The sequence below is a fragment of the Bufo gargarizans genome, chromosome 3 (genome assembly GCF_014858855.1).
Source record: "Bufo gargarizans isolate SCDJY-AF-19 chromosome 3, ASM1485885v1, whole genome shotgun sequence".
Taxonomy (NCBI): domain Eukaryota; kingdom Metazoa; phylum Chordata; class Amphibia; order Anura; family Bufonidae; genus Bufo; species Bufo gargarizans.
Window position 1 is genome coordinate 29,606,386 of NC_058082.1, and position 122,074 is coordinate 29,728,459.

At 45.4% G+C, this 122,074-nt stretch overlaps 1 protein-coding gene across 1 annotated transcript; it reads left to right on the plus strand.

Annotated features, from left to right (window-relative positions):
* Positions 1–21,910: 21,910 nt before the first annotated feature.
* On the plus strand, positions 21,911–82,921 carry LOC122931339 (deuterosome assembly protein 1-like). Its single transcript, XM_044285403.1, has 7 exons — positions 21,911–22,391; positions 40,813–41,067; positions 43,175–43,299; positions 47,405–47,503; positions 76,328–76,398; positions 77,822–77,914; positions 82,911–82,921. The coding sequence occupies exons 1-7, from the start codon at positions 22,365–22,367 to the stop codon at positions 82,919–82,921; spliced, it is 681 nt and encodes a 226-aa protein (XP_044141338.1). The 5' UTR covers positions 21,911–22,364.
* The last annotated feature ends 39,153 nt before the right edge of the window (positions 82,922–122,074 follow it).

Consider the following 122,074-nt stretch of genomic DNA (forward strand, 5'->3'; position numbering starts at 1 on the left):
ATCTGGATTATGTATCTCGTCAACCCGGTTCAAGGACAGTTGTCCAAGGATAATCACCTGATATCTATATTTCTCAGTTAAAGATCTAGATGTACAAACGGACATAGAAACATTAAACGTCCCATTTCTATATATAGGGGGTAGAAATATCACTAGGTTAAGAGAACATGGTAGTAGTGAGATATAGATGTGTACAGTATCAGGGAAGCCAGAGTGTGTCAAATTGGATCCAAAGTACTCACCTCTGCCGCAGATGAGAAGAAAAGCAATAGGTGCTGCTGCACAGGTATGTGGTGATTAGCCAGTTTAAAAATAGCGCCTAATGCTGAAGTTGAGTTGTCCAGCTTATAAAGGGGCGGCCGCATCATGTGATCGCCCGACGCGTGGGTTCCAGGGACCCGGAAGTGGTGTCGGTGTGGAATGCAAAGTGTAATAAACAAATAATAATAAAGAGAAGTGTAAAGAGCCCATAGAATAAGCCATAAGGCAAGAGAGTGGAGGTATTTGTCCCCTATGTTATGCTTTAGACGGGCTCGCGGACCGCCGGCAAGCCATGCCGATGCGTTTCAACCGCAGTAATTGCGGTCCCATGGAACGCTTTACATGGGCTTTAGGGGTGAATCATGGGCGCCCGATATACACTAAAGATAACATGATGCTGGAAAATTGTAGAGATAAAGAATGGAAAAACAGAAAAAGAATTAGAATAAGAAAAGGAAGAGCGAATAGAAATAGTGGTTAGAATAATGGAGAAAAGGAGAATAAGCAATGAAAAATGAGTATAAAAATGGGGAATAAGTTATGAAAATTAAATCAAATAAAAATAATAGTAATATAGAAAGGGGTAAAATAATGGATATTGTAAAGATGTATATAGAAATAAACGCCTACGGGAAAACAGCATATACATAAAATATCAGCATCACATAAGTAGTGGAAGGAAAAAATTATAGAAAAATCACAAAATTTTAAAAAAATCTAATAAAGGTCAAAATAAAAAGGGGTTAGATGAACATAAAAAATTGTGAAAATGGAGCAAAAAAATGAAAATGAGAGAGATAATCTGAACAAATATGAAAAAGAAAAAATGAAAAAGATTCATTAAGACAATGAAAGTAAAAAGAAACTAAAAATAAATAGAAGTCAATGATGTTGGGAAGAATAAACAAAAATTTAAAATTGCCCAAAGGATATCCTATTGCGGCAGTAGGAGTGGTCCAATAAGGTTAAATGGCCTGTGAATGAGAAATATTATAGGTTATATCATTGCATCATATAATTGACACATATTTACATAGTTTCACAGGAAAGCCTGGAGAATATGACCGTGTCCACGTATTATGTTCAGAACCTTTTGGGCACACGGGTGGGATGTGTGCACAAAAGGGATCCTTTTGGGTTGTTGTAGGGGTTTCAATGGTTCGGTTAAGAATATGTGGTGGATAGCCCCGTTCTAGGAATCTGGTTTTCATTTATGCGTTGACCCCTTGTTGTTTCTTCTTGTACTATCCTATGCACCCTGTGTAATTGGGAACCTGGTAGTGTTGTTGTTTTTTTTTAGTACTTGGAGGGTGTAAACTGGTGTAGTGCTGTAAATTATTGCAATCGGTCAGTTTCTTGTTTAGATCAGTGGTCAAAATGCCATGTTCATCTTTAGTGACAATAGTGTCTAGGAAACTAATGGATAGTGAGTCGTAATAGAGAGTGAATTGCAGCTCTGGATAAATCGAGTTCAGAGTCTGCCATGTGTAGTAGGGCTGCACGATATATTGAAAAAATAATCGAATCGCGATAATCGCCAAATGCAATATGGCGATTTGGCCAACCCGAAAATGCCGCGATTATATATGAAGGGGCCCCGCGCACATAACTGGCTTTGTGTGTAAAGTATTTTACTACTGTGTGAAACAAGCTCTCTCCGACTCCTATTGATAAAATGGCCAGCCTCTGTACTCACTATTACGATGAATGCACTGCAGCGAGCGGCAGCGAGCAGGCCGGCGCGTGACTGACGTCACTTAGTAACGCTCCTGCTTCCTGAAGTGGGAGGAGCGTTACTAAGTGACGTCAGTCACGCGCCGGCCTGCTCGCTGCAGTGCATTCATAGTACTGTGACAGTGAGTACAGAGGCTGGCCATTTTATCAATAGGAGAGAGCTCGTTTCACACAGTAGTAAAATACCTTACACACACAGCCAGTTATGTGCGCAGTTTAGGACACATAGGGCCATGAGGGAGACCAGCATAAGATGCTATGTGTGTGTCTTATGCTGGCCCCCTCATGGCCCTATGTGTCATAGCACACATCCCCTATAACAGTGCCACCCACAAGTCCCCCCATAAGTGTCCTCCACAGATTCCCCCCATAACGGCGTCCTCCACAGATTCCCCCCATAACGGCGTCCTCCACAGATTCCCCCCATAACGGCGTCCTCCACAGATTCCCCCCATAACGGCGTCCTCCACAGATTCCCCCCATAACGGCGTCCTCCACAGATTCCCCCCATAACGGCGTCCTCCACAGATTCCCCCCATAACGGCGTCCTCCACAGATTCCCCCCATAACGGCGTCCTCCACAGATTCCCCCCATAACGGCGTCCTCCACAGATCCCCCACATAACAGCGTCCTCCACAGATCCCCCACATAACAGTGCGTCCTCCACAGATCCCCCACATAACAGTGCGTCCTCCACAGATCCCCCCCATAACAGTGCGTCCTCCACAGATCCCCCACATAACAGTGCGTCATACCCAGCCGCGTCAGCAGGTCATATGGGAAAATCCAAGCAAATAGACCTCTAGCACAATTCCCTTAAAATATCGCATCGCATATCGTTATCGCAATTTTTAGGGCCCTAATCGCAATCGCACAAAATTCCCATATCGTGCAGCCCTAATGTGTAGTGAAGGACAGATATATGAGTATTCTCAAAATCATCCATGTAACAGTTTGCATAAGGCGGTGCTACATTTGATCCCATAGCTGTCCCCTGTTTCTGGGTGAAATATTCGTCCTGGAGCAGAAAAAAGTTGTGAACACCAGTTCTAAAAGTTCTCTGCAGAGGTGAATTATCTGTATGAAGATCTGTGGTGGACTCTAGCAATTTTTGTGTAGCTCTGAGGCCCTTTTGATGTTTTATAGATGTATACAGACTAGATACGTCCCAGGTCACTAGAATGGAATCTGGTGGTAGTGGTTCCAGATTTCTGATAATGGTCAAAAATGATGAGGTATCTAGTAGGATGGATCTAGTATTCTTAACCCTTTCATGACCAAGGGTCATTGATGCCCTCATGTCCAGGTCAAAATTTACAGTTCTGGTATGCACTGTTTTAAATAATAATATCCTTACAAGTACTTTGCATATCACAGTATTTTTACTTAATTTTTTCCAAGACACACAGGGTATTTATTTTCTTGACTGATTTCATAATTTACCGTATTTTTTGCTTTATAAGACGCACCTAGTTTTTTGAGGAGGAAAATAAGAAAAAAAATATTTTGAACCAAAATGTGTGCTTTTGGTGGATTTTGAACTAATGGTCTGGGGATGACACTGTTATGGGGGACCTGTGGATGGCACACTGTTATGGGGGACCTGTGGATGGCACAATGTTATGGGGGACCTGTGGATGACGCACTGTTATGGGGGACCTGTGGATGACGCACTGTTATGGGGGACCTGTGGATGACGCACTGTTATGGGGGACCTGTGGATGACGCACTGTTATGGGGGACCTGTGGATGACGCACTGTTATGGGGGACCTGTGGATGACGCACTGTTATGGGGGACCTGTGGATGACGCACTGTTATGGGGGACCTGTGGATGACGCACTGTTATGGGGGATCTGTGGATGACGCACTGTTATGGGGGATCTGTGGATGACGCACTGTTATGGGGGATCTGTGGATGACGCACTGTTATGGGGGATCTGTGGATGACGCACTGTTATGGGGGATCTGTGGATGACGCACTGTTATGGGGGATCTGTGGATGACGCACTGTTATGGGGGATCTGTGGATGACGCACTGTTATGGGGGATCTGTGGATGACGCACTGTTATGGGGGATCTGTGGATGACGCACTGTTATGGGGGATCTGTGGATGACGCACTGTTATGGGGGATCTGTGGATGACGCACTGTTATGGGGGATGTGTGCTGTGACACATAGGGCCATGAGGGGGGCCAGCAGAAGATGCTATATGTGTGGGTGACACACATATAGCATCTGATGCTGGTCCCCCTCATGGCCCTATGTTTCACAGCATTACAGAACTTTATTCTTTGTATGTAAAATCTTTCATTAATCCTGAATCAATCGCTCTCCTTTTGATAAACTAGCCTAATTGCCTGCATCACTACTCACTATGAATGTAGCGTGCGGTCCCTCCGGCGCATGACTTCATCCTGCTTCATTAATGAAGTGGGAGGAGCCTGACGTCAGTCACACATGCCGGCCGGACCGCAAGCTGCCTTCATAGTGAGTACTGATGCAGGCGATTAGGCTAGTTTATCAAAAGGAGGGCGATTGATTCAGGATTAATGAAAGATTTTACATACAAAGAGACTTCTGTGCGCGGGGCCCGGTGTAATACAGTGACTGCACCGGGCCCCGCTGTGAGTTGCCTCCAGCCCCTCCTCCCTCCCCGCACTGTGACTGATGTATCGCCGGCCACACTGTGCAGCATAGCGGGGCCGGCGATATATCCGTGTCAGCCCTGTAAAAAAAAAAAAAGTAAACCATCGTTTTATAAGATGCACTGTCATTCCCCCCCCCCCTCTTTTGGGGGAAAAAAAGTGCGTCTAATAAAGCAAAAAATACGGTACTGTGCTTTTTTTAATTATTATTATGAGCAGAGAAATGGCAAAGAGTTTTTATTTATTTTTTACTTTTGTTAATTTGGCCACTTCACTCCCTTGATTAGTAGTACAAATGCAAATATTGATACTAAAATATATTACCTTACTGATCTGGATGTATAGAATATCTGAATTGTGTACGTCGCCCACTACCAGGGCACTTTATGGCGCCCAGAAGTAAAGGCTTTAACCACTTCAGCCCCGCTAGGTGAAACCCCCTTCATGACCAGAGCACTTTTTACACTTCTGCACTACACTCCTTTCACCGTTTATCGCTCGGTCATGCAACTTACCACCCAAATGAATTTTACCTCCTTTTCTTCTCACTAATGGAGCTTTCATTTGGTGGTATTTTATTGCTGCTGACATTTTTACTTTTTTTGTTATTAATCAAAATGTAACGATTTTTTTGCAAAAAAATGACATTTTTCACTTTCAGCTGTAAAATTTTGCAAAAAAAACGACATCCATATATAAATTTTTCGCCAAATTTATTGTTCTACATGTCTTTGATAAAAAAAAAATGTTTGGGCAAAAAAAAAATGGTTTGGGTAAAAGTTATAGCGTTTACAAACTATGGTACAAAAATGTGAATTTCCGCTTTTTGAAACAGCTCTGACTTTCTGAGCACCTGTCATGATTCCTGAGGTTCTACAATGCCCAAACAGTAGAAAACCCCCACAAATGACCCCATTTCGGAAAGTAGACACCCTAAGGTATTCGCTGATGGGCATAGTGAGTTCATAGAACTTTTTATTTTTTGTCACAAGTTAGCGGAAAATGATGATGATTTTTATTTTTCTTACAAAGTCTCATATTCCACTAACTTGCGACAAAAAATAAAAAATTCTAGGAACTCGCCATGCCCCTCACGGAATACCTTGGGGTGTCTTCTTTCCAAAATGGGGTCACTTGTGGCGTAGTTATACTGCCCTGGCAATTTAGGGGCCCAAATGTGTGAGAAGAACTTTGCAATCAAAATGTGTAAAAAATGACCGGTGAAATCCAAAAGGTGCACTTTGGAATATGTGCCCCTTTGCCCACCTTGGCAGCAAAAAAGTGTGACACATCTGGTATCGCCGTACTCAGGAGAAGTTGGGGAATGTGTTTTGGGGTGTTATTTTACATATACCCATGCTGGGTGAGAAAAATATCTTGGTCAAATGCCAACTTTGTATAAAAAAATGGGAAAAGTTGTCTTTTGCCAAGATATTTCTCTCATCCAGCATGGGTATATGTAAAATGACACCCCAAAACACATTCCCCAACTTCTCCTGAGTACGGCGATACCAGATGTGTCACACTTTTTTGCTGCCAAGGTGGGCAAAGGGGCCCATATTCCAAAGTGCACCTTTCAGATTTTGCAGGCCATTTTTTACACATTTTGATTGCAAGGTACTTCTCACACATTTGGGCCCCTAAATTGCCAGGGCAGTATAACTACGCCACAAGTGACCCCATTTTGGAAAGAAGACACCCCAAGGTGTTCCGTGAGGGGCATGGCGAGTTCCTAGAATTTTTAATTTTTTGTCACAAGTTAGCGGAAAATGATGATTTTTATTTTTTTCTCTTTTTTCCTTACAAAGTCTCATATTTCACTAACTTGCGACAAAAAATAAAAAATTCTAGGAACTCGCCATGCCCCTCACGAAATACCTTGGGGTGTCTTCTTTCCAAAATGGGGTCACTTGTGGCGTAGTTATACTGCCCTGGCAATTTAGGGGCCCAAATGTGTGAGAAGAACTTTGCAATCAAAATCTGTAAAAAATGGCCTGCAAAATCTGAAAGGTGCACTTTGGAATATGTGCCCCTTTGCCCACCTTGGCAGCAAAAAAGTGTGACACATCTGGTATCGCCGTACTCAGGAGAAGTTGGGGAATGTGTTTTGGGGTGTCATTTTACATATACCCATGCTGGATGAGAGAAATATCTTGGCAAAAGACAACTTTTCCCATTTTTTTATACAAAGTTGGCATTTGACCAAGATATTTTTCTCACCCAGCATGGGTATATGTAAAATGATACCCCAAAACACATTCCCCAACTTCTCCTGAGTACGGCGATACCAGATGTGTGACACTTTTTTGCTGCCAAGGTGGGCAAAGGGGTACATATTCCAAAGTGCACCTTTCGGATTTCACCGGTCATTTTTTACACATTTTGATTGCAAAGTTCTTCTCACACATTTGGGCCCCTAAATTGCCAGGGCAGTATAACTACGCCACAAGTGACCCCATTTTGGAAAGAAGACACCCCAAGGTGTTCCGTGAGGGGCATGGCGAGTTCCTAGAATTTTTTTTTTTTTGTCGCAAGTTAGTGGAATATGAGACTTTGTAAGGAAAAAAGAAAAAAAAAGAAAAATCATCATTTTCCGCTAACTTGTGACAAAAAATAAAAAATTCTAGGAACTCGCAGTGCCCCTCACGGAATACCTTGGGGTGTCTTCTTTCCAAAATGGGGTCACTTGTGGCGTAGTTATAGTGCCCTGGCAATTTAGGGGCCCAAATGTGTGAGAAGTACCTTGCAATCAAAATCTGTAAAAAATGGCCTGCGAAATCTGAAAGGTGCACTTTGGAATATGTGCCCCTTTGCCCACCTTGGCTGCAAAAAAGTGTGACACATCTGGTATCGCCGTACTCAGGAGAAGTTGGGGAATGTGTTTTGGGGTGTCATTTTACATATACCCATGCTGGGTGATAGAAATATCTTGTCAAAAGACAACTTTTCCTATTTTTTTATACAAAGTTGGCATTTGACCAAGATATTTTTCTCACCCAGCATGGGTATATGTAAAATGACACCCCAAAACACATTCCCCAACTTCTCCTGAGTACGGCGATACCACATGTGTGACACTTTTTTGCAGCCTAGATGCGCAAAGGGGCCCAAATTCCTTTTAGGAGGGCATTTTTAGACATTTGGATCCCAGACTTCTTCTCACACTTTCGGGCCCCTAAAAAGCCAGGGCAGTATAAATACCCCACATGTGACCCCACTTTGGAAAGAAGACACCCCAAGGTATTCAATGAGGGGCCTGGCGAGTTCCTAGAAATTTTTTATTTTTTGCATATGTTAGCGGAAATTGATTTTTTTGGTTTTTTTCTCACAAAGTCTCACTTTCCGCTAACTTAGGACAAAAATTTCAATCTTTCATGGACTCAATATGCCCCTCAGCGAATACCTTGGGGTGTCTTCTTTCCGAAATGGGGTCACATGTGGGGTATTTATACTGCCCTGGCTTTTTAGGGGCCCTAAAGCGTGAGAAGAAGTCTGGAATATAAATGTCTAAAAATGTTTACGCATTTGGATTCCGTGAGGGGTATGGTGCGTCCATGGGAGATTTTATTTTTTGACACAAGTTAGTGGAATATGAGACTTAGTAAGAAAAAACAAAAACAAAAAAAAAAATTCCGCTAACTTGTGCCAAAAAAAATGTCTGAATGGAGCCTTACAGGGGGGGTGATCAATGACAGGGGGGGTGATCAATGACAGGGGGGGTGATCAATGACAGGGGGGTAATCACCCATATAGACTCCCGGATCACCCCCCTGTCATTGATCACCCCCCTGGTAAGGCTCCATTCAGACGTCCGTATAATTTTTACGGATCCATGGATCGGATCCGCAAAACACATGCGGACGTCTGAATGGAGCCTTACAGGGGGGTTATCAATGACAGGGGGTGATCAGGGTGATCACCCCCCTGTCACTGATCACCCCCCCTGTAAGGCTCCATTCAGACATCCGCATGATTTTTTACGGATCCATGGATACATGGATCGGATCCACAAAAAACATGCGGACGTCTGAATGGAGCCTTACAGGGGGGTGATCAATGACAGGCGGGTGATCAGGGTGATCACCCCCCTGTCACGGATCACCCCCCCTGTAAGGCTCCATTCAGACATCCGCATGATTTTTTACGGATCCATGGATACATGGATCGGATCCACAAAAAACATGCGGACGTCTGAATGGAGCCTTACAGGGGGGTTATCAATGACAGGGGGTGATCAGGGTGATCACCCCCCTGTCACGGATCACCCCCCCTGTAAGGCTCCATTCAGACATCCGCATGATTTTTTACGGATCCATGGATACATGGATCGGATCCACAAAAAACATGCGGACGTCTGAATGGAGCCTTACAGGGGGGTTATCAATGACAGGGTGTGATCAGGGTGATCAGCCCCCTGTCACGGATCACCCCCCCTGTAAGGCTCCATTCAGACATCCGCATGATTTTTTACGGATCCATGGATACATGGATCGGATCCACAAAAAACATGCGGACGTCTGAATGGAGCCTTACAGGGGGGTTATCAATGACAGGGGGTGATCAGGGTGATCACCCCCCTGTCACGGATCACCCCCCCTGTAAGGCTCCATTCAGACATCCGCATGATTTTTTACGGATCCATGGATACATGGATCGGATCCACAAAAAACATGCGGACGTCTGAATGGAGCCTTACAGGGGGGTTATCAATGACGGGGTGATCAGGGTGATCACCCCCCTGTCACGGATCACCCCCCCTGTAAGGCTCCATTCAGACATCCGCATGATTTTTTACGGATCCATGGATACATGGATCGGATCCACAAAAAACATGCGGACGTCTGAATGGAGCCTTACAGGGGGGTTATCAATGACAGGGGGTGATCAGGGTGATCACCCCCCTGTCACGGATCACCCCCCCTGTAAGGCTCCATTCAGACATCCGCATGATTTTTTACGGATCCATGGATACATGGATCGGATCCACAAAAAACATGCGGACGTCTGAATGGAGCCTTACAGGGGGGTTATCAATGACAGGGGGTGATCAGGGTGATCACCCCCCTGTCACGGATCACCCCCCCTGTAAGGCTCCATTCAGACATCCGCATGATTTTTTACGGATCCATGGATACATGGATCGGATCCACAAAAAACATGCGGACGTCTGAATGGAGCCTTACAGGGGGGTTATCAATGACAGGGTGTGATCAGGGTGATCAGCCCCCTGTCACGGATCACCCCCCCTGTAAGGCTCCATTCAGACATCCGCATGATTTTTTACGGATCCATGGATACATGGATCGGATCCACAAAAAACATGCGGACGTCTGAATGGAGCCTTACAGGGGGGTTATCAATGACAGGGGGTGATCAGGGTGATCACCCCCCTGTCACGGATCACCCCCCCTGTAAGGCTCCATTCAGACATCCGCATGATTTTTTACGGATCCATGGATACATGGATCGGATCCACAAAAAACATGCGGACGTCTGAATGGAGCCTTACAGGGGGGTTATCAATGACGGGGTGATCAGGGTGATCAGCCCCCTGTCACGGATCACCCCCCCTGTAAGGCTCCATTCAGACATCCGCATGATTTTTTACGGATCCATGGATACATGGATCGGATCCACAAAAAACATGCGGACGTCTGAATGGAGCCTTACAGGGGGGTTATCAATGACAGGGGGTGATCAGGGTGATCACCCCCCTGTCACGGATCACCCCCCCTGTAAGGCTCCATTCAGACATCCGCATGATTTTTTACGGATCCATGGATACATGGATCGGATCCACAAAAAACATGCGGACGTCTGAATGGAGCCTTACAGGGGGGTTATCAATGACGGGGTGATCAGGGTGATCACCCCCCTGTCACGGATCACCCCCCCTGTAAGGCTCCATTCAGACATCCGCATGATTTTTTACGGATCCATGGATACATGGATCGGATCCACAAAAAACATGCGGACGTCTGAATGGAGCCTTACAGGGGGGTTATCAATGACAGGGGGTGATCAGGGTGATCACCCCCCTGTCACGGATCACCCCCCCTGTAAGGCTCCATTCAGACATCCGCATGATTTTTTACGGATCCATGGATACATGGATCGGATCCACAAAAAACATGCGGACGTCTGAATGGAGCCTTACAGGGGGGTTATCAATGACAGGGGGTGATCAGGGTGATCACCCCCCTGTCACGGATCACCCCCCCTGTAAGGCTCCATTCAGACATCCGCATGATTTTTTACGGATCCATGGATACATGGATCGGATCCACAAAAAACATGCGGACGTCTGAATGGAGCCTTACAGGGGGGTTATCAATGACAGGGTGTGATCAGGGTGATCAGCCCCCTGTCACGGATCACCCCCCCTGTAAGGCTCCATTCAGACATCCGCATGATTTTTTACGGATCCATGGATACATGGATCGGATCCACAAAAAACATGCGGACGTCTGAATGGAGCCTTACAGGGGGGTTATCAATGACAGGGGGTGATCAGGGTGATCACCCCCCTGTCACGGATCACCCCCCCTGTAAGGCTCCATTCAGACATCCGCATGATTTTTTACGGATCCATGGATACATGGATCGGATCCACAAAAAACATGCGGACGTCTGAATGGAGCCTTACAGGGGGGTTATCAATGACGGGGTGATCAGGGTGATCACCCCCCTGTCACGGATCACCCCCCCTGTAAGGCTCCATTCAGACATCCGCATGATTTTTTACGGATCCATGGATACATGGATCGGATCCACAAAAAACATGCGGACGTCTGAATGGAGCCTTACAGGGGGGTTATCAATGACAGGGGGTGATCAGGGTGATCACCCCCCTGTCACGGATCACCCCCCCTGTAAGGCTCCATTCAGACATCCGCATGATTTTTTACGGATCCATGGATACATGGATCGGATCCACAAAAAACATGCGGACGTCTGAATGGAGCCTTACAGGGGGGTTATCAATGACAGGGGGTGATCAGGGTGATCACCCCCCTGTCACGGATCACCCCCCCTGTAAGGCTCCATTCAGACATCCGCATGATTTTTTACGGATCCATGGATACATGGATCGGATCCACAAAAAACATGCGGACGTCTGAATGGAGCCTTACAGGGGGGTTATCAATGACGGGGTGATCACCCCCCTGTCACGGATCACCCCCCCTGTAAGGCTCCATTCAGACATCCGCATGATTTTTTACGGATCCATGGATACATGGATCGGATCCACAAAAAACATGCGGACATCTGAATGGAGCCTTACAGGGGGGTGATCAATGACAGGGGGTGATCAGGGAGTGTATATGGGTGATCACCCCCCTGTAAGGCTCCATTCAGACGTCCGCATGTGTTTTGCGGATCCGATCCATGTATCCATGGATCCGTAAAAATCATGCGGACGTCTGAATGGAGCCTTACAGGGGGGTGATCAGTGACAGGGGGGTGATCAATGACAGGGGGTGATCAGGGAGTGTATATGGGTGATCACCCGCCTGTCATTGATCACCCCCCTGTAAGGCTCCATTTAGACGTCCGTATGCGTTTTGCGGATCCGATCCATGTATCCGTGGATCCGTAAAAATCATACGGACGTCTGAACGGAGCCTGACAGGGGGGTGATCAATGACAGGGCGGTGATCAATGACAGGGGGGTGATCAGGGAGTTTATATGGGGTGATCATGGGTGATCAGGGGTTTATAAGGGGTTAATAAGTGACGGGGGGGGGGGTGTAGTGTAGTGTAGTGTGGTGTTTGGTGGGACTGTACTGACCTACCTGAGTCCTCTGGTGGTCGATCCTAACAAAAGGGACCACCAGAGGACCAGGTAGGAGGTATATTAGACGCTGTTATGAAAACAGCGTCTAATATACCTGTTAGGGGTTAAAAAATTCGGATCTCCAGCCTGCCAGCGAGCGATCGCCGCTGGCATGCTGGAGATCCACTCGCTTACCTTCCGTTCCTGTGAGCGCGCGCGCCTGTGTGCGCGCGTTCACAGGAAATCTCGCGTATCGCGAGATGACGCGTATATGCGTGACTGTGCGCCAGCCTGCCACCTCCGGAACGCACATGTGCGTTAGGCGGTCCGGAGGTGGTTAAAGTGCCATTTTTTTTCCATAGGCCATTAGATAGCAGCATGTTGTCTTTGCAGTGGCCCTATGCAGCCAAAACGTTTAAAAAGCACCTAAAAAGGAATACTACTGAGTAAAATAGACATCCTAAAGTATTCAACGAGGGGTATATTGTAAAATTGACATTTTTCATTTTTCTCCACTTTTGGAAGATGGAACAAAAAATAAAAAAACAGCATTTTTTCACTTTGCTGCTAATTTAGCCCAAATTACTGCAAACATGCTGAAAGCTGTCAAGAAAAAGGACCCCAATATCAATGCGGGAAACACTCCTGCAAAAAAACACCCCAATTGTGTACGTCACCCACTCTTAATGCATTTTATGGTGCCCAGAAGCAAAGGCATACCTTTCAGCTTAGATACCAGCATGCTGTCTTTGCAATGGCCATATGCAGCAGAAATGTGTAAACACCTAAAAAGGACATGACGAGGGTATTGGTTATTCCTCGTTCGCCACCTCCATTCACCTTAATAGCCCCCTTCTAAACCCCCCCCTTTTCCACCATTACACCTCCCCGCCACTGAGCCCCATACCCAATAAAACACAGACCACCAGCTGGAAATGTAATGGCCACAGCAGCCGTTTATTAAATAACAATTACAACATAACATACATAATACTGTAAACCCCCAATGGGGGGAGGTCCTTGAAGCCCCAAACATCGAGCTGCCGAACCAGGGTAAGCCATTCTTGCCTCCAGCCGTAACGCCCAGCTCAAAGGCACCACCGAATGACCCCCCCCCCCCCCCCCCTTGATTCACCACAACCTCTCGGTCCACCTGGGAGTCCAGCCCCAACCGTGGGGCCCCCCCAATGGTCCTCAGATTCCACCATGACCAACTCCAAGGACCCCCCACCGCCACCAACGCCCGGACTTGACCACCTCAACTCTGGGCGTCCCTCCACAACCTCAGGGCCACCTCAATGCCCTCCTGCAGCACCAAACTCCACATATCCAACCCCACCGCATTCAGATGCACTCCATCCGACCTCCAAAAAACCCCTACTCCAGCCTCCAACTCCCTATGCCTCACTACAACCGCCCCGTTCCTTGCCATAAAACACCCTATCGCCCTATTCACCTTCACCCTCGCCTTATTCACCGCATCCACCGACCGCGCCTCCCTCCACACCTGCCAAGGAACAATGTCAGACCATACGGTCACCATACCCGGAAACAAATACCACAACCGCAAGAAATCCCATTTGACCTCCTTAACCACTCCAGGACCGCCGTACGCAGGATTGCGTCCTGCCGGCGGCCCTGCTCTTCTGGGTGGACGCATATACGCGTCCTCCCGCGAGAGCCGAGATTTCCTGTGAACGCGCGCACACAGGCGCGCGCACTCACAGGAACGGAAGGTAAGCGAGTGGATCTCCAGCCTGCCAGCGGCGATCGTTCGCTGGCAGGCTGGAGATGTGATTTTTTTAACCCCTAACAGGTATATTAGACGCTGTTTTGATAACAGCGTCTAATATACCTGCTACCTGGTCCTCTGGTGGTCCCTTTTGTTAGGATCGACCACCAGAGGACACAGGCAGCTCAGTAAAGTAGCACCAAACACCACTACACTACACTACACCCCCCCTGTCACTTATTAACCCTTTATGAACCACTGATCACCCCAAATAGACTCCCTGATCACCCCCCTGTCATTGATCACCCCCCTGTAAGGCTCCATTCAGACGTCCGCATGATTTTTACGGATACATGGATCGGATCCGCAAAACACATGCGGACGTCTGAATGGAGCCTTACAGGGGGGTGATCAATGACAGAGGGGTGATCACCCATATACACTCCCTGATCACCCCCTGTCATTGATCACCCCCTGTAAGGCTCCATTCAGACGTCCGCATGATTTTTACGGATACATGGATCGGATCCGCAAAACACATGCGGACGTCTGAATGGAGCCTTACAGGGGGGTGATCAATGACAGAGGGGTGATCACCCATATACACTCCCTGATCACCCCCTGTCAGTGATCACCCCCTGTAAGGCTCCATTCAGACGTCTGCATGATTTTTACGGATACATGGATCGGATCCGCAAAACACATGCGGACGTCTGAATGGAGCCTTACAGGGGGGTGATCAATGACAGAGGGGTGATCACCCATATACACTCCCTGATCACCCCCTGTCATTGATCAAACTCCCTGTAAGGCTCCATTCAGACGTCCGCATGTGTTTTGCGGATCCGATCCATGTATCCGTAAAAATCATACGGACGTCTGAATGGAGCCTTACAGGGGGGTGATCAATGACAGGGGGTGATCAGGGAGTGTATATGGGTGATCACCCCCCTGTCATTGATCACCCCCCTGTAAGGCTCCATTCAGACGTCCGCATGTGTTTTGCGGATCCGATCCGTGGATCCGTAAAAATCATACGGATGTCTGAATGGAGCCTTACCAGGGGGGTGATCAGGGAGTCTATATGGGTGATCACCCCCCTGTCATTGATCACCCAGTCATTGATCACCCCCCTGTCATTGATCACCCCCCCCCCGTAAGGCTCCATTCAGACATTTTTTTTGGCCCAAGTTAGCGGAAATATATATATATTTTTTTGTTTGTTTTTTCTTACAAAGTCTCATATTCCACTAACTTGTGTCAAAAAATAAAATCTCACATGAACTCACCATACCCCTCACGGAATCCAAATGCGTAAAAAATTTTAGACATTTATATTCCAGACTTCTTCTCACGCTTTAGGGCCCCTAAAAAGCCAGGGCAGTATAAATACCCCACATGTGACCCCATTTCGGAAAGAAGACACCCCAAGGTATTCGCTGAGGGGCATATTGAGTCCATGAAATATTGAAATTTTTGTCCTAAGTTAGCGGAAAGTGAGACTTTGTGAGAAAAAAATAAAAATAAAAAATCAATTTCCGCTAACTTATGCAAAAAAATTAAAATTCTATGAACTCGCCATGCCCCTCATTGAATACCTTGGGGTGTCTTCTTTCCAAAATGGGGTCACGTGGGGTATTTATACTGCCCTGGCATGCTAGGGGCCCTAAAGCGTGAGAAGAAGTCTGGCATCCAAATGTCAAAAAATGCCCTCCTAAAAGGAATATGTGCCCCTTTGCCCACCTTGGCTGCAAAAAAGTGTCACACATCTGGTATCGCCGTACTCAGGAGAAGTTGGGGAATGTGTTTTGGGGTGTCATTTTACATACACCCATGCTGGGTGAGAGTAATATCTTGGTCAAATGCCAACTTTGTATTAAAAAAATGGGAAAAGTTGTCTTTTGCCAAGATATTTATCTCACCCAGCATGGGTATATGTAAAATGAAACCCCAAAACACATTCCCCAACTTCTCCTGAGTACGGCGATACCAGATGTGTGACACTTTTTTGATGCCAAGGTGGGCAAAGGGGCACATATTCCAAAGTGCACCTTTCGGATTTCACAGGCCATTTTTTACAGATTTTGATTGCAAAGTACTTCTCACACATTTGGGCCCCTAAATTGCCAGGGCAGTATAACTACCCCACAAGTGACCCCATTTTAGAAAGAAGACACCCCAAGGTATTCCGTGAGGGGCACGGCGAGTTCCTAGAATTTTTTATTTTTTGTCACAAGTTAGCGGAAAATGATGATTTTTTATTTTTATTTTTTTTTCCTTACAAAGTCTCATATTCCACTAACTTGCGACAAAAAATAAAACATTCTAGGAACTCGCCATGCCCCTCACGGAATACCTTTGGGGTGTCTTCTTCCCAAAATGGGGTCACTTGTGGCGTAGTTATACTGCCCTGGCAATTTAGGGGCCCAAATGTGTGAGAAGAACTTTGCAATCAAAATGTGTAAAAAATGGCCTGCGAAATCCGAAAGGTGCACTTTGGAATATGTGCCCCTTTGCCCACCTTGGCTGCAAAAAAGTGTCACACATCTGGTATCGCCGTACTCAGGAGAAGTTGGGGAATGTGTTTTGGGGTGTCATTTTACATATACCCATGCTGGGTGAGAGAAATATCTTGGTCAAATGCCAACTTTGTATAAAAAAATTTGAAAAGTTGTCTTTTGACAAGATATTTCTCTCACCCAGCATGGTTATATGTAAAATGACACCCCAAAACACATTCCCCAACTTCTTCTGAGTACGGCGATACCAGATGTGTGACACTTTTTTGCAGCCAAGGTGGGCAAAGGGGCACATATTCCAAAGTGCATCTTTCGGATTTCGCAGGCCATTTTTTACACATTTTGATTGCAAAGTAATTCTCACACATTTGGGCCCCTAGAATGCCAGGGCAGTATAACTACCCCACAAGTGACCCCATTTTGGAAAGAAGACACCCCAAGGTATTCCGTGAGGGGCATGGCGAGTACCTAGAATTTTTTATTTTTTGTCGCAAGTTAGTGGAATATGGAACTTTGTAAGAAAAAAAAAATAAAGAAAAAAATCATTTTCCGCTAACTTGTGACAAAAAATAAAAAGTTCTATGAACTCACTATGCCCATCAGCGAATACCTTAGGGTGTCTACTTTCCGAAATGGGGTCATTTGTGGGGTTTTTCTACTGTTTGGGGATTGTAGAACCTCAGGAAACATGACAGGTGCTCAGAAAGTCAGAGCTGCTTCAAAAAGCGGAAATTCACATTTTTGTACCATAGTTTGTAAACGCTATAACTTTTACCCAAACCATTATTTTTTTGCCCAAACATTTTTTTTTATCAAAGACATGTAGAACAATAAATTTAGCGAAAAATTTATATATGGATGTTGTTTTTTTTGCAAAATTTTACAGCTGAAAGTGAAAAATGTCATTTTTTTGCAAAAAAAACGTTAAATTTCGATTAATAACAAAAAAAGTAAAAATGTCAGCAGCAATGAAATACCACCAAATGAAAGCTCTATTAGTGAGAAGAAAAGGAGGTAAAATTCATTTGGGTGGTAAGTTGCATGACCGAGCGATAAACGGTGAAAGTAGTGTAGTGCAGAAGTGTAAAAAGTGGCCTGGTCATGAAGGGGGTTTCAGCTAGCGGGGTTGAAGTGGTTAATCAGCTCCCGGATCGGCCTTGCCGCCAAATCATTTCCCCCCGCATGGACCACCAACACATCCGGCGCCCTATCCATCCTTACAAACCTGTGAACCTCAGGCAATACCACCTTCCACACCATACCCCGCCTCCCAATCCACCTTACCACCGCAGACTCTCTATCAAAGCCAAGCTGTTGACCGTCCGGCCGAACCGCTGCCCGGACAGCCCCCCAGAAGACAAAAGAATGCCCCAGAATCCACACCAGAGCGGGCGCCGCACCTGCAACGAAAGAAAACAAAAGAAAATACCACAACTTTACACTGACGCCAAACCCCGCACACACCCCCGACTATAAGCGATCCAAACGAACATAGGACTTAAACCTTGCTGACTCCCAAAGTCCAATCCGCTTAATAACATCCTCACCCAGGCCCCATCTAGCAGCCTCCGTCGCCGCCCCAATCCTAAAGGAGTGGCTAGAATACCCCTCCCCATCCATCCCCGCCCGGCTCAAACATCTAGAAAAAACAGCCGAGAACTGAAATCGAGACAAAAAGGAGCCATCCGCATGGACCAACAAGGGGCACGCCACCCCCCCAACCCCCATCCCATACTCCCGCAAACATCGAACCGGGCACATATCGCAACCGTCAATCCGGAAAAGCACCACCTTCCGACCCCTCCCCAACGTATCTGTTTTCGACCGCCGGATAACAAACTCCACCCTATCTAAAAACAACTCCACATCCCCCCCCTTAATCAGACCCCCCACCCGACTCACCGAAGGACAGACCAACTCCCCCACACGCATCGCCCCGAAAAACGCCAGAGAGAGAGCCAACCGAAACAACCGCGCTTCCCCTCCGACCGACAGACCCCCCCTCAACTGACCCCCCCAACTTAAGCAACAACCCAAACGAAACCGGCCTCCTCCCATCCACCCCAGCACCCATTCTCCGCCACCCTTTCAGCACCTGCACCACCAGAAAAGCTTTCGTAACATCCACCATCCTCCGACCTATAAAACCGAAAGCCAACCCAGCCATGTAGCCTTTAACCTTGCTGACCGACCAACCCTGCTCCCTACCATGACCCAAAAACATTAACAACGCCAACTCCGGCTCCTCCATCCCCTCACCCAACACCGAACACCAATCCTCCCAGGCCCTCCAAGCCCTCATATACATATCCCACGTACCCGGAGCCAAGGATGCCCGAATAAGCCCCATTAACGTTCCTCCAACAGCTCCCACAGGCAAGCCGGACACTCCAGACCAACCTCGTCCGCATCCGGGACCAACTGCCGAAAACGAGTCCACTGCGAACGAGAAAGGGCGTCAGCAATACAATTGTCCACCCCAGGCACATGCACCGCTACAACCCAGGCATTAAGCGACAAGCACTCCAACACCAACTGCTGCAGCAGCCGCACCACCAACGGCAACGACGCCGACAGGCCATTAATCGCCTGAACCACCCCCATATTGTCGCAGTGAAAACGAACCTTCCGGTCCCGGAAACGCTCCCCCCACAACAAAACCGCCAACACAATAGGGAACAATTCTAACAGAGCCAAATTCCGTACCCAACCCCGTTCAACCCAAGCCGCCGGCCAAACTCCAGCACACCACTGACCGCCACAAAAAGCCCCAAAACCCGAACCCCCGCCGCATCAGTGACTAATTCAAAATCAAAAGCCTCCACAACTCCACCCATAAACAGCGAGCGACCGTTGTACTGGTCCAGAAAAGAATTCCAAACCAGTAAGTCCGCCCGCAGCTCCTTTCCTAACCAGATAAAATGATGCGGAACTACCACCCCCGCCTGCGCCAACCGCCTGCAGAACACTCGACCCATGGGCATTATCCGACAAGCGAAATTAAGCTTCTCCAAAAGCGATTGAATCTCCCTCAACTGCAACTTCTTCACCCGAATCACCCTTGCCACCAAGCTTTTCAGATCCTCCAGCTTATCCCCCAGCAACCGACACTCCATCCTCACCGAATCAATCACTATGCCAAGGAAACTCAATTCCGTCACCGGCCCCACCGTCTTGCCTTCCGCCAATGGAACCCCAAACCTCCCAAAAACAGAGCCCAACGTTTCCAACAACAAAGCGCAAACCCGCGATCCTGGGGGGCCAATACACAAAAAATCGTCCAGGTAATGAATCAGCGAGTCACAACCTGACGAGTCCACAACCGCCCACTCCAGAAACAAGCTGAACGTTTAGAAGTAAGCGCACAACAGCGAACACCCCATGGGTAAACAACGATCCACAAAAAAAAAAAACATCCCAAAAACACCCCAACAAATGCTGACACTCCGGATGAACCGGCAACAACCGAAACGCTGCCTCAATGTCAGTCTTCGCCATCAATGCCCCTGCCCCAAAACGCCTCACCCAACCCACTGCCGCGTCAAACGACGTATATATTACAGAACAAACTGTCGGGTCAATCCCATCGTTGACCGAGGAGCCCCTCGGAAACGACAGATGATGTATAAGGCAAAATTTATTCGCCTCCTTCTTGGGGACAACACCCAACGGCGACACCCTCAAATTGCTAACAGGCGGCTCCAAAAACGGACCCGCCATCCGCCCGAGCAGCACCTCTTTCCCCAACTTTTCCCCCACCACCTCCGGATGCTCCCTAGCCGACCGCAAATTCTTCTTGAGCAACACCGCCTCCCCCGGCACAAACGGAATTCTAAAACCCTCCTCAAAACCCAAACCCAACAATCTCGCGGCCTCTCTATTGGGGTACCTATCTAAGTACGGTTGCATCTTTCCCAGCCGCACCGGCGTCACCCCCTTTACCAGAACTATCTCCCCCTCTAACACCGGCTCCACCCTGCCTGCCCCCCCTAAAACACCGCGCAGCCCCATGAGTCCCTCCGCAGCCTGAACATTCGTGCTTAAACTTACATTTAGCCCCGAACCTACAGTTGCCCTCATTGAAGGCAAAACACAGTCCCCTCGCTGAGGCGACCGCCGTACCGCCCGTCCCCCCACTGCCTCCATCCCCCCGAAAGGGCTGCACCGCACGCATCGGGGCTGTAACCTTCAACCACAAGGCGATGTCCTTATGGTCCCACCGCATCTCAGGGCGCACCGCTTTCCGCTGCCGGAATTGCTCGTCATAGCGCAACCATGCAACCCCCCGGTACACCCGATACGCCTCACCAATTGCGTCCAGATAACAAAACAACCCCAAACACGCCTCCGGCGCCTTCTCCCCAATCACACTCGCCAATATCGCAAACGCCTGCAGCCAGTTTGCGAACGTCTGCGGTATCAGCCTATAACGGCGCTTCTCCTCATCCTCCCTCTTACCATCCTCCCTCCGTACCCTATCCAAATTGAAGCGCTCCAAAGGAAGCAGGGAGAAAATCTCCACGTATTCTCCCCTCCAAATCCTCTCCCTCACCTCAGACTTCAAATGCGCCCCCAACGGGCCCTCAAAACAAACATAAACCTCGCCTTTCGCTTTATCATCCACCCGAACAACCTCCTCCTCCCCATCCGTCCCCGCCTGCGTCTGCACCGACACCCCCACGCCCGGCAACCCCCGCTGCTGCTGCTCCCCCGATGACCCCGCACTTGCAGCCACACCGTGCACACCCCAGGCCTGTAAAGGAGTCCCCCCCACTCAACCCCCAACTCGCCACCAATCCCGCCAAACCCCCCAACAATTGACCCAGACCCCTACCCAAATCTAACTGGGAGCCACCCCCCACCGCAGCCCCCACACCCTGCACTACCTGCGCAAGCGGTCCCCACGAAATCTCACCTGGGTGCTGTGTTCCCATCAGCCGCAAGTCCTGACTCCAGATGATCACCCCTCTGCGACGAGCCGTTGCCGTCCCGCTGTCCCCTGGGCCCGCTAGGACCAGGGACGTCCTCCCCAGGATAGACCAAGACGCCGGACCTCTCCTCTTCACCTTGCCTCCTGGCAAGACAGGAATGCAGAGCGCAGCAGGACCCCTCATGACAGCTCCTGGGACTGGCCGTCACCTGTCCACTGGCCCCACACAGACCAGGGACGCCGGGGTTAACTTGCAAGTCTGACACGCTCCTGGGGGCGGAGCCTCCTTCATCGCCGGCATCCTGAGGCCTGCTGCCACCGTCAGACCTCCCTGCAGCAGCCCCGCGCTGAACACCAGACCTCCCACACCGAGGGGCCGCCTCCGTGCCTAGAGTTACGGAGGCGCCCGCAGTGCCCTGTCCCGCTCCCACGCCGTCATCAATCAATGGGGTAGATGGCCGGGCCCGGCCACCCACAAGGCTCCGCCTACCGTGAGGATTCCTCCCACGTCGGGGCCTGGAGGAAGCTGGAGACATCGGCGCCCGACGTGGAGGGTCCCACGAGGGGCTCCTAATGCGGCGCTGAGCCCGAGGGGGGGAAGCCGATGGCGACAGGCGCGCCGGCGGCCTGGCCCGCCGCGGCCGCAAAGCCGGTTGGGGAGGCAGAACTGGCACCTCCCCCGACCCCCTCAGCAGTGTCCGGATCTGCTCCTGCGCCCACGCTGGGCCTCTCACCTCCGCCGCCGCCCGCAACTCCACCAGCATGGCTTCCAGCTGCTCCATCCCTGCGGTAAGCTCAGCTTCTCCTCTCTACCTAAAATGGCGTCCTGCCTTCCTCATCCCTACCTATTTAACCCCTTAACTCCACCCCCCCAGCTCCAACTAACTTATCGAAAAACAAAACAAAAGGGTGGTCCCTAGAGGGAGATAGTGTACAAGCACTCTCCCAAGGTATACTGCTCTGTAACAAAGAATGTATAGAACTAGTGAGGGGCAGTAACGTTTTAAAACTTAAGAGTTTATTTGAACTGTTTTAAGAATAAGCCCCTACCAAACAAACAAGACAAACGACAATTAACAGTGTGGGATCCACATTAGTGAATCACTGTTGTACGAATCCGCTGGTAATATTGCAGTACCGTGGGACCGAACAAAAAAGCAGCACCATATGCAGTCTTTTGGTGGGGTACCGCAGACTAATAAAGATGCCAGAGGCAAATAGAAGGGTAGATCTTACCGGTGGTGCCAGTTGGGACCTTATAGTCCAAAATCCTGGAGGATGAGGGGCTTCTCGGGTCCGAAAAACACGTCCTCTTTTTGATTTCACCTGGTGCCAGGGGCTGCAGGGAGAAACTATCCCTGTTTTTGCCCTACTTGGCCTGTAAAACCCTAGGTGCCTCCTAACACGGGGTCCTTTCCCCGCAAGGGGTGGCCTCGTCCGGAACCTAACCCTAATAAGTGAACCCTAATTGGCCCTATAGGGACAGCATAAATTGGCCCCAAGGGTGATGATGGCTAGTAGGGTAGAAAGATATCTAAATTCTGATAGATTTATTCTGCGTCCCTACGCGTTTCATCTAATAGAGAATAAATCAGAACTACAAAAAAATGTGCCTCCACTTCATAGAGATAGAATGAAGACCCCCCGACTCATCAGGGGACAGGGGTCATGGGTGGAGGATTAGGTCTATACCCTTGTCCTATTGTGATAAATAATGGGAAAGGGTCAGCCAAAAAGAATTGCGCAGACCTGACTAGACCAGTGTGGTCCCAAATCAGTCCGGATACCTGTGGTGTAATAGCAAAACAAAATCCATTCAGATATTGAACCCACCAGAAACAGATGTATTTATAGCATAAAAACAGGGAGGTGTACTTACTATTAAGGTCATGGAAACCGTGTGGCTGGTGCCATGAGAAGCGGGAGTGTGGTCTGACGCCCGCATGTGATGTCAGCGTCTGTCTGCGCTGATAAATGCGCCAGTACGTTTAAATGGAAAAGGGGTATGTGGTGCGCCTGCGCGAGGAGTGCGGCCGTCGTCATATGACTAAGGCATATGTCAGCTGACGTCGCGGTCCGCCTCCTAGCCAGCGCATGCGCACATATGCGATGTGCTTGGTGTGCAGCTCAGATGCCGCGACTGCTGTGACGTAATGGTTGGCGTCACCATCAGGGAGGTCCTACCAGTTCGGACGCGGCGTCGGCTGTATAATGAGGTGGGAGGAGTGTCCATATGGTACGATCGGCTCCTACTACTGCACCTATAAATATTGGTAGTGATAATACAGGTCACTAGCAACATGGGACCTAATAAAGGGGGAACATTAAATAACAGGCGTACCCACTGGGACCCAGACAAGGTCCAGTGGCCACTTGGAGCCTAAAGACAGTTGGGACAAAATGACCGGCACCTTGACAGGTGTCGTCATCAGAAGGATATAATCAACCGAGATATAATGATCATATTTAAGACGAATGAGCATACACACACTCTATGTAGAGTGATATGCTAATACTGGTAGCACTGTTGAGTGCTTGATGCGTGGTCAGTGCATTTGAAGAGCCGTTAGACATATGTGATTGCAATGAGGGAACCCCTGCTATTTAGCAGATAATGGCGTACACATATTTGTATGTGTAGGAGACTGGGGATGGTTACAAGAAGCACCCAAATTGTAGCTGGTCATTCAATCCATTGGGGTTGGTGGTATTCAACTTGAATATCCACCAACACTCCCTTTGGAGAATCTTCTTGTCCCAGTCTCCTCCACGTGGTGGCTTTCTAATTGCTTCCAACCCTACAAACGTGACACCTGACGACCTTCCATCGTGCACGGATTGAATGTGTCTAGCTATTGGGGTGTCCCTATTGTTGCGTATGTCACCCAGGTGCTCACCTATGCGTACCCGCAGTTCCAACTAACCTATCCTACCCTCTATCCCTACCTATAGCCCTCCCACCACTCTAGACCGACCCACCTCCCCCTCTAGCTCACTAAACCAAACCCCCGTCATGGGGGCCTCCCCTAAAGGGGGCTCCGCCCCCCCCCCCCCCCCCCCCCCCCAGTCCGGCCATTGCTGGAGTAAAATGCAACGTATTCAACAAGGGGTTTATTGTGAAATTAACATTTTCCATTTTATACACTACATTTTTTTCACTATGCTGCTGATTTAGCTCAAACTACAAAAAAAAAAAATCCTACTACAGCCCTATGTGTACCGAAATACAAAAAGGGAACAGAAGTATTATACATATTTTTCTTCAGCAAGAAAATTTAAAAGCGTAACCGTTTCCAATACACAGTGGTGGCCGAGAGGGGCAGTCAGGGCACACGTATCTTGTGTCTCGTCTGATGCCTCGTTTTGAGCGGACACGGCACCTCCTTTGTGGATGTCTTTGGTTTAGTGTTGGGGGTATAACTGCAATAAAGTGCCTTTCAACTAATCTCCTTATTTCTTCTGCTTCCAGTGGTAGGGTGGGGTCTCTAATGGGGTACATTCATTTCTCAATAATTATTTCTTGATACCAAAGAAATGATTGTTCTCCCCCAGACTTTTTGTACAGCACATAGGAGTTGTACATTGCCATCTGCAGCAAATGGATAACTTTTTATACCAGACATAGGACTTGCACATCACCTCATATGGTTTAAGTACCTGATCAGACAGGTCAGTGCCGCCCATGTACTTATTGTAATCTAGTATACAAGTTGGTTTTTGTTTATCGGTGGTTGACCCCCTTTCTCTTACTGGCACTGTGGCTTCTGTGTGAATCGTACTTAGCATAAGTACATATTTTCTGTCCTTGTAGCATAGTGCCAGCAGGTTGCTACTCCGAAGGGCATCCGATTCTCCTCTTTGTAGTTTTTTTTTACCAGCAGGGATTGTGGAAAACCTCAGAGATTTCTCCTGAACGTGCCACATGCTCCCGTATTTGCTTCTTGCAGGATCTGGAAAAGGGGAATGCTCGTGTAATAATTGTCTATAAATAATTTGGACCCATTAGTTCCCAGACAACTTTAGCATTTGTTCCTAAACCAGCTGGGCATCCTTGGGGGTTTAGTTTGCTGTCCCTCCCGTGGTACACTCGAAATGCAGAAGTGTAACCTGTTGGGCTTTCACACAATTTGTAGATTTTATGCCGTATCTGACCCGCTTGGATGGAAGGAATTGCTTGAAGTGTAACCTTCGTTTAGATTTAACAAGTGACTCATCAACAGATACATTTTTAGAGGGGGTATAAACATTTTTCAGACAGATAACACTGGAGTTCAGTGTAGTCGTCTTTTGGAAGGATCTCTTGAAGTTGGACCACTGTGGAGACAACGAGGTCTTTAGTTTCAGTTATTGCAGATTGTAGGTAGACGAGTGTCATGATGTCAAACGAGTATTTGTTCAGAATCTGTTCAAACTTCATACAGAATTCAGGGTTCTCCTTGAAGAAAGTTGGATGTGTCTGTATGTGTAGACCTCTCGCGATCCTTTTCGCTTTAAGGTATTCTGCTAGTGTGACACTGTGCAATTCATAATTCTGGAGGCGTTGTGACTCACGGTCTAAGTCCCGTGCCTTGAATTCCGAGGAAGGTGTCTCAAGGAAATCACCCGAAAGGGTCACTCGAGAGAGAATCGAAGAAGCTTCTTCTTAAAATGACAGTATTTCACTGGTCGTTTTCTTGCAGGTGCTGAAACAAATTCTGGAAGAGCTACTGAAGATATACTCTTAGTCGCACACTGCTTGGGGGTGCTGTATGTCGGGATCCAACCTCATTTTATAGTGAATAGAAACTACAGCACATAACATTGCTCATGAAGAGTATATCTTTGCTAGAACACTTGAGTCAGGAAGGTTGGGATGAATGCCTTTTTGTTGCTCGCGGTGGGGGGGGGGGTCTCATGGCCATTTTCTTGGAAGGAATTTTCCTGAGCTAGTAGCGCAAAGTAATTACCAGTCGTATCACATATAGCATCACCAGCAGGTACAGCACAACGCATTTTTGAGGCAGATGTTAAAATTTTCCACATTATTCTGCACGTTTTCCTGAACAGTCGGTATGTGCAAGGATTTTTTTTTTTTACAATGTGGATGTTACTACTTCTCGAAGGACTGGTGATGAAAATGGCTTTATTTATATTGTGGAAAGAGCACAAAATCCATTTTGGATTATTCTGCGGAATTCCGTTTTTGAAAATGGGTCTTTCATGTCTTTTTTTCAACAGAAATCAGTAATTTGCTGTATGCACGGGTAACTCAACAAACAGAGACAACTTAAAGGGAATCGAGTCGCAAGAAATCCAACACGACTGGGTTTCTTGCAACTGGCACGGCAATCCCATTCATTTCTAAGGCATCACTACTACTCTACGATCCTGGTCGCGATGTAGCTGTGCCCTTATCTGAAGTAAGGCTAGTTTCACACTAGCGGAAAAATTGTATCTAGCATGGCTGGAACACCGCCAGGCCACATTGACTGTAATGGGATTCGGCGAGGATTTTTTCCCAGCGTAAATGCTGGATTTCGGCTAGGCAATGGGGTCTGGCAGTGCCCCGGCCTTTCCAGCTGTGCCGGATACGATGTCTTCTGACATGTTGTTCCTCTGCCAGAGGAATTAACTACTAGTGTGAAACTGGCCTAACACATGAGTGGTGCTACAGTTAAAGGGGCACATTTATTAAGACCAGCGTTTTAGACGCAAGCCTCTCCATAACTTTGGCGCATCCAGCACCAGTTCTAAATGTAAGACCGTTCTAAGCTATCTTAGTTAGTTCTTTTTCTACGCCTGAAACAGTTATAGAAAATGGTAAATAAGATGGGTCTACCGGCCCATCACCTTCCCCACCCAGAATTTATACCTGGCACCTGAACTACGCTTAATATAGGCGTATTTTAGTATAATAAATGACCCCCAAAGTACTTTCCTACTGCCCCCATGTCCCCACTAACAGCGTTTAAAGTTGCGCTGAAATACAATGTTAGGAATGATACGCACGTGCACAGAAGTCCTCTCCAATACTAATTCAAAAAAAGTTAAAAATTATATAAATTTGACAGTATCATTTGTACTGCTCCACAAATAAAGTTATCATGCTACTTTTCATATACTCAGACATATTAAAAATCTACAATAAAAGCGACAGTTTTGCAAGGGTTTTTCAAATTTTAATGTGGCTGTTCCAAGGTTAACCCATGAGCGCCTTCCTTCACTGCAGAGGCCAGGCCCAGCAGCCTCCATACAGAGACAGAGCTGATCGCAGGCAGTCGGTATTTCAGTTCATGTCCACATTTTGTCCTGATTCTGCCTCTGGTCAGAGACTGCAGCACATGTAGGGACTTCTGCATCACACATGGACAGCGAGCTCTGAGCTCTGTATCTTCTGCAACCATGTAAATTCCAGCTCAGTGGAAATGTAATGTAGAAAGCCTGTAACACTCATCATGACGACAGTGCACAATATAAGGCTCCATTCACACGTCCGCAATTTTCCTTCCGCATCTGTTGCGGATCCATTCATTTCAATGGGGGAGTAATTGCTGTCCGCATCAGCACTTCCGTGATGCGGTTCCGCGAAAAAAAATGAAGCATGTCCTACTTTTGGCCGCAAATGCGGTCCGCGGACCCATTGTACTCAATGGGTCCGCAAAAAAGCAGATGACATGCGGAAAGACACCAAATGTCATCCGCATATCATCCGCATTACCCTAGCAGCATGTATTCCTCCTTCCTTTTTTATTTCTGTGGAAACACGGAATGGATGTGGATGCACTTTTGTAAGAAACTGAAGGTTTTTACAGAAACACGGAGCCGCAAAAAAACGGACCGTAAGGAAAATTGCGGACGTGTGAATAAGGCCTAAGTTGCTAGAAAAAGTCCCTGGGGCTGCCCGAGTACGACTTGTCGCTCTGTTTGTGTGTTTACTGGATTTGTTCCAAGGGAGCCCAGTCGACCAATCTATGCACTTTTCTGCTAGTAACCCTAAATACCCCGGCAGTTACACAGTTAATTTTTTTAACTGTCCCCCATAACGGTGACCTCCATAGCACCCCGCCCCTTTAATTGTGACATCCACTGCACCCTGCCCCCTTAATTGTGACCTTCACAGCACTCTGTCTCCTTAAAGGGGTTAACCAAGGCTGGAAATGGACCCCCATACGCCTGGGCCCCTCATACTGATTGGAAACAACACTGGAAAATGTCGCTCATCCACAGGGAACCAGGAGCCCGGACCTCGCCCTGAACCTTGGCGCACAGTAAGTTCCAAAATAACAAGAGGAAGGGTCCAGCTTCACTGAAGATACTTGAGGCTTTATTTCAATCCCGTGCAGGTAAAAACCAACATACAGCAATGCAGAAAATCGACCAGTTTCGGATCACTACAAGTACGGATCCTTAGTCATGATGTGCATCAGTGAGAGGTGAAGTCCAGACTGAAATACCAGACCACCAGGAACAGGTGATCGCAATCAGGTACAAGACACACCTCCTGATGACATCCTCCACAAGTAAAACACATTACACCGCGCAAAAAGACATAGAAAAAATGAATAAAATCAGCAGATTACAATGATGGGGAAAAAAAGGGGTTAAAATATTAATAATGTAGAATAGTATCATGATGCCGGTTCAGCCCTGATGGTATCTGTGAACCTAATTTGAAGATCCAAAAGCACTCACGATTGAGCAGCTTTTTCTTGTGATCACCGCCTCTGCTTGGTCTGTTAACCCTTTCTACTCCTCACACTGATTCATCCGCGCACGGGGAGAAGCAGCTGCGGTTGTGCGGGGACCAGGAGCGCGCAGGGAGCAAGGTGTAGGTACAATCAGTTTGAGGGGCCTGAGCGTATAAGGAAGCTGGCGGGCAGCAGGTTGGGCATCCCTGTACTACAGCAAGGGAGAAATATGGCCCAGTGCTAGGGCTCATGCACACGGCCGTTGCGGCCTGCAAACAGAAGGTCCACAATATACAGGCATCAGCCGTGTGCACCCCGCATCACGGATGAGGACCCATTCTCTTAAATGTGTTCGCAATCCGGTAGTTCGGTCGGTGTGGAACTGAGGCACTACGGTGTGCTTCTGTGGGGTTTCCCTCCGTGCCTTTGCATGGCCCAAAAATAGACTTTGTTCTTTTTTTTTTTGCGCTATGGATGGATCACGTTGAATGGGTCTGGATCCGTCTGCGGAATTTTTCCCGTGCATTGGAGACTGCAATGGTCCCCAATGTACGGAACGGCTGACGAGTGGCCGTGTGCATGAGCCCTTAAGATGGATTTGCATTGCCTGATCTAATAGCTAAGTGTCGGTAGAAAAGCGTTCCTTCCCGACCGTTGGCTGCTCGCTCTGTGAAGGAGACCGCACATTTACATGCAGCCTTTACCTAGCTACAAGGCAATGGGAAAATACAATTGTTTATTCGGTGTGTCAACAACGGACGACAGAGGTTACCAGGACATTCGTTTGTTTTGTATAATCCATCTGAAGCGAGGGTGGTGACCCATCAACTGCTCATCCTGCCAAGACTGTGATTCTGGACTGAGTTAAAATCCATGACCTAAGTTTACTGAACGGAATTTATTTTAAAACCCAGTTATTTCTTCTAAAAAATGTGGAACTGCTCAAGTTTATCTGCCATTACATTGTCCCTAAGTGCAGGATGTATCAGCTGTTTAGCGGAGACAACCTCAACAGGTCCCAGGTGCTGCCCAAGTAAACAATATGTGTGGTAAGATGCAGCTAATGGTGGCCCATGCCACCCAACAAGAAAGGACTTTACATATTGGTATGCCATCCCTTCTTGCACTTTCGTTGTCTTAGGGGTGGATGGTCCAAGATGATTACCTGGCCAAGATTTCCTGCAGTTCACCAACCAACCAGCAGGGCTGATGACTTTACGAAGACCTGCAGACCAGTGAGGGGAGAAGGTCCTAGTGTCCTACCATGCTGAAAGGAGGCTGTAAAACCTGCACTTAGAATAAAGATTACACCTGCAATCCCCTCATACATCAACATGGAGGAAAGAGGGGTAAGAGACAGAGCTAAACAAAATTACAGAGTCAGAGGGGGACATTTATTATGAAATATACATCACTTTTTGCGTATTAATGTTGCAGATTTTGGCACAGTGCTTTTTTGCAGCAAAGTCTTACCACTTATTGCCGCTCACACCACTTTTTCCGAGTGGTGAGAAAAGTGGGTGGAGAACAGAGCAGGCCTGTAGACACGTCTCATTTCTTATTTTCCATGCCAGTTTTTGGCGCGAAAAATGACTTGGATCTACATCAGCAAGCGAGTTGGCGTAGATTTTAGTATGTTGCACGGCTTGCTGGAGCATGCACATCCACCGGCAGCACTGAGGGACTAAAACCGGCATCTAAATCGCCAGTCTTAATAAATGTCTCTGAGTTTTTATATGAGAAGAGAGGATTCCAGAGGCAAAGACCCAGATCCCCATGTTTACAACACCAGAGAGTGTGCCTTTTAAAGGGAACCTGTCACCGGGATTTTGGGTATAGAGCTGAGGACATGGGTTGCTCGATGGCCGCTAGCACATCCGCAATATCCAGTCCCCATAGCTCTGTGTGCTTTTATCGTGTAAAAAAAACCGATTTGATACATATGCAAATTAACCTGAGATGAGTCCTGTCCATGACTCATCTCACATACAGGACTCATCTCAGGTTAATTTGCATATGGATCAAATCGGGTTATTTACACAATAAAAGCACACAGAGCTATGGGGACTGGATATTGCGGATGTGCTAGCGGCCATCTAGCAAACCATGTCCTCAGCTCTATACCCAAAATCGCGGTGACCGGTTCCCTTTAACCCTTTCCACCCCAAGCCAATTTTCGCCTTTCTGCCCAGTCCATTTTTGGCAAATCTGACATGTCACTTTATGTGGTAATAACTTTTAACACTTTTACTTATCCAATCTTTTCTGAGATTGTCTTCTCGTGACACATTGTACTTCATGACAGTGGTAAATTTGAGTCAATATATTTCAACTTTATAAAAAAAATCTAAAAATTCCCAATTTTCTAAATTTCTATTTCATAGATTTTAAAACAGAGAGTGATACCTCCTAAAATATTTATTACTTAATATTCCCCATATGTCTACGGTTATGTTGGCATCATTTTGTAAATGTCATTTTATTTTTTATGAAATTTTTAACAAAATTTCCAAAACCCGTCACTTTGTGGGGCTTACATGATAGAAACCACCCATAAATGGCCCTATTTTGAAAACTACACCCCCCACCCACCCCGCTACTCCCCGGAAAGAAGAAGTATGTGAGGTGGTGTAGCATGCGCTAATCCAAGGTGCTAATAATTTGCCAGGTTTGTCAGTCCTCCAGTGGGTTTCCTGAAGGATCGCCACATCTGGGGACAATCTTTTCAAGGTGATTTTAGAATTTTTTTCCTTTTCAAAGGGGTGTTAAGGCTTGCCACGTTCCATGATACGAACCGTAGGTAAGGTGAGATGTGTCTGGTGTTTGGGGTCTGGTGTATTAAAGGTACTCATCCTGGGGTCAAGTGCTGTAATGTAGGAAGCTCATCCCTTTCGGTCCCAGCGAGCCGCAGGAATGAACAGTTGGAGAAGGTGTCTTCTGGTCTTCTGTGGTGGATCCCGCACATGGAAGCATCTGAGGCATAGGAGGGGGAGAACACAAAATATTATAATTGTACATTATAAGGGTCTATTCACACGTTCGTATGTGTTTTGCGGAACCGCAAAACATGGACATCGCACATCACCGGCACTCTCTTAGAAAATGTCTTTTCTTGAATAGGACATGTTCTATTTTTTTGCGGAACGGAAGTGCGGATCCGCAGATGCGGATAGCACATTCTGGCCCCATTGAAAATGAATGGGTTCGCACCTGTTCCGCAAAATTGCGGACGTATGAACGGACCCTAAGTGTTAATATAGGGGTTCAGTGATAGCCTGAAGCATAACAAACAGTATCAACAGTACTGTTACTAAGGAAAACATTTCAGTAAGGAAACAACAGTCTTTCTATAAGAAAGTGAAGCAAACAGTAGAGCGTGTAGGTCATCCTGCTGCGGCGTCTTTATCAGGTCGGAATCTTCTCCCGGCTGATTCAGGATCCTCATAGATAATCGTATGATCACGACCTTGAACTTTGAGCTTGGCAGGGTATACAGGGAGTGCAGAATTATTAGGCAAGTTGTATATTTTTGAGGATTAATTTTATTATTGAACAACAACCATGTTCTCAATGAACCCAAAAAACTCATTAATATCAAAGCTGAATATTTTTGGAAGTAGTTTTTAGTTTGTTTTTAGTTTTAGCTATTTTAGGGGGATATCTGTGTGTGCAGGTGACTATTACTGTACATAATTATTAGGCAACTTAACAAAAAACAAATATATACCCATTTCAACTATTTATTTTTACCAGTGAAACCAATATAACATCTCAACATTCACAAATATACATTTCTGACATTCAAAAACAAAACAAATCAGTGACCAATATAGCCACCTTTCTTTGCAAGGACACTCAAAAGCCTGCCATCCATGGATTCTGTCAGTGTTTTGATCTGTTCACCATCAACATTGCGTGCAGCAGCAACCACAGCCTCCCAGACACTGTTCAGAGAGGTGTACTGTTTTCCCTCCTTGTAAATCTCACATTTGATGATGGACCACAGGTTCTTAATGGGGTTCAGATCAGGTGAACAAGGAGGCCATGTCATTAGATTTTCTTCTTTTATACCCTTTCTTGCCAGCCACGCTGTGGAGTACTTGGACGCGTGTGATGGAGCATTGTCCTGCATGAAAATCATGTTTTTCTTGAAGGATGCAGACTTCTTCCTGTACCACTGCTTGAAGAAGGTGTCTTCCAGAAACTGGCAGTAGGACTGGGAGTTGAGCTTGACTCCATCCCCAACCCGAAAAGGCCCCACAAGCTCATCTTTGATGATACCAGCCCAAACCAGTACTCCACCTCCACCTTGCTTGCGTCTGAGTCGGACTGGAGCTCTCTGCCCTTTACGAATCCAGCCACGGGCCCATCCATCTGGCCCATCCATCTGGCCCATCAAGACTCACTCTCATTTCATCAGTCCATAAAACCTTAGAAAAATCAGTCTTGAGATATTTCTTGGCCCAGTCTTGACGTTTCAGCTTGTGTGTCTTGTTCAGTGGTAGTCGTCTTTCAGCCTTTCTTACCTTGGCCATGTCTCTGAGTATTGCACACCTTGTGCTTTTGGGCACTCCAGTGATGTTGCAGCTCTGAAATATGGCCAAACTGGTGGCAAGTGGCATCTTGGCAGCTGCACGCTTGACTTTTCTCAGTTCATGGGCAGTTATTTTGCGCCTTGGTTTTTCCACACTCTTCTTGCGACCCTGTTGACTATTTTGAATGAAACGCTTGATTGTTCGATGATCACGCTTCAGAAGCTTTGCAATTTTAAGAGTGCTGCATCCCTCTGCAAGATAGCTCACTATTTTTGACTTTTCTGAGCCTGTCAAGTCCTTCTTTTGACCCATTTTGCCAAAGGAAAGGAAGTTGCCTAATAATTATGCACACCTGATATAGGGTGTTGATGTCATTAGACCACACCCCTTCTCATTACAGAGATGCACATCACCTAATATGCTTAATTGGTAGTAGGCTTTCGAGCCTATACAGCTTGGAGTAAGACAACATGCACAAAGAGGATGATGTGGTCAAAATACTCATTTGCCTAATAATTCTGCACGTAGTGTAGTAGCTGGAACATTATATTCCTCTCAACAAGGAGATGGCACACTGGCACATAGGTTTTTCTTTTTTGGGCGACAGCAGCTGAGAAGACCTGGAAGATGAGAATTTTGCAATCGTGGACAGTTAGCTAACGCTGTTGCCGATAGGCTTTCAGGACCTTTTCTTTTATGGCCCAATGGCGATATTGAGCTATAACCGGACATGTGTCGCTGGTAGATCTTTGGTCAGCAAATCTATGAGGCCTTTGCCAACAATCGTTTCAGGGATCCCCACGAATCATAGATTGCTGCGTCAATCCCTGTTCTCTATGTCTTCCAGCTTGTCTCGCATCTCTCTCTATCTCTATCTCTATCTCTCTCGTTCCGAAATTGAAGTTTCAGATGCTTGGACTGTATTTTCCAGGTCCGTCAATTTCTGAGTATTGGTTGTGATTTGGGCCGTAGCCGCTGTAATAGTTCAGTGAAGTACATCTAGTCACTTATCAAAAAGTGGGATCAGTATGTTAGAGACCTCTTGGACCACCAAAGTCGCTTGCATAGAGTCCTGTTCACAACGTTCAGATCTACTTGGTATTGGGGAGAGGTGTGGTGGGGTGATATCACTGTCAGTTGAATGAATGACTGTTGGTAGTCACTCTCAGGAAAAGAGAAGGGGGGAGGGGAACCATCTAACCCCTGGCCCCAACATGCCAACCCACCACAAATGACACAGACAACCTTGTCAAGTTTATAACTTTTATTTAACTATTTTGTTGGGTGGTAGTCGGCCACAGCTAATTCTTTTAACGGCATAACCATAGCTGAGCCTGTGCGATCCGCCAGCCGCTGAACTCCTAGCGGGCGGATTACGCCAGTTCACCTGCTCAGTATCCAACTTCTCTTTACCAGCCGCCAGCTGTGACTTAGTAGGATGCCCCAATTAACATGAACCATCGGTCCAGACTTCACAAGACCTCCATGACCAAAACCCACACCATAATAACCCTCGTACCCCAACAATAGGGAGGGAGGGACTCAGCGCTTCTGCAAAGAGGAAGAGGGAGGGGACGCAGAGCCTTATAAAGGGGCATCATGCAGCACGCCCCTTCCTGCACGGCAGGATGATACCATTAACCCCCAATGCACCAAACCCTGACCCAAAACGAGTGGGGCCCTAGAACAAGGATAGGGAACCTAATAAAAGGGGGGAGGGGGACCCCCAGTCCCTGTACACCCTCCCAATATGGTCAGGTGTCCACCAGAATGAATAACTTGTATAGCGCTACAATTACGAACTGAATTGCCTCAAGGCGCTTTTGCAGCCATTGTCTGCCTGTGCCTTCAGAAGAGGTGGGTCTTGAGCTTCTTCCTGAAGGCCAGATGGTTTTTTTCTAAGCGGATCTTCGCGGGTAGAGTGTTCCATAGCCGGGGTCCTTGGTTAACAGCTCAGATGAGGCCTCTACTCTTGGGGAGTCCGGTTGCTGACACACTCCCTCCTTGATCTGTTTAGGCAGTTTTGGGGTGTTTCTGGCTTTATGCATGGCAGGGCGTAGAGAGTCATCCAAGTATGAGGAAACTTGGAATGAGTAGCGTGCCAAAGATTTTATAAGATATTTGTCCATATTGGATCCCCAACCTCGTGGAATGGGCAAAGTTGGTTGAGAGTAAATCCCAGCAGGATGGCGACTGCTATCCGCAAATTATATCATGGATACGTCATGCAGTATGTGACCAAAGAGGCAGATAATGGGCTCAGTAAAAGAAGGTGATAACGAAAGTGGCCACTTGAGGGCAGTAGTCCCCCAGACATCTCCTGCTGAGGAGATAATAGAGCCAGGGAATCCAACTGAGGGTTATAAAGCACAGAGGGAGAGACACTCTGGTAAAGAACAGCCCCTCAGCTCCAGTCGCTGCTCTCCTGCCTCCCCTCTGTCTCTGTGAGAGTGTGAGGGCTTCTTTTATGATTTACTGTGTGCCTCAGGCAGTGTACTCACTGTGTCGATAGCTGGGGGCATTGGTAATGGTAGCAAAGCTGGGGCCAGGGAGGAGGTGTAGTCCACAATGGTGGTGATGGGCTCCCCTGCCACTGCACCGTCCATTAAGATAGCTGTTCCTCTTGCGTGGCTACACCTGCCAGCTGGCACTGGGGTAGAGCAGATTTCTGCTGTGGTTGTCGGCCCTGCGAGTGTTGTGTGAGGAGCTGATGCTGAAGAGAAGAGTGAAGGTAAGCCGCAGGTGTAGGATTCAGTGGCCTCTGTGGTTGGTGCCCATCTCAGCACCGTGGACCCCGGGGAGGTTATAGATAGTGTCCTCCAAGTCCACTACACTTTGTGGAGTATGTTCTCTCAAAGTTGCAGGCTTTGCTTGACCGATGCACCCTGATGGAGGAAGATGGTGAGGCAAGGAGGAGGGAGCGCCGGAAAGATGCTGCCATTCGCTATGCCCCGCCCATGGAAGTCCCACAGTTTTTGTTTTTTTATGGCATTCACCTTTACGGGTAGATCATGTGATATTTTTTATAGAGCAGGTACCTAATGTTTATTTTTTTTTATTTTGGCTACTTTCACACTAGCGTTAATATGACGGATCTCCATACCGGAAAGGGGACAAAACGTAACTAAACCACATGCTGCTGTTTGCTTTCCGTCCTGGGATGCGGAGCAAGACCGATCCGTCATGACCCACAATGCAAGTCAATAGGGACGGATCTGTTTTCTCTGAAACAATAGAAAACGGATCCGTCCCCCATTGACTTTACGTGGAGTTCATGACGGATCCTTCCCGCCTTGGCTATGTTAAACATAATACAGCCAGATCTGTTCATAAAGGATGTAGATGGTTGTATTACCAGTAACGTAAGCTTTTTTGCTGAACCCTGCCGGATCCAGCAAAAACGCTAGTGTGAAAGTAGCCTTATGATATTGATATGCTATTCTCTGAGTAGGTCCTCTCTGTCAGATCAGTGGGGGTCCTTTACCCGGCATCCCCAACATTTAGCTGCCGCTGCCGGAGACATAACAGTAGTTGGAGCAAGAAGCAGGATCCATCCACCCTATAGTCATCGGTGGCGGACCTAATGATCTGATATTGATGACCCGTCCTGAGGATAGTATTCTGTGCAGTATTTAGTCGGCACTCCAATCTGCTGTGCGGTGCTCGTGTCAATAAAGGCGTCGCATACAGGGGCGGACTGGGAACTTAAAGTGGCCCTGGAAAAAAAAAAAACTAAAGTGTCCCCATATTGTAGGGGTGTCCACAAGCCTGGGCAACACAAATATGTAGGGCCAACAATACCATAGCGCAAAATACTGTCCCAGCAGAAACATCTACCACAGAGCAGCACAATATACTGCCCCAAAAGCTGTCCTTCCTTTGTGGCCATCTGTCCTCCTCCAGTTTTCTCTGATTAAGGTATGGAGCAGGGGGCTTAGGGGGTGAGATGTGGGCCACAGCAGTTAAAATCAGAGTGCATGTGCAGTCGCTAGTGGGATACATGAGTTTCTGATTCTCACAGGGTTAATTACCGCTGAGAGCTCATTATGTACCTGGCCAGCGGCAGAGAGGTGGGCTTGGGTGGCCCCATGGGCATCGGCCCACCGGGAAATTTCCCTGTAAGGTCTATGGCCAATCCGCCCCTGGTCACATATATAGTTGAAGAGAATAGACCGGCACTCACTGTATTTGTAGTAATGCTCTTAGGTTTATTTTCACATTATGTACATACGTGACGCGTTTCGGCTCACACAGGGCATGCATTTTTGAAAAAGGCTCTGTGTGAGGCCGAAACACGTTACATAATTTTATTTATTTAATTTACGTACACTTACGAACCTAGGATCCCAGCGCTGCAAGGCACCAGTGTTAACCACTGAGCCACCATGCTGTGACAATTAAACCTAAGAACATTACTACAAATACAATGAGTGTCGATCTATTCTTTTCAACTGTCCTGAGGATGGGTCGTCAATATATAAAAGTTGATAGACCATCAATATAAGATTGGCGGACGTCCGACACGCTGCGCTGCTGTCGATCAGCTGTTACTTTATAGCCCTAGAGCTTCAAACCTCTGTCGGAGGATGGAGCTGGTTAATTCAGTATTCACTTTAGTGGGACCAGTGCTGCAGTAACCAGTTCCGTCCTCTACGCAATGGAACGTGTGTTTCGGCACCTGGTTCCAGCACGTGAGCTACAGGGTAGTAGCAGAGGATAGGCGATCAATACCAAAATCCTGGAAAACCCATAAGTTGTCTTCACAGTAATGCTCACAGTAACTGTACTTCTATTTTAGCTGTGCCTTTTCAGAAATGGGCATACAGAAAAGTCCAATGGATGGCACGGGCACTCGTGTTTCCATACCACTGCACCTGCTCAGTTGCAGGCTGACATCCCACTGCAGCGGCTGAGATTGGAGATCATTCTGATCCTTAATGTTCATCCCTTTAGATACCATGGTCAATAGTGACAGCAGCATGTACAGTAGGCTATTAGACGCAAGGAACATTCTCTGTCTGTCATTCCACTTAGAGGCTTTGGTTAGGATCCCAGCTGCTGTGGCAACCCGTCAGCACCAAGCTGCTTACAGAGGGAGCTCCATCCTCTGTAAAACCATTTAGGTGCAGCGATTGGTAGTGACAGCAGCATTAAAGAGGTTAACATTGGGCTGCATTAAATGTTATGTCCCAGCCATTGCAGCAGGGTGTCAGGGTGAGCGCAGCTCTTGCATTCACAATTCTTCTGGTTGGCACTGGAATAATTTGAGAAGCTTTCCAGACACATACTTAACAGGGGGACATTTATTCTGACATCATATTACAGCACAGTTCATGACCACGTCATCGCGCCGCCTGTGACCTGCTGCAGGCCTGCGCCAGGATGCAACTTCTCAGGCCACAGGCAAGAAGAGACGTGGTCTGCATCGCAGATGGTTAAAGGGAACCTGTCACCGGGATTTGATGTATAGAGCTGAGGACATGGGCTGCTAGATGGCCGCTAGCACATCCGCAATACCCAGTCCCTATAGCTCTGTGTGCTTTTATTGTGTAAAAAAAACTATTTGATTCATATGCAAATTAAGCTGAGATGAGTCCTGTCCCTGACTCATCTCATGTACAGGACTCATCTCAGGTTAATTTGCATATGAATCAAATAGTTTTTTTTACACAATAAAAGCACACAGAGCTATAGGGACTGGGTATTGCGGATGTGCTAGCGGCCATCTAGCAGCCCATGTCCTCAGCTCTATACACAAAATCCCGGTGACAGGTTCCCTTTAACAGGACACGGGTGAGAATTTAGCTTTTTTTTTATTTATATATTATTATTATTATTTATTATTTAAGCGCCATTCATTCCATAGCGCTGTACATATGATAAGGGGTGCACATACATAATACAGACAATTGCACTAATCATAAACAAGATGAGTTACAAACTGGTACAGAAGGAGAGAGGGCCCTGCCCGTGAGGGCTTACAATCTACATGTTATGGGAGAAGGACACAGTAGGGGAGGGTGAAGCTGGTCATGGTGGTATAGGGGCAGCAGGGTCACTGGTTGTAGGCTTGTCTGAAGAGGTGGGTTTTCAGGTTTCTTTTGTAGGATTCCACTGTGGGTGAGAGTCTGATATGTTGGGGTAGCGAGTTCCAGAGTGTGGGGGATGCACGGGAGAAATCCTGAAGTCGATTGTGGGAAGAGGCAATAAGAGGAGAGAAGGAGGTCTTGTGAGGATCGGAGAGTGCGTGTGGGGGTGTATCGGGAAAGTAGCTCAGAGATGTAGGGAGGGGACAGGTTATGGACGGCCTTGTATGCGTTTGTCAGTACTTTGAAGTGGATTCGTTGGGCAATGGGGAGCCAGTGAAGGGATTGGCAGAGGGGAGAGGCAGAGGAGTAATAAGGTGAGAGGTGGATTAGTCGGGCAGCGGAGTTGAGGATAGATTTGAGGGGTGCGATAGTGCTAGATGGAAGGCCACAGAGGAGAGTGTTGCAGTAGTCTAGGCGGGAGATAATGAGGGCATGTACAAGCATTTTCGCAGATTCGAAGTTAAGGAAAGCACGCGGCAATATATGAGGGCACTACAGGGAGGGGGCAATATATATGAGGACAGATGCTACAGGAGGAGAGAATTATATATACAAGGGATTATACTACAGAGGGGAGAGCATTATATATACCACCACTATATGGGGGCATTATACAGGCTATCAATTAAAAGTAGGTAACTAGAAAATCACAAAAAATATATTATAAGATAGTAACATTCAGAGTCCGGTCCAGGTTTTTATTGTTGCATTAGCTCCATATGGAATGCAATGGAAACCTTTTCTGGTGTTCGTCTCCTTTACATTTACTCTTCCCATCCAGTAATTATTCCAGCCTGTTGAGCATAGTTTTTTTACATTTTTTTTTTTTGTCTAATTGGTTCTCGGGTCTCATTATTTTTGGCCCACAATGAAGGCTCCGATGTGTAATTGTGACACGATGTGTAATCTCGTTTCCTAGAAGCGGTCACAAAGCCATCAGGAGCAGCTCTCGGGCAGGACACGGCTGCAGGACGAGGCAATTACCAATAACCAAAGCGAAATCAGACGGCTGAGGTGCCAGCTCCACGCTTCTCAGGAGACGATCATCAGCGGCAGGGTCATCGTTGAAAATCTTAAGTCTACTGTAAAAGAAATCACATTAAGTAGGAACTTGCTGAAAGACGAGAATCAGCGCCTCTTGCAGCAGCTGAGGGATTGTCAGAAGCGATGCCAGGTAATGAGATGATGGAAGGCAGCACACAGCCACCAACAATGTTCTGTCAAGTCCAATCGTAGTACTCATCATTGGTACAAGCACATTATCACCCCGCCAGAGCCGTCATTACCAGATAAATGCCCAGCGCTACTGTCCTGGCAGTTTTAACATGTTCAGTGCTGAAGAGGCAAGTTGGTAAGAGCTTTGTGGTTCTGGTGGCAGAAGGTGACTTGTCCATGAAGGTGTTGTCCCTTTTAGCTGGTGGGGGTTATAGGAGTAAGGAGCAGAGGTGGACAGGGACCGTAGAGAAGGGCAAGTCCAAGTGGTGGTAGCACATTTTTGGTTCACTTTAGAAGTCCCTTAAATATGATCTGGTAGGTCTAGGGACATGTTAGTAAGAGGTAAGTCCTTCATAAGAATCCCCAAGTGTCTTCAAGGCATGTTTATACCAACTATGGAAAGGTGAAAGGAGAGAAGAGACTTTGGGGCCAGGTAGTGAATAGAAGATAGTGATGAACATGGACCGAGGGTTGGGTGAGGAAGGAGCACATGAACGAAGGTCACCCTAGATCCACATTGGGAGACAATCATTATCTTAGAATGGATCCTGCTTGATAGTAACTGCCAGTCAGAAGCTCGAAAAACGTAAAGATGGCCATACACGTTAGATGGAAGTAATATGATGCTTGAGCAGCAGTTGAACAAAGAATCTTTACAGTTTTTCATACTGGTCAGAAATGCTTTGTGACACCGAGCAATGGATGAATAAGCTTTCAGGGAACATGGTTAATAATCAGCTAAAATAATTATTCTTTTTTAAAAAGGGGTTCTCTGGGAATGATTTAAAGCTGTCCTAGAACGTGAGCGGGACTGGTTGCCTCTTCTTGCACAGCTGCCTGAGGAGAGGTGAGGGGCAGGGTCTCACTACACATTACCCTCTGGGGCTTGCATACACTACACATTGTTGAGATTTCCTGTCAGGCTGCTCAGCCATGATGGCATTACCATCTAATGTAGAACAGTGTAGTGATGCCTGTCCCTAAATCCGTCCCCCCCCCCTTCCCCCCAGCCAGGTCTGCAGGTGGAAGCAACAAGCAACCTGTCCTGGTTACATTCTAGGACAGGTTGCTGGTGCCCATTTTAAATAATTCCTGGAGAACCCCTTCAAATCTCACTGAATGATAGTCTGTGTATGGGTACCTTTAGTCAATACCTAGAGAGGATGATTCCCTGCTATTTATTTTCCTCAAATCTTGCTGCTTGGCTGCTTTTTAGCTTTGCTTCATTAAGGCAGAGCTGTAATCTGTGACTACATTTTAGCTACAGTGCCTACAGGGAGTCTGAGGTAGTCTGAGACACGCCCCCTGCTCTGCCTGCTCTGATTGGCTGCTGTGTATAAACACAATCCCATAACAGTCTCAGCTGAAGGTCAGTGCCTGGAGAGCCGATTTCTACTTCAGCTAGAGCAACAAGATTACAAACTACATATTAGGGTCCATTCACACATCCGTGTGTGTTTTGCGGATCCGCAAAACACAGAAACCGGCAATGTGCGTTCCACATTTTGCGGACCGCACATCGCCGGTACTAATAGAATATGTCTTATTGCGGACAAGAATAGGACATGTTCTATTTTTTTCGGGATCGGAATTGCGGATCGGGGCCGCACATAGAAATGAATGGGTCCACTATTCCGTTCCGCAAAATGCGGAATGGAATTGCGGATGTGTGAATGGAGCCTTACTAAACTAATAGAGAGAAAGAAGATCATTAGGGAACTGCCACATACTGAGGGGAATGAGCCTTCAGAAAGGGGAGCTTGGAGGGTTGCATTAAGGAAAGATGGAAGGTGGGAAGAGAGTCTGGGGCGAGGTAGTGAAAGAAGGTGGCAAGGAGCCTGGTGAAAGGGATGGTGAGGATGGAGCCTCATGGAGGGTCACCATAAATACACTTGTAAATGAAGGATAACTTCAGAATGGATCCTGCTGGAAATAAATCTGTGGCATTTCTCGTTTTCTTTTACATAAAACCCTTCATTGATCAGTTTCTTAGATGTAAGGGTTTATCAACCTCACACATCAGACCCATCAGACAACCAATCTCCTCTTTATCACTTGACTCCCAGAGGATGGAGAACAAACTCTTGACGATTGAACTGCAGGCACAGGAAGACCTCTCGAGGGCTGCAGAGATGGATCAAAGGGATCTGCACACATTTATTTTGCAGTATTCTGAAGAAAAGAAGCTCAGGTAAGATGACCCTTGATACGGGGCCACCATCAAAACTTTTTGGGCCCTTCACAGTAAATGGTCCTCGGAACAAGCCCCGTGTACCCATTCCTCATGCCAGTTACCAAGCGCGGTAAAAAAAAGTATTGTAGCCGAATGACTTCTGTATAATTTTATGGGCATTGAGGGGCCAACAGGACTGTGGGGTAACGTCCAAAATTAATACCACAGGCATAGGTGGGGATTAGCATGACTCTCCTTTATTCTTCTCAGCACAGTACCAGTCTAGCTTTAAAGGGGTTGTCTAGTTTAGAAAAGGCATTTTATATAACCTAATAAGAGGAAGGTCCTCTGTTCAGAATCCTCATCTATTGGCAAAAGCTAAAAGCATTAAAAGAGCTTCCTTTTTTTCTGAAGGACCTGCCCTGCCCTATGTTACATAGACAATCCTTTGATACTTAGGAGCACTGTACGGTGCTTCATTTCCCTGTGTTGGCGCTGCGGGGCAAGTTAACACTTCCCACAGATTACACTGATCCCAGCAGGAACTCTTTGTGTGATCAGCTTATTGTCAAGGCCCCTTTCACACGGGCGAGTATTCCGCGCAGGTGCAATGCGTGAGGTGAACGCATTGCACCCGCACTGAATCCTGACCCATTCATTTCTATGGGGCTGTGCACACGAGCAGTGATTTTCACACATCACTTGTGCGTTGCGTGAAAATTGCAGCAAGCTCTATATTCAGCGTTTTTTCACGCAACGCAGGCCCCATAGAAATGAATGGGGCTGCGTGAAAATCACAAGCATCTGCAAGCAAGTGCGGATGCAATGCGATTTTCACGCATGGTTTCTAAGGAGACGAGGGGTGAGCGACCCGGGACCCCATTTACTTTATTATTTTCCATTATGATATAGAACTTCGTGGCACTCCGCCAATGTGTGCTTGGAGTCAGGTTCCCACCCCACGTGTAACAATGAAGAAAACTCCAGCAGTTATGATTAGTGACGGACGAACATCTGCCGGGACGGTTCACGAACGCGATCAAATGTTCGCGGGTCCCATTTATTTTAATGGCAGGCGAAGCTGAAAAACCTTCAGCCAAGAAATAATTACTAGAAGTGCACAAATAGTCCCACAACATGGACAGTGACATACCAGATGTATTATTCCAATTTGCGATCTCCATTCATTATTTTTTTCAATGCGAAATACCGGCAATATAATTTTCGCGTACACGCATGCGCACACCAGTTATAATAAATTTTTCCAATACCGTTTGTCACTGTGTGTAGCAGAGGGAACGCAGCAAAACTGCAAACAAATGCTGCTGTACCCAAATGCACTATATACAAAGTATATTATTGATATATAACACCCCTCTTCTATCAGTTTTTTGGGGGAGACTGGTATATCACACCAGTTATAAATATTTTTTCTAATTGCATTTGGCGCTCTGTGTAACTGCGGTATCGCTGCAGAACCGCTCACCACTGCTGCACAATACAAATCCACTAAAATATGCTTTCTATGTTAGAAGGTATATTATAAGTATATTATGCCCCTGAGTAAGTCACACCTATCTATAGCACACCTATACCAGTCCTTAAAATGACTTTTGTGGCCCTATTAGCTAGCGTTTGGTGTCTCTAACAGCCTGTCCCTGCTCCACACAGCAACCTCTCCCTACACTGGCAAAAGACTGAATGTAAAATGGCGGCCAGATCAGGTTTATTTATAAGACAGGGGGTATGTCCATGTGCTGAAACGTCTCAGTTGGCTGTCCTGTACCACCTGAGGGATGTGTCATGGGTCAAAGTTCTTCACAATGTAAAAGAATATGGAGGGCGCGAATATCGCTATATGTTCGCATGTTCGGTGAATCACGAACGAGCAAAGTTCGCCGCGAACCGACCGCCTGGCGAACCGCAAGACCATCACTAGTTATGATGCAAAAGGGTGGATTTTTATTGAAGTGTGGCCTTTACATACAGTGACGTTTCGGCCAGATATGGCCTTTATCAAACTCTGGTGAAGAGTAATAACAAAGCAGTGGGTCAATATACAAGCCACTCATGATTCAAACAGTCTATTAAGAATATAAGACAATACAAATAGGTCCTATCCGGATTATGAGATCCATAGGGGTATCTAGTATAGGATATAAGGAAGATATTGCAGTACAAAACCAATAATCCTAAAAGTTATATACAAGATGTCAGATATATACAATATATACAGTCCGGTACATATGCTTAACTATATTATGATTACATTGGAATAAGGTACTATATATGTCCATAAATATTGGGAAATCGACACAATTCTAACACTTTTGGCTCTATACACCATCACAATGGATTTGAAATGAAACGAACAAGATGTGCTTTACCTGCAGACTGTCAGCTGTAATTTTAGGGTAATTACATCCAAATCAGGTGAACGGTGCAGGAATTACAGCAGTTTGCATATGTGCCTCCCACTTGTTACGGAACCAAAAGTAATGGGACAGAATAATAATCATAAATCAAACTTTCACTTTTTAATACTTGGTTGCAAATCCTTTGCAGTCAATTACAGCCTGAAGTCTGGAACGCATAGACATCACCAGATGCTGGGTTTCATCCCTGGTGATGCTCTGCCAGGCCTCTACTGCAACTGTCTTCAGTTCCTGCTTGTTCTTGGGGCATTTTCCCTTCAGTTTTGTCTTCAGCGAGTGAAATGCATGCTCAATCGGATTCAGGTCAGGTGATTGACTCGGCCATTGCATAACATTCCACTTCTTTCCCTTAAAAAACTCTTTGGTTGCTTTTGCAGTATGCTTTGGGTCATTGTCCATCTGCTCTGTGAAGCGCCGTCCAATGAGTTCTGAAGCATTTGGCTGAATATGAGCAGATAATATTGCCCGAAACACTTCAGAATTCATCCTGCTGCTTTTGACAGCAGTCACATCATCAATAAATACAAGAGAACCAGTTCCATTGGCAGCCACACATGCCCACGCCATGACACTACCACCACCATGCTTCACTGATGAGGTGGTATGCTTAGGATAATGAGCAGTTCCTTTTCTGCTCCATACTCTTTTCTTCCCATCACTCTGGTACAAGTTGATCTTGGACTCATCTGTCCATAGGATGTTGACCATGTGGTAAGCGCGGTGACGTCAGTGCAGGTCCTGCTGAATGAAGATAGAAGGTCCTTCTATCTTCATTCAGTAGGACCTGCTCTGACATCACCGCACTCACCACATGGTGACCGCGATCACGTAAGCGAAGGTCCTTTTGCAGGTCCTTCAAGAAGAACAAAGAAGAGGATCCCGGCTGCGCGATCAAGTGGATGAGGTGAGTAATGTTTTTATTATTTTTTAACCCTCAAGTGACATTTTACTTTGCATTCTGTATTAAAGAATGCTAATATTTTCTATTATAACCATGTTATAATGGAAAATAATAAAATCTACAGAACACCTAACCAAACCCCGAACTTCAGTGAAGAAGTTCGGGTGTGGGTACCACATTCAGTTTTTTCTCACGCACGTGCAAAACGCATTACACTCGCGCGGAAAAAACTAAACATCGGAACGCAATTGCAGACAAAACTGACTGCAATTGCGTGCCTACTCGCGCGGGTCTCCCGCAATGCACCCTGAACGCATCTGGCCCTCACCCGCGATGCCCGTGTGAAGGGGGCCTAACAGGTAAAGATTGTCCAAAGTGAATAGCCTATTTAAATTGAAAAGCTGAGCCATTTCAGAATGACCAGTTGCTAGGGATTCACTAGCTACAACTCCAGTCTTCTGAATGCGGTTGTCAGGCATCATGTTCCCAGCAATCTGGCTGAGATTACTAAGGTCCTCGTCTCAAGGCACTGAATTTAGGTTCTAGGAGGAACAGACAGAACTTGTCCTTCTCTAACTGGTGTATTATCCTTGGACAGCCAAGTCTGCCAGAACCATTCTTGTTCATTAAGAGGAGTCCCAAGCAGCGCAGCCCCGTTTATGGTGTCCATATACCCTAATAGTGTATATGAACGGGAAGATCCTGTATACTGAGATGTCGATTCCACTTTTTTGTGCTCTTGTGGATTATGTTTATGTGGTAATCACCTTTTATTTCCGTCTTTCAGCGCTCAGGATTCGGACGTGTTCATGAAGGAGCGGACGCCAAACAGAGAGAAAGTTCAAAAGAGATTAAAGCTGTCTCCATGTAAACATGATCAAGTAACGTGAGCGCTGGAGGCTTCTTCACATTCATGGTGTTTGTGTCTCTTTGTTGGAAGGATGATATTTGCACAGTTGTCTTCTATTAGCTCCAGAAATTCTAGACTATGAAGGCTTTGGATAACAATGCTTTGATGAGACATTGAGTAAAGAGGTCAGATGTATACCAATAACTATCAGGGTTTAAGAAAAGACTTGTTCTAATGATTGTCACTTTACCTTAAAGCCTCTTACTTCCAAGGACAAATCTCATATATCCATGCAGGGTTCAATTTGGCTAAGGAAGTATGAGATATGTGCTTGCTACTAAGGGCTCTATCTCAGGCTGTATAGCAGCCAGAGATAAGAATGGGAGCTGGCATCGCCAGTATAGAGTTGACGGAGCCTTCTGCTTCCTGCTCCATCCGCTCTAAAGCTGGATTTTTACCCCCCGATGTTTAGGCCGATTATCGGGAACGAACATTCCTACTAATGCATGTTCCCAATAATCTGCCCGTCTAAAGGTGCTGCAGCTCACCCAATGAACGAGCGAAAAGCTTGTTTATTGGGTGAAATGATCCGAGGTGCAGATCAGCTAAACAGCACTCTGCTGCCCAGAAACAATGCAGCTGTATGAGGACGAGCGATAGCATGGCAGAATATGCCATATAGATCGCCCAAAGCATTTACACCAAAAACCACCCATACCTAAACAGTTTCTTATTCATCTATTTTTTTTTTTTAAATAATACACATAAACAGAGAGTGGAGTTAAAGCCATGGCCTGTTTATTAACTTAATAAATAACATTATAACTTGAAACATACTCATAACAAAGTCCAGTCATAGACTCGGACTTAACTTCAGCAGTACAATATCAAATGTACACATAAACAAGTCCATCCCCATATCGGGGACGACTATCCTCACCACCCAACAGGCCCTAAGCCACTTCACAGAAGTGGCATGGGCCCCACCCACAGCTACTTCAACCATAGCCTGTAGGTTTAAATTAAAAATATCATACCCAATGTCTGACAAATGAACGCCATCCCGAAAAAACAGACCAGCCTCTCCACTCTCAAGATCCACATGTCTAAAAGCAAACCCCCCAACTGACGGCATAAACCTGGCCATAACCCTATTTATTCTCTTCCGCACCTTTGTCCTTAAACCGCTGCCCCGCAGATAACATCTAACACCGCCTTGGAATAATCTCTGAAAAAATTAACTTAGTGAAAGGGAAAAATCTTCTGAGCTCCATCATAGATTTCTTCATCCGGAAGATAAGATGCATTGTATCCTCGCTGCCGATGTCATTCCCTCCTAAATGAATTATCAAAATATCTGGCGGGGGAAGAATATCATGCAAATGCAGCACTAAATCCAACAAACCTGACCAGTAAAGACCACGCACACCGCTCCAGTGCAGCTTGACGGCCTCTTCGTGCAGCGACAAATTAAGTCCGTAACAACGCTCTGCAGCCCTCCTACTCGCCCAGTGCACAAAGGAGTGGCCCAGAATCCAAACCGAACAACCTGAAACTAAAGCAAAATTAATCAATTAATAAATGTGGTCTAACATACAATTGATAACGATTAGAAGACCACCTCCCAATTCGTTGTATCACCGATTCATCTAAACCCGCCTGTGCCGCCGAAGTTGCTGCTCCAATGCGAAAAGAATGTGAAGAAAAATACCTACCATTCAACTGCGGCACTTTCAAACATTTTGACAAAACTGCTCTAAATTGAAATTGCGACAGCGGCGACAAATCCTGATGCACAAAAAAGAATGCATCCGCCCCCTCAGGCCGACACGCCAAATAGCACTTTACAGCTTCTACCGGACATATGTCTTTCTCCCGAATTGCCCCAATCCTCAACCTGCAACCCCTACCCTTCTGATCGGTTTTTGACCTACTAATAAAAATAACAACGGATCACCAATCACTACATTCTTCAGCGACAAACCTCCTCCACTATACCTTGACCTGGGTAGCAATTCGCCAATCCGCAAAGCTGCAAAGAACATTACAACAAATGCCGTCCTAAACAGAACAGATTCAAAATCATCAAAACATAGCGACTTAGTTGCACTGCATAACCTCAATAATATCTCTGGCGTAATAGGACACCTCCCATCCTGCAAACAACCTCTAGCCTTATACCCCTTCAACAACTGCCGCACCAAGAAAACTTCAGACAAAGCCTTATGCCCACATGCTCTAAGAAAAAACGAAACTCCCGCTGAAACCCTGCAGACGGACGTGTAAGCCAATTTCTCTTCAAACAGGCTCAGGCAAAAAGACACAGCTACAGCATCATTGACCCCCAACGGCGACCATGACCTACCATTCATGAAACGCTCCCACCTCAGCCATGATGACAAATAACTTCTCCAAGTCGTTCCTGCCACCGAACGGCTTAACAGCTCCATAACTACCGCCAAATCAGCCCCCATAGGTGCTCCGGACAGGGACTCCCTAACGCATCTGCCAACGGAACCAAGCTGAAGAACCGCTGCATCTGTGAACAGGATAACGCATCAGCAATTTCATTATTAATGCCAGGGATATGCGCAGCTTTTATCCAAATATTCCAACGCAAACAAATAAGCACTAAATGTCTCAAAAGCTTAACTACTAACGGATTCTTAGATGATAGACAATTAATCGCAAACATCACACCTTTATTATCCGTATGCAGCCTAATGCGCTTATTCCTAAGGAAACTACCCCATAACACCAACGCAATCACAACTGGAAAAAGTTCAAGTAAAACTAAATTCTTCAAAACACCATTCCGCACCCAGGACTCATGCCAAACCTCTGAACACCAATGCCCTTCCCAAAATGCCCCAAAACCTACACTCCCTGCTGCGTCAGTAAACAAATTCATCTGAGGGGCATCTACAAACTCCTCCTGCCACATAGAGCGCCTATTAAAACTTTCTAAAAACTCCAACCATAACTTAAGATCATCCTTAGCATCATTATCCAATGCTACATGAAAACTAGGATTCTTAATACCTGCAATCCTCTGAGACAGCTGCCTACAAAAAACCCGGCCCATGGGCATTACCCTACAACAAAATGTCAGCAAACCTAACAACGACTGCACTTCCTTCACAGTAACCGAACGACGAAACAAAAATCCTTTAATCAAAACAGCCACTTTCCGCACCTTTTCCATTGGCAACCTCACTTCCCCAATCCCTGAATCTATAACGATACCCAAGTATTCAACACAACAAGACGGATAGACAGTTTTTTCAATAGCTAATGGAACCCTAAACTCAGAACAGACATTAAAAAATTCACCTAAAACCTCAGAACATGCCGAATCCCCTGGAGGCCCAACAAACAAAAAATCATCTAAGTAATAATCCACACCTCCCTTCATTACCCGGACCGAGACAACCCACTCTAAAAAAGTCGAGAATGCCTCAAAATAAAAACAAGAAATAGAGCAGCCCATCGGCAAACATTTATCAAAATAAAACATATCTTTGAAATAAAAACCCAAAGAATTGAAAGCCGCTGGGTGTATTGGCAACAGCCTAAAGGCAAATTTAACATCCGCCTTGGCCAAAAGAGCCCCTACACCAAACGACACCAACGACACTGCAGCATCAAACGTAGAATAGCACACTCTAGATAAAGAGCTATCAATCTCGTCATTCAATGAACTACCAAATGGGTAAGACAAATGGTGACTCATCCTAAATGAATTAGGTTCCTTCTTTGGAACCACCCCCAGAGGAGACAACCTCAAATCCTCAAAGGGTGGCTCCACAAAAGGACCAGCCACTCTACCTGCTAAAATTTCAGCATTCACTTTAACCTCCACAACATGCGGGTATTTCTCAACTGATGGCAGGTTCTCCACGATCACACAGCCCTGCCCAGAAAATGGCGGTATAATGAAACCCTCTGAAAAACCCGAAATCAACAAATCAGCTATCTGTCGGTTTGGATACCGACCTAACCAAGGGAGCATGCTCTCCAACTTTACTGGAGTCTACGCTTTTCTGAAGAAACTCCTTTGCCGTCGGCTGTGACGGCAAACTAGCCTTCTTAAAACATCTGGACATTGGGTGGCCCGCCCCACAAAAAGCACACTCATGCTTGTACTTGCACGTGGCGGGCCATTTGCAATGTGACTCGTTGTACGCAAAACATACCCCCCGCTTCATTACACCCACAGAAGGAGGCGTCTTTGGAATAGCCACCGCCCTCTGCGGTATTAATAAATTAAGCCATAAGCCTACATCTTTAGTACCCCAACGCAACTGAGGATAGACCGCCATTTTCTGCCTAAAGTTCTCATCATAATGGAACCATCCCAGACCACCAAAATTCTTATATGCTTTCAGCACTATGTCTACATGCTGAAAAAGACCTGAGCATTTCTCCGGCTGCTTTTCACCTAAAACACTGGCAAAAATAAAGAATGCTTGAAGCCAATTGTGGAAAGATCTAGGAATGGGACGCTTCCTCTCCTCCTCAGAATTTTCATCTCTGCGCTCCATTCTAACAATAAAATCCTTAGAGGCAGGGAGGAGGGACAAAATATCAATAAAGTCGCCATTCCAGATCTTCTCCCTAATCGCTGAAGATAGATGAAATTCTAATGGAGAAATAGAACAAGGCATAACCTCCCTAAAATATCCCTCTGCTATACCTTTGGCACGTGACAGCACAGGCACAGACAGAGGCTCTATTAAGCTATCCCCCTCTCCCAGTCCCAAGCCGTCAGCCGGTAGCCAGGCTGAGGAAACATTACCTAACAAGCCACCAGCTGCAGCAGGGGAGGGAGGGGGTTGAAGCTGAGGGGGTCTAGCTACCAACCCCTGTAAAGAAGATAACACTAGAGATAAAGATGAAATAACTGGAGCAAGTTGCCCCGGCCACTCACCCTACTGCTGACCCGGTCCAGGTAGGGATGATGCCGCCATCTGCGCGCTGGTTCCAGGGGTTCCTCCAGCTGCACCACCAGCCCAGCCAAAGGATGGTTGGCTATCCGCGACTCCCGTCCCAGGCCCCTCCGCACCCTGGAACTCAATGCTACGAGCCCCCAGGGGGGAGTTAAAAGCCTGTGGTGCCGAACCATTTCCGGAAACAACCGGAAGGCGCATACTTGATGACGTCAAATCGCGGCGTCCCCTAGCGATGCCATCCACCGAACTCCCGATCCCGCGAGATCATGCCCGCGACTGCGCAGACGGAGAGGGAGAAAATCTTCTGTTCGCACGCCGGCTCCTCCTCAGACGTGAATCCCGGACCGCACCAGCTCCAGACGAATCTTCAACGCGCGCTGACTCCTGAAGCTCCATCCCGTCCACAGCTGAAACACCATCAGGAACCGGTGACCGCAGAGAAGATGGAAAGGCAGCAGACGTCCCGGACGAAACCGGCTCCGGATGTCTCAGGCGAAGAAGACACTCCCCAATCCAGGCAGGAGCTCCATCCTCCACAGCACGGCTCGCCAATTCTTCAATCAGGGACTCCATAAGGTAAGCAGGAACAGCTGGGCACAAACGGTCCACTTGACAGCCGCAGGTCACTTAAAAAAGGCACCACAGCCTGTGTCTCTCGCCCTCTTATTCACTTCCAGAGGACTCTTACAACCAATCAGAGCCCTATCTCCGGGGGCCTCCCAAAACACTGCCCTAGCCCGAGATCATTCACAGGCCCACCTGAGAACCAATCAAATTAGGTTGCTGGGCAAAACACATCAGCCCAGAAACCTTAACCATAACAGCGGGAAACTCTCCCGCCCAAATCTACCTTTCTCTGCCCTCCTACCCTAACAACACCACCTAGGGTGAAATAAAGTTCAAATCTGGCTTAATGCCAATTCTGCCATGGGTCCCCCTCCTAATGGTCCGGGGGCTATTCAGTAGCATCACTCGTCTTCATACTGTGGAGGTGATCACTGCATGTAAATGCCGCACTTCACCTCCACTAACGAGCAATTCATTGTCAGGAATCTTCTGCGCAGTGTTAATGTGCCTTTATGTTGATTGTGGGGGTGTCGGACCATGACCAATCTGATAGGTTATCAGTATCAAGATACTGGAAAATTCTTTGAATTTATGTGTGGCAAAATGGCACCTAAAAAAAATACTACAACTCATCTAAAAAAAAAGAACACCTTCAGCTATGTTGGCATAAAAATGAAAGACCATATGTCAGCAGGATCAATCCTATTAAACCACACATGCTGTCTGGTAGGGTTGATCTGACTGATTAAAATGATATCTCTGTTATTAAAATGATGAGGGTCTCAGAGCACCTTAGCCCCTCACTTTTCACCCTTAGGCATCCCCCTCCCCTTGAATAATAATGCCAGGCTTCCTCGCTGTCCTCTAGCCTGGCCCTCAAATCCCAAGCATGCACTATTGAATCTTTAATCGGCCAGCCAAGAGGACAGCGAGGAAGCCTGGAACAAAAAGTCAAGGGGGGGGGGGGGGCTAAGGAAGGAAAGTGGAGAAAGTGCTCCAAGGGGGCACTGAAGGCCTCATTAGCATAATCAATAAACAGCTGATTTCTCATGAATAATGACATATTTTTTAACAAGAGAGGTATCGTTTTAACCAGCCCTCCTAGCTTAAACCCCCTTAATTAGGTGATCACCAGGAACCACCATGTGGCAACTTATTTTCGTGAAAGCTTACCTTGTGTCCTATCCGAAGAAATTGGATTTTGCTGAGTCTGCTAGCTTCCATGCTCCAGATGACATTGCAAGAAGCTGTGTCCAGATCCATAACCTAGGTTATGTTATAGAAGACTACTATATGGCTCGCTTGATGGACCAAAAGGGAGAAATAACGCTCTGTAACCTGAATCTCACCTTTGTGCTCCTCACCTTGTCTGTGGTCTGAGCTTTTACTGCCCCTTATATTTTCCTCCTCCTGCTGATGATGGCTCCTGTAGACACATAGAAGCCTTACGGTCTCTTAGCTTTGGGAATTCTTCAGACAAATGGTTTTCCAGCGCCCGAGTGGCGATAGGTTTACATGTTGACAGGTGGATGTGCAGATTGTGTCAGGTAACATGGACTACTCGCCGTGTAAAGACATCAGAGGAATCCGTGTAATGTGCCTGTCGGGACAGAACTCCTGTCTGTCTGATCAAGGTCTTTCTGGTTACTGAATTGTAGCTGCGGTCCATATGCGATGATTTCTAGACCAAGTAATGAACACATGGGCTTACTCTGTTTACTTACCTGTAGGTAGATCTGAAATGTCTGTGCACACACACATAGGGAGTCATTTATTGAGACCTGCGTTTTAGACGCCTGTCTTAATAACCCCTTGCGCTGGCAGTGGAAGGGGTTCTACATAACTTCGGCACATCCACCGCTGGTCTAAATGTAGGACAGCTTTCTTGCTGGCTTAACTTTAGACCATTTTCTACGCCTAAAACAGGCGCAAAAAATGATGAATGAGAAAGGGCCTGCCGGCCCTCCCCCGCCACGCCACACCCACTTTTTTTTAGACCTGGCGTGAGTGGGGAGAAGTCGCAGATTGCGGCACAAAGGACCTTTATTATAATTTAGGCGTATTTCTGTTTGATAAATAACCCCCATAGTCTTTTTTTATGATGCATGGTAAGCTGAAGACTTTCATCTGGTTGGTGTCCCATAATGTGGTTTTATGATTCTCTTTATGTAGGTAATGCACACCTTCTATGAAGGTGAACCCATCCAAGTCAACGTCTGCCCAGGAAACTTTTGAAGAAGAAGCACATGTATACCAATCCACCCACTACAATCTAGTAAGAGGATGGATGAGGTATATTGATGACATTTTCCTAGTTTGGAAGGGAACTGAAGGTGAGCTTGATCAGTTCCACAGTTCCCTTAATGAAGCGCATACACAGTTAAAATTTACCAAAGTACAGTCGTGGTCAAAAGTTTTGAGAATAACACAAATATTCGTTTTCACAAAGTTTGCTGCTAAACTGCTTTTAGATCTTTGTTTCAGTTGTTTCTGTGATGTAGGGAAATATAATTACACGCACTTCATACGTTTCAAAGGCTTTTATCGACAATTACATGACATTTATGCAAAGAGTCAGTATTTGCAGTGTTGGCCCTTCTTTTTCAGGACCTCTGCAATTCGACTGGGTATGCTCTTAATCAACTTCTGGGCCAATTCCTGACTGATAGCAACCCATTCTTTCATAATCACTTCTTGGAGTTTGTCAGAATTAGTGGGTTTTTGTTTGTCCACCCGCCTCTTGAGGATTGACCACAAGTTCTCAATGGGATTAAGATCTGGGGAGTTTCCAGGCCATGGACCCAAAATGTCAACGTTTTGGTCCCCGAGCCACTTAGTTATCACTTTTGCCTTATGGCACGGGGCTCCATCGTGCTGGAAAATGCATTGTTCTTCACCAAACTGTTGTTGGATTGTTGGAAGAAGTTGCTGTTGGAAGGTGTTTTGGTACCATTCTTTATTCATGGCTGTGTTTTGGGGCAAAATTGTGAGTGAGCCCACTCCCTTGGATGAGAAGCAACCCCACACATGAATGGTCTCAGGATGCTTTACTGTTGGCATGACACAGGACTGATGGTAGCGCTCACCTTTTCTTCTCCGGACAAGCCTTTTTCCTGATGCCCCAAACAATCGGAAAGAGGCTTCATCAGAGAATATGACTTTGCCCCAGTCCTCAGCAGTCCATTCACCATATTTTCTGCAGAAGATCAATCTGTCCCTGATGTTTTTTTTTTAGAGAAGTGGCTTATTTGCTGCCCTTCTTGACACCAGGCCATCTTCCAAAAGTCTTCACCTCACTGTGCGTGCAGATGCTCTCACACCTGCCTGCTGCCATTCCTGAGCAAGCTCTGCACTGGTGGCAGTCCGATCCCACAGCTGAATCATCTTTAGGAGACGATCCTGGCGCTTGCTGGACTTTCTTGGACGCCCTGAAGCCTTTCTTAACAAGAATTGAACCTCTTTCCTTGAAGTTCTTGATGATCCTATAAAATGTTGATTGAGGTGAAATCTTCGTAGCCACAATATCCTTGCCTGTAAAGCCATTTTTATGCAACGCAATGATGGCTGCACGAGTTTCTTTGCAGGTCACCATGGTTAACAATGGAAGAACAATGATTTCAAGCATCACCCTCCTTTTAACAGGTCAAGTCTGCCATTTTAACCCAATCAGCCTGACATAATGATCTCCAGCCTTGTGCTCGTCAACATTCTCACCTGAGTTAACAAGACGATTACTGAAATGATCTCAGCAGGTCCTTTAATGACAGCAATGAAATGCAGTGGAAAGTTTTTTTTGGGATTAAGTTAATTTTCGTGGTAAAGAAGGACTATGCAATTCATCTGATCACTCTTCATAACATTCTGGAGTATATGCAAATTGCTATTATAAAAACTTAAAGAGGACCTTTCACTACTGTATAAACTAAAAACTAACTAGATCAGTGGGCAGAGCGGCGCCCAGGGGGTCCCCCTGCACTTACTAGTATGCCTGGGCGCCGCTCCGTTCGCCCGGTATAGGCTCCGGTGTCTGCGCTCCCTCTGACTGATTTCTTGTAGGAGGCGTGTCCCTTGCTGCACTGCTGGCCAATCGCAGCGCACAGCTCATAGCCATAGCCAGACTGATCTAGTTAGTTTTTAGTTTATACAGTAGTGAAAGGTCCTCTTTAAGCAGCAACTTTTCCAATTTCCAATATTTATGTAATTCTCAAAACTTTTGGCCACGACTGTATATTCTAGACAGTCCCTACAATTTTTGGATACACTGGTGTATGTGAAAGATGGGAATTTGAAAACAGACTTATATGTCAAACCCACGGACCGTAACAATGTCTTGAAATTTTACAGCGCACACCCTAAAAACATGCTTGACGCACTCCCATATAGCCAATTACTTAGAACCAAACGCATAGTGTCCATTGAGGGACGGGTTGACAAAAGACTACAAACCATGGGACAAAAATAGAGAGAAAATATCCTAAGAAGGTGGTAAGTAGACACTTGGAGAGAGTCAAGCAACTGGAACGGAAGGAATTATTGACAGTCAAAGAAAAGAAACAGACAGAAAGTAGAATTCTGTTTGTCTCAACGTATACTGAGATGAGTGGACGAATTGCTGGAATTGTGAGACGCAATTGGCGTATCTTGAGACAATTCTTTCCTGATATAGCAGAGTTTGTCTCCTCCACTCTTGTCCTATAAGAGAGGCAGGAACCCTGGTGACAATTTGGTACATACAGACGTGATGGACCAAGGGGCAAAATTACATAATAGGACTGGATATTACCCCTGTCTCAATTGCTGTAACTGCAATGCCCGCATTAAAGGTAATTCTTTCTCTCACCCGAGAACGGCCAAGCAGTATACGATGAAGCACTTCTACACATGCTCATCTGAGTATGTGATTTACACACTGCAATGCCCTTGTGGGTAAAACAGACAGTGAGAGTGAAAATTAACTACCAGTACCTGAACATTTTTTTTAAAAATCCCAAAACAGTGTTGCCCAATTAAGGTTTAGGTTCATAGATGGTGAAGAGAGGTGGAGACCGGGAACGAGCCCTAAAGATATTAGAACTCAGGTGGATCCTTGAATTAGACACTTTTGGAATCCAGGGGACTGAACCGGGAATTTAAAGTGGGTTCCCTCTTTTAAAACATTTCTGCCCCATGCAGGATATGCTTGGATACACTGTAACCTATGATGATGGTACCCGACAAAAGTCGTGATTTTAATTCCATTGTATTTTTTTCACATTTCACACTAAAGGGGAGCACAGGGGCTGAAGGAGATACATACAAGGACATACTTTTTACCACACATGGATACTCACACCAACGTAGAAACCTACAATTGACTATCACTCTTTGACAAGTGCAGCATAAGGTTTGAGACTATTTAGTATAGCTACCAACATGTAGTGATGATTGGATATTTTGATTAAGTATATTAACCACCTCCGGACCGCCTAACGCACATGTGCGTTCCGGAGGTGGCAGGCTGGCGCACAGTCACGCATATACGCGTCATCTCGCGATACGCGAGATTTCCTGTGAACGCGCGCACACAGGCGCGCGCGCTCACAGGAACGGAAGGTAAGCGAGTGGATCTCCAGCATGCCAGCGGCGATCGTTCGCTGGCAGGCTGGAGATCCGAATTTTTTAACCCCTAACAGGTATATTAGACGCTGTTTTCATAACAGCGTCTAATATACCTCCTACCTGGTCCTCTGGTGGTCCCTTTTGTTAGGATCGACCACCAGAGGACTCAGGTAGGTCAGTACAGTCGCACCAAACACCACACTACACTACACCCCCCCCCCGTCACTTATTAACCCCTTATAAACCCCTGATCACCCATGATCACCCCATATAAACTCCCTGATCACCCCCCTGTCATTGATCACCGCCCTGTCATTGATCACCCCCCTGTCAGGCTCCGTTCAGACGTCCGTATGATTTTTACGGATCCACGGATAGATGGATCGGATCCGCAAAACGCATACGGACGTCTAAATGGAGCCTTACAGGGGGGTGATCAATGACAGGCGGGTGATCACCCATATACACTCCCTGATCACCCCCTGTCATTGATCACCCCCCTGTCACTGATCACCCCCCTGTAAGGCTCCATTCAGACGTCCGCATGATTTTTACGGATCCATGGATACATGGATCGGATCCGCAAAACACATGCGGACGTCTGAATGGAGCCTTACATGGGGGTGATCACCCATATACACTCCCTGATCACCCCCTGTCATTGATCACCCCCCTGTAAGGCTCCATTCAGACGTCCGCATGTTTTTTGTGGATCCGATCCATGGATCCGTAAAAAATCATGCGGATGTCTGAATGGAGCCTTACAGGGGGGGTGATCCGTGACAGGGGGCTGATCACCCTGATCACCCCCTGTCATTGATAACCCCCCTGTAAGGCTCCATTCAGACGTCCGCATGTTTTTTGTGGATCCGATCCATGTATCCATGGATCCGTAAAAAATCATGCGGATGTCTGAATGGAGCCTTACAGGGGGGGTGATCCGTGACAGGGGGGTGATTACCCTGATCACCCCCTGTCATTGATAACCCCCCTGTAAGGCTCCATTCAGACGTCCGCATGTTTTTTGTGGATCCGATCCATGTATCCATGGATCCGTAAAAAATCATGCGGATGTCTGAATGGAGCCTTACAGGGGGGGTGATCCGTGACAGGGGGCTGATCACCCTGATCACCCCCTGTCATTGATAACCCCCCTGTAAGGCTCCATTCAGACGTCCGCATGTTTTTTGTGGATCCGATCCATGTATCCATGGATCCGTAAAAAATCATGCGGATGTCTGAATGGAGCCTTACAGGGGGGGTGATCCGTGACAGGGGGGTGATTACCCTGATCACCCCCTGTCATTGATAACCCCCCTGTAAGGCTCCATTCAGACGTCCGCATGTTTTTTGTGGATCCGATCCATGTATCCATGGATCCGTAAAAAATCATGCGGATGTCTGAATGGAGCCTTACAGGGGGGGTGATCCGTGACAGGGGGCTGATCACCCTGATCACCCCCTGTCATTGATAACCCCCCTGTAAGGCTCCATTCAGACGTCCGCATGTTTTTTGTGGATCCGATCCATGTATCCATGGATCCGTAAAAAATCATGCGGATGTCTGAATGGAGCCTTACAGGGGGGGTGATCCGTGACAGGGGGCTGATCACCCTGATCACCCCCTGTCATTGATAACCCCCCTGTAAGGCTCCATTCAGACGTCCGCATGTTTTTTGTGGATCCGATCCATGTATCCATGGATCCGTAAAAAATCATGCGGATGTCTGAATGGAGCCTTACAGGGGGGGTGATCTGTGACAGGGGGCTGATCACCCCCTGTCATTGATAACCCCCCTGTAAGGCTCCATTCAGACGTCCGCATGTTTTTTGTGGATCCGATCCATGTATCCATGGATCCGTAAAAAATCATGCGGATGTCTGAATGGAGCCTTACAGGGGGGGTGATCCGTGACAGGGGGGTGATCACCCTGATCACCCCCTGTCATTGATAACCCCCCTGTAAGGCTCCATTCAGACGTCCGCATGTGTTTTGCGGATCCGATCCATGGATCCGTAAAAATTATACGGACGTCTGAATGGAGCCTTACCAGGGGGGTGATCAATGACAGGGGGGTGATCCGGGAGTCTATATGGGTGATCACCCCCCTGTCATTGATCACCCCCCTGTCATTGATCACCCCCCCTGTCATTGATCACCCCCCCCCTGTAAGGCTCCATTCAGACATTTTTTTTGGCACAAGTTAGCGGAAATTTTGTTTTTGTTTTTGTTTTTTCTTACTAAGTCTCATATTCCAATAACTTGTGTCAAAAAATAAAATCTCCCATGAACTCGCCATACCCCTCACGGAATCCAAATGCGTAAACATTTTTAGACATTTATATTCCAGACTTCTTCTCACGCTTTAGGGCCCCTAAAAAGCCAGGGCAGTATAAATACCCCACATGTGACCCCATTTCGGAAAGAAGACACCCCAAGGTATTCGCTGAGGGGCATATTGAGTCCATGAAAGATTGAAATTTTTGTCCTAAGTTAGCGGAAAGTGAGACTTTGTGAGAAAAAAACCAAAAAAATCAATTTCCGCTAACATATGCAAAAAATAAAAAATTTCTAGGAACTCGCCAGGCCCCTCATTGAATACCTTGGGGTGTCTTCTTTCCAAAGTGGGGTCACATGTGGGGTATTTATACTGCCCAGGCTTTTTAGGGGCCCGAAAGTGTGAGAAGAAGTCTGGGATCCAAATGTCTAAAAATGCCCTCCTAAAAGGAATTTGGGCCCCTTTGCGCATCTAGGCTGCAAAAAAGTGTGACACATCTGGTATCGCCGTACTCAGGAGAAGTTGGGGAATGTGTTTTGGGGTGTCATTTTACATATACCCATGCTGGGTGAGAGAAATATCTTGGTCAAATGCCAACTTTGTATAAAAAAATGGGAAAAGTTGTCTTTTGCCAAGATATTTCTATCACCCAGCATGGGTATATGTAAAATGACACCCCAAAACACATTCCCCAACTTCTCCTGAGTACGGCGATACCAGATGTGTGACACTTTTTTGCAGCCAAGGTGGGCAAAGGGGCACACATTCCAAAGTGCACCTTTTTAGATTTTGCAGGCCATTTTTTACAGATTTTGATTGCAAGGTACTTCTCACACATTTGGGCCCCTAAATTGCCAGGGCACTATAACTACGCCACAAGTGACCCCATTTTGGAAAGAAGACACCCCAAGGTATTCCGTGAGGGGCATGGCGAGTTCCTAGAATTTTTTATTTTTTGTCACAAGTTAGCGGAAAATGATGATTTTTCTTTTTTTTTCTTTTTTTCTTACAAAGTCTCATATTCCACTAACTTGCGACAAAAAAAAAAAATTCTAGGAACTCGCCATGCCCCTCACAGAATACCTTGGGGTGTCTTCTTTCCAAAATGGGGTCACTTGTGGCGTAGTTATACTGCCCTGGCAATTTAGGGGCCCAAATGTGTGAGAAGAACTTTGCAATCAAAATCTGTAAAAAATGGCCTGCAAAATCTGAAAGGTGCACTTTGGAATATGTGCCCCTTTGCCCACCTTGGCAGCAAAAAAGTGTGACACATCTGGTATCGCCGTACTCAGGAGAAGTTGGGGAATGTGTTTTGGGGTGTCATTTTACATATACCCATGCTGGGTGAGAGAAATATCTTGGTCAAATGCCAACTTTGTATAAAAAAATGGGAAAAGTTGTCTTTTGCCAAGATATTTCTCTCATCCAGCATGGGTATATGTAAAATGACACCCCAAAACACATTCCCCAACTTCTCCTGAGTACGGCGATACCAGATGTGTCACACTTTTTTGCTGCCAAGGTGGGCAAAGGGGTACATATTCCAAAGTGCACCTTTCGGATTTCACCGGTCATTTTTTACACATTTTGATTGCAAAGTTCTTCTTACACATTTGGGCCCCTAAATTGCCAGGGCAGTATAACTACGCCACAAGTGACCCCATTTTGGAAAGAAGACACCCCAAGGTATTCCGTGAGGGGCATGGCGAGTTCCTAGAATTTTTTATTTTTTGTCGCAAGTTAGTGGAATATGAGACTTTGTAAGAAAAATAAAAAAAATAAAAATCATCATCATTTTCCGCTAACTTGTGACAAAAAATAAAAAGTTCTATGAACTCACTATGCCCATCAGCGAATACCTTAGGGTGTCTACTTTCCGAAATGGGGTCATTTGTGGGGGTTTTCTACTGTTTGGGCATTGTAGAACCTCAGGAATCATGACAGGTGCTCAGAAAGTCAGAGCTGTTTCAAAAAGCAGAAATTCACATTTTTGTACCATAGTTTGTAAATGCTATAACTTTTACCCAAACCATTTTTTTTTTGCCCAAACATTTTTTTTTATCAAAGACATGTAGAACAATAAATTTGGCGAAAAATTTATATATGGATGTCGTTTTTTTTGCAAAATTTTACAGCTGAAAGTGAAAAATTTCATTTTTTTGCAAAAAAATCGTTACATTTTGATTAATAACAAAAAAAGTAAAAATGTCAGCAGCAATAAAATACCACCAAATGAAAGCTCTATTAGTGAGAAGAAAAGGAGGTAAAATTCATTTGGGTGGTAAGTTGCATGACCGAGCGATAAACGGTGAAAGGAGTGTAGTGCCAAAGTGTAAAAAGTGCTCTGGTCATGAAGGGGGTTTCACCTAGCGGGGCTGAAGTGGTTAAGGGCCCCCTAATTTTGCCAAAGTATTTAGAACTTTAGATTCTGCTGAGGAGTCACTTTGGACATCTTCTGGTGGGAGTTTGTTTAAGGTTATGTTTATGACACCCATGCCTACCACTAAAAACATCCCACTTTCTAATTAGTACCCCTCAGCAGTCTCCAGTCCTACCTACAAAGAATTACGTTATTTTTACGTTTTTCACAGAATACCACTCTCACTTCATCTATGGAACAATAGCTATTTTCTCTGTTGTGCAGCGATTGATCAGTCATCAGTGATAGAGCCTCCACGTATTTCTTTTGAGTAAATGGCTTCCTCCTAATATAGTGGGAGGCGAATACAAAAGCACCTTGATGATACATAGTTGATACAAGTCGATGTCTGTACAGTTCTTGCTATCTTACTATACCTCCCGATAGCCAGTACATGCTTGCATAGGAGGATTGAATTGCCAGGTAGTGATGGCCAGATCGCAGTGTTTGCCGACGAACACATGCCATCTGCCATCTTTATTCCCAAGCCCGGCGATGCAGAGGTAAGTCCTTACCTGTGCCTGCGCCGCGAGCCGCTCTGAAACACATGCGGTCACTTGGAGCAGGCAGTTCCGAGAACAGCCTTCATAAGGACTTACCTCTGCATGGCCGGGCTTGGGAATAAAGATGGCAGATGGCATGTGTTCGTCGGCGACCACTGCGAACTGGCCATCACTGTTGCCAGGCAATGGTATACAGTGTGTACCATGCGAATGGAAGTTCTTCAGCGCTGTTACCCCGAAGTATCCTCAGCGCTGTTGCCGGAAACTGTAACCACGTGGAGCGCAGACGCCGGTCAGCACGCCAGACGCGGCTATGAGCTGCTTATTAGCAGGTCACTTTGTGGTCCCCTTCAGTCAAGTGGAGGATTACATCACTGTATTAATAAGTATTAACATGTTTGTTTATTATGTTACACCCCTTTTTTTGATAAGATGGCAAATCAGCAATGGGGGGAGGGGTTGGCACCTTAGGGATGGACCACCCACCCAATCAGCTTTAGGTGATATGCCTATATATTTGGTTAATTTCTTGTATTGCACTGTTCTTGATAAAGACTCACTGGAGTCGAAACGTTGCATGCTGGGTGAGAAATAAACACATAAACTACATTGAGAAGTTGGAGTGCCACGTTTTTTTCTTCTATTTCAGTCCACCCACATGTCGTGGGTCTGACGGTACCCATACAGCTTCAGTATCTAGTTAGGCCGACATCTGTTTCTCCAGACTTCCCCATACACATAAGTTGCGTTCAGCAGAGTATTTGTAAGTTTTCAATAGGAGGGGAAGAGAAAGCCGCTGTTGGACACCTCAGGCGGTGGCTTTTCTCCTGCGCAAAAAAAATTCTGTTGGCCCAATTCTTCTCTACCCCAGCAGACAAGCCCTTTAACCCGGCATCTTCTAAAGATCCGCAAAGAAGACAAAGTGTTAATATCATATTTATATATTCTGGAGGTTCTCAGAACTGGAGATATGAGAGAAGGATTAGTGATCATGGGGCAGACATTTTTTCTTCTGCTTTCAAGTTGGTCATCCCAGGTAGGCCGTTAAAAAAAACATCTGTCACGTATATTTTTCATGTGAATGTGGCCAAAGAATCACTGTAGTTGGTCTTCCACAGCCTAAAGTGGCTGAGAACAGTAGATTGCAGTCAACCTTCTTTTTGGCTGCTCTTCCTGTCTCCCAACCGAAGAGGGTATCCATGGGCAGTCAATATAGCTGGATAACATGTACATAAGCAATGAACAGGGACTTTCACCAGACACCATGATGATGGGAACCACAGCTCTCCAAGTCTCTAAACGAGAGTTACATACCTCAGAATCCCATTATTCTAAGAATCCTGAGACTTTGAAGATCCGATCTTGGTTCTCCTTGATCTTATCTTTCGAACGTCTCAAGTTAAAAGGGAATTCTAGGTTTTTGTTATCAGTGGCTTATACTCAGGACTGGCATGGGTCCGACACCCCGCATCCCCACTGATCATCTGTTTTGGGGTAGCTCCAGAACTACAAAGCTCCGTCTATGAGCTGGTTACTGCAGCACTGCTTCTGTTGAAGAGAATGTCAGCAGCGCTGCAGTTACCACCGCTATCCACTACACAATGGACAGAACTATGTAGTTCGGGATACCCCAAAACAGCTGATCGGCGGGGGTGCAGGGTGTCGGACCTCCACCAACCAGATATTGATGAACTATTCTATGGACAGACCACCAATAATAAAAACCTGGACAACCCCTTTAAGCTCTTGAATTGAGAATCGCTCAGGTTCTGATTAAAGCATAATACCGTGAATCAAGCTTACGCTGAACGTGCTGGAAGTTTTCTCCGTGACATGATTTAGCAGGGATCGGGGTCGTACATATGGTGATAAATCATAAGGATGTTGATGTCACTTGGAGCATTAGCATGCCCTCCGCTGTGTCTGCCTCCTGCAGGTTGTCAGAGGTAAAGCCTTACATCACCAGGCCTGTCCTGGCTGAAATAACCCGCTATGTAATATGGCTGACAACTGCTCGCCCCAGGAGATTAGAAAGTATGAGATGAATAATGGCCGAGGGTCGCAGGCTGTTTGCATCCGGAATCCAACAGGTTTGCAGATAATCAAAGCCTCCAAATAATCGTAGCGACATAGTAAAGTGAAAAGTGACGTCATCACGGCTGCTATACCATGCCTGGCCAGTGTAACCCTAACACAATGCGCCACAAGTATTCTCTGTGCTGCAATACCACTCACAACCTGCAGACGGATGTCGCACTGTTTCTGGAAGAAGGTAGCCATTTTTTTTTATTCTGTAAAACCCCTTTAACCCCTTCAAGACCAAGCTAGTTTTTACCTTCAGGACTAGGCCATTTTTAGCAAATCTGACATGTGTCACTTTATGTGGTAATAACTTTAAAACGCTTTTACTTATCCAGGCCATTCTGAGATTGTTTTCTCGTCACATATTGTACTTCATAACAGTGGTAAAATTGAGTTAAAAAATTTCATTTTTATTTATAAAAAAAATACCAAATATACCAAAAATATAGAAAAACTAGCAAATTTCAAAATTTCTATTTCTATACTAAACAGTAATACCTTTAAAAATTGTTATTACTTTACATTCCCCATATGTCTACTTCATGTTTGGATCATTTTGTGAATGCCATTTTATATTTTGGGGACATTAGAAGGCTTTGAAGTTTAGTAGCCAATCTTGAAGTTTTTCTGAAAATTTTCAAAACTCACTTTTTAGGGACCAGTTCAGGTCTGAAGTCACTTTGTGGGGCTTACATAATAGAAACCACCCACAAATGACCCCATTTTAGAAACTACACCCCTCAAAGTATACAAAACTGATTTTACAAACTTTGTTAAATTAAAGGAAAATGGAGATGAAATTTCAGAATTTCACTTTTTGGGCAGATTTTCCATTTTAATAAAAAAAAATTCCAGTAGCAAAGCAAGGGTTAACAATATTTATTACCCTGATTCTGTAGATTACAGAAACACCCCATTTGTGATCGTAAACTACTGTACGGGCACACGGCAGGGCGCAGAAGGAAAGGAGGTTTTTGGAGGGCCATGTCACATTTGAAGACCCCTTGATGCAGCCCTAGAGTAGAAACTCCCAAAAATTACCCCATTTTGGAAACTACGGGATAAGGTGGCAGTTTTGTTGGTACTATTTTAGAGTACATATGATTTTTGGTTGCTCTATATTACACTTTTTGTGAGGCAAGGGAACAAAAAATAGCAGTTTTTATTATTAGTTTTTTTACAATGTTCTTCTGACAGGTTAAATCATGTGCTATTTTTATAGAGAAGGTTGTTACGGACGCGAAAAATACCAAATATGACTATGGGTGTTTGTTTCAGTTTTACATAATAAAGCATTTTTGAAAAAAAATAGTTTTTTTGTGTCTCCATATTCTGAAAGCCATTTTTATTTTTGGGCGACTGTCTTATGTAGGGTCTCATTTTTTACGGGATGAGATGACGGTTTTATTGGTACAATTTTGGAGTGTGTATGACTTTTTGTATGACTTTTTGATCGCTTTGTATTACACTTTTTGTGGTGTAAGGTGTACCGGTTTTTTATTAAAAATTTTTTACGGTGTTCACTTATACAGCAGGTGATTGCGGACACGGAGATAATTAATATGTTTACTTTTTTATTTATTAAAGTTTTACACAATCAGGTCGGAATGACGTGATGACGTAGAGGACGTCGCGCTCTCCGCCTCCCTCCGGCTCAGCTGTCTCGCTGCTTTGAACATGCTGGCGTTCTCGTGCCGAACCTTTCCTGCACCCTCTCTATGACCGTGTGTTAAGCGCTATCGCGCTACAGCGTTACTGCCTCTCGTCTACAGCTACTACGCTACTGCCACCGACTGCTGAGCTCGGACGTGGGGCTTGCTTTTTGCCTATTGCCGATTCTGCCGCTCCTGCCGCTTCCTCCTCTCCTACCCTCCGTGCCGTTGTGAACAGTTCGCTATGTGAAGTTCTTCCGTGGAGTGCGTCTCCGGTCCCTGTTGATCTGCTGCTCCCCTCCTGGTGTCAGTGTGAGTAACACCTCTGTGTTTCCCTTATCCGATGGTCTGTTGGACAAGCTGACAAGTTGAAGAATTATATCTAGGACTGCTGCCGATTCTCCTTGTTCTCTCCTCATGTTATTGTATATGACCTGGCCCTCTCCTCGTGTTCTCAGTTTTTCCCGATTTGTTCCCTCTCCTCTTTTGATGTTGTGGTGACTAACCTCCCTATGATGGCTGACTCTAACTAACCCTGAGTGGAGATCGATAAGTTGCTGGAGGACTCTTCAGGGGGCTTGTATGAAGTCCATGATATATTCAACCCTGTTTTGTGCCTTTAGATTCTGTCCAATATTTTTGATTATTATTTTCCCCTTTTTTCCTCTATACTGCTGGGACTAATTCTATTGACCCTACTCTGACAGGCTGCTGGTGTTAATATTTTTTGGAAAAAAAAAAAAAAGTGAGGTGCCCATGATTATAAAAGAAGTGAACTATAGAATATAAAGCATAAGGTGGAGAAGGGGGAAAAAAAAAAAAAAGGAAGAGAAAGAGTATAAAGAAGAATGGACAAATAAAAAAATAAAAAAAGGTTAGAAAGGGGAAAAAGCCGAAAAGAAAACAAGAACAAACAAGAAGGGAGTGAAAAAAAAAAGGAAAAAAAAATAAAATAAAAATAAAGGGCGGAAAAAAACAAGAACAAACAAGAAGGGAGTGAAAAAAAAAGAAAAAAGGGAAAAAAATTAATAAATAATAAAGGGCGAAAAAAAATAAAAAAAAATAATTAGATTTCCTAAGAGAGGGAAAAGAGAAGGGAGAGAAGGAGAGCGAAGAAGAAGAGATATATAAAAAAGGAGAGAAAGAGGCGGAACAAGGGGAAAGAAAGAAAGAAAAAAGAGGAAAAAAAAAAAAGCAGGAATAAGATATGGCCCCAAAAGCTAGTAGGCGCTCGACTGATCTCTCAAGTCAGAAACACGGGTCCAAAACTATTGAAGCAACAAAAATAGACCAGTTCCTGAGGTCTCCGAGGGTTAATACGAGGGGCGGACAAAAGGAACTTGTCACAAAAAAAAATGATGACTCAGAGATGACTGAGTTAGAAACACAAAAAGCCGCTAGATACCCCGAAGAAGAAGACGGTATAATGGGGGAAGCTATCCCTAATGATAATTCCTCTCCGCTAGAAGAAATACTCCTAGCGGTTAAACAGAACGGGGATTTAATACAGGCGGTCACAACCCAACTTGGGTTTATACAAGTTGATGTGGGACTAATAAAAGATGATTTGTCAAAAATGCGAGACAGAGTCAACATCCTTGAGAGTTCCGTCACCCTTATACAGAATGAATCCAAAAAAATAAATATGGAAGTCTCCACATTTAAATCAGAATATAACCTTTTGAAGAAAAAGGTAGCGGACCTTGAGGATAGGTCACGAAGATACAACGTGAGAATAATAGGGATTCCAGAGGGTGTGGAAGAGAAAAATCCAACCCAATTCATACAGAAATTAATCCTTGAGAACTTTGGGAAAGAGTCATTTTCTCCTCTTTTTATGATTGAAAGAGCTCATCGGGTCCCAGGGGGAAAACCAATTCCAGGGAGACAACCTCGGACATTCCTTGCTAAGTTATTGACTACAGGGGACAGAGATATCCTCCTGAGAAGGGCGAGGGAATCCTCACCGGTTGTGTATAACGGGATTAGACTGGCCTTTTTTCCCGATTTTTCGAAAGATATACAAGAAAAGAGACGCACATTTATGATTGTTAAAAAGAGGCTAAGAGAAAGGGATATTAAATATTCTCTCATATTCCCAGCCAAACTGCGGATTGTTTTTAATGATAAAACTCTTTTTTTTGACACCTCAGAAGAAGCCGCGGACTGGCTTGATCGAAATAATTGACTAATTCAATTGGGTTATGATCTGGCGGGAATAATTAGTACTATAAGGGGCTTATACCCCTAAATGTATTTTCCTTTGCTTCCTAATGGGGGTGGCTGAGTGGGGGGAGTGTGGGAGGGATGGTCATAGGAAAGAATTCTACTACAATATGTGGTGGATTGCCTGTGGGAGGGGGGTGAGGGGAGGGGGGGTGGGGCTGGCCTGTGGTGCGTCAAAGTGGGTGTGGTTTCCCTTCTTCTGGTCTATTTTTTATTTTTTATTTTTTTTCCCCTCTCCTGTTTCTTCATTTAACCATTGTTGATGATGCTGACTAGAATTATTGCTTGGAATATACGTGGTTTGGGGGATAGAGGTAAGAGACAAGCGGTTTTTGACTTGACTCAGGCCCATTTACCAGCAATAGTATGCCTGTTAGAGACCCACCTCACTGAGGAAACCACTAGACTGGTCGACAGGGGATGGGCTGCGCACACGTATCATTCTACCCTCTCCAATTACTCGAGAGGTGTTACGGTGTTGATACATAGACTTATTGATTTCGTTTGTGAGGCATCCTCTGTCGACCAACAGGGGAGATTTATTTTTTTATATTGTAGGTTAGGGGGGAAGATATGTATTTTGGCCTTTGTCTATATCCCACCGCCATTTTCCTTTTCGGTTCTTAATTCTCTTTTATTATTCATGGATAAATGGCCAGAATGTCCAACATTGATTATTGGCGACTTTAACTGTGTCATCGATCCTCTACGTGACAGGGTCTCTACGAGTGTCAGAAGTGACAGTCCGGTCCAGGGGTCTCCCCTGGCACGGTTTTGCCTGGAGGCTGGATTTGAGGACGCTTGGGAACATCTGGGACAGGGGAAAAGGGTTTTTTCATGCTTTAGTAAAGCAGGTAAATCGTTGTCCAGAATAGATCTTGTATTGATAAATAGTAAACATGTGAAACTGATAAAGCGAATGAAATATGAAACAAGGTCAATATCTGATCACTCTCCGCTATTACTTGAATTATGCTTATCTCAGGAAAGATATACACCAAAACCTCCCTTTAGACTAAATCCTTATTGGCTATCAGTTATAAAGACACATGAAATAATCCAAAATGAAATAGGCCGATTCTGGGATATTAACTATGGCTCAGCAAAAATTCAAGTGGTATGGGATACCTTCAAGGCGTATATGAGGGGATTGATGGTTAGTAATATCACGAACCTTAGAAGGGAATATGGAAAAAAACAGAAAAATCTAGAAAAACACGTAGTGTTGGCGACAGAATCCTTTCACATGAACAAGACGGAGAAGAATAGGGAAAATATGCAAAGAGCCACACAAATATATGCTAAGTTTTTATTGGATAAGGCCCAACAGAACCTTTTCTTTAAAGGGCAAAAATATTTTACAGAGTCAGGGCGACCTGGTAAACTCCTCTCCAGAGTAATCTCCAATCAACAACCCAAAAAACATATAGATAAGGTTCGATTGAGTGATGGTAGGATAGTCACCAGACAGGGCCCGGTGGAGAAGGCCTTTCTTGATTACTTCCTTGATCTGTATAAAGCTGATTCCAACATTACAGATGATAAGATAGATTTCTATCTAGACAGGATCAATTTTCCAACTATTACAGAGACGCAAAAGCAAGCACTAGAATTGGAGGTCTCAATTCAGGAACTTAGGGGAGCTATTAAACTATGTTCAGCTAACTCCACTCCTGGTTCAGACGGGCTTCCATATGAATTTTATAGTAAATATGGGGACTGTATCCTTCCCAGACTGTTGGAGGTCTTTGCTGAATCAATGGAGGATGGGATGCTGCCAGATTCAATGATGGAGGCTACAATAATATTAATTCCAAAAAAAAGCAAGGACCCTTTAGATTTAGAATCTTATAGACCAATCTCACTACTCAATGCAGATGTAAAGCTTCTTGCGAGGGTCCTGGCTACAAGGCTTTCTAGGGTCATTTCCTCCATTGTCCATCCGGATCAGAGCGGCTTCATCCAAAATAAGGGTACACATCATAATTTACATCGGCTCTTTTCTAATATCCAGGCCCCTGGGGGGACCGCCCGCTCCATCCTGTCATTGGATGCCTCTAAGGCCTTTGACAGGGTGGAGTGGCGTTTCCTCTGGAAGGTTCTTGCCAGGATGGGCTTTGGAGAAAGGTTTATACGTACTCTTAGGCTACTGTATAGATCTCCAAGGGCAAAATTGAATCTTAATGGAATTCTGAGTAGTAGTATTGATTTAAACAGAGGCACCCGCCAGGGCTGCCCATTATCTCCCTTGCTATTCGATATTTATATCGAACCCCTTGCGATGGCCATCAGGCAGGATGATCAGGTTAAGGGATTCGGTACGCTAGGAACACAAGACCGTATCTCATTATATGCAGATGATGTTCTGTTTTTTATAGACCATACGGAAATTACTCTTCCTAGGATTATTCAAATGGTTAAAGTATTTGGTGAGGTGTCTGGTCTTCTTATAAACTGGGCCAAGACCAGTCTGCTCCCAATAGACCCCCTGCCACAGAAAGAGGTTCCTGTCACACAGTTAGATATTGTTGATACTTTTCAATACTTGGGTTTGACTATATCGCCTCGGGTCGAAAATTTTGTACAACTTAATTTGATCCCCATAATGGTAAGGAGTAGAGCTAAAATAGGAATCTGGCTGAAACTTCCCCTATCCAGAGCTGATCGAGTTTCACTAGTTAAAATGGTGATATTACCACAATTTCTTTATGTGATCAGGAATACACCTATTTGGATACAAGACAAACATTTTAAACTTATGGAAAGAATAATTAATGATTTAATATGGGGAAGAAAGCGAGTTCGAATTAAGCTGGAATATTTGTATAAATCAGTGGAGTGCGGGGGTTTAAATCTCCCCTACTTTAAAGGGTACTTTATTGCAGCCCAGTTATTGATGTGCTATGAATCAGAGAACAGCACACTCTTGGGGAAGTTGGTAACTAGTCATGCCCATAATAATATTTTTACCTTGTTGGAATCTGGTTTATTGAAGAGTTACGAGCAAGGCTACAGAGAGACTATAAAACTACTCCTTAAGGTGTGGGCTACAACTAGGACATGGTTGAAGGTTAAGGGTTCACTTACATTTACGCCCCTCTGGCATAATTTGTACTTACAAAGCCTAGATGAAATTGCAGCTGACACATTTTGGCAGAAGAATAAAATTTTATATATTTCACAGGTAGTTAAAGATAGAGAAATTAAATCTTTTATAGAAATGACACATAATATAAGAAACTTTTCATGGTTTAGGTATTTTCAATTGCGATCTGTATTATCCAGTTTGGATGATAAGCGGCTGTTGGATATAGATAATTTATCTTTTTTGAATGATTGGGTAGGGGGTACACCTTCTAGAACAAAAATTTCAAATATATATAAGTTATTACTTAAGGCACGGTTTAGTGATACACACTCACCAGGACAAAAAGCGTGGGAGGCGGATTGTCCGAATCTACAAATAGACGGGTGGGAGAATATTTTTGGGAATTTGGTTTCACTATCCCTGAACTTCAACCATGTTCTAATACAATTCTATATTTGCCACAGATTATATATTACTCCCCTATGGATGAATAAATGCGGGTTAAGAGACACGTCCAACTGCCCCAAATGTGACACTGCAGGAGCGGACTTTCTCCATATGATATGGACCTGTCCAGAACTTATAAATTACTGGAATAGTATTAATAATTGTATTATGTATAAACTAAAAATTCGAATTCCTTTTGAACCACAAGTATTTGTGCTTAATGATCTTTCCAAACTAAAAAATCACAAGTATCAAAAGATTTTCCTGAGCAGAATACTGATGTTGGCTAGAGTTTTGATCAGTCGGACCTGGTTTGCCCGATCCACTCCAGACATAAATACATGGATAAATTTAACTGATAAGGTAAAAAACTATGAGAAAATTATATATAAACGGAGGGAAATTGAGGACCAGTGGAATAGGATATGGGGTGGTTGGAGGATTGACTAGTTGAGGCCAAGTTGTTTCATTTATAGGGGTCCTACTTTGACGCACCACAGACTAGGGGGGAGGGAGGGGAGGGTTTTCTAAATGTAACGAAAAGATGACTTGAATATATTTATATTTATATATAATTAGTCGGGTTACTAAGAATTGAGAGATTGTAAAAATTTCTATTGTAAATGTTTTGTAGTTTTCCCAATAAATTTTTGAGCCGAAAAAAAAAAAAAAAAAAAAAAAAAAAAGTTTTACACAATAAGCATTTTTTAAACCAAAAAAAAAATCATGTTTTAGTGTCTCTATATTCTGAAAGACATCGTTTTTTTAAATTTTTTGGCCGATTGTTTTAGGTAGGATCTCATTTTTTGTGGGATGAGATGACGGTTTGATTGGTATAATTTAATTCTGGGTGTGTATGACTTTTGATCGCTTGGTATTACACTTTTTGTGATGTAAGGTGACAAAAAATGGCTTTTTTTTACACAGTTTTATTTTATTTTTTTTACGGTGTTCATCTGAGGGGTTAAATCATGTAATATTTTTATAGAGCAGGACGTTACAGGTGTGGAAATACCTAATATGTATACTGTTTATTTATTTATTAAAGTTTTATACACTTATTTTTGAAACAAAAACAAAATCATGTTTTAGTGTCTCTATAGTCTGAGAGCCATATTTTAATTTTATTTTTTGGGCGATTGTTTTAGGTAGGGGCTCATTTTTTGCGAGATGAGGTGACGGTTAGATTGGTACTATTTTGGGGGGCATACGCCTTTTTGATCGCTTGGTGTTGCACTTTTAGTGATGTGAGGTGACAAAAAAATGTAGTTTTTTTAAGCACAGTTTTTATTAAACTTTTTTTACTGTGGTCATCTGAGGGGTTAGGTCATGTGATATTTTTATAGAGCCGGTCTATACGGACGCGGCGATACCTAATATGTCTACTTTTCATTTTTTCCCTATTTAAAAAAAAAGGACGCTTTTTTTTACTTGAAACTTACATTTTTTTATTATAAAAAAAAACTTTTTTTCACTTTATTTAACTTTTTATATTTGTCCCACTGTGCGACTTCATCTTTTCAGGGTTTGATCCCTGTTTCAATTCAGTACAATACATTCTGTTGGACGCTGACAGTTGCCTAAGAGACCCAGCGCTTAGGCTGGATCTCCTGGGCTTCCGTAGGCTGGCAGCTCCAATGCCTGTGTAAGGTTTCGGGGCTGCCATGGCAACTATAGACCCCCTGCCAGCGCAGCGTGGGGGGGCGATGTAGTCAGAGGGACCCCCCTCCCATTGTATACGCCGAACGTGCCGTGGTCAGCGCTGAACGCCACGCGTGAAAGGGTTGATCCGCCGGCATCACCGCACACACCGATGCCCGCGGATGCAGCAGGCGCCCGGCTGTTACTGATCAGCTCCTGCACCTGCCCGATCACATCATGTTCATGCACGTGAGGATGCCGCAAGGGTATTTATCATAATGTACACCAGGAGATCGATGTAGATTATACCGGAAATATACCACAGCTCCCTTGAGCTATAATTACTAAGAGGTGGCACCATCTCATACTAATGGGGGATAGATTATGACCAGTGTGTAATACGCTATTCTTAATAAGTGCCTCCTTTGATCCTTGTTTTCTTAAACCTGGTGATGTTGTGCTGGGTGGTGAGTGACTTCAGACAGTAGACATTCTGGACCTCTCCCCATACCAGAGCCTGGCTCAGTCCAGCCTCTCATCACTAGTAATGTGGAGATCAGGTCTTCAGCAGAATCTTTCCATGCAGAAAGTTGTAGCCGCCTTTCTCTTCCGGTCGGAGGGTCAACCCAGGAGGAGTCTGTACCATCTGTAATGTGCACGGGATCTTCTCAGATCATCACCTCCCAACTTTGTGGACCATGAATAAGATTTATCAGCGAGCGTGTGAAGCCCTGCCCGAGGAAGGCAGGATATAGGGCCTGCAGATGCTGAACAGGTCCCGGCCAGGACAACATGATGAGGGAGGAGGAGGTTATGTACAACGCCTCATAGACAAGGGGATGGAGCATGATCTGTAGTCCAGGAGAAGAGCGCCCTATAGGCCACTATTACTAGCATGGCTGACCAATACAATACTAAAATATGTGCAAATGACTTTATTTTTGTTTCTCCTGGAATATTCCTTTAAAAGGGACAACTTTTTTTGAAAATCTTAAAGAGTGAAAAAGATTCCTCCATAAAAGAGAATAGAAACTCGAGCCTTAAAAGGCTGTGGGCCGACGTCTCAGACCTGATAGAGAAGCTTCATCAGAAGGATATGACTATAGCAGCCATCAGCCAGAAAATTGCAGAAATTACTACCAAGACCAGTTAACTTCTGAATAACATTTATTAAGGAAATTATATATCAGTATATACTGTATGTGGAGGTAAAGGCCGCAATGTTAATTCTTTAAATAACTAATAAACCGTTTAAATCGAGATAATAATAAACAACACGTCCACTCATTAATGAGCGACTTCACTCAATGAATCTAACATCGCGACAATATAGGGGAGGGGGGACGGGAACTGTTTGTTGTCCAGTGCCGTGAATGCGCACTGACCGTTATCTCCTTCTTTTACAGGTACCTGGAACGTCCGTTGAAGAGAAGGACCAATCACCATTCTCCGAGGGCACCTGCAACTTTTCCCAGATGTAATTCACAGATGACTTTACCAATCAAATCCTGTTGCCAGGTAAGAAATCAATAACTTTTATTATACACCATACAATGATTGCAACCATGCCATCATGTGTTCCCTTCATTGTATACACACTTTCGGGCCCATATGAAAAAACATTTACATTTTCCATCTGACGATTGACTTTTTTCCTGATATTATCCAAGAAGTGAAGATCATTGTGAGACCAGTTGAGTTTCTAAATCATTTCCGAGTATGTAATGACAGTATTAGGTAATAAAGAGCAAATATTCCTAAAAGTTTCTTTTTTTATTTATTAATTAATTCCTGCGAATTGATATGAGTCCTAAGTCATTTTCACCAAAATGTAGACTAATGAGATCAGGTAAAAGTAAGGCTACTTTCACACTTGCGTTCGGAGCGGATCTGTCTGGTGTCTGCACAGACGGATTCGAACCTATAATGCAAACGACGGAATCCATCCAGACTTTGCATTGAAAGTCAATGGGGGACGGATCCGTTTGAAATTGCACCATATTGTGTTAACTTCAAACGGATCCCCATTGACTTACATTGTAAGTCTGGACAGATCCGTTTGGCTCCGCACGGCCAGGCGGACACCCGAACGCTGCAAGCAGCGTTCAGGTGTCCGCCTGCTGAGTGGAGCGGAGGACAGACGGTGCCAGACTGATGCATTCTGAGCGGATCCGCATCCACTCAGAATGCATTGGGGCCGTACGGATGCGTTCGGGGCCGCTTGTGAGAGCCTTCAAACGGAACTCACAAGCGGAGCCCCGAACGCTAGTGTGAAAGTAGCCTAAGTAGAATGCTAGAGAGTTACACAAAGACTAAACATCTCTCAATTTTAAATTTTGTGCAGACCAATAAATATATATATATTAAAATTTAGACCAAGGTCATGTAAATACTGTCTTTGAGAAGCTCGATTTAATGTTCCATTAACGATGTGGTTTCCCACAATCCAAATCTTGCGATTACCTGTAAGACAAATTAAACAATTCTAATAACAATTCTGGTCTGATGTAGATCTTGAACCTATCCGATTTAGATCTACCTAAATCCTTGTTGAGCAGCCAAGGTGGCTGCTCCTATTCTGAATGAATGGGCAGAAATATTATAGTCTTGATATCCTAACATATAGAGACTTTTTTTAAAAATTGCATTCAATTGAAATCTTGTAAGAGGAGAATGGTCCCGGTGTAGGAATAAAGCACCATCCACCTTTGGCCTAATATACAACCAATTTTGCATAGCCACTATAGGGCATAAACGAGAGTTATGGATTGGGTGTAAAGTTATCCAATGACCTTTTTGTAGTTGATCAGTTTTTGACTTTCATATGTAAAGATTCAAAACTTTATCATTGCAAACCAAATCGGAATTAATAATTGGTGATGTACTGTGCTTGTTCACAGCCGTGAATTCGCTGATCCGGAGAGCAGCAAAGAAGGCCAAAAGAAAAACAGATCGAAGAAGCTTAGTTTCTAGATCTGAAGAACATATTGAAGGTAAAATGTCAAATTGGTCTGGTTCCTTCTTTTTTGACTGTACATATATTCAAACCTTTTAAGGCCTGATTTAAAATGAAATTATTTTTTACTGATTGAAGGCCTAAAATATTGAAAAAGAAGGAAATGCCACTAAAAATGTAGTTTATAGTATGGAAAGAGTTTTTATTTACCAGTAAACTATTAAAGAATTCAATTAAAGATAAAGATTCATTGGAAAATGTATCAAATTTTTTATATTTGCAAAATGAAGTCCATAGTTTCCATGCAGATACGTAAGAGGACCATGTATTTGGGGAAAGAGGTTTCCATATTAAGTCCCACAGAACTCCTAAATTAACCCCCAAAGATGAGTCGGGCAAGGAGAGTTGGAGGTTGCCGCATCTGGAACTAGTTCTTTGAAGAGTGTGAGATTCTAGCGAGATAAAGCATCTGCTATTAAATTAGACTTACCAGGAACATATTTTGCCTTTAGCCAAATATTATTAATCAGACAGAACAGAACTAGCTCACGAAGTAAGATAATAACCGGTATAGATTATGACGCAAGACAATTAATAGCAAAAACTACACCATTGTTGTCTGATAATAACAGAATTCTTTTGTTAGCAAAATATGGCCTCCAAATATGTAAAGCAACTAAAACAGGAAACAGTTCAATAAAGACTATATTCTTTAATAAACCTGCATCCTTCCATTTTCGAGGCCAGACTTCGGCAGACCAAAAAGGATTTAAAAAAACGCACCATAGCCTATGGAGCCAGCTGCGTCTGTGCACAATTGTGATGCGTCAGACTCTATAAATGATTGCTGCCAGATTGTCCTGCCATTGAATTTAGATAGAAATAATAACCAAATATGTAAATCCTCTTTTAACTCTTTCGTTAAATTGATATGTGATAAAGGTAAGAGAATACCTTTAGTTGAATTATAAAACCTTTTTGAGAAGACTCTTCCCATGGGTCTAACCCGTGAAATGAAGTTTAAAGAACCCAATAGTTATTGTAGTTTTTTTAAAAGGGATTTTATTTTTAAGAGGAGACAGCCAGTCTACATTTTAATTCATTTTATTTATTTTATTGTGTATATATTTGATGTATTTTGGAAGACACATACCTTGATAGGGATATTTTATTATATTTTTTTTATTTTAATGTGTTATTGCCTTTAAATAAAATTCTAGTGACATATTCCTACTCTATGTGACTCCATGTATCAGAGTGCCCATCCACTTTTGTAAATTTGATATAATCTGGCGCCCATGGAAGGCTTTTAGGGGCTTCCAGGCAGAGGACTCAGCAACCTAGCCTTATGGGGAATTAATACATGACGTAGCCTTTACATTTGTGTATCAAGATGCAAATTGACCATACCCCCACTTCCCCACCCATCTCTTCCTCTTTTTTCTCCCTCCCTACCCCACCTTTCTTAATTGGTTCTTTATGTTAAGTCACAACTTCTAGACATGTCCTCTAGCTGCTGTATGCAAGTTGTGTCCAATCAAAAAATAATAATTAAAGAGTTCAGACTGTTTTCATTAAAGGATAACTGTCACACTTAGACCCTAATTTCAATTTTCATATATGTAGTTACTAATAACATGATATTCCAGGATCAGTTACTATAAGACTGACTTACCCCATATTTATTAAGATTCAGCTCTTAGCAACCAGTCTGCATAAAACTGCAATTTCCCTATTCAGTTAAGATGGCCACCACTGCCCTCACCCTGAGGCTAATCCTGCCTGCCCTCACTAGCCAGTAACCAGAGCCCCCCAAAAGTGTCAGTAACCAGAGCCCTCCCCCCTAAAGGGTTAATCTCCTGCAGCACAAAGGGGTCCTCTTACCACATGTTGCTTTCATTTATACACTGAGCAGATGGCAGATCTCCCTTCCCTGGTCTGCGCTGCTTCGGCTCTGCATTCTCCAGCTCTGCTGAGTGAGGGAGCGTCTGCCAAGCGCAGGAACAGGGAGAAGTGCACCCAGCCCAGGCACTGTTATCAGCTGCTGGGGAGGACCTGGCTCTAATCATTTACTTACAGTCCCTAGCTGTCAGTAATGTGACCCTGCACGCTGCCTGCTCCGTCCTTCAACACATAGACGGACCATGCCTAGCAACCCTATTTTAAGCACAGGTAAAAGCAGGCAGTACAGGGAACAAAACTGTGGAATTAAGGGGTAATTGAATACAAAGTGAAAAGTTGAAATAGGGCCACCAAGGAGATATTAATCACCACAATCCAATACTCCTCAAAAAAATATGACAGTTATACTTTAACATTTTGACACAAGCACAGATGATTCAATGTTGACTGTAGGTTAACCCCTTAGTGACCAAGCCTGTTTGGGCCTTTATGACCAAGCGTTTTTCTTCCTTTTTTCATGGTCTCGTTCCAAGAGCTATAACTTTTTTATTTTTTCGTCTATATAGCTTTATGAGGGCTTGTTTTTTACGGGACAAGTTGTAGTTTTTAATGGCACCATTTTGGGGTACACATAACTTTCTGATTAACTTTTATTAACTCTTTCTGGGAGGGAGATGGGGGAAAATAGCAATGCTGCCACTGCGTTTTTACATTATAAATTTTACGGCGTTCATTTTTCGGTACAAATAACATAATATCTTTATTCTCTGGGTCAGTACGATTACAGTGATACTAAATACTTATAATTTTTTTACGTTTTACTACTTTTTTTTCCAATAAAACCCCTTTTATTAACCAAAAAGATGATTTTGCATTGCCACTTCACAAGACCCATAACTTTTTTTTTTCTTTTTCTATGGAGTTGTGTGAGGGCTTGATTTTTGAGGGACAACTTGTATTTTTCATTGGTATCATTTTGGAGTAAATGGCGCTTTTTGATCGCTTGTTATTACGTTTTTTTCGGTGGAAACTAAGAATAAATGAGAAATTCTGTCTTTTTTTAATTTTTATTTTTTACGGCGTTCACCATAGGGGATAATTTATGTAATATTTATGTAGTCCGGGTCGTTACGGACGCGGCAATACCAAACATATGGGGGATATTTTCTTTTTGCAATTTTTTTCATTGAAAAGCGTATTTTCAATGAAAAAAAAAGCATATTTTTTTTATTTTATGGAATTTTTTTATTTAATAAATGTGTATTTTTATTTTATTTTTTTACTACTTAAAAGTCCCACAAGGGGACTATAATATTCAGTATTTTGATTGCTTTAAAAATGTAATGCATTATCTCTATAAGGCATTACATTTGAATAGCAATGCTATTCAAACCTTGACCAGCAGGCTGCGCCAGAGAGGCACAGCCTGCTGGAGAGAACTGAACACAGGCTCGGGGCCCTGATCGGAAGTGAGGTAAGCTTCCGAACACATCAGCACCCCGCAATCTTATTTTCGGGGTGCTGATGGGAGACAGAGGGAGTCCGCTCCCTCTGTCACCACTTTACATGCAGCGGGCGCCATTGCGCCCGGCATGTAAAGGGTTAAACAGCCCGGATCGGCACTCCTGCCGGTCCGGGCTGTTAGAGCAGGGCCCCGGCTCTCATGTGAGAGCCGGGTCCGTGCTCCCCGCTGCACGGGGAAGCCGTGCAGCGCTTAGACCGGGCCGCCGTAAAAACGCGGCAGCCCAGCCTAAGGCCCCTTAGTGACCGCCGTAAAAACACGTATGGGTGGTCACTAAGGGGTTAACCCAGTCCATTGCTTGATTTCCAGCATTCAGTGTATGATTGCTATTATATATGTGTCCGTCATAATAAAAATGTAATATCTGTATTCCACAACTACGTCCTGCGTGACGCGCTCTTCTACTCTGTATCTATGGAATATCAGATGTAAACCCCTGTTTCTTGTGTTAATCTCGAATGCAATAAAAAGAGATTTGAAAAGAAAAAATGTTTCCTTAACTATAGAAGGGTTTAATTTAACAGATTTGGGGTTTTCAACCCATGTGCAGCCAGTCCCTGTATATTCAGGGACATAAAAACCAAAAGAAAAGCCGGATAATACTAACCTAGCCATCACTTTGTCTGGATAGCAATTTAGCCAGGGGGTTAATTTTGTTAGTCTCACTGGAGTTGTTGCTTTTTCCTTGAGCATCTTTAGTAGCTGAGGCCCCGGCTGATCCAAGCTTTTTGAAACATTTGAAGACTGGGTGGCTTCCACTACAAAAGGAGCACTCATGTCTATATTTGCAATTTGAGGCCCATTTGCATATATTTTTGTTAAATTTGAAGCATAGGCCTCTTTTGTAGTTACTTTGCTGACGAAAATTAGTATTTTTTTGTGGTAACATAAGGTTTAGGCCTCATGCACACGGTCGTTGTTTTGTTCCGCATCTGAGCAGCAGTTTTGGCGGCTCAGATGCGGACCCATTTACTTCAATGAGGCCGCAAAAGGTGTGAACATCACTCTGTGTGCTGTCCGCATCCGTTGCTCCGTTCCGTGGCCCCGCAAAAAAAATATGACTTGTCCTATTCTTGTCCGAGCTTTGCGGACAAGAATAGGCAGTTATATTAAAGGCTGTCCGTGCCGTTCCGCAAATTGCGGAACGTGAACGGTCGCCATCCGTGTTTTGCGGATCTGCGATTTGCGGACCGAAAAACACACCACGGTCGTGTGCATGAGGCCTTAACTATAGGCCAACAGCATAGCTCGGGTTTGCGTTCTCCTATGACTGCTGCATAAATAGAGAAAGCCTGTAACCAATTAAAAATGTATTTATTTTTTGAGTCGGAGTCCTTAATATCTTTGAATTCTGATTTGTTATTGGATGATGGGAGTAGGGAATATAAATCAATAAATTCCCTGTTCCATATTTATTTTATTTTTTTAACTGAAGTTGAGAGGTGGTATCCAAGTGGGGAAATATGACAAACCAAAGCTTCTTTAAGGCAGGATTGTTTTATACCCTCATAATTATTTGTTTGAGGGTTAAAAACAGAGACTGAATCTTTATTTGTGCCCGGAAATCTGTCATTGACTAATTGTGGATTGACATGTCTTATCCACCCAGACCTGAGCTAAGGAGTGTGAATCCTCCTTATTTGTGTTAGATATGAACTTCAAAAACTCATTAAATAAATGTATTTTATCTTCACTAAATTAATGTGATTGATTATAAAAATTGCGCTGCATCTGGGTGCCATCCTGACTATTATCACCGTTAATCTCACTCTTGTTACCAGGTCCAACTGTCGGTGGCTCGAGGGAAGGTAACGGCAGCTCTGGATCGCCTACTTCTTTAACCAGAGGTGAGTGGCTTCTTTTCTTGTTTTTCCTTTTTTCCGGAGGAGCAGGAGGAGAGAAGGTCCCGGCTATTCCGTTTTGAAGGTAGGTTGTCCTTTAGACTGTCACTGAGCATGCACGCGCCAGTGACGACAGTGAGATCGATCCTCTGTGGGCTCGTGCACAGAGGATGAGAAGAAGATCCCGGCGCTTCATCCGAACATGTAAGTTCCTCGGACAAGCATTTTTTAAGCCAGGTGACTCCTTCTTTGGATTCAGCTTTATAGATGAGATGCTTGATAAGTTCTTCCATGGGTAAGTATGGCGTAGGTCCTAACTCTTTGTTGTCCAGTGCCGTGAATGCGCACTGACTGTTATCTCCTTCTTTTACAGGTACCTGGAACGTCCGTTGAAGAAAAGGACCAATCACTATTCTCCGAGGGCACCTGCAGCTTTTCCCAGATGTCATTCGCCGATGACTTCACCAATCAAATCCTGTTGCCAGGTAAGAAATCAATTACTTTATTATACACCACATACACCTATACAATGATTGGAACCATGCCATCATGTGTTCCCTTCATTGTATGCACATTTTCTATACAGACTGGAGGGAGAGCTGGACATGAAAGAGCATGGAGATGTGCACCAACAGGTAGGAGGACTTCTCTACCATTTCCAAAGGATGACTGGTGTTCATTGGTAACTGCCACCATGTCCATGAGCGTCACCTGGCTTCTCCTCTACCTGAGTACAAATTGTAGTAATAGGAGGGTTTTGATCACATTACATTGGTATAAATACATTTACCGCACTTACAGAGGACATCTCAGCTCTCCTGACAGTATTGTATTCCCGATTAAATAACACACTGGAACGTCTTTTCTTATAACTCTGTCATGAATTATTCCTCCTGGGAGAGTTATTGGGTATTCCCAACATGGTTATTTATTGCATATCCATAGGATATGTCTCATATGTGCTGGAACCGCACACAATGTAAAGAACTGGGGCTCTCCTGACCCACCTGTGGTGTCTAACGACCGCCACTTCCGAAAGGAGAATGAATGGAATGGTGTGCGCTGCTCTTTGTTCACTCCAAGCACCTCTGTCCTCCACATACAGTAGGTGTGGGTCCATGAGGTGGGCTATGAGACACGCTGAGTAACTAGTTACTCGCCATGAGAGCTGCCAACGATCCCCTTCAGCTCCCGGCATACAGATCGAATGTACTGACGACTGACAGTATCAATGTCAGCCAGACAGGGCAGAATATATATATATATATATATATATATAACAGAAATTGAAAGTGAGGGCGAGCACTCAACACCTGGAACCAGTTAGTGATGCATAAAATTATTTATTAAATCACCATATGACAATGTGACATATAACATACAAATGGACCATATAAACTAAAATACAATAAAGATGCCACTTAGGGAATGGTTAAATAGTAACAGTCTCTTCTGTTCAAGGCTGATAATGTAGCAAATGAATTACACCGATGTGTTACAATGTCCCATGCGCATATAGCAACAGTCAATAAATTTAGCTGGCTCTTATGTACTGCTCCAATAACAGCCCAACAATAATGCAGATGGATTCAGCAATGTCCGCTACCACATAGGTAGGACTTGATATCCTTAGATGCCAATAATCTTATAGATATGCACCTTCCGTTGGTAAGCCTCACCGCATGAGGTATGAACTGATAATGTTCCTACCTTCCTCTGGTTTCGAGGACGTCCAGCCGGACGTGTGCGGTGGATGGGCTGCGAGCGACTGTTCCGGCGTCTAGCTCGTGGTGTCTGTGATCAGCTGTTCCCAGGTCTCGCGGGATTTCGTAAGTAGTATGTCCCTGGACTGTACAGCAGTAGTTGGAAGTTCTGTACTTAGCGTCTCAGGGATCTTGCTTCTTCCGCTAGTTAGATTGTTTGCATGGCCATGCGTCTGTTGCGGAGATGCTTCTGATACAGGTGTGCGGCCCAGACGCGTTTCGGGAACTCCTTCCCTTCGTCAGTGGACCACTGACGAAGGGAAGGAGTTCCCGAAACGCGTCTGGGCCGCACACCTGTATCAGAAGCATCTCCGCAACAGACGCATGGCCATGCAAACAATCTAACTAGCGGAAGAAGCAAGATCCCTGAGACGCTAAGTACAGAACTTCCAACTACTGCTGTACAGTCCAGGGACATACTACTTACGAAATCCCGCGAGACCTGGGAACAGCTGATCACAGACACCACGAGCTAGACGCCGGAACAGTCGCTCGCAGCCCATCCACCGCACACGTCCGGCTGGACGTCCTCGAAACCAGAGGAAGGTAGGAACATTATCAGTTCATACCTCATGCGGTGAGGCTTACCAACGGAAGGTGCATGTCTATAAGATTATTGGCATCTAAGGATATCAAGTCCTACCTATGTGGTAGCGGACATTGCTGAATCCATCTGCATTATTGTTGGGCTGTTATTGGAGCAGTACATAAGAGCCAGCTAAATTTATTGACTGTTGCTATATGCGCATGGGACATTGTAACACATCGGTGTAATTCATTTGCTACATTATCAGCCTTGAACAGAAGAGACTGTTACTATTTAACCATTCCCTAAGTGGCATCTTTATTGTATTTTAGTTTATATGGTCCATTTGTATGTTATATGTCACATTGTCATATGGTGATTTAATAAATAATTTTATGCATCACTAACTGGTTCCAGGTGTTGAGTGCTCGCCCTCACTTTCAATTTCTGTTACATTTATCACTAGAGGAGGGGTGATCCTCTATATTGGGCTAGCAGCACCATCCAGAACCCCGCCTGAGGTGAGCCACCAATTTTGAGATCTTAGACCATATATATATATATATATAGTATATTATATATGGACAGTTTGAGCGATATACGAGGGAGGCAGTGAGGGTGACAGCAGTGAGTGAGGAGCGTCTTCACTGTTCTGTACCGCGCTGCACTGAACAGTGAAGACGGGTTTTCCATAGCAACTCACTGCGAAATAACAACTTCAGGGACAGTTATGTAATAAACTGCGATGGGTAATGACGAGTTTAACAAACTCTTATCTGTTGTCACTGTGTCCCAAGACCGTCCATCTCTATCCTGCTGCTCCAGTCCTATTCTGAAGCAGGAAAGACGGAGCTGTCAGTTAGGCCGAATGCACACGGCCGTGGTATTCCGGCCTGGAATCCTGCTGAGATTCCCCCACTAGCCTCCCTGCCTCTGATGTCAGGGAGAGGCTCGTGTGTATGCTAATAGCTTTTTACCACCAAGTTTTATGAAGAACCTATACTCTATGGTATATTTTGGGTATCATAGCGACCTGACACCACTTTTATCCATCCCGTCATAATGTTCTGCACGTGCATATCAAATATGGAGGGGTTAGAGACAGTACAGGGTGCGTTCTTTACTTACTATATCTTGCAGAGCCCTGATTGAGGTGACGTTAACATGGCTGATGCCGGTGGATGGCCTAATTCCAATCATGAGCAGCACACACCCAAGTTATGGATTAGGTCCAGTATTTCTTTGATGAATATTCATCTGTATGGTTTTTGATACATGACCCCTTCTGTAGGACATGGTATCTTCTAGCTGACGCTTCAAAGGGGCTCAGAGAACATCTAAAATGCTAAGATAGGGTTTATAATGGGTAATATAGTGAAGTTGTTCTGCTCCCCTGGTTTTGTTTAGACAGACCTTGTGTTCTGGTTTTGGGAATAAGACATTGACGAGACTGAGGAAAATCTTGAACTAGCTGTCCCTCTCTCAGAAGGCTGGTACCCTGGCCAAAGGGTTAATGGCCCAGGGTCTGTAAGTTGGTCGTCCGGATGGCTCCCTAGTCAAATGGCTGGTGACCCAGTCTGTGGCTAAGTATCCCCATCTTATCGTCTTCTTCTGATCACTCATGCAGTCTGGCAGAGTATCTTCTACTAAGCACTGGCCCCTATCTGCAGACAACTAGGTGCTCTGACTGCTCTCCTTACATACCGTTTCTAGCTGAATTAGAACCTTTTAGTGGGAGGGGTGAAGCTGGAGAAGCACAGCCTAACAGATACATTGTTGCAATTTTAGTCTGCCATAGACTTGTATTGAGCCTCAATACAAGTTAATTGGAATGACATAAGCAGTTTTCAGACGTAAACAACGTCTAGATTTGAACGATAGATCTTTCTTTGAAAGAATATTCACAGAAAGAACTTTCGTCCATCGCCCCATTTTAATTGATAATGTAAGGGCAGTTTGAACATGTGTGACAGCCAGTATGGATTAAAGAGGACCTTTCACCACTCCTGACATGTCTATTTTAATAGCTGCATGCATTCCCCACGTAATAACAACTCTGGAAGATCTATTCTTATTGCTCTATGTTGTGCTGTTCCTTTATTATTTCTACTAGAAGTTATGAATGAATTGCTAGCAGTCTGCAGTAAGGGTACAGAGGGGAGGTAACCAGTTGGGGGGTGTACCTGCACAGACTGAAAATGGCAGCACTGATTAGATAGAGTCAGACTGTGCAGGTACACCCCCCCAACATGTTACCTCCCCTCTGCAATTCATTCATAACTTCTAGTAGAAATAATAAAGGGACATAGAGCCATAAGAATAGATCTTCCAGAATTGTTATTACGTGGGGAATGCATGCAGCTATTAAAACGGACATGTCAGGAGTGGTGACAGGTCCTCTTTAAAGTGTGTATGGCGGCATCTGAGACACGAACGTTCACTAGATGATTGTTCAACTGATATCCAAACATCAACCAACTTCTATCTAATGTGCATGGCCACCTTTAAGAGAGACCTGTGATCCTAATAGTCTAGTCAACCATCCGTGAATTCTTTCTTGATCTTCCTTTTTAAGATGTTTCACAAGGGATTTGTAGAAGGGCAGTATTATATTGAGATCTTTGTATTATTAATTATCTTTGCCGACAGATCATTTCTATACAGATTGTGAAATTCTAGACATTCTCATTTTTGTCACATTTTGTGAATTCTTGTAGGTCTTGAGATCCGCAGAAGAGCCCTTTCCCTTACATGACCTGACACAAGAACCAGAGATAGAGAGACCAGAGAAGCACTTCTCCAACAGCACTTCTCCAGGGCACGACCTGGAGGTTCTGCAGCCAGAGATGATGAAACCTGTTTTCTGGCATAAAGAGATTACCGGGAAACTGGGCCAAGGAAAACAGATAAGGTACATTCATATTTACTCTCTAGCAGGCTTCAAAATTTAATTCCAAGACACCTACTTGAGCTAAAGTGTCCTCAGGAATCAACCCTCATCACTCAGTACATCCTTATAGGTCCTTAAAGAGGCCGATATTGTCTTTATTCAGCAGTCTAGCCTCTTTTGACTTCTGGGGCTCCCGTTCTTATTGGCCTCCGGCAGGGGACAGGATCTCTAGATATTTTGGATACACAAGAGATCCAATGTCACACTACATGGTCCTAAAGTATTATGGCAGATCTTGTGGGGTCTTCACATTAGAGATCTGCTGGAAAAGCATCTGAGTGGTTGGACAGATGGAGGAGGTTGAGGTGAGATAGCTGCCTGCCAAACAAGCAGTCAGCCCACAGCTATCTAACATGTAGGCCATGTATTTTCTACTGGAGAATTTTTTCAGGCCAGTTTTAAGCCATGCCGTAATCATGCTAAACCACAGAATAAAGTTGAAGAGCATATGTCAGTAGGATCCACCCTATTAACCCAGGCATAATCTTGATGAATAAAACGAGACATCATTTATGTTCCTCTGTCTCACTGTTCCTGAGCAAGTTCTCCTCTTCTGGGTGAAGGATGATGTCCTCAGCTCATGTGCAGTAGTTCCCTCTGCTGCTGGAGAAACAGAGGCTGATGTACTGAGCATGCAGCGATAGTGTAATCTATGGCGCAGGCGTGAGATTACAGGGCCAGGCGAGATGCCTGGACCTTTCGATCAAGGGGGTAATAAGTGCAGAGCAGATGAGCTCTGGTGGTCCTAGGGGCTCGGGATCGCCCCTAGGTGCACCGAACATCTAATTTCCATATTAGTAAAAAGTGAGTTTGCTCAGCAACGGCGCAACAGAGGAACATAAAAAAGGCTTTATGCCTTGTTTAATAGGGTTGATCCTGCTAAGAGATGCTCTTCAACTTGACATCTATACTGGTGAACGTCTTAGTGGGAACTTCTGTTTTTTTTTTTTCCCCATTACCCCCCCCACCCCTACCTTGTTCTGCAGAAATCAATCCCTCACAGAGCTGCTGCAACAGAAAGATGAAAAATATGTTTCTTGGAGTGCAGTGATGAAAAAAGCTGCGTCCTTAAGGGGTTAAAACTCCTGTAAGACTGTGCTGGAAATCACGCTGCACCATCTATGTGCAAACATCTGCATTAAAGAGGCCAGTGGCATTACACGGGCGCTCTCCATGGTTACTGACGTCTTCTGTCCGTACACAGATCTGTATGCTAATGCATCACACGGGCGTCCACAACTACACGCAGCGAGATGGGTCCCCGCCGCCTTTTAGGAAAATGAGAAATCTCGAGGCTTCCAGCGCTGACGCAGCCTGCCCTCGATTTCCACATTATTTATTCCGAGCACTTAAGATGTGCGGAGCTCAGCAGGATCCCGGGGTGAATTTGCTTTTACCATCTTTGATGGAACTTTGCTTTGTTCTTCTGAGTAATTATAGCTCAGCGCGGGGGCGTGGCCTGAGAGCGCATGGAGTAGGTCGCACCGCTCATAGCTCCTGTCGGTATCCTGTTTTAATGTGTGGTAGCACCCGGCGGATTACTAGTCCTGTGTACCCTGGTGGGAGGAAAGTGACCGGAGAGTGCGGCGGTGATTGTGTGGGCTCCGATATGCCGAGGAAGTCGAGTAAGGTGCCGAAGTCCGACGGACTGGAGGTGGGCCAAGATGGCGCCGACGGAGGAGAGGAGACGGCGCAGCTGACGATGAGCCAGAGCGTGGCTGCTAAATTGAGCAAGTATGCTCGTGCTGATACCAGAGCGGGCGAGTGGGCTGAGGGAAAGGAGGCAGACATACATACCTCGTCTGATCTGGAGGACGGATCCCTTGATAGTGAGGCCCTGGATGCGGTGAACTGGCCGCCGCTGACTCCTGCAGGCGCAGTTAAAAGTAAAGTAGGCCCTAAGGCCGCGTCCAGTGAGGAGCCCACCTTGAAAGATATCATGGCTGCTGTGGCCAGCTGTAACAGTACCCTGAAGGTGCTCACAGTGCAAGTTGGCAGCCTGAGATCGGATGTGTCTATAATTAGGCATGACCTTCACAAGATTTCTGAGCGCACCTCTGAATTGGAGAAAAGGGTGTCCACGATTGAAGATGTAGTACAGCCGTTGCAAATGGCGGTGAAAACGACTGCTAAGGACATTGCTGCTTTATATGCCAAGACGGACGATCTGGAGAACAGGTCCAGAAGGAATAACCTGCGGATTGTGGGGGTGCCGGAAAAGACGGAAGGGGATAACGCCACAGAATTCGTGGAAAAATGGCTGCACCAACTGTTTCATGAGAAAGGCCTCTCTTCCTTATATGCGGTGGAGCGGGCGCACAGAGTGCCCATGCGGCCGCTGCCGCCCGGCAGGCCCCCTCGCCCGATATTGGCGAAGATTTTGCATTTTAAGGACCGGGACACTATTTTGCGGCAGTCTAGGGACAATGTGGAGATGGTCCTGAACGGGGTTAAAGTGTCCATATTCCCTGATTACTCGAATGAGGTGCAGCGGAGAAGAAGTAGATTCATGGATATAAAGAAAAGGCTGAGAGGATTTCAAGTCCAGTACGCTATGCTGTTCCCTGCTAAACTGCGTGTGGTGGCGTTGGGATCCACCAGATTTTTTGAGGATCCGGAGGAAGCGGCGCAGTGGCTGGACGTCCACGAGCGGCAATTGAGGAGTGGGGCCCTGGACACTTGAAGAAGGCTGAGATATGGTTTCTTATGCTTGATAGTAATATGTGTTTGCACTTTAAGGTTGCTTTGATGTTGCACCAGTTATGAAGTGTGTTATGCAATGCTACCGTATGGTAGATCCTGAGGAGGGAGTAGGTGGTTAAAAATGTATGATGTTTTTCTCAGATGTGGGGAGGATTCTCTACCCGAGAAAATGTGTTGTAATTTGTTATGATTGTAATAAGTTAGGGGGCGGCTTGCTCTCTGTTTGCCCCGTGTTAGGAATGGGGGGTGATGAAGGGGGGACTGAGATCCCCAGTTACGGTAACCTGATAACGGATAGGGGGGGGGAAGGGAGTAGTAAGTTAGATAGGAGTATGATGAAGGGTGGTATATATGAGTGGATGAGATGTGAGTGGGGTGTGTGTAGCAAATATGTTGGTATGTTTTACCATGACACCGGGGATTAAAGTTTTGAGCTGGAATGTGAGAGGTTTGGCTGATGCGAAAAAACGGCAAAGTGTCTTTCATTATTTGGGGCGCTTTCAGCCAGCTATTCTTTGCTTGCAGGAAACGCATTTGACTAGGGATACTGTACAATGGTTGAGCAAGAATTGGGTGGGTCAGGTGGTTCATGCGACGCATTCTTCACATTCCAGGGGGGTGAGTGTTTTAGTGCATATGAGTATTAGGTATGAACATGTGCAGCAATGTGTGGATGGTGAGGGCAGGTTTGTCTGTATTGTGTGTAAGATTGATGGGATCCAGGTGGTATTAGTAGCGGTTTATGTGCCACCTCCATTCGCTTCCCCTTTAGTAAGGGCAATTATGTCGTTTGTGGCGGACTTCCCTGGGTTGCCATGGCTACTAGTGGGGGACTTTAACTGCACGCCGGATGACTCGATGGATAGATGTCGGGTGGAAGGTGGGGGCGGATCGCCTGGTAGTGCGGCCCTGAGAAATATTATGACTGAAGTCGGTTTGGTGGATGTGTGGAGAGTACGCAACCCCAATAGGCGCGAATATTCGTGTCGTTCTGCTACGCATCATTCATTGTCACGTATTGATTTGGCGTTGGTTAATGATTGTATGTTACCTCTGGTCCGGGGGGTTGTCTATCATCCCCGGTCGTTGTCTGACCACTCCCTGGTACAAATTGACCTGTGCTTGGGGGAGCTTGGACAGGGACCGAGGTTGTGGAAGTGCAATCCGCATTGGCTTAATGTATTGGGTGATTTATCTGAAGTTTCTATAGCGCTTAGAGAATACTTTGCGATTAATATAGGGACGGCCTCAATTCACGGTGTCTGGGACGCTATGAAAGCGTTCTTGAGGGGAGTGTTAATTAAAGAGATTTGTAAGCATAAAACCAAGTCTAGGGAAGCAGATGTTAAGGTACATTTACTAGCGGCGGAAGCTGAAAGGGTGTTTAGCAGGGTGCCTTCCTTGGTTAATAGTGAGGCGCTGGCGGTTGCCCAGGAACAGTTGAGGTGTCACTTAATCCAGGCTGCGGAGCGGAAGCGTAGTTTTTACCGCCAAAGATCCTTTGAAGAGGGTGAGAAGGTTGGGCATCTGCTGTCGGTCGTCTCTCAGGCCCAACGGGGATCTTCCTGCATACAGGAACTGAGGGATGGAAATGGGAACGGTAGGCAAGATACCAAGGGAATTTTGGATATATTACAGGGTTTTTATGTGTCACTGTATACATCTACTGTCCCTAGTTCTGGGGATGCGTTGAAAGTCTTTTTAGAGGGGGCACAGTTGCCGGCTCTGTCGGATGAGGATAGAGAGAGACTGGAAGAGCCGATTTCACTGGAGGAGCTGGAAGCAGCACTGGGAGGTATGGCGAATGGTAAGGCCCCGGGGGCAGACGGATTGCCGGTGGAGGTATATAAGAAGCTGCAGGGGGTGCTCCTTCCGGAATTACTTAAGGTGCTGGAATACTCACTGGAGACAGGTTCGCTGCCACTCTCGATGCAGGAGGCTATAATTGTAGTACTTCCCAAACCTGGGAAAGATCCCAAATTTCCAGAATCATATAGGCCGATTTCACTTCTTACGGCTGATGTGAAGCTCCTGGCTAAGGTGCTGGCGAACAGGTTGTCCAGGGTGATTCTGACTATTGTACATTCTGACCAGACAGGATTTATGCCTGGGAAATCGACGGCTATTAACATCAGGAGGGTGTATGCTGGTCTGAATGTCCCGGCTGACAACTGTGGAGATAGGGCTCTGCTTTCTTTAGATGCCGCTAAGGCATTTGACAGTGTAGAGTGGACTTACCTGTGGGGTGTTTTGAGAGCTATGGGGTTTGGGGACCGGTTTGTGAGGTGGGTACAGGTTTTGTATTCCTGTCCCAGAGCCCGCATTAGAGCTAATGGAGGTTTGTCGGACAATTTTAAGTTGGCTAGAGGTACCAGGCAGGGATGCCCATTGTCGCCCTTACTGTTTGCACTGGCCATTGAGCCACTAGCAGCTTTAATACGCGTGTCTCCTCATATTGTGGGGTTTAGATATGGCGAATTCCAGAATAAGGTGGCTCTATATGCCGATGATACCTTGCTTTTTTTAGGCGATACTGGGTCATCTTTGGACAGTGCCATGTCACTAATAGATAGATTTGGGAGTTTTTCCGGTCTTAGGATCAATTGGCAAAAATCTGCTTTGATGCCGGTGGATGGACAGGTTGTGCCGGATGTGCGGGTGGATGATAGAATTCCCTGGGTTAGTAAGTTTAAATATTTAGGGCTGTACATAACGTCTAGACTGATGGACTTTGAGGATCTTAATCTAACCCCCTTGCTTGTGGCTTTCAGGCTTAAGGTGAGAACTTGGTGTAAGCTCTTTTTGTCGGTAGTGGGTAGAGTGAACCTTTTAAAAATGGTTATGATGCCGCAGCTGCTTTATGTACTTAATAATGCTCCTGTATGGATCCCTCGAGATAGGTTTAGGAAAATTCATTCCATATTTAGAGATCTTATTTGGAAGTACGGCCAAGCAAGGATCAAATTAGAGACGTTGCAGTACCCTAAGACGGAGGGTGGTTTGTCAGTCCCGAATGCCTGGATTTATTTCCTGGCGTCTCAGTGCCAGCACTTTAAGGGCTGGATTGATTTTCAGGCCTCGGATGTGACGGGGATTATATTGCAACATTGGGTGGGTAGTCGAGACCTTATGTGTATATTAGAGGGGGCGGGAATGCATGGGGGGAGAGATAGGGTCCTAATTATTGATCTTATGAAGAAAGTGTGGGCGACAGTGAAGCAACTTAGAGGTGTGGGTGGTGTTGGTGAGCTTTCCCCAATATGGGATAATAATCTATTGTCAGAGTTCACTTCACTGTCAGGACTTAGGAACTGGGAGTCTAGGGAGGTGATGAGGATAGGTCAATTACTTGAAGGCACGGTATTCAAATCCTTTCAGGAAATGCAGCAAGAGTTTAATGTCCCAAAGAGATGGTTTTACCAGTATTTGCAATTAAGGCACGCTTATGATGTCACGGTAAGGAAAGGGTGTCGTATAGCTAAAATGGATGTGGTACAGAAGCTTATTCTTTCAAAAGGTGGGAGGAGAGGACTGATTTCACAGGTGTATACGTTATTACTGGATAAGTTTCTGGATGGGTTCCCTAGGTCACGGATGTTGAAGTGGGAGAGTGATTTGGGTGCAGTTTCGAAGGATCAGTGGGATGCTATATTAGATGCAGTTCCCAGAGTGTCTCTGAGTGAGCAGGCGAAATTATCACAACTCTTTATCATCCACAGAGTTTATAAAACACCAGTATTTTTACGAAAAATAGGAGTCAGGACTGATGATAGGTGTCCGAAATGTATGAAGGAAGGAGCGGATCTGGTGCATATGTTGTGGTCGTGCTCTGTCATAAGTAGATATTGGGATGAGGTGCTGAATATGATTAACCGTAAGCTGGGGCTGAAGTTGCAAAAAGATCCTAAGGTGTGTGTGCTGGGATATGTGGCAGAGATTGGAGGAAGCGAGTTGGTTAAGGTGGCGGTGGGAAGACTGTTATATGTGGCCAGGAAACTGGTGGCGCAGAGGTGGATCCAGGGGAGTCCGCCAGCGATTGAAGAGTTTGAAAGGAAGGTGAACGACATGTTGATATTGGAGAAGAGTGTGTTTGTTAAGCTTGGCTGTCCTCAGAAGTTTGACTAATGCTATAAGCTAGGTTAGAAGGCTTCTTACTCCTTTCATCGGGGGGGGGAGGGAAGGGGGGGAGGGGTGTTAACATGTTGGTCTAGGGAACATCGTCATGATTAGTGGTCTTAGTGGATTATGGGGGGTGTATTTTATATGTCATTTCAAGTACTCGAGATTGTATATTGTGTGACATTGCAATAGTCATTTTTGCCAATTGTGAGATCTATGATGGTATTGTATTGTGATGGTGGTATTGGCATATTGTGATTGTGAATCCTGATATTGCCTTCTTAAAAAATTTTCAATAAAAATGATTTGATTCAAAAAAAAAATTATAGCTCAGCGCAGCAAAAGACGTGCATCTCTGAAGGCTGCACTACAACCTCTCCTGATAGGGCACTGAGGTTCGGTAGATGATGACGATCAGTGGTCTCCAACCGGTGGATCTCCAGCTACTTCCACTAGAACTGAGGAGCCACAAGTTGGAGACCACCACCCTGGTTGAAGGTCAGGCCTCTACAGCAGTTTTTGGCCACATTAAAATTGCAGGCTACCACAATGTTTCCCTATAGGAGGAAGATATTCCAACTCTTGTAAATCACCTGCAACTTTTTCAGTGAGGTCATGTGACAGATGTGGTAACCTGGAACTTTAACGTGATCAGAAGTTGTAGCCTAACGGACAGTGACTGTGCAGCTGCTTCTCCAGCAGAACCCGGGGCAGATGCCCCACTCAGTCCCATCCATGGACCATAAATGTCATCTGGTTTTTATATTCTTTTATTTCTGATCAAACGAGGTAGACGAGCAGACCCTGAAGATGGCGGATAATGACACAAATAATAATCTAAGCTGCTGCCGGCCCTGTGACCGCCTGCTACTGGACCAGGAATGTCTGTTGAGGAGTCTGACTCATTGACCCTACGGGAGAGTTTTGCAGGCATGCTCTGTGACCTGTGCAGAGGTCAGGAGGGAGCTGAAAGTTGTGACCTCACCTATTGTGAATAGTGGATCCTGTGTTATCTATACAGAGGTGATATCTGTCATTCTAATCCTGTCTGTAATGATAAGGAAATCACTGCAGGAAAGTGATCTGTACCGAAAAAGAATCGGCACCTAACATTAGATTTAATGGCCAGGGCAAAAACTGCTGAATTTTATGTTTTAGATGTAGATATTGACATGGAAAATTAAAAATAACATCATCAAAAATTCTATAAAAATAAGTTTAACAAAAAACATGATTTAAACCAGTGTTTCCCAACCAGTGTGCCTCCAGCTGTTGCAAAACTACAACTCCCAGCATACCCGCACAGTCAAAGGCTGTCCGGGCATGCTGGGAGTTGTAGTTTTGCAACATTTGGAGGCACACTGGTTGGGAAACACTGATTTAAACAATAGGTCATTTTCTGATGACACATCCTCTTCCAGTATACACGCTGCAGATTTTGGGCAGAAATTTCTGTAATTGAAACCTGTTACATGCGTCTGATTGACTTCTGCAGCATGTGCATGGAGTAGAATCTGCTGTGAGAGGGGAGGAGGAGCTGCAGGGGAGATGAATGAGTTTTATAGTAATTTACTATAAACTTCACTGAGCTCAAATCTCCCCTGCAGCTCCTCCTCCCCTCTCGCAGCAGAATCTAAGCACCCTTATGCATTAATGAAAGTAGATAACATTTTATGCAAGCAGTCGTTTCTTATGGCCAATGACTAGTTGAAATTTGCCAAAAGTTGATCAATTATGTTGATTTTTTTTCCATCTTTATGTGTGCATGGTGTAATCAGCCAAATATGATCAGTCGTTCACCACTTTTGCACAAAAGTATCTGGTTTTGTTTTTCTAGGGCTTTTCTTTTTTAAAGGGGTTGAGTTATCACCTATCCACAGGACAGGGGATAACTATTAAATTGTTGGGGGTCCTATCACTGGGACCCCCACCGATCGCGAGAACCGGGCCTCATATACCATGGAACAATCTGAAATGAACGAAGCGGCCGGTCGGACATGCCCGTAGCCGCTGTATTCAGTTTTATGGGAGTTCCAGAAATAGCCGAGTACAGAGATCAGCTATCTCAGGAACTCCTATAGTGGGGGTCCCAGTCATAGAACCCCCAAGAATCTAATAGTTATCCTCTATCCTGTGGTCAAGGAATAACTTATAACCGGAATACACCATTACGCGTATGTTCTTGATCTACCAGCTCAGTCTGGCATGTTGATGGTCGGATCATTTCTTGAGACAGAGAAAAGTCTTGGGGGTCCTATTGGAGGCCGGCTCAGACAGCGCAATGATGTAATCATCACAGACCAGAAGCGGCCTGCACCACCGCATGGAGGTAAGTATTTGAGTTTTTTATTTGGCTCCATAATGTTGGGCCACCATGGCACCATTTGCACTGGCACACGAGCGTATTTCAGCTCCGTTTTTTAGCAGACCGTATGTGGAACCATTCATTTCAATGGGTCCGCAAAAAAAAACTGAAGTTGCTCCCAGTGCATTCCGTTTCCGTGTGTCCGTATGTCCATTCAGCAAAAATATAGATCATGTACTATTATTGTGCGCATTTCGGACAAGGATAGGACTGTTCTATTAGGGACCGGCTGTTCCGTTCCGCAAAATACGGAATGCACATGGACGTCATCCGTTTTTTGAGGACTGTAAAATACATACGGTCTTGTGCATGAGCCCTAGGGGGGTATTTTTTGTATTGCACATTATAAAGGGGTACTGGCACACATTATTAGTAGAATTATTACTACTGGGGGACTATGGAGAACATGATTAAGGGCACAATGAGCATTATTACTATTTGGCACTGTTAGTGCCAGATTGTCCTTGGTCCTAATAATTACTATTTGTGGGACTTTGGGTTATTTGCTGGGTGCAGTTACTTCTTCAGGCACTGTGTGCAAATTATTTTAGGGGCACTATCTGGGTGGTACTAGTATTTTAAGGGGGATTATCTGTCTGCAGTATAGCATTTGGGAGAACAGCGGGGTGGGTTGGATGGGGTGTTTAGAAGGTGGGAAGGATTGCGGAAAAAATACAAAGCTAAGATCTCTGCAGAGACAAGAGATGGCTGAAATAAATCATCATGGCGGTCTGAATGGATGAGGAAAGAGAACACGTCACTGGATGTAAGGGGTATGTGGCGCTGTATTACTCTGTATGGGTTGGAGGGTGCTGTTTCCATGTTAGCCTTTCTGCTGCCTGAGGCAATGTGCTTCCCTGCCTCTTGCCACAAAGCACAGAGAGAAGGGGGGCCAAGCCGAACTGTTGCACCAGGGCCTTTAGCTACGCCCCTGCTCTGGAGCAAGTGTACTTTGCTCTATGGACATTTAGGCCTCTTGCACACGACCGTGTGTCCCCCGTCGTCGTACTGCGGTCCACAATACACGGGACACCGGCCGTGTGCATGCCGCATCACAGATGCGGACCAGTTCACTTGAATGGGCCTGCAAATCCGGAGATGCGGTGTGGAATGGAACTACGGAACAGAAGCACTACCGTTCCGCAAAAAGATAGAACTTGTCCTATCTTCAAATGAATAGGGTCACGATCCGCATGGAGCTGGCCCACGGCCAGCGCATTGCGGACTGCAGCACACATTTGTGTGCAAGAGGCCTTCCCCTTATTACTATTACGCAACGCCATCAACTCCCTATTTTATTGCTCTTTGAAGGGTTCGCTTGCACTGTGATTTATGCACTTATAAATGCACTTCAACAATATATGTTTATTGTAATATATCCTGTTCATTTGCACTGTGGAAAGGGTTAATGCACAGTCCAATAAGGCCTCTTTCACGCGACCGTTTTTTGCGTTCCGTATACAGAACCATTCATTTTAATGGGTCCGCAAAAAAAAAAACAGAATGTACTCCGTATGCATTCCATTTCCGTTGAAAGATAGAACATGTCCTATTATTGCCCGAAAATCACGTTCCGTGGCTCCATTTAAGTTAATGGGTCCACACAAAAAAATGCATCCGTATGTCTTCCGTATCCGTTCTGTTTTTGCGGAACAATCTATTAAAATTTTTATGCCCAGCCTATTTTTTCTATGTAATTACTGTATATGCCATACGGAAAAACGGAACAGAGAAACAGAACAGAAACAAAAAATGTTACAACGGATCCGTGAAAAACGAACCGCAAAACACTGAAAAAGCCATACGGTCGTGTGAATGAGGCCTAATACTGAGAGACTACGATTTTCCACCTATGCAAAGCTTTGGAGGTGAAAACAAAAGACACGCTGACCTTCTGACTGTCTGGTTTAGCTCTGTTGTTTATGTCTTAGGCCGAGTTCACATCAGCATTCAGCCTTTCTGTTCTTCTGCTCCATTATAGGAACTGAGCCGAATGGAGCCTACAGACCCCATAGACTATAATAGCATCCGTTGGGTTTCCGCTCAAAAATCTTCCTCTGAGCAGAAACCTAACGGACCCCGTTATAGTCTATGGGTTCCGTAGGCTCAGTTATGTGCCGAATCTGTCCTTTCAGTTTTTCTCCTCCTAAAATGGAGCAGAGGAACGGAAAGGCTGAACGCTAATGTGAACTCAGCCTTATTAATTCCCATAGATGTGCATTAAAGCTCTATACAAATCTGTGATACACAGAAATTGTTTCTGTTAGGGCTCTTTCACACGACCGTGCCATTTTTTTGCGGTCCACAAATTGTGGATCCGCAAAACACGGATGCCGCCAGTGCGCCTTCCGCAATTTGCAGAACGGAACAGGAGGCCCATTATAGAAATGCCTGTTCTTGTCCGCAAAACAGAATAATTTTTGCAGGGCCACAGAACGGAGCAACGGATGTGGACAGCACACGGAGTGCTGTCTGCATCTTTCGCGGCCCCATTGAAGGGAATAAGAAATAAGAAGATTACTGCATGTAAATACCATGGTTTCCTTCACTGACGAGCAGGCACTTGCCAGGAAGGAACGCTTCCTTCCCAACAATAGTCTGTTAAATTGTTCAGTGTAAAGGGTCCTTGAGCCACATTTTTATCAGCAAAATAGGAATTGAGCTATAATGAGTGTTTATAATGTCAGAGATAAGGAGCCTTTGGCTGAACTGCCTGACAGGGAATTGCAAAAACACAGAGCCTGCTACTAGAGAATCTCAAGGCTGTACAGAGAAAGGGGCTCAAATATTTTAGTAAAGACCAATTGAAAAAAATAAATTTTTAGCTGATGAGTAAAATGAGTACATTGCAATAAAAAACACAAGCCCCCAAAAGGTGTCCATAGCCTTTAAATTGTCACTGGACGTTGCTATGTCTCTAGAATAGGGTTGAGTGAATCGGCTTCAGATTGCTGTAGCCGATACTGATTCTTTTAAAAACTTCATTAAGAATATCGTCTCCGTCCTACTGTTAAATGGTTTGCCTTTGCAGAGGTCTTTCTGAACTTTCAACAAATATCACAAGACGAAATAAGTCTCGCCTCTATCATGTGCGATTTGTTTATTCGCATAAATTACTGTAACAAAATACTAAGCCAAACTCTGCTTTATTCCTCATTAAAGAAGCAGAGTCCAGCTTTGTATTTTGATACAGTAATTTATGCCAATAAACAAAGGGACATGTGATAGAGGCGACACGAAATAAGTCTTGTGATATTTGGTTAACCTTCGGAAAGACCCGGGCGGAGGCAATACATTTTACAGTAGGACGGAGCTGATGTTCTTAACGTAGTTTTTAAAAAGAATCGGGCTCGGATACAGCAATGCAAACCCGATTCACTCAACCCTACTCTATAACATAGCAAAAGTTTTATCAAAGGTTTTGTTTGGTGGGGGTCAGAGAGCAGAGACCCAGCTGATCGCTAAAACAAAGAGAAGTGCTCACGCAGATCGCGGTCTCTCCTCACTGCTCAATAGAAGAGCCCATCAGCAGCAGCGAGGAGAGAGCTCTGTCTGGGCGCCTTTATCAGCCCAGTCCAGCAATCATGGCTGACCTTTTGTTTGAATATGCCGTTTTCTGCCTTGTGCCTATTAACTTGTGGTAGTAGAGGAGACCCTCCTGCCTGAACCTGGAAGCCTTCTGCTATATGATGCACATAAAATACAGTAAAGCACCTGCTGACAATACAACGGTCTAGAATACAGCTGGTGCCATCTTGGCACATGGAAACAGTTACAAGAGCAAAAAGCTTAAAACTTTTATACATTATATAAAATGCACAAGCGGAGGCAAGAGACGTTCCATCCTTCATTCCAAAAATAAATAGAGATATAGGGTACAATATATTACACCGACGTCACATATCGAGTCCTTTGGCAGCTGATACAGAATATAGCAACATTGCTGATAATCTGAATGAAGAAAGCCCCCCCCCGATTTATTAACTACACCAAATTTTTTCAGCTGGTATATTTAAGAATCATTTGTAGAAAGGCACAAGGGATTTTTTTTTTTTTTTTTTTTTTTTTTTTTACATAAAAACTTTTTTTTCTGTTTCCCAAATGTTTTTGTTTTTACATTCAATAAAAGGACAGGTAAGAACCCTGGATGACGGGCGGTTCCTCCTTATAAACGGTCAACGTAGAAAAAGTTGCGTTTGGTTCTATTGGCACGAAGCGTTTTGTACCCATACCGATGGGAATCTGCATCACTCGATTGTGTTTGGACGGGTCGCCACGTAGACAAACACCACAATTAATGCCACCACAACGGCGAGTGTGGGAAGCACTATGGTGGTGATCTGCTGGCGGGCCTCCTGCATGGCTTGTTTTCTCTCCTTCTTATCCCTGGAAGACTCCTTCTTCGGTTTGCCTTTCAATTGTCTCATTTTAGTGGTGGGATCCTTGAGGATGTCTCGCTGTAGACCAGTAAGGTGTATCAGCCGTAATATTCGGCAGACGAGCCGGAGATCTGGAAAGTGAGAAGAAGCATAAAATTAATAATGGATGTGGTCAACAAGTCCCATATGTGCCTTCAGATAAGCGCAGGAACGGTCACCGATAACTGTACTTGTTCAGCACTCAGTAGGAAAGTGCGATACATAGTTAATACGGTTGAAAAAAGATATAAGTCCATCAAGTTCAACCAAGGGATAGGTGGGGATGCGAATCCCAGAAGGAAAGTGTGTAACATCAGATCACCAGGATACTGAACAGATAGGTGTTACATGAACGCTTACAGGTGCCACACCTTGCCCCACCATTCATATAAAAAGACCGATTCCCCATTTCTGATGACCCACCTCATCTAAATGGAATAGGGCTGAAGTCTCAATTCCATACTTTTCATTTTTTGCCCCAGTCATTGAGGCAACCAGATGGAGGTGTCCAGGGTTTTGGAGAGACATCCTAGATACCTCCACAAGATCGTAACCTAAGTAAGGGTAAGTTCACATCAGCGTTATGGATTCCATTACTGTTTTTTGGAAAATAACAGAATCCATAAGACGGAAGTCAAAACAGAAGCCTTTAAAAGGCATTCCATTTTGATCAGTCATAATAGATGTCTACGAGAATCATAACGGATGCAAGACGAAAACAAAGTACCGTCGGCAGTCCCATAGACTTCTATTATGACGGAAAGCAAAATGAAATGCCTTTTAAAGGTTTCCGTTTTGCATTCCGTCATAAGTCTATGGGCAGCATAACGAATCAGTCCTAGTTTACGTTATGCAGGACTGGACTGCTGCATAATGCTGCCCATAGACTTGTATTATGAAGGATCAAAATGGAATGCCTCTTAAAGGCTTCTGTTTTGACTTCAGTCTTATGGATTCCGTTACAACCATGTTATAACGTAAATCAATAACGGAATCCATAACGGTGATGTGAACCCGCCCTAATCTGGGTATATCCATGTAATAGAAAAAATATATACCAGCACATAGATGTGATCGAGCGGTCCTCCTCCCTCAAGTTACATCAGTTACTTCTGCAGCTGGGTGACAAACAAAAAGGCACCATTACAGTTCCCTCGTGGGTGACCATCCAGGTTCTATGAATGACCAATCTAAAAACCAGTATCGGAAATAAGTAGACTTCATTGCATAACTGCTTAATTTGTCATTTTAGGCTTTTAAAAAAAATCCAGATTACAACCGACATGGGTTTTAATGGTGGCCACGCTTGATTATAAGCCAATATAACAAATAAAAGTTTTTTGTTTTTTTGTTGTAGGTAGAAGGAAGAGAGGTAGACGGATGAGGCCGCCAACTACGATCCCACAGAAGAGTGGGTGGGTTGCAGTTTGGGTGCCAGCAAAAGCAGGGCAAGACTGAGCTGATCTGGGGAGCTGGAGAAGCCGAATGGAACTGCTTCTAGAAGATATATATTTAATTATACATGGTTGAGTAGCATGCAGGTTCCCATTAGGAACTAAATGTGCAAGAGAGGAGGGGAGGCTGAAGAAAATGGGGAGTAAGCATTATGAATTAGAATGCTGGAGGATGGTTCGGAACGTTGGGTGACCAAGTGTGTTAGGAGACACAAAATCTGTGCCTATCCTGTCCCTTCTGTGGTTGGAGGAGAAACTTTCCCTTTATGGCTAGATATACACTGCACTTTAAAGAGGTATTCCTGTAGCAATAATATAGTGATCACGACAGGGGCGACCAGTATGAACGGTGCCACGGTTGAGCATGCATTCTTGTCCATTCATCTCTATGGGACTGCTGAAGATAGCGGAGTACACCATTCAGCTCACTCCCGCAGTCTCAGAGTTTGAATGGAATGGCTGTGAGCATGCTCGACCGCCATTCCATTCAAACACAGGACACCCGTTCTCATGATCTATTGGGGGATCCCCCTACTCTAACAGCTATCCCCAATCGGGATATAAATGATAAAATATTACTGAAATACCCTATTAGGCCCTTTCCACACGAGCGAGTGTCAAGCTCCGGACTCACAGCGCGAGTATGAGGCAGATCCCGTCCTGAACTCCCAACACGGTCGGGGTCGCATAGCATTATATTGATTTATAATTCTATATAAACCTTAGAGTTATGGAGTGTATTGGATAACACTGACATAATGCAGTCAGTGTAATCCAATACATTCCAGAACTGTAAGGGTTACATAGCATCATAAATCAATACAGTGCTGTGCGACCCCGGCCGTGCTGGGAGGTCAGGACGGGAGCTCTCTATGACACACGCTGCGAGTCGGATGCACGGGACTCGTGTGAAAGGGGCCGCAATGTGTCTATTTGGTGCAATTTGATGACCTCTGGCTTTGCAGATCCTGTTGGGGCTCTACAGGTGGATGCAGTCTGTCCTATTTTTGAAAAAAAATGTAGTTTATTACATTAACATGAACGACAGTGGTCTCTGGTGCTCCGATACGGCTGCTGCAGTCATAAAAGATGCAAATATCTGTATGTAGTCTGGATAATGAGACGCCATCCGGGGCCTGAGGGTTTTATAAGAGGAGCAGCAGTCGCACCATGTCAGTCTGTTTACTTTCTAACATAATGAGGACTGCTGGCAGGAGGATGATGGGAGTGCTCCGTGTGCTACCAAGCCCGTCATACACTTCAGATGGCTAAACACTGACAGTTATTCCCCTCAGTCCCACCATACACATGCATGCTCAGCTGAATGGATAGGCGATCTTGCTGGGGTGAAAACCACGGCCAGGCATCTCTTGTGGATAGGAGTCAAGTTTGTATTTGCATTCTGAGACAGAATGAGAACCTAAAGGCTATGCACACCTTTGGGGGAATTTTTTTATTTTATTTGAATTTTTGCATTGTATTCATTTTGTGCTAAAATACCTTTTTCATTTGGCCTTTATTAAAAATAAAATTAAAATAAAAATATAGCCCCTTTCTCTGTACAGCCTTGAGATTCTCTAGTAGCATTTGTATTTTTTTTTGTTTTTTTTACTCTGATTTTTATTCAGTTTTTCCATACAAATCAATATGTCAAAATAACAATCAATGAGATGCTGTTCGAACATTACATTGAATATAAAAGAGAACATTCAGCAAGTACAATTTTCACAGCTGGCAGAAGTTACCACAGGGTCAGGTGCCTGCATAGTCGTCATCTCGCCTAGCCCTGTGTATCTACAAGGAGAGGCGAAGGGGCTGGTAGAGGAAGCAGGAGGAGCAAGGGCGCACAGAGAGGCTTGGGCCAGTACAGGGATGGAGGGCGCCAAGTGTAAGGTATCATTCCATTCAGCTGAGCTAGCCCTTCATGACATTGTGCCTGATTGACAGTGAAAGGTTCCCATTGATGTAATAGAAACCAACCAGTAAAAGGTTTCTTTTAAAAATAATAATACTGCTCTAACCGAAAAGAACCCATACATGAGAAAGGATTATTGCTGAGGAAGAGTAAGGCCTCTTTCACACTTGCGTTGTCCGGATCCGGCGTGTACTCCACTTGCCGGATTTACACGCCGGATCCGGAATAACGCAAGTGTACTAAAAGCATTTGAAGACGGATCCGTCTTCAAAATGCTTTCAGTGTTACTATGGCACCCAGGACGCTATTAAAGTCCTGGTTGCCATAGTAGGAGCGGGGAGCGGGGGAGCGGTATACTTACAGTCCGTGCGGCTCCCGGGGCGCTCCAGAATGACGTCAGAGCGCCCCATGCGCATGGATCATGCGATCATGTGATCCATGCGCTTGGGGCGCCCTGACGTCACTCTGGAGCGCCCCGGGAGCCGCACAGACGGTAAGTATGCTGCTCCCCCGCTCCCCACTACACTTTACCATGGCTGCCAGGACTTTAGCGTCCTGGCAGCCATGATAACCATTGAGAAAAAGCTAAACGTCGCATCCGGCAATGCGCCGAAACGACGTTTAGCTTAAGGTCGGATCCGGATGAATGCCTTTCAATGGGCATTCATTCCGGATCCGGCCTTGCGGCAAGTGTTCCGGATTTTTGGCCGGAGCAAAAAGCGCAGCATGCTGCGCTATTTGCTGCGGCCAAAAAACGTTCCGTACCGGAACGGAAGACATCCTGAAGGACGAACTGTCCATTCAGAATGCATTAGGATAATCCTGATCAGTATTCTTCCGGCATAGAGCCCCGACGACGGAACTCTATGCCGGAAGACTATAACGCAGGTGTGAAAGAGCCCTAATGTTCCTTCAATACTAGAATACAAAAATATAATTTCTCTATAAATCCGCTTATAATAAAGCCATCCACCCACCTTCCCTACCATATTTATTTAAAGTTACAGGGACCAACGTTAATGAGCGCGGTCTGCTCTACCTTTACATTTCCACTGTAAGTTGTGGAAGTGAAGACGGTCAGACTTGTAATTAATATTCAAATTAACACATCGGCGTACAAGGGGTCAAACATTACTAATGAATAAAAGTGACCTGTAAACTAGGGCTTAATCCTCTCAATCCAAGGAAATGGCTCTCCGCAGAGCTGCATTAAATATTCAGAGCTGTAATCCTACATAATTAAGCTATAAATAATGTATACGCGGCCTGGTTGTGCACGGGGGGGGAATTAGATCATTTATTATCCTAGATGTGATTCTCTGTGATAAAGTCTATTCTGAAGTTCTGTACGGACGGCCAACAATGAAACGCGCTGGATGGACGGATACAATAGAAGGCGCAGGTCTTTGCAGCCATATACTGACTCCCACCAATCTTCTGGACAAGCAAGGACCCAATCCTTCCATGGAGATCACTGATCTCCATGGTAAGATGTCCGCTCTGGACACCCACAACTTTCATGGTGGGTACCATTCCCGAGACCAAGATCATGGAAGTCCATTGCTTTTGTGAAGGACTCTGGGAGGACCAGCCCTGGAAAAAAAAATTTTTTTCAATGCAACATTGGGCAGATGTGTGGAACAGTTTTTTTTTTTTTTTTCAAAAACATTTTATTTCATTTCCACATATGTCATACTTTATCAGACATACAGTAGTGAAGAATAAGATGTACATATCATATGACTCAAATATCGTACATAATACAAGAATAACTGCATTTCAACCCCCCCCCCCCTCCCTCCCCCCAACCAACCCCCTCTGGACGTACCTCCTCCCTTATTCAATTGTTAACTTTCTCCTATACCTCTCTATACTTTTCCTAATTCCCTTTCTCATATTTATGAAACCTTCAAGTTTCCTAGAGTTCCTCTAATATCCCTACGTAGATACCATTCAGTGTGCTTAAAATTACTCATGAGAGTTTGTGTATCCTCCACTGATAAATGCTTTGCAATAAATTTCGACCACTTATTTAAAAAAGCTGTTGAGCTCCCAGTCTTATTTGACTCTGCCTCTAATTGGTCCATTAGCAGAAAATACCGCATTAGACCGTGGAACTCCGTATCTGTGGGAATGTTTGGCTCTAGCCATTTGTTCAATAAACATTTCAATGCTACTAGTAGTACCCCATCTATTAGTTTGGGAACTGTGATTGTGTCTGGAAAAGCATGAAACAGAACTACCTCTGGCTCACATGGTACATCAATATGCCATGTGTCCTTGATCCAAGACAGCAACCACTCCCAATATTGCCTTGTTTTAGGACACGTCCATACCCCATGGTCCAGATCTGCTTTTGGAAGACCACATTTCGGACATTCATTAATCCGAGAGTCTGCGTTACACACGTTATTGATATTAAATGCATATATTGCTCTGTGCATTAATTTCAGCTGAGTTTCCCTCCATTTTTCACAAATTACAGCTTTCCTTGTCCTAATCCACCCCTTCATTATTCTCTCTCTCCAACCCTGTGTCACCAAGAGCTTACCCCATCCTCCACAAATTGTTGCAGCCGTTTTATCATTATCGCTATCCCTAAGTTCCCTATAGATGTCAGATAGTGACCACTTATTACCTATCTGCTTGAGTAGGGAGTCGAAACCATTTACTCTGCACTCCTGGGCAACCTGTTTTGATCTAGATTTGCAAAAGTGCAGCACTTGGTAAAATTGCATTTCTTGCCAACCGGAGAGACCAAACTTGTCTCTCAGCTCCGTCAGCGTGAGGTATCTGTGTTCCTGACCATGCAACAAATGCTGCACCGTTGTAATCCCCTTCAGTCTCCATTGTTGTAACAACTTATTGGTGTCTCCCGCCTCAAACTCTGGATGGGACCAAAAAGGCATATATTTAGAAATCTTGAAGGGCAAATTGTGTAGTTTTCTTACTTCTTTCCAAGTAACTATAGTGTCCCTCAGTACTATTGAGCTCTTGATATCCACTGGCATCGAAGCCAAGTGTACATGCAGAAGTGCTCCCAAATCCCACCCTCAGGCTAGTTCTTTTTCCAACACCAGATTCGAATAATATGATGTCTTAGCCAACCAATCCCTACAATGTCGAAAAAGACTGGCTAGATTATATCTTCTAAGGTCCGGAAAGCGGACTCCTCCCTTTTCCGCCGGTAAGTATAATTTCCGTAGTGCTATTCTAGCCCTTTTTTTGGACCATATGAACTGGGAAAAAGCCTTATTTAACTCTATTATATCCCTATGTCTGATTAGGATAGGCAATGTTTGCATTGGGTAAAGCAGTTTGGGTACACTGACCATTTTTACCAAGTGGCATCTACCCAGCACAGTTAGGGGTAATGACTGCCATTTCTCTAACTCCTGCTTGATCTGTTTTATCAACGGTGTATAATTAAGATTATATAAAGAGTGGGGAGAGGGTCCAATTCTAATACCCAAATATTTTATATGCTTTTTTGCAACCGCTACAGGACAATCTCGCAACTGTAACTGATTTTTTGGGGGTGTGGTACCTAAATACAGGAGTTCACATTTTTCTATATTGGCTCTAAATCCCGAGCTCTTCCCAAACTCCTCAATCACTTTAAATATTCGCTGTACATCCCTAGAGGGGTTCGCCAGAAACATTATTATGTCGTCTGCGAAGAGTGACAACTTCACCTCTTTTGACCCTATCTTTATACCCTCAAAGATTTCTGAATTTTCTAAGTATCTGGCTAGTGGCTCAATAGCTATATTGAACAAAAGCGGCGAGAGGGGACATCCCTGTCTCGTCCCTTTTAGTAGAGGGAAAGATTTCGAGAGAAAGCCTGGCAATGCTATTTGTGCCCTGGGATCCGAATATAAGGCTGAAATGAACGTCCGGAAGGCTCCTTTTATATTCATTGCGTCTAAAACCTGCCCCAGCCATCCCCAAAGCACACTATCAAACGCCTTTTCGGCGTCTATTGTAAGGAGCGCCGGCGTCTCTCCTACATGCGATTTCCTAGCAACAAAATCCAAGACAGTCAATACCCTTCTCATATTGAACACCGCTGATCTACCCTTAACAAAACCCACCTGAGATGGCCCAATTAAATTCGGCAATTTGTCAGCTAGTCTATCAGCCATTATTTTAGAAAAAAGTTTGTGATCCACATTAATTAAGGATATAGGCCTATAGGATGAAGGCAAAAGCAGATCTTTCCCTGGTTTTGGTAGTAAGCGTATATAAGCTGTATTATTAGTCAGTTTCGTGACTCTACCCTCCAAGACCCTATTGAAGCTTTCTGTAAGCACTTTAGTAATGTCATCTTTCATCATTTTATAAAATTCCCCAGTATATCCGTCCGGACCTGGTGCTTTTCCTGAGGGCATGTTTTTAATTGTCCTGGACACCTCTTCTACCGAAATAGGCTTATTAAGTTCGAGGAGCTGACTGTCTTGGAGCCTAGGTATGTTTTTCTTGTCAAGATAATGAGTTAGGGATGGCTGGGCCTCTGGTCCCACTGAGTACAATTTCATGTAATATTGTCTAAAAATCTCTAAGACCCTCTCAGGTTTATTCTGCCTATTGCCCTGCTCATCTAGCAACATCGGGATGACCATTTGACTTCTTGGTCCTTTAGACAGCCTTGCTAGTAGCCTCCCAGATTTATTCCCATATTTAAATAATTTAGACTCTTTCTGTGAGCTATACATCCCTTCCCATCTGGTATACCACAGCTCATAATTCTTTTTTGCAGTAAACCATTCTAGTTTAGAGTGTTCAGACGGGCAATGGATAAATTCAGAATACGTCTGTCTAAGAGTATTAGCAACTTCACCTAGCTTCTTTTTGGTTCTTGCCTTTAGCGCATGTACATAGGACATTATTTTACCCCGCAAAACTGCCTTTTCTGTATCCCATAATAACGTTGGGTCCTCACTATGTTGGGCATTATCTTCCTGAAACTCCATGTGCCACCCTCGTAACACATCTTTGAAATTTTCATTTTCTCCTAAGAAGGCCGGAAACCTCCATATATAGTCAGATCCTTTCTTAAATTGTTCTTTAAGATCTAGTTGTATTGGGGCGTGGTCTGATATAACCATATCTAAAATCTTGGGATTCTCGATTTTTGTGAACATAGAAGCATTTACAAGTAGATAATCGATACGAGACCATGAATCATTAGGAGCCGAGTAGAAAGTATATTCCCTCCCTTCAGGATTGGCTATTCTCCAAGGGTCCATGAGGTCATGGTCTCGCATCAACTGTTCTAATACTCGTTCTCTCCCTACTGTCATCTTTTGCCTCGGTCTAGCCAGCTTACGATCCTCCCTGCCTTCCAACACCGTGTTCATGTCTCCCCCCACTATAACATTCCTTTGCTGTAAATTGTTCAAATGACCCCCTATCTCTGCAAAAAACTTCTTATTTTCTCCATTAGGCCCATATATGTTAACTAACCCAATCTCCCCCACAGGTGATTTCATAGTTACTACTTGCCATCTGCCAGCGTGATCATTCCCATGTGTTAATATATCAGCTTGTATTTTCTTATGGAAAAGTATTAGAGTTCCTCCCTTCCGGTTAACTGACTCTGAACCTAACACTTTCCCCACCCACATTTTCTCCATGCGAACAAAATCTTCTGCTCCCAAATGGGTCTCCTGTAGCAATGCAATGTCTGCCCTGCATTTTTGCAGATGTTTCAAGATCATATTCCTCTTGGCCGGGGAACGAAGCCCCTTCACATTCCATGATATAACTCGCATAATAGTAGTATCGCATACAGAGAATGTGGCCTAGGTACATGAGCATACATCCAGACTAACTTCAAACCCCATCCCGCCCATAACAGTTTTCCCGGCAACTGGCCAGGAACTATATTCCCACTAGTTCCATAACTTTCTATAACCCTGTGTGATAACATATCCCTCTTCTCTCTCTCTATTGACTTCACCTTTTTCCAACATGGTCAGTCAATTCCTCAATTTGACATCAAACCACAATATAAACCTTTTAAAAGTCTGATATAATCAGTCCGAAGAACTCAAGTCCTTCTAAACACAATGAACATGAGAATTTGCTTTACATTTACCGCCTTCAGCGTGCAGGCCGCTTTCTCGATTCTCCGCCTGTGTCCATATTTGACGCTACAGCATCTCTTCCATCCTCCATAAACTTGGCCGGCGTGTCTGGTAGTCGATGTCGTCCTGGGAGCCTTGACGACAGATGTTGCAGGCCCAATTGGTTCTTTGCCTCTTCCGCAGATGTATAGGTAGATGACGTACCATCCGAGTGGAATATTTTGAGGATCGCTGGGTATAAGAGCGCAAACCTTGTATGCCTCTCATATAATTCAGAGCATATGCCTGAGAACTCTCTTCTCCTCTTCTGCACCTCCATGGAGTAGTCCCCAAATATCAGCACTCGTTGACCTCTGATTTCAAAAGAAGACCCCTGTCTCTTGTACTGCCGCAATATGGCCGTCTTATCTGTAAAGTCTAGGTACTTCACTATGACAGGTCTCGGTCTCTGCTGCAGCGCTGACGCGCCCTTTGAGTTGCGGTCAGCCCCTGATCTCAGGTCCGGGCCTATTCGGTGGGCTCTTTCTACCTTGCACGGTTTTTCAAGACCCAGGGCCGATGGTATCTCCTGTTCGCATATTGCAATCAACTCTTGAGCTGGTATAGATTCCTTCAGTCCCACAATGCGCAGATTGCTCCTTCGCGAGCGATTCTCCAGATCGTCCACTTTTAGTTTCATGGACGCTGTCTCCCTTTCAGCTTTCTCCAGCCGCAGACGCATATCGGAGCAGGAGTCCTCCAGAATTTGTATACGAGATTCTGTGATCTCCAGCCGTGACCCATGCTCCGCTACCTTTGCTTGTAGGGACTGAAGCGTGTGTCCCACTGTGCTGGCAAGTGATTCCTGCAGATCAGGTAGAATTCTGTTAGCCACTTCTATCGCCAGCTTGACATAATCAATGCTCGTATCATCTCCCCTGAGCTCAGTTTCTTCCAGATCTGAGCGGTCTTCCATTGCTGCACGCTGTGTAGACCCGGGAGCGTCTTCCTCCTCCCCCTCGCGTTCCCGCGCTGCAGTTTTCAAAGGCTTATTTTGAGCTTTAGACTTGCTCCTCGTCCCCATATTTAAGATGTAACGATCCATAAACTGCCGCTGCACTAGCGGTACCGATCTTCCCGAATTTTATCCGGTATGTTGGGGATAATTATCTTGCTGAGGTTTGACTGCACGGAGCCGAAGTTAGCTGCGTCTCACCATGCTGGCGCCGGAACCGGAAGTGGAACAGGTTTTACTGGTTTCATTTTTAGTCCATACTGTGTTACTGGGGAGTTCAATGTATAACAAAAACATGAATACCGGCCATGTGCATCCCGCATTTCCCCTTCCGCAGGTCCCCCAATATGTTACAAATGCCAATTCTTGTCTTGCCTATTTTTGCGTGGCCGCAGAATGGAGATACTGAAAATACGGTCATGTGCACGAGGCCTGAACAAAACCTCTTTCGGCTGACTATTGGACAAAAATATCAAAACGCGGCTGACCTCTTTTTAAACAATAATGGTCAATTATCTGTCGGCTAAATAGATAGTTAGAGATGTTGAGAGGTGAGGGAATCAATCAAGGAGCAAGAGGAAGAATCTGGGAGCGGTGACCATGACCTGGAGGATGCAAGACCCAGCCTCCTGCGCATTAGCAGATGGCGAGAGCGGGGGGATAAAGCGCCGTACATTGAATAGCGGCTGTGCTTGGTATCACTGCTCTAGGCCACTTGACCGATGATCGCGACATCACTTGGCCTAGGAAAAGCTATGAGAAGGCCACGGCTCTACTGTGAGCACCACCGCTTTCTCAAACAGCTGATCAGCGGGGATCGCAGGTGTCAGACCCCCCAGGATAGGTCAGAAGTTCTCGGAAAACCCCTTAAAATTTCAGGAAGAACGTTGCTTTTGGTTGACATGGTCCATTCTGATCAACTTTAGACTAATGTGTATGGCTTCCTTAAGACTCCTGGCCTTGAAGATCAACCAACCTGGAATCAAATATGTTGCCGGCGCCGCCACATCCCAACCTTTGTATATTGCGAATAAGGTTCCTGATATGCTTCATTATCATCATCTTTAGAACTTCTTTAAAATTAAGTAAAAAGAATTTTAAAAGGAAGCCCGATTTTTTTAAAATAATTTTTCACTATAAAAAGACATTATAAGAAATTATTCTTTACAGAATGTCGATGTATCTCGGTACAGGCTTACAAGGGAAATTCTGAAGTCCTTTTGTCTTCAGAAACATTTGTTTTCTCGGTGATGAAATCCCTAGTTTCTGTCTCGCATTCCCTTCACAGTTACAGTCTGTGGTTTCAGCAACGGCCTTGAGCTGGAGCACGGCGGTGGCGGGGGATACGTGTGCGCCATTACTTCACTAGAATAAGCTATTTTACAGACAAAACCTCCTTTCAGATCCTCCTACACTCCCATCCCGCCTGTCCTTGGCTCACAATACAGCCGCCATGTTACAGCGTTCTTCTCTATGGCGCTGTCTACACGTTCCCAGCCTGAGCTGCAATCACTCGATCGATGAGAGCCCAGAAACACGTGTGCATGAACAGCTTGACATAGCCACTGAGACCAGAGCATGACTGCAGCAGCCACATTAGAGTGAACATGACATCACTGCTGCAGGAAGAAGGGTCGGGCAAAAAGCTGGGCTCTAGAGAGGAGCGACATTGTAAGGTTTGGGATTTATTTTTATTTTTTTATAGTTTCCAGCACTTTGGCAATTGTTTTAAATCACAGACAACCCTTCAATAACCTGCAGTTACGTATTCGTCTAAAAATATCTGCCTATGTTAAGGGGTTATCCAAGGCTGGAAATGACCCCCCCCATACTCCCGGGCTCCTCACGGATTCTACTTACATGGCTCCCCGTGCCGCCGCAGCTGCTTCTACCCGTGCGTGGATGAAAACATCGGGTGTCGAGGGGAGTAGCCAATGGCAGACTGCAACGAGCCTCCCTAGCATCACGGGTGACGCTAGTGAGGCTCGTCCCCGTCACCACCTGCCCATTGGCTGCTCCAACTGCATCCACCCCCCTCCACAACCCGCCCCCCCCCCCCCCCATACCGGATGTTTTTATCCGCGCACGGGGGGGGGAGCAGCTGCGGCAGTGTGGAAACCAGGAGCGGCGCAGGGAGCCATGTAAGTAGAATCAGTATCAGTATGGGGGGCCATTTCCAGCCTCAGATAACCCCTTTAAGGGGTTTTTCCATCTCAACATATGTGGTATATCAATTGCTAGGATTCGCCACAAATGTTTGAGCCACCTCCAGAATGGTGCCCCTGAAGTGAAGCAGAGCCCGCTGCGCATGTGCAGCGTCCTCTCCATTCACTGCTATGGGACTTCTGAAAACAGCCAAGTAAGTGTGCCCAATTATTTTTGGAGTCCCATAGGAATGAATGGTGAACAAACCACCTCTCCATTTACCGCTATGGGACTGCCAGAATTTGCAGGGCTAGCGCTCGGAACTCCCCTTCACTTTGGGAACCCTGTTCTGGAGATAGGAGCAAGTCTTATAGGGCTTGTACCAGACATTTGTGACGTGTCTTAGCGATATGCCACAAATGCTGAGATGGAAATACCCCTTTAAAAAAATCAGAATAAAAAAAAAAAAAAAGCTCCACAGGGTAAAAGCGAATATACTTTCTAGAGTCATTTAGTAAGAATTCATTCATGTCATCAAGAGGGCTTCGGCACCTGTAAAGGGACTAGAGTTGTTGCGTTACCATGAAAAAGTATTGCGATACTCGATACCACGCGAAAAAAATAAAACCAAAAAAGCCACGTGCATTCCGCATTTTTAAAAATGGCGAATTGCACAGTTTTTATTTATTTTTTTCTGTTCCGGCGTTCACCACCTAGATTTTTTTTTATATTTTAATAGTTTGGACTTTTCTGACGTCGCGATATGTAATATGTTTATTATTTATATATTTTATGTGAAATTGGGAAAAGGGGGTGATTTATACTTCATATATTTTTTATTTATTTTTTTTTATACTTTTTATTTAATAACTATTTCCCCCCCTTAGGGGCTAGAACCTGGGATCTTTCATCCCTTGTCCTATTCAGCTCTATCAGGGTGAATAGGACTTCACACTCTCCCTGCTGCTCTGTGCTCTGTGCACACAGCATCAGGGATGTTACCATGGCAACCAGGGCTTCTGTAGCGTCCTGGCTGCCATGGTAACCGATCGGAGCCCCAGGCTTACACAGCTGGGGCTCCGATCAGAAGCTGCCACTGCACCACCAATGAGGGGGAGGGGAGAGGTACCTGTGGCCACTGCCACCAATGATTTTAATACTGGGGGGTTGAGAGGGGCGGGCGCACTGTGCCACCAATGATTTTAATGGGATGGGGTGTTGAGGGGGGGGGGCACACTGCACCACCAATGATAATTACCCCTTTATACAGGAGGCGGGTACTGGCAGATCAGCGGCAGTTAACCCCTTAGGTGCCGCACCTAAGGGGTTAACTGCCGCTGATCGCAGCTCCCTGTCAGGGGCAGGGTGCCGGCAATGCGATTCTGCTGCCAGCACCCGCCTCCTGTATTGTGTTAAAGACTGACTATATGGGACTCCAGACTTTCACTATCAGGCCACACAGAGCGGTGCCCAGCGATGTCTCAGCACTCACCATTAGTCCTGGGCGCCGCTCTGTTCGCCCGCAGTGCCCCATTACTGTCTCCTCTCCTTCTCCCTGGCTGTAGCGCTGTCCAATCACAGCGCAGGGAGAAGGAACGCCCACTAGTGAAGCTGATGTCTCCTCCCATCGCTCCGATAGTAATCAGCAGCATGTGGAGCAGGAGAGGAGACAGTAATGGAGCACTGCAGGCGAACGGAGCGGCGCCCAGGACTAATGGTGAGTGCTGAGACATTGCTGGGCGCCGCTCTGTGTGGGAAATGGGAATAGTCCTATCATTGGTGGCGCAGTGCGCCCGCCCCTCTCTTCTCATTGGTGGCAGCAGCACAGGGGGAGGGAGGACAGCTTCCTTCTCCCCGTGCTGCTGAGAGAACATGAGTGCGCCGATAGCAGCGCGCTCATGTTCAAAGATACTAGGCTGCGCAGCCCAGTATCGAAAAAACTGAAATCCCGGTATCATATCGATACCGGGACAAAAGTATCGATTGGGTATCGAAATTTCGATACCCGCAACAACCCTAAAAGGGACGTCCCCGAAGCTGAGGAAGCTCCCCCGCCGCTTGGCTGTCAGAGCTGGACATCGAAGCCGGCCCTCCCATCTTGCGGTTGCACGGCTGCTCCGCAAAGTGGCGCAGGTGCAGAGGTTTTGCTTCCGTTAATGGAGCAGCGACTGCACAAACGTCGCTACACTTCTGGGTAGCAGCACAGAAACAGTCCCTGCTCCAGACACAAGATTGGCAGGGCTGGCGTAGAGGTCTGGCTCTGTCAATAAAGCAGCTGGGGGAGCCCCATGACAGGTCCCAGAGCCTGCGGGAAAAGATCAATTCATTATTAGTATTAATTCACGCATCTCTAATACTATCCATAGCAGCACAGAATGCTGGCCTTCTAAAGCAGAAAATATGGTATAGAAGCGGCGTCTAGGTTTTAGAGAAGGAAAATAAGAAAGAAGAATATTTTTCATCAGAACTCAGACCTCCAGCCCAGAGGCCAACATCGGGACCTCCAGCCCAGAGGCCAACATCGGGACCTCCAGCCCAGAGGCCAACATCGGGACCTCCAGCCCAGAGGCCAACATCGGGACCTCCAGCCCAGAGGCCAACATCGGGACCTCCAGCCCAGAGGCCAACATCGGGACCTCCAGCCCAGAGGCCAACATCGGGACCTCCAGCCCAGAGGCCAACATCGGGACCTCCAGACCAGAGCCCAACATCGGGACCTCCAGACCAGAGCCCAACATCGGGACCTCCAGACCAGAGCCCAACATCGGGACCTCCAGACCAGAGCCCAACATCGGGACCTCCAGACCAGAGCCCAACATCGGGACCTCCAGACCAGAGCCCAACATCGGGACCTCCAGACCAGAGCCCAACATCGGGACCTCCAGACCAGAGCCCAACATCGGGACCTCCAGACCAGCCAGCAAAGGAGGAAATATGAAGAATCACAATACATTGTATTAACTTTCTCTACATAAAGTGAGAAAACCCCTTTAACGTCAGGGTGCTCTTTAAGAGACACACACGATGCATCCGGCCGTAGACCTGCTCGCGCTGATGACTCAAAGATGAATCAACGATAAAAATAGAGAAGAAGTGATTAATCTGCAGGAGCGATCGCATCAATCCGGGCCGTCAGCAAATATAGACAGTGATGAATCCCGAAATCTTTCGCCTGAGGCCAAATAACAGCATTAAAAGGTGTGTAGACTTGTGCATGGGATGCGGAGCAAGATGGATCCGTCATGACACACAATGCAAGTCAATGGGGACGGATCCGTTTTCTCTGATACAATAGAAAACGGATCCGTCCCCCATTGACTTTTAGTGGAGTTCATGACGGATCCGTCTTGGCGATGTTACAGATAATACAAATGGATCCGTTCGTAACGGATGCAGACGGTTATAGTCTCAGTAAGGGAAGCGTCTTTGCTGAGCCCTGCCAGATCCAGGAAAAACACTAGTGTGAAAGTAGCCTTAGTCGTCAATACAAGTCTGTGGAGAGGGGAGGGGGGGTAGTGAGCACCAGCATGAGGAAAGTGGCACTAAAGAGGGTGTGCGGCTGCACATGGCGGACATCTCTCTGCCGACTACACGACTCTGTACAGATAAAGGTCCAGTGACACATAACGGCCCGGAGGACGCCCCCACATCACGTGTACACCGACACCCGGCGCACCCCTCGCCCCGATGTATCTGCTCTGAGGTCCTGCATATAAAACCGCCATATGCTGCATTATGTCACTGTATCTGCTTCTGAGAAAGCTGAGTGACAACCACTAGAACCACCATCACCCCCTATGACAGGAGTTGTCAGACCGCTCTTCCAGAGTCATGAATGACAAATCTTCCATATCACATTTGGTGCATAACCAGGCAATTCTGGGAAAGCTAAGCGACGACCCCCGTCAGCCCTGGTGGCCGACGACCCCCGTCAGCCCTGGTGGCCGACAACCCCCGTCAGTCCTGGTGGCCGACAACCCCCGTCAGTCCTGGTGGCCGACAACCCCCGTCAGTCCTGGTGGCCGACAACCCCCGTCAGTCCTGGTGGCCGACAACCCCCGTCAGTCCTGGTGGCCGACAACCCCCGTCAGTCACTGCAGTAGCCCTAGTCCTTCCCACACCGGTTGTCAGACAGCTTTCCCGCCCCTAAAGGACTTTACAGAACATTGTAGAACTTTCTTCCCGGACTCGGGACCTGCTCCGGACACTGAGGACATCAGGGGGTCTCCCAGGAACTGCCGCATCCAGGACAGGAGCTCAGGGGCAGCAGAGCCGACACCTCCCGCTACTTACCTGGTTGTCGGCAAAGTTGTCAGCGGGCAGTGAGGTCACAGGGGGAGGCACAAAACTGTGCGACAAAATAACTTTCCCCAAACTATGCGACCCCCTGTCCCAGACCTCCCCGGTCCGAGCAGCGGGACCCCCGCCCGGATCTGCCCCCACGTAACTTCTACCGCTGCCCCGAGCCCCATGCAGCACCCCCCGCAGACATCCCCGGGGTCACCCCGCCGTCCCCCCGGGCTGTTGGTGAGCTCCCCGGCCCCGGCAGTGTGCGCAGCGCTGGATCTCTCACCTCCTGCTTCTCAGCCTGGTCCCAATAAGCAGTCCATGAGAAGAACCTCCACAGCGGAGGACCGAGACTACAACTCCCGGCATGCTGAGCGGCGGCTTCAAAGAGAGAAAAACTTTATTAGGCGGAGACAGCTGACGTGGCCGAGCGAGCGGCGGAGGCCACGCCCACCTCCACTCTGCACAATCTGCGGCTGCGGCAGAGCTCGAGAGATTCTTGGGGATGTAGAGAGGAGAAGATAGAGAGTGAGGAGATGAGAGCGGAGAGAGAGAGTGAGGAGATGTAGAGATGTAGAGAGGAGAGAGAGTGAGGAGATGTAGAGAGGAGAGAGAGTGAGGAGATGTAGAGAGGAGAGAGAGTGAGGAGATGTAGAGAGGAGAGAGAGTGAGGAGATGAGAGCGGAGAGAGAGAGTGAGGAGATGAGAGCGGAGAGAGAGAGTGAGGAGATGTAGAGAGGAGAGAGTGAGGAGATGTAGAGAGGAGAGAGTGAGGAGATGTAGAGAGGAGAGAGTGAGAAGACGAGAGAGAGAGAGGAGAGAGAGTGAGGAGATGAGAGCGGAGAGAGAGAGTGAGGAGATGAGAGCGGAGAGAGAGAGTGAGGAGATGAGAGCGGAGAGGTCAGGGGTGGACGAGAGTGGTCAGATGATGGATGTGATTTCCACCAAATTCCTGCTATCTTACACAACTGCCCCCCAATATGCACATTTGGCTCAGGCCTAATGGCTGTTATTCCAATAAAGGGAGGGAAAAACCATAAGATTGTAGGGGAGGACAGGAAAATGAAATTACGACAATGGAGGATCTGACACATACCGACCCCGCTGACTTTAAGGGCCCTTTCACACGAGTGAGTTTTCCATGCGGGTGCGATGCGTGACGTAAACGCACAGCACCCGCACTGAATCCTGACCCATTCATTTCTAGGGGTCTGTTCACATGAGCGTTGTTTTTCACACATCAGTTCTGCGTTGCGTGAAAATCTCAGCATGTTCTGTATTCCGCATTTTTCACGCAGCCCTGGTCCCATAGAAGTGAATGGGGCTTCAGTGAAAAACGCATTGCATCCGGATGTAACCTGGATAAAATCCGGATGCAATGCGTTTTTCACTGATGGTTGCTAGGAGATGTTGTTTGTAATTCTTCTTTTTTTTTTTTTTTTCCATGTGTGTGAAATACAGTCAGCACTCATTAGACAGATGAGGGACACACCCTGTTGATGAGGGGATAAAACCGCCTAGTTCAGTCATTTTCCGGAGGAATAACAGAGGAACAACAGTTCTAATAAAGACACCACATAACCATTACTACACGGGGAGTAGAAGCATTTTATACAGAAGACATGTCATAATGAGAGGACTGCTGAGACGTGATCTCTATACAACAGGAAGTGTCAGCCCGTTGTGGGGCTCAGTGTGAAAACAGCATGTGTCCTGGTTTTTCTTTTTTAAATATTAATTTAATAGGTCATTTTCTGCTGATACTTTAACTTTAAGAGGCAAGGAAGATGTTATCGGTGTCATCCCTGCATTGGATGACGGTATCCATTACATCACCATTATGTTTAGTGCATAGATGACATCAGGGATAACAGCAGCGACATGACCCGAACCAACTGCATCATGGTCCAGCTGACTCCCTCCTGATATCTACTATTAAAGGGATAGTCTTGAGGCAGGATAGAGCCCGATAGATTTGGGACCTGCATCTATCTGGAGAATGGGGCCCTATTTGCCGGCTGCAGTGTATGGCGAGGGGGTCGTACATCCGCGTCTCTCTTCACTTCTATGGGAGTTCTGAAAACAGGTTGGTGCAGTTGCGCATGCGCAGTCACCTCTCCGTACACCACAGCCGGCAGCTGTTTTTGAGAAGGGTGCAATTCCCAGAGGTGGGACCTGCGTCTATCAGACTTCCATGGCTTATGGTTTGGATAATACCATACATTTTGTAAATGACATTTCATCTTAAAATTTTAAGGAAAATTTCCAAAACCCACTTTTTTAGGACCATTGTTTTGCCCCATTGTTTTATGTAGGGGCTCATTTTTTGCAGGATGAGGTGACGGTTTAATGAGTACTATTTTGGGGGGCATACTTTGATCGCTTGGTGTTGCACTTTTTGTGATATAAGGTGACAAAAAATTATTGTTTTAGCAGTTTTTATTTGATTTTTTTCTACAGCGTTCAGGTGAGGGGCATTGGCTGTCAGCTTTTACACCTAATGCCTGCCTGTGAGACCCAGCCTAAGGACTGGATCTCACAGGCTTCCGTAGAAGGCAAGCCCCGACGCCTATGGAAGGGCTGCCTTCTCTGCCATCAGGTCCCCGTCACTGCAGATGCGGAGGGCGCCTGTACCCTCTGCAAACCCTCTGCATGCTGCGGTCAGCTTTGACCGCAGCATACAAGGGGTTAATACGCCGGCTTCGGTGTTTTTAAAGATGCCGGTGTATGCAGCAGGGGCCCGGCTGTCAGGGACTGCCGGGTCCTTGCCGCTGATCGGGTGGGCGCAGCTCCTGCACCCGCTCGATTAGCCCCGCCGTACATGTACTACGCTAGTCCTTAACCACTTCAGCCCCGCTAGCTGAAACCCCCTTCATGACCAGAGCACTTTTTACACTTCGGCACTACACTACTTTCACCGTTTATCGCTCGGTCATGCAACTTACCACCCAAATGAATTTTACCTCCTTTTCTTCTCACTAATGGAGCTTTCATTTGGTGGTATTTTATTGCTGCTGACATTTTTACTTTTTTTGTTATTAATCAAAATGTAACGATTTTTTTGCAAAAAAATGACATTTTTCACTTTCAGCTGTAAAATTTTGCAAAAAAAACGACATCCATATATAAATTTTTCGCCAAATTTATTGTTCTACATGTCTTTGATAAAAAAAAAATGTTTGGGCAAAAAAAAAATGGTTTGGG

Bases quoted from the DNA above. Each gene is read 5' to 3' on its own strand.
- LOC122931339 (XM_044285403.1), top strand. From the start codon at position 22,365: ATGGCTTCCAGCTGCTCCATCCCTGCG. The intron at 22,392-40,812 runs GTAAGCTCAGCT...CTCGTTTCCTAG, and splicing joins CCAGCTGCTCCATCCCTGCG to AAGCGGTCACAAAGCCATCA. The intron at 47,504-76,327 runs GTGAGCGCTGGA...CTTCTTTTACAG, and splicing joins TGTAAACATGATCAAGTAAC to GTACCTGGAACGTCCGTTGA.